This window comes from Triticum aestivum, chromosome 1D (genome assembly GCF_018294505.1).
Source record: "Triticum aestivum cultivar Chinese Spring chromosome 1D, IWGSC CS RefSeq v2.1, whole genome shotgun sequence".
Classification (NCBI taxonomy): domain Eukaryota; kingdom Viridiplantae; phylum Streptophyta; class Magnoliopsida; order Poales; family Poaceae; genus Triticum; species Triticum aestivum.
In genome coordinates this window covers 307,999,273-308,143,451 of record NC_057796.1, presented here as the reverse complement: position 1 = coordinate 308,143,451, position 144,179 = coordinate 307,999,273, and positions in this window count along the sequence as shown.

Genomic DNA, 144,179 nt, shown 5'->3' with positions numbered 1-144,179 from the left:
CGCTCGTCCGTTGCCGCTCCAGTTGACTCCTGGTCTTCAATAGGTCGAGTGGATTCTTGTATGGTCAAGTGGTCGATTGGTCGAGCGACTTCAGGAAGGAGGAGTCTCCGAGTAGCTGATCGGTCGAGTGCATTGCACTCGACACCTTTGTTGGGCCCTCCTTGTTGTCTCCTGAGCTTCTTTGTTCCTAGGATAGTGACCTTGGATAGGGCGCATAGGTCAGGCCTTTGACCCTACCCCAGGTCTATATCATCATCATTAGCCCCCGAATGGATTGAGGTCCGAGTGAAAAGAAGGTTGAAGTTGATCTTGCTTCGACTCTTGGTTTCAGTCACCTTGATCGATTCAGAAGTTGCCGATTGGATTTATAACATCATCCGTCGTGTGTTGTTTTTGACGCAAAATCTTTGGCGCGATTGGTTACGGCGTACCCCGGATTTCACGGGATTCAAAATTTCAGGGAAGCGCGCGAGGCGGAGCGTGCCGTGGTAAGCGGGATGGATAGACAGGAGCGCCTCGATCCTCGCCCCACCTTTTTCGCCATGTACCCCGCGCGCGATTATTGCGGGATTTGACAGGATCGCCCGAGCCCACGCGTCAGCCACTCAGAAGTGGGTCTTTAAAAGCGACGGAGCCAAGGCGCCTGCACTGTGCGCGTCCATTCTCCTTCTTCCCCCTCTGTTTCTCCACCGCATCCGGCTCCTCTACTCTCAACACCACCGCTCCGCCGCCATGGGGAAGGAAAAGATGGCGGCGCTGGAACACGCGAAGAAGGCGACGGGGACGGCGAAAGGCAAGAAGACGAATCGGGGGTCGTCGTCGCGGTCGGGGCTGCCGTCGGGTTGGATCCAGGGCGATTGGATCCGATCCTCGCTTCGGTAGGAGGTGGATGAGCTGGCTGAGTCCGGGCTGATTGTCCATGGAGCTACGCGGTTGCCGGAGGGGGAGACGGAGCCGCAACCGCGACCGGGTGAGTGTGTTCTGCTCGCCACCCATGTAGACCGCGGTTTCTCGCTTCCTCCGCACCCTTTTTTCCGGGGTTTCTTGAATTTCTTTGGGGCCCAACTCCATCATTTCTCTCCCAACACCATCACATACCTTGCCGCGTTCGTGTCCATGTGCGAGAATTTTTTGGGGTGTCGACCTCACTGGGGTCTTTCAAGCACATTTTCACTATCCGCTCCCAGTCGGTGAAGAAAGCAAATTCGAGTGACGAGAAAACACACGTTATTTAGATGTGTGGGGGTTTGGGTATCCAAAAGAGGAAGAGGAGTTCTTTCCCTTCAATGACCCTTCCTGAGTTGGTCAGAGGCTGGCAGTCGACCTGGTTCTACTGCCAGGATATCGTGACTCCAGGCCAGTCGACTGGACTTCCCCCTTTTTCCTTCGATCGTGTTCAGACTCCTTCCTCGCTGAAAGTGACCGCCGCGGAGAAGGTGGAGACAGCCATGCTGGTCGAGAGGGTGGTCCAATTGATCAACCAAGGCGTCACCGGCATGGATTTGTTGGAGGTATTCCTTAGTCGGCGCGTCCAGCCGCTCCAGGCTCGTGACCACTCTATGTGGATGTATTATGGAGCCAGCGATACCGCTCGGGTTCATCCAAAAGAAGTACCGGCCAAAATAGTGGCCCAATGGTTGAGGAGCATCACAGGAAACAAGGAAAACCCCAGGGGCACCAGGAGAGTCGATCCCTTCAGCAGCAGCAATCAGCCAGACAAGGTTCGGCCTCTAGAACCGATTGCATTTGGATACATTTTCCGATCATTCTTGAATCCGACTGACTTTCACTCGACTTCTTTTGCCTTGTAGGTTTATACCGAGATGTATTCGATGCCCAATGGTGAACAAGCTCTGGAGCAGGATCATGAGGGCGAGGACAGCGCGGAGGAGAGTGGTGATTGGGAGTCGCCGGACGACGATGACGAAGAGGAAAGCGACGAGTCAGACGACGAGGAGGTAGTCAACTCACTGCCTCGTGCGGAACATCGATCCAAGCAGCACCATGATCCAGCGAGCTGGCGCGGCAAGGCCGTGGCCCCGAGCACCCAATCGCAGAAACGTGCTCGGTCTTCAACTCCGGAGCTGACGGAGAAAATCATCAAGCAGCCCAAAATCAACCCCTCAAAGACTCGGAAGACCTTGCCCAAGATTAAGATGGATGTTCCTGTTGCCCCTGGGTAAATGTTCTTTCCGTGTTTTCTTGTACCGACTGATTCTTCTGCTCTGACCGAATGGATTGTAAACTTTTCCAGCCCAGCCTCTGCCGCGACTGATATGGACATTGACAAGGTCCCAGACGACAAGGAAACCGATGACGCGGCTACCTCCAAAGCTAGTAAGTCCGCTCGACTCGAATTTATTCTGCCGATTGGATTGTTCGTCGGTTGCATCTCTGATATTTTCTATTTGTTGCAGCTCCACGAGACGTTGTCGTGCTTCCGGACGATGAAGAAGAAGTGCCTCTGAGGGAAAGGAGGAGGAGGGACAAGGGACCGAGCGGGAAAGCGCCTGAGGTTCAGGTTCCTCTGTCAACACTGATGCCTAGGACAGGGGTCGAGCGATCCACAGATCTGGCTCGTACCAACGTCACTTTCGCTATCCCGCTGTCGACCAATTGCCCATCAGGGTCGGCTGCTCAGACCCCTGCTGCTCCAGTACAACTCCACGCATCAGACCCAGTGGCTGCGTTGACTGCCCTGCCATCATCGCTTTTTACTGCGTACCAAACTCCAGACGACCCGCCGAGTGCTGCCAAGGAAACTCTTCTTCAGTTGAATCTTGTGATGGGCAGATGAAAGTGGTGCACGAGGCCAGTCAGGTGGCTTACAACGCTAGCGCTGCTCTGCAAACCAATGTCCAGGTTAGTTGATTTCCGACTGATCTTATTTATCATCTGATCACCCACTGGGTGTGTGTCTGTCTTAAAGTTGTATAGGTCTTCCACTTGAGTCGACTTGGATTGAGTCGAGTGTTTTTTTAAACGATTCGCGCTGGGCAGACCATGCCGAGGGTTGAATCAAACCAGTGGGGGCACGCTAAGTGCACCCACTGGGTGTAGTCCCCGAGACCGCGGTCGACTGTTGGTAGTCGGCCGGGGTCTGAGAATCTATCCTTCTTCTTCTTTTTTCTTTTTTTATGACTCGTGTTGGGCAGACCATGCCGAGTGTTGAATCAAACCAGTGGGGACATGCTAAGTGCACCCACTGTGTGTAGTCCCCGAGACTACCGTTGAATGTTTGATTCGGCGGTAGTCTTAGAGCCACTTTCACTGTGATTATCTTTTGTTTCCGTCGACTGATATATCTTATATGCTGACTGCAGAAATCTTGTGATCTTGGGGCTCAACTTTCTGCACTAAACAAGCAGCAAATCAGCCTTAATCTTGATCTGGAACTGGCTAAGAAGAACCTCCAGACCGCTCGTGACGAAGCAGCTGCCATGGGAGGTAACCAATTGTCAACTGTCCATATTACGACTCGCACTTTTCCGTGTGTTTTTTTGTCACTTTGAACCGAGTGATTTCACTCGAACAGATGTGCGTAGTGAAAACCATCAACTTCAAGCTCGTCTGAAGAATGTTGTTTCTTTAGAGAAAATGAAGTAGGCTCTTGAGAAGAAGGATCTGGATCTTGCTGCTACCCAGAAGGAGGCGCGAGAGAAAATGGCACTTGCTGACAAGAAGCTGGCTTCAGTCGGCAAGTTAGAAGAAGAGAACTCCAAACTGAAGACCGCTGTCTCTGATGCCAATCGAGAGGTCGAGCAACTGAAGAAAGACAAGGACAAGCTGACTAACGAGATTGGAAACCTCAAAGCCAAGAAGGGCGAGTTAGAATCTTATCTGGGCCAACTTGCTGCAAAACTGGTCTTAAAGCTTGAAGGTATTGTTGTTCAACTGACTTGTTGCTGTCGATTGATAGGTCTTATCATATTGTCGACTCACTATTTACTCGACTGTGCAGAACTTTGCCAGGACTTTGAAGCAGAAACTGGGCGGGTCGAGACGGGTCTCGGTCCCATAAATTGTCCAGTCAAAGATGACGTCGCAATGAATGTGCTGCGGTTGGAATCTCGCATGGACAGCGCAGTTGCTTATCTTGCCCGTCTGAAGGCAGCGATGACTCGGGTTGGTGCTGAACTCTGGCCTCAGGCGGAACTGTCTCAAGACCTCGAGTCTATGATGGCTCGACTGAATCAAATACCTGACCGAGTGCAAGAATGGAAGAAATCATCTGCTCGTTGCGGCGCTGATGTCGCCCTGTCATTGGTTCAAGTGCACTACAAGGATGTCAAAGAAGACAAGCTGGCGGAGCTCAAGGTTGCTAACACCAAAAAGCACACTTTCCAGTCCTTCATGGATACTTTCCTTGACGCCGCCACTTGCATCGCAGATAGCATAGACCTTGACAGTTTCTGCGATCCAGCCAGTCCTTCTCCTGACGAGTGATAAAAAAACATTATGCTTCACCTTTATTTGCCTCGGAATGCCGAGTGATCGTGTAATCATTAAACTCCTTCGGGCTTGATGCCCGAGTACTTTAATCTGTGGTCTGGAACCTTAGGATTTATCTAAACTTGGCTTATCTCTGAATATGCTTGTGTTTGCCTTTGAGTGGAACTTGTTCTTCACTCGGAATAGTCTTTGAACTTGTGCTGCAGCTCTGAGGGGAAGGTAACAGTCGACCTGCACCTCGTCGTCCTTGCGGACCAGGATGGAGCGCACATTGTACTTGTGGCGCAGCTTTGAGGAGAAGGTCGCAGTCGACCTGCACCTCGTCATCCTTGCGGATCAGGATGGAATGCACGTTGTACTTATGGCGCGGCTCTGAGGAGAAGGTCGCAGTTGACCTGCACCTCATCGTCCTTGCGGATCAGGATGGAGCGCACATTGTACTTATGGCGCAGCTCTGAGGAGAAGGTCGCATTCAACCTGCACTTCGTCGTCCTTGCAGATCAGGATGGAGCGCATATTGTATTTATGGTGCAGCTCTGAGGAGAAGGTCGCAGTCGACCTGCACCTCGTCGTCCTTGCGGATCAGGATGGAGCGTGGGGCCAAGTCTCCGAGCAAGAAGGTCGGTTCTCACTCGGAACATATTTTATACTTAGGCGAGTACTGGACTGCAGCTAAGCCTCCGAGTGAGAGGGTTGCTCACCACTCGGTAGGATTTTTCGAACTTAGGCGAGTACTGGACCGCAGCTAAGCCCCCAAGTGTGAGGGTTGCCCACCACTCGGCAGGAATTTTCGAACTTAGGCGAGTACTGGACTGCAGCTAAGCCCCCGAGTGAGAGGGTTGCTCACCACTCGGTAGGATTTTTTGAACTTAGGCGAGTACTAGACCGCAGCTAAGCCCCCGAGTGTGAGGGTTACTCACCACTCGGTAGGATTTTTCGAACTTAGGCGAGTACCGGACTGCAACTAAGCCCCCGAGTGAGAGGTTTGCTCACCACTCGGTGGGATTTTTCAAACTTAGGCGAGTACTGGACTGCAGCTAAGCTCCCAAGTGAGAGGGTTGCTCACCTGTAACGCCCGGATAATTAGGCTACAGTAAAACTCTCCTAATGATGCCATGTCATCTCTGATTACTGTTGGTAATCTCTCGTTAGTTCAAAACCCGTTCAAAAGTCAAATTCAAAATATGGCGAACAACAAAAAATTTCAAACCTTGAAACAAAAATGTTCGGTGGGTGCCAAATAATGCACTGGTAATTATTGTGGAGAAAATGATTTTTTAGAAAGTGCCTAAATATTTTAAAATGAAATAAAACAGAAAAGAAAATAAATAAAAAGAAAGAGTGGAAATAAAACCAAAGGAAAAGAACAACCCCCCCCACTGGGCCAGACGGCCCAGCAGGCCAGTCCATTAACCAGACGGCCCAACCGGCCCCACTCCCTATATTCCCCCCACTACCCAAACCCTAATCCCACCGACACCCACCCCCCCGACTCACCCCTCCCCCCGATCCAGATCGGATCGGGGCTCGTGCGCCCCGCCGCGCCTGGAACCGAGCCGCCCGACGCCGTTCGTCGCCGCCCGGAGCACGACCTCGCCGGACGCCATCGCCGGCCTGCTTCCTCTACGCACGACGTCCCCGACCTCCACCTCACGCCCCGCTGCCACTCCCCTACCGGCCCCGTGAGCACGCCCCGCGCCCCTCCACTCTCTCCCCTGTCTCCCACGCGCTCGCCGCGGCCCGTGCGCGCCCGCGCACGCATCGCCCCGGCGACCTCCGCTCGCCCGCGTCCCGCCTCTGCCGCCGTGGCTGCGTGCTGCTGCTACTGCCGCTGCGGCCCTCCAACCGCACACACGCACACCCCCTCGTCACTGCTCTCCGGAAGCCAACCGCCGCGCCGCGCCGTGCATCCCGCCATCGGCGCGCCACCGCCCTGCTGCTCCCTGCCACAACCACCTCCGCCGCGCGGCCATTCCCCCTCGCGCTCACCTCTTCCTCGCCACGCATCGCTCGCGCGCGCGCACCGCGCCACTCTGGCCACTCCGGCCCCCTCCCGCACATGTCCCGCTCGCCTCCCTATTGGTCCCAGCCACCGCCGCGACCAGAGCGTCGGGGCCGCGCCCGTCTGGCTCGGCCACTCCCCCTCCACGCGCGGCTGTGCTCGCCGCGGGCAGGCCGTCCTGGCCACTGGCCTCGCCCCGCCGCGCTCCCTGCGGGCGAGCGCCCGCTCCTGGCGCCCGCGCCCGTTCGTGAGCCCGGCGCCCGCTAAACCTCCCTGCCTATGACACAGGGGCCCACGCCCCAGAATGTTTTTTTAAGAAAATAATGATAATAAATTTAATTAATTAAGTTAATTAATCCTATTTAATTAATCTAATTAACCTGTTAGCTTAAATAAATAGTAATTAGTTTAACCTAAACCCTAATTAACCTAACAGTGTATGACAGGTGGGTCCCACTGGGCCCACACGTTAGTTTGACCGGTCAACACCTCTGTTGACTGCTGACGTCATGCTGACGTCAGCAGGCACTGTTCTGGATAATGTTGAATTAAAGTAATTAAATAAATCCTAAAATGATTTAAATATTTTAAAATTAATATAAAATAAACGGTAGCTCAGATGGAAAAACTTTGTACCTGAAAGTTGCTCAGAACGACGAGACGAATCCGGTTACGCAGCCCGTTCGTCTGCCACACACCCCTAGCATATCGAACACACAACTTTCCCTCTCCGGTACATCTGTTCGAAAACGCGAAACACCGGGGATACTTTCCCGGATGTTTCCCCCCTTCGCCGGTATCACCTACTACCGCGATTGGGCACGCCTAGCATCACGCTTTGTCATGTCATGCATCGTCATGCATTTGTTTGCATTGTATTTATTGTTTCTTCCCCCTCTTCTCTCGCTAGACACCGAGACCGACGCCGCCGCTACCCAGTACGACTACGGTGTTGACGACCCCTCCTTCTCGGCTAAGCTTCCAGGCAAGCCCCCCCTGATCACCAGATATCGCCTATTCTTCTCTATACTGCTTGCGTTAGAGTAGTGTAGCATGTTACTGCTTTCCGTTAATCCTATCCTGATGCATAGCCTGGCCTTGCTACTACTGTTGTTACCTTTACCTGCAATCCTACATGCTTAGTATAGGATGCTAGTTTTCCATCAGTGGCCCTACATTCTTGTCCGTCTGCTGTGCTATGCTATCGGGCCGTGATCACTTGGGCGGTGATCATGGGTATATACTTATATAGTCTATACATGATACCTGTGGTGACTAAAGTTGGGTCGGCTCGTAGGAGTACCCGCGAGTGGATCTTGTGGCGGAGCGACGGGGCAGGTTGAGACCACCTAGGCGAGAGGTGGGCCTGGCCCTGGATGGCGTCCGCAGTTACTCCAAAATAACACACTTAACGAGTTCTTGGTATTTGATCTGAGTCTGGCCATTTGGTCTATACGCACTAACCAACTACGCGGGAACAATTATGGGCACTCGACGTCGTGGTATCAGCCGAAGCCTTCGTGACGTCAGCGACTGAGCGGTGCGCGCCGGATTGGACTGGAACGCCTACTAGGCTAGGTCTGCTTCCGGCCGCGTACGCAACGTGCAGGTGTGCAATGGGTGATGGGCCCAGACCCCTGCGCGCATAGGATTTAGACCGGCGTGCTGACCTATCTGTTGTGCCTAGGTGGGGCTGCGACGTGTTGATCTTCCGAGGCCGGGCATGACCCAGAAAAGTGTGTCCGGCCAAATGGGATCGAGCGTGTTGGGTTATGTGGCGCACCCCTGCAGGGAAGTTTATCTATTCGAATAGCCGTGTCCCTCAGTAAAAGGACGACCCGGAGTTGTACCTTGACCTTATGACAACTAGAACCAGATACTTAATAAAACACACCCTTCCAAGTGCCAGATACAACCCGATGATCGCTCTCTAACAGGGCGACGAGGAGGGGATCGCCGGGTAGGATTGTGCTATGCGATGCTACTTGGAGGACTTCAATCTACTCTCTTCTACATGCTGCAAGATGGAGGTTGCCAGAAGCATAGTCTTCGACAGGACTAGCTGTCCCCCCTTATTCTGGCATTCTGCAGTTCAGTCCACTGATATGGCCCTTTACACATATAACCATGCATATGTAGTGTAGCTCCTTGCTTGCGAGTACTTTGGATGAGTACTCACGGTTGTTTTTCTCCCTCTTTTCCCCCTTTCCTTTCTACCTGATTGTCGCAACCAGATGCTAGAGCCTAGGAGCCAGACGCCACCGTCGACGACGACACCTACTACACCGGAGGTGCCTACTACTACGTGTAGCCCGCTGACGACGACCAGGAGTACTTAGGAGGATCCCAGGCAGGAGGCCTGTGCCTCTTTCGATCTGTATCCCCGTTTGTGCTAGCCTTCTTAAGGCAAACTTGTTTAACTTATGTCTGTACTCAGATATTGTTGCTTCCGCTAACTCGTCTATGATCGAGCACTTGTATTCGAGCCCTCGAGGCCCCTGGCTTGTATTATGATGCTTGTATGACTTATTTATGTTTTAGAGTTGTGTTGTTATATCTTCCCGTGAGTCCCTAATCTTGATCGTACATGTTTGCGTGCATGATTAGTGTACGATTGAATCGGGGGAGTCACATCACCACTCGGTGGGATTTTTCAAACTTAGGCGAGTACTGGACTGCAGCTAAGCCCCCGAGTGAGAGGGTTGCTCACCACTCGGTGGGATTTTTCAAACTTAGGCGAGTACTGGACTACAGCTAAGCCCCCGAGTGAGAGGGCTGCTCACCACTCGGTGGAATTTTTCAAACTTAGGTGAGTACTGGACTACAGCTAAGCCCCCGAGTGAGAGGGCTGCTCACCACTCGGTGGGATTTTTCAAACTTAGGCGAGTGATGGACTGCAGCTAAGCCCCCGAGTGAGAGGCTTGCTCACCACTCGGTGGGATTTTTCAAACTTAGGCGAGTACTGGACTGCAGCTAAGCCTCCGAGTGAGAGGCTTGCTCACCACTCGGTGGGATTTTTCAAACTTAGGCGAGTACTGGATTGCAGCTAAGCCCCCGAGTGAGAGGCTTGCTCACCACTCAGTAGGATTTTTCAAACTTAGGCGAGTACTAGACTGCAGCTAAGCCCCCGAGTGAGAGGCTTGCTCACCACTCGGTAGGATTTTTCAAACTTAGGCGAGTACTGGACTGCAGCTAAGCCCCCGAGTGAGAGGCTTGCTCACCACTCGGTAGAATTTTTCAAACTTAGGCGAAACAGGTTCGCAGCGAAGCCCCCGAGTGAGAGGCTTGCTCACCACTCGGTAGGATTTTTCAAACTTAGGTGAAACGGATTCGCAACTAAGTCTCCGAGTGGGAGCGTTGTTCACCACTCGGTAGGATATTTCAAACTTAGACGAAAGGGGTTCACAGCTAAGCCACCCACTGGGGGATTTAGAACATATAACAAAGGAACAACAATCATTTATGAGACTGTAAAAACTGTGTCTTTGATAAACAAACTAGAAGGTATTTCTTATTACATCTCAACAGTCTGAATGCTTAAGTGTAAAAGGGGCGGCGCAGCTCCGTATTCCAAGCGCGTGGCTCGTCTTTCTTTTGCTCGACATTGTATAGGTGGTACGCTCCGTTGCGAAGCACTCTGGTGACAATGAAGGGGCCTTCCCAAGCAGGAGGGAGCTTGTGTGATTTTTGCTGGTCCACTCGAAGAACCAAGTCTCCCTCTTGAAATGCTCGACCCCTCACGTTCCTTGCATGGAATCGACGCAGGTCTTGCTGATAAATGGTCGACCAGATCAGGGCCATCTCTCTTTCCTCTTCTAGGAGATCAACTGCATCTTGCCGAGCCTGTTCTGCTTCATCTTCTGAGAAAAGCTCAACTCGGGTGCATTGTGAAGCAAGTCACTCGGAAGTACAGCTTCAGCTCCATAGACCAAGAAGAATGGAGTTCGACCAGTCGACCGATTAGGGTTGTCCTCAATCCCCAAAGTACTGATGGAAGTTCATCGACCTAGGTGCCTGCTGCATGCTTGAGATCACGCATCAATCGGGGTTTCAGTCCTTTGAGAATCAATCCGTTTGCTCTTTCAGCTTGTCTATTCGACTAGGGATGGGCGACTGAAGAATAGTCGACTCGAGTGCCTTGGGAAGCACAGAAAGCTCTGAACTCATCAGAATCGAAGTTCGAACCATTGTCAGTGATGATGCTGTGCAGAACACCATATCTGAATGTTAACTCTCTGATGAAGCTGACAGCAGTACTGGCTTCAAGATTTTTGATAGGCTTGGCTTCGATCCATTTAGTAAATGTTTCGACTTCCACGAGCACATGAGTGAAGCCGCTCCTTCCAGTCCTCAGAGGCCCAACCATATCCAATCCCCAAACAGCAAAGGGCCATACGAGTGGAATGGTCTTCAGGGCTGATGCAGGCTTGTGAGACATGTTGGAGTAAAACTGGCAACCTTCACATTTGTCGACTATTTCTTTCGCCATCTCATTTGCTCGTGGCCAATAAAATCTCGCTCGGTATGCTTTGGCCACAATGGTCCGAGAGGACGCATGGCGACCACAGGTCCCTGAGTGGATGTCGTTGAGGATCACTCGACCTTCTTCTGGTGTTATGCATTTCTGGCTGACTCCAGTTACACTTTCTCTGAATAGTTGTCCTCTTATCACAGTAAAGGCTTTGGATCGACGAACGATCTGTCGAGCCTCTTCTTCATCCTCTGGGAGTTCCTTCCTAAGAATGTACGCGATGTACGGCACTGTCCAGTCGGGAGTGATGACCAAAACCTCCATGATCAAGTCGACCACGGCTGGGACTTCGACTTCAGTCGGATCAGTGGCACTCTTTGGTTGTGGGGGCTCTTCAGTGAAAGGATCTTCCTGAACTGAAGGTGTATGAATATGTTCCAAAAACACATTGCTGGGAATGGCTTCCCTCTTGGAACCTATCTTTGCCAAATCATCAGCTGCTTGATTTTTCAGTCGGGGTATGTGATGGAGCTCTAAACCCTCAAACTTCTTCTCTAACTTTCTCACTGCATTACAATAGCCAGTCATAGCCGGGCTTCTGACGTCCCACTCCTTCATTACTTGATTAACCACCAAATCCGAGTCGCCGTAGACCATGAGGCGATGGATGCCAAGTGAAATGGCCATACGCAACTCGTACAGAAGTGCTTCATATTCAGCTTCATTGTTGGAGGAGTCAAAATGAATCTGGAGAACATAGCTGAGCTTGTCACCTCGGGGGGATACTAATACTACCCCAGCACCGGAACCATTCAACATCTTGGACCCATCAAAGAACATGGTCCAATGCTCCGAGTGAATCTGAGTCGGCAATTGCTGTTCGACCCACTCGGCGAGGAAGTCTGCTATTTCTTGGGACTTGATAGCTTTCTTTGCCTCAAACTTGATATCCAAGGGAAGGAGTTCAATCGCCCACTTTGCCACTCGACCAGTTGCATCTCTGTTGTTCAAAATTTCTGACAATGGTGTGTCGCTGACGACTGTAATGGAGTGATCAGAGAAATAATGCGCAACCTTCTTCGTGGTCATATAATTCCATAGAAAAGCTTCTGATAATGTGGATATCTTTGCTTGGATGGAGTCAGAACTTTAGAAACATAGTACACTGGGTGCTGAACTTTATAGGCTTTTCCTTCTTCTTCCCACTCGACCGTGAGTACTATACTGACAACTTGTCCAGTGGCTGCAATATAAAGCAGTAAAGGCTCTTTGCTGATTGGGGCAGCGAGCACCGGCTGGGTGGAAAGCAGGGCTTTGAGCTCTGCAAACGCTGCGTTAGCTTCAGGAGTCCACTGAACTTATCAAATTTCTTCATCAGTCGGCAAAGAGGCAATGCCTTTTCACCGAGACGAGAGATAAATCGACTCAAGGCGGCCAAACAACCAGTAAGCTTCTGGACATCATACACACGCACAGGGCGCTTCATCCGAAGTATGGCACCACTTCTCTGGGTTCGCGTCGATCCCTCGTTCGGAAACGAGGAAACCGAGTAACTTTCTGCCAGGAACTCCGAATGTGCACTTTGATGGATTAAGCTTGATATCATACCTTCTCAGGTTGGCAAAGGTTTCAGCTAGGTCAATTAGCCGGTCGGAACCTTTACGCGACATGACCACAATGTCATCCATATATGCTTCCACATTCCGACTGATTTGAGTGAGCAGACACTTCTGAATCATCCTCATGAATGTGGCCCCAGCATTCTTGAGACCGAATGGCATGGTGACATAACAAAGCATCTGAATGGAGTGATGAAAGTTGTTTTTATCTCATCGGGTCCATACAGTCGGATCTGATGGTACCCGGAATAGGCGTCTAGAAAGGACAGACGCTCACACCCCGCAGTCGAGTTGACGATTTGGTCGATACGGGGGAGAGGGAAATGATCTTTCGGGCAGGCCCGATTGATATGCTTGAAGTCAATGCACATACGAAGTGAGTCATCTTTCTTGGGGACCATGACAACATTGGCGAGCCACTCGGAGTGGTAAATCTCTCGGATGAACTCAGCTGCCAGGAGCCGATCCACTTCCTCACCAATTGCTTTTCTCTTCTGTACGGCGGATCGTCGAAGATGTTCCTTGACCGGTTTCACTTTCGGGTCGACTCGCAAACGGTGCTCAGCCAGTCTCTTGGGTACACCTGGCATGTCAGAAGGTATCCATGCAAAGATGTCCCAGTTCTCACGGAGGAACTGGATGAGCGCTTCTTCCTATTTGCTGTCGAGTGATGTTGAGATATGAGTAGGAGCAGCATTAGGATCGGTCGGGTGAATATGAATCGGCTTCGTTTCACCGGACGACTGAAATGCAGAATCTGTGGCAGGCTTCTTAGCTCGCAACAAATCACTCGGGTCTGCATTCTTCCGGTATTCTTGCATTTCGACTGCTGCCATTTGTGCATCGGCGATTTTTGAGGCCTTCTGGAAGCACTCTTCTGCCTTCTGCCGATTGCCAGTGATTGTGATCACTCCTCTGGGACCAGGCATCTTCAGTTTGAGGTACACGTAACATGGTCGAGCCATAAAATGTGCATTAGCAGGCCTACCCAGAATAGCATGATAAGCACTCTGGAAATCCACTACTTCAAATGTCAACTTTTCCTTGCGGTAATTCTTGGAATCACCGAAAACCACATCAAGGGCGATCTGGTCGAGTGATTCAGCCTTCTTGCCAGGTATAACGCCATGGAACTCATATTGCTTTCACTAAGCTTGGACATCGGAATGCCCATTCCCTTCAAGGTTTCAGCATAAAGGATATTTAGGCCACTACCACCATCCATCAGCACTTTGGTCAGTCGAGTGCCTTCAACAACTGGGTCGACCACCAGCGCTTGCCTCCCAGGGGTGGCTATACATGCTGGCAGTCTGAGACCACTTCAAATAATTGGGTGTTGCCGGAGCAACCATGTTCACTTCTCTATTGATAACTTTCAGTCGACTTTTGCTCTCAACATCAGCAAAAATCATCAGAGTGGAATTGGCGTTGGGAAAACCATCATCATCTTCTTTCTTATCCTCACCCTTGTCCGACTCCTTTTCCTTCTCATTGGGTTGTTTCTCTCGGAACTGCTGGATCAGGAGTCGACACTATCGAGTGGTGTGTTTAGGGTAAATGAGATTACCCTCTTCATCTTTCTTGGTGTGAATGTGGCATGGTAAATCCAACACATCATTTCCGGCTTGATCTTTCACTTTCTTGGGGTTCCAGGGCTCCTTGGGCTTCCCCTTGAAATTTCCTTGAGACACAACTAAAGCTTCACCAGGGGCAGCTAGCTCGGCCTTACGCTTCTGTTTCTGATTGGAAGTACCACCACCGGTGTCCTGACCGACTGGTTTGCTCTTTCCACTACGGAGTCGATCTTCTTCTTCTCCGTTAGCATACCTAGTGGCTATCTCCATCATCCGAGTCAGGGACATATCTCCTGTCCGACCGAATTTCAGGACTAGTTCCCGATACTTCACGCCTTCCTTGAAGGCACAAACTGCTTGATGCTCGGACACATTTTCCACTGTGTGATGCAAAGTGGTCCACCTCTGAATGAAATCTCTTAGAGTTTCACTCGGTTTCTGCACGCAATGCTGCAATTCTGTTAACCTTGCTGGTCGTTTGCAAGTACCCTCAAAAGTTCTAACAAACACTCGGGCGAGTTCCTCCCAACTGTGTATGCTGCCAGGTGCTAACTGATTTAACCATGCTCTGGCCGAGCCTTCCAACATCAGAGGAAGGTGCTTCATGGCCACTTCATCATTGCCGCCACCGATCTGTACCGCCACTCGATAATCCTCAAGCCAAGTGTCAGGCTTGGATTCACCAGTGAACTTGCTGACTCCAGTCGCCAACCTGAAGTTGGGAGGAATCACTGCGGCTCTGATGACTCTGCTAAAACACTCTGGACCTGAAACATGCACTCTGTTGCCAGTCAGGTGATTTCTGTCATGGCCCTCTCTGTGCGCCCTATTCCTGTCAACCAGACCTTGAACGAGAATAGACCTCACATCAAGGCCAGGCTCCCTTGGGTCGACTGGTATTCTTCGCTCGCCACTGTGAGGGCGACTGTCATCATGCTGCCAGGGCACATATGACCCACTCCTCGGAGGAGGTGTGGGCACTCGACGACGGTCATCATGGTCGAGTCGGTGATCATATTGCTCATGGTTTCTGTACTGATCCTGCCGGTGCCCACGTCCTTCACGCCGCGGGGGCGATCTTGGGATGTGAGCCGACTGAACTGTGTCTGCCATCACAGATCTGCTATGAATCCTATTCCGCGACTGAGATACTGCTGTGTTCTGCTCTCCAGCTGCCCGGAGTAAGGCAAGGATCTGCATCAAACCTTTGCCAGCTTCCGACTGGGAGGGCTGAATTGACTCTGCTATTCGGGCTGCAGCTGTGAGATTTTGAGTCGGAGTGCGGTATACCTAAGGTTGAGGCGGAAAAAGCTGTCGTCGACTGGACTCAGGAATCCGCTGGCGAGCACGCTCGTCGAGTGCATGCTCAAGGTTCTCCAGTCGAGTGCGCTCAGCCAAGTTGGCCAGGCGCGCCTCTTCCCAGGCCTGGTCCTCGAGGGTTTCTCGAACGATGGGAGTGTGAAGTGCATCAATATTGCGGCGGCAAAGCTCTTCCCTCTGCTGCGAAGAGAGGGGCTCGGGGCGGTACTCCTCGTGAACGCGTGATGGATCCGCCACCATCATCGCCGTCGTCGTGGGGGAAGCCAGGAGGACTGCGTGGTCCATTGACCATCAAGACTTCTGCCGCGGGATCGCTGCTATCGCATTCGGATGCGGTCTTGACGGAGCCAGTCGACAGGTCAAACAGGCCGTAGAGTTTCATCGGGCTCGATTGCCGCGACTTGTGGGGTGGCCGACTGACGGGCCACCGCGTGTCTCACCCACCGCTGAAGCCGCGACCGACCAGATCGCTTGCGCCGGCGAACAGCGGGAGGCGAGGACACCATAGGAGCCAACCGATACTGGGTCGACGGCTGTCGGAGAAGGACGCTGCGGACACACATGTGAAAGTGCGTCGCCCCGCGGACGGGGAGCGCCTCGCGTCGAGTGGAGCTTCCTAAAGCCAAGTGGAGTCGTCGGCAACAAAGACGAGCGTGCCGAGACGGATCTCGCAGCCCTCAGCTAATCCACCGGCGGAAACCATGATGATGAGAATCGGAAAAAATCGCAACTTCACCAAAGAGTCGCTAAGACACCTGCCCCACGGTGGGCGCCAACTGTCGTGGATCTAAGACTGACAGTAGAATGGGGGTAGGTATGAGGAGACAAGATCCTAGCTGTGGTGAAGCTGTACACACGAGTTTTACGAGTTCAGGCCCTTCGCGGTGGAAGTAATAGCCCTACGTCTCGGAGCCCGGAGGCGGTCGACTGGATTATGCGCGTGTGTGTTACAGGGGGTGCGAACCCTTGTGCCAGAGGAGAGAGGTGGCTTATATAGTGAATGTCAGGACCCCAGCCGTTCCCCTGTTGCCAAGGGTTCAATGTACATAAAGATGAGGCGTTACTGGTAACGCCAGCCTTAAATGCCTTAATGGCCTTAAAGATTACAGAGTGAACGCTCGTCCGTTGCCACTCCAGTTGACTCCTGGTCTTCAATAGGTCGAGTGGATTCTTGTATGGTCGAGTGATCGATTGGTCGAGCGACTTTAGGAAGGAGGAGCCTCTGAGTAGCTGATCGGTCGAGTGGATTGCACTCAACACCTTTGTTGGGCCCTCCCTGTTGTCTCTTGAGCTTCTTTGTTCCTAGGATAGTGACCTTGGATAGGGCGCATAGGTCAGGCCTATGACCCTACCCCAGGTCTATATCATCATCACATATTCCTCTGACTATGAGATTATGCAACTCCCGAATACCTGAGGAACACCTTGTGTGCTATCAAACGTCACAACGTAACTGGGTGATTATAAAGATGCTCTACAGGTGTCTCTGAAGGTGTTTGTTGGGTTGCCATAGATCGAGATTAGGATTTGTCACTCCGAGTATCGAAGAGGTATCTCTGGGCCCTCTCGATAATGCACATCGTGATAAGCCTTGCAAGCAATGTGACTAATGAGTTAGTTACACGATGATGCATTACGGAACGAGTAAAGAGACTTGCCGATAACGAGATTGAACTAGGTATAAGGATAACGACAATCAAATCTCGAGCAAGTAACATACCGATGACAAAGGGAATAACGTATGTTCTCATTGCGGTTTGACCGATAAAGATCTTCGTAGAATATGTAGGAACCAATATGAGCCTCCAGGTTCCGTTGTTGGTTATTGACTAGAGATGTGTCTCGGTCATGTCTACATAGTTCTCGAACCCGTAGGGTCCGCACGCTTAACGTTCGATGACGATTTGTATTATTAGTTATGTGTTTTGGTGACCGAAGATTGTTCGGACTCCCGGATGAGATCACGGACATGAAGAGGAGTCTCAAAATAGTCGAGAGGTAAAGATTGATATATTGGACGATGATATTCGGACACCGGAATGGTTCCGGATCATTTCGGGTATTTTTCGGAGTACCGGGAGGTTACCGGAGCCCCCCCCCCCCCCCGGGGAAAGTAATGGGCCTACATGGGCCAAAAGGGGAGGCAGCCCACAAGGGGTGGCTGCGCCCCTCTCCCATAGGGAGTCCGAATTGGACTAGGGGAGGGGGCGCGCCCCCCTTTCCTTCTCCTCTTCCCTCTCCCTTCCCTCTTTCCCCCTCCATAGGAAGGAAGGGGGAAACCTACTAGGACTAGGAGTCCTAGTGGGTTTCCCCCCACCATGGAGCGCCCCTAGGCCGGCGGCCTCCTCCCCTCCTCCTTTATATACGGGGGCAGGGGGCACCCCATAGGACATCAATTGTTCTCTTAGCCGTGTGCGGTGCCCCCCTCCACAGTTTACTCCTCCGGTCATAGCGTCATAGTGCTTAGGCGAAGCCCTGCGCGGATCACATCACCATCACCGTCACCATGCCGTCGTGCTGATGAAACTCTCCCTCGGCCCTCTACTGAATCAAGAGTTCGAGGCACGTCATCAAGCTGAATGTGTGCTGAACTCGGAGGTGTTGTACGTTTGGTATTTGATCGGTTGGATTGCGAAGACGTTCGACTACATCAACCACATTAAACTAACGCTTCCGCTTTCGGTCTACGAGGGTACGTGGACACACTCTCCGCCTCTCGTTTCTATGCATCTCCTAGATAGATCTTGCATGATCGTAGGATTTTTTTTAAATTGCATGCTACGTTCCTCAACAGTGGCATCCGAGCCAGGCCTATGCGTAGATGATATGCACGAGTAGAACACAAAGAGTTGTGAGCGATAATAGTCATATTGCTTACCACCAACGTCTTATTTTGATTCGGCGGTATTGTTGGATGAAGCGGCCCGGACCAACCTTACATGACCATGTTCATGAGACCGGTTCCACCGACAAACATGCAACTTGTTTTGCATAAAGGTAGCTGCGGGTGTCTGTTTCTCCAACTTTAGTTGAATCGAATTTGACTACGGCCGGTCCTTGTTGAAGGTTAAAACATCACACTTGACGAAGAATCGTTGTGGTTTTTGATGCGTAGGTAAGAACAGTTCTTACTAGAAGCCCGTAGCAGCCACGTAAAACTTGCAACAACAAAGTAGAGGACGTCTAACTTGTTTTTTGCAGGGCATGTTGTGATGTGATATGGTCAAGACATGATGTGATATACGTTATTGTATGAGATGATCATGTTTTGTAAAAGTTATCGGCAACTGGCAGGAGCCTTATGGTTGTCTGATACGTCCATTTTGCATCATATTTTCTTACTGTTATTTATAATGTTTTTATCCATAATAATGCTTTTTGGAGTAATTCTAATGCCTTTTCTCTCATAATATGCAAGGTACACACCAAGAGGGGCAATTCCGGCAGCTGGAAATCTGGACCTGAAAAAGCTACATCAGGCTACCTATTCTGCACAACTCCAAACAAGTTGAAACTTCACGGAGATTTTTTATGGAATATTTGAGGAATATTGGAGCAAATAATCACCAGAGGGGGCCCACCAGGTGGGCACAACCCACCTGGGCGCGCCAGGGAGCCCAGGCGCGCCCTGGTGGGTTGTGCTCGCCCAGGCCCACCTCCGGTGCCCATCTTCTGGTATATAGGTCATTTTGACCTAGAAAAAAATAAGGAGAGGACTTTCGGGATGGAGTGCCGCCGTCTTGAGGTGGAACTTGGGCAGGAGCACTTTTGCCCTCCGGCGGAGCGATTCCGCCGGGGGAACTTCCCTCCCGGAGGGGGAAATCATCGTCATCATCATCACCAACAACTCTCCCATCTTGGGGAGGGCAATCTCCATCAACATCTTCAACAGCACCATCTCATCTCAAACCCTAGTTCATCTCTTGTTCAATCTTGTTACCGGAACTATAGATTGGTGCTTGTGGGTGACTAGTAGTGTTGATTACATCTTGTAGTTGATTACTATATGGTTTATTTGGTGGAAGATTATATGTTCAGATCCATTATGCTATTTAATACTCCTCTGATCATGACCATGATTATTATTTGTGAGTAGTTACTTTTGTTCTTGAGGTCATGGGAGAAATCATGTTGCAAGTAATCATGTGAATTTGATATGTGTTCGATATTTTGATAGTATGTATGTTGTGATTCCCTTAGTGGTGTCATGTGAACGTCGACTACATGACACTTCACCATATTTGGGCCTAAGGGAATGCATTGTGGAGTAGCAATTAGATGATGGGTTGCGAGAGTGACAGAAGCTTAAACCCCAGTTTATGCGCTATTTTGTAAGGGACCGATTGGATCCAAAAGTTTAATGATATGGTTAGAATTTATTCTTAATACTTTTCTCGTAGTTGCGGATGCTTGCGGGAGGTTTAATCATAAGTAGGAGGTTTGCTCAAGTAAGAACAGCACCTAAGCCCTGGTCCACCCACATATCAAATTATCAAAGTAGCGAACATGAATTAAACCAACATGATGAAAGTGACTAGATGAAATTCCCGTGTACCCTCAAGAACGATTTGCTTATCATAAGAGACCGTTTTGGCCTGTCCTTTGCCTCAAAATGATTAGGCTACCTTGCTGCACTTTTGTTACTACTATCGTTACTTGCTCGTTACAAATTATCTTGCTATCAAATTATCAAAGTAGCGAACATGAATTAAACCAACATGATGAAAGTGACTAGATGAAATTCCCGTGTACCCTCAAGAACGATTTGCTTATCATAAGAGACTGTTTTGGCCTGTCCTTTGCCTCAAAATGATTAGGCTACCTTGCTGCACTTTTGTTACTACTATCGTTACTTGCTCGTTACAAATTATCTTGCTATCAAACTACTCCGCTACTTACAATTTCAGCACTTGCAGACATTAACTTACTGAAAACTACTTGTCATTTCCTTCTGCTCCTCGTTGGGTTCGACACTCTTACTTATTGAAAAGAGCTACAATTGATCCCCTATACTTGTGGATCATCAAGGCTATTTTCTGGCGCCGTTGCCGGGGAGTGAAGCGCCTTTGGTAAGTGGAATTTGGTAAGGAAACATTTATATAGTGTGCTGAAATTTATTGTCACTTGTTACTATGGAAAACAATCCTTTGGGCGGTTTGTTCGGGGTATCTTTACCTTGACCGGAACCACAATTAGCTACCCCTCAACCTACTGCACCTACTGAAAATATTGAATATGAAATTCCTTCGGGTATGATAGAACAACTGCTAGCAAATCCTTATGCAGGAGATGGAACCGAACATCCTGATATGCACTTGATATATGTAGAACAAATTTGTGGATTGTGTAAGCTTGCAGGTTTACCCGTAGATGAAGTTATGAAAAAGGTTTTCCCTTTATCTTTGAAGGGAAAAGCATTGGCATGGTATAGGCTATGCGATGATATTGGATCATGGAATTGGAATCGTTTGAAATTGGAATTTCACCAAAAAAATTATCCTATGCATATAGTTCATCGTGATCAGAATTATATGTATAATTTTTGGCCTCGTGAAGGAGAAAGTATCGCTCTAGCTTGGGCGAGGCTTAAGTCAATGTTATATTCATGCCCCAATCATGAGCTCTCAAGAGATTATTATCCAGAACTTTTATGCTCGGCTTTCTCGTAATGATCAAACCATGCTTGATACTTCTTGTGATGGTTCTTTTATGAAGAAGACTATTGAGTTCTGGTGGGATCTTTTGGAAAGAATTAAACGCAAAATAGAAGATTGGGAACTCGATGAAGGTAAAGAGTCAGGTATTAAACTTAAGTATGATTGTGTTAAATCTTTTATGGATACCGATGCTTTTCAAAAGATTAGCACTAAATATGGACTTGACTCTGAGATAGTAGCATTCTTTTGTGAATCATTTGCTACTCATGTCGAAATCCCTAAAGAGAAGTGGTTTAAATATCACCCACCTATTAAATAAGAAATTAAAGAACCGGTGCCAGTTAAAGAAGAAACTATACTTTATAATGTTGATTCAGTTGTCCCTTTTGCTTATATTGAGAAACCACCTTTTCCTGTTAGGATAAAGGAACATGCTAAAGTTTCAACCGTGGTTAACAAAAGCTATATTAGAACACCTAAACCTAATGAACAAATTAAAGTAGAACCTAGCATAGCTATGGTTAAAGATCTCTTGGAAGAAGATATTGATGGGCATGTTATTTACTTATGTGAAGAAGCCGCTAGGATTGCCAAACCTGATAAAAAGGATAAACATAGACCTGATGTTGGCATGCCTGTCATCTCAGTTAAAATAGGAGATCACTGTTATCATGGTTCATGTGACATAGGTGCTAGTGTGAGTGCTATTCCTTATTCCTTATATCAAGAAATTATGAATGACATAGCAGCCGCAGAGATAGAAGACATAGATGTTACTATTAAACTTGCTAATAGAGACACGATACGTCTCCAACGTATCTATAATTTATGAAGTATTCATGCTATTATATTATCCATCTTGGATGTTTAATGGGCTTTACTATGCACTTTTATATTATTTTTGGGACTAACCTATTAACCCAGAGCCCAGTGCCAGTTCTGTTTTTTCCCTTGTTTCAATGTTTCGCAGAAAAGGAATATCAAACGGAGTCCAAACGGAATGAAACCTTCGGGAGAGTGATTTTTGGAACGAACGTGATCCAGGAGACTTGGAGTTGAAGTCAAGGAAGCTTCGAGGTGGCCACGAGGCAGGGAGGCGTGCCTGCCCCCTGGGCGCGCCCCCACCCTCGTGGGCCCCTTGTGGCTCCCCTGACCAACTTCTTTCGCCTATATATGTCCATATACCCTAAAAACATCGGGGTACAGAATAGATCTGGAGTTCCGCCGCCGCAAGCCTCTGTAGCCATCAAAAACCAATCGGGACCCTGTTCCGGCACCCTGCCGGAGGGGGGATCCCTCACCGGTGGCCATCTTCATCATCCCGGCGCTCTCCATGACGAGGAGGGAGTATTTCACCCTCGAGGCTGAGGGTATGTACCAGTAGCTATGTGTTTGATCTCTCTCTCGTGTTCTTGATTCGGCACGATCTTGATGTATCGCGAGCTTTGCAATTATAGTTGGATCTTATGATGTTTCTCCCCCTCTACTCTCTTGTAATGGATTGAGTTTTCCCTTTGAAGTTATCTTATCGGATTGAGTCTTTAAGGATTTGAGAACACTTGATGTATGTCTTGCATGTGCTTATCTGTGGTGACAATGGGATATCACGTGATCCACTTGATGTATGTTTTGGTGATCAACTTGCGGGTTCCGACCGTGAACTTATGCATAGGGGTTGGCACACGTTTTCATCTTGACTCTCCGGTAGAAACTTTGGGGCACTCTTTGAAGTACTTTGTATTGGCTTGAATAGATGAATCTGAGATTGTGTGATGCATATCTTATAATCATACCAATGGATACTTGAGGTGACATTGGAGTATCTAGGTGACATTAGGGTTTTGGTTGATTTGTGTCTTAAGGTGTTATTCTAGTACGAACTCTATGATAGATTGAACGGAAAGAATATCTTCGTGTTATTTTACTACGGACTCTTGAATAGATCGATCAGAAAGGATAACTTTGAGGTGGTTTCATACCCTACCATAATCTCTTCGTTTGTTCTCCACTTTTAGTGACTTTGGAGTGAATCTTTGTTGCATGTTGAGGGATAGTTATATGATCCAGTTATGTTATTATTGTTGAGAGAACTTGCACTAGTGAAAGTATGAACCCTAGGCCTTGTTTCAACGCATTGCAATACAGTTTGTGCTCACTTTTATTATTAGTTACCTTGCTGTTTTTATATTTTCAGATTACAAAAACCTATATCTACCATCCATATTGCACTTGTATCACCATCTCTTCGCCGAACTAGTGCACCTATACATTTTACCATTGTATTGGGTGTGTTGGGGACACAAGAGACTCTTTGTTATTTGGTTGCAAGGTTGCTTGAGAGAGCACATCTTCATCCTACGCCTCCCACAGATTGATAAACCTTAGGTCATCCACTTGAGGGAAATTTGCTACTGTCCTACAAACCTCTGCACTTGGAGGCCCAACAATGTCTACAACAAAAGGTTGTGTAGTAGACATCAAGCTCTTTTCTGGCGCCGTTGCCGGGGAGGTGAGTGCTTGAAGGTATATCTTTAGATCTTGCAATCGAATCTTTTAGTTTCTTGTTGTATCACTAGTTTAGTCTATAAAATAAAACTACAAAAAATGGAATTAAGGGTTCCTCATATGCTTCATCTTTTTAATGTCTTCCATGAAAATGATGGGAAGGAAAATTGTGCTCAAGTACTAGAAGAAGAATTATGTAGAATGCTTGGCATAAAATGTGTGAATGATGAGCATGATTGCAATGTTGTTAGTATGAATTCTTTGAATACCCATGATGCTAATGATATGCAAAGCCACAAGCTTGGGGATGCTATGTTTGATGAAGATGATATGTTTAGTCCCCCAAGTTTTGATAAGCAAATTTATTATAATGAAAGCATGCCTCTTATTTATGATGATTATTGTGATGACACGTATGCTATAAAGAATAAAGATAACCATGAAACTTGTCATCATGATTTTAATTTTCAATTGGATTATGCTTCACATGATAGTTATTTTGTTGAGTTTGCTCCCACTACTATTGATGAGAATAATTTTGCTTATGTGGAGAGTACTAAAATTTCTATGCAAGTAGATCATGAAAAGAATGCTTTATGTGCTGGTTATAAGGTTGAATTCATTCATGATGCTACTGAATATTATTATGAGAGAGGATCATATGCTTCTACATATTGCAATAATATCATGTTTCCTCTCTATGTGTTGAAAATCTTGAAGCTATGCTTGTTTTTCCTTCCTACGCTAGATGATTCTTGCTCCAATAAGTTGTTTGTTCACAAAATCCCTATGCATAGGAAGTTGGTTATACTTAAATGTGCTAGTCATATTCTTCATGATGCTCTCTTTATATTTCAATTCTTATCTTTTATGTGAGCATCATTGAAATCATGATGCCTAGCTAGGGGCGTTAAACGTAAGCGCTTGTTGGGAGGCAACCCAATTTATTTTAGTTTTTGCTTTTTGGTTCTGTTTAGTAATAAATATTTGATATAGCCTATGGTTAGATGTGGTTTTATGTTTTAATTAGTGTTTGTGCCAAGTAAGACCTATAGGATCTTCTTGGATGATAGTTATTTGATCTTGATGAAAATTCCAGAAACTTTCTGTTCACGAAAACAATTGTTTAAAATCACCAGAACGTGATAAAATACTGATTCCAATTGCAGCAGATCCATAATCAAATTATCTAGGTCGTCCTAGTTTGGTATAATTTTTTGAGTTCCAGAAGTTTGCGTTAGTTACAGATTACTACAGACTGTTCTGTTTTTGACAGATTCTGTTTCCGTGTGTTGTTTGCTTATTTTGATGAATCTATGGCTAGTAAAATAGTTTATAAACCATAGAGAAGTTGGAATACAGTAGATTGAACACCAATACAAATAAATAATGAGTTTATTACAGTACCTTGAAGTGGTGTTTTGTTTTCTTTCGCTAACGGAGCTCACGCGACCTTCTGTTAAGTTTTGTGTTGTGAAGTTTTCAAGTTTTGGGTAAAGATTCGATGGACTATGGAATAAGGAGTGGCAAGAGCCTAAGCTTGGGGATGCCCAAGGCACCCCAAGGTAATATTCAAGGACAACCAAGAGCCTAAGCTTGGGGATGCCCCGGATGGCATCCCCTCTTTCGTCTTCGTTCATCGGTAACTTTACTAGGAGCTATATTTTTATTCACCACATGATATGTGTTTTGCTTGGAGCGCCATTTTATTTTCTTTTGTTTTGATTGTTGTTTGAATAAAATACCAAGATCTGAAATTCCTAAATGAGAGAGAGTCTTCACATAGCTACGTAATTATTTAACTACTCATTGATCTTCACTTATATCTTTTTGGAGTAGTTTGTCATTTACTCGTGTGCTTCACCTATATCCTATGAGTAAATGGTTGAATGATTTGAATGTCATAAATCTGAAATTATATATGTTTCATATGCCTTTCCCATGGGGAGTAATGCCGTCACATATAAGAAGTAGAGGTGGTAAATTTATTGAAGGTTAGCAAACATTGTATTGGTCACTTGAACAATTCATGAAAGAATATTGAAGGAAGAGAGATTTCATATATAAATATACTATCTTGGACATCTTCTATGATTGTGAGCCCCATAAACCTGAGAAAATTAGTTGAAGTTGGACAAGGAAGACAACATAATGAGTTATTCTTGGGTATATTTGTATAGAAGTTATATTGTTATGGATCCTCTAACATGTGGTGCTTGCTGTTTAGAATCCTTGCTAGCCAAAATATCTGTACTAAGCGAGAATACTGCTTGTGCATCCAAATTCCTTGAACCAAGTTCTTCCATGAGTGTCCACCATATCTACCTATATGCGGTATTTACCTGCCGTTCCAAGTAAATTTGCATGTGCCAAACTCTAAACCTTCAAATAATAATCTGTTTTGTATGCCCGAATCGCTCATGTAGCGACTAGGGGCTGTCAGTATCTTCCATGCTAGGTGGGTTATTCTCACGATGAGTGGACTCCGCTCATCATTTACGAGAAAATGTCTGGTAACTGGGAGGCCCAGTCCTATGATCAAAAGATCAAAAACAAAATCGCAAATAATTTAAACAAAACTCCCCCAGGAATGTTGATAGTTGGATGGCACCCGTTGTTTCGGCCAAGCCGTGGAGTGTGAATGTTGGTGGAGGGGGAGTAAAAACTTTACCTTTCTGCGTGGGAACCGCCTATAATGTATCTAGTATGGAAGATATTGGGAACTCTTGGTCGTTATGTTGACAATGAAAGCATACCTCTCAAAATTATTTTCATCTCTGTTTTAGCTTCGAGCTCTGGCACCTCTGCAAATCCCTGCTTCCCTCTGCGAAGGGCCTATCTTTTACTTTTATGCAAGAGTTAGTAGTATTCCTTCTCATTCCAACCTACTCTTTAGTTGGCAAGCATCATGTGATGGAAAGATCCAAGCATATATGGCCATTCAAATATATTTGAGCATGAATTATTATTGTTGACATTACCCTTGAGGTAAAAGGTTGGGAGGCGAAACATTAAGCCCTATCTTTCTCTGTGTTCGATGAATACTATTTGTTCTAAAAATATGCTTTGAGTGGTTGCGATCATGGAAGACTAAATGATAGTTGAGTATGTGAAGTTTGCTGAATCAAAGCTCTGACATAGACTCTTCCTGAAAATAAGATGAATTGTAATTGTTTGATAACTAATAACACGGTTTGTTAGTTTTCAAGAAAGCTTATGATCTATACTTTAACATGTGAATAGTTTGTTACTTGATCATGAAAAGTTTTATGAGTTGAGCTACTATTATGACATATGATGATGCTAGAAAAGGTGATTGAAATTATCATTGATCAAACTTATGCACCTGCTAGCATTCACACTTCATAAATTATTTCTTTTATCATTTACCTACTCGAGGACGAGCAGGAATTAAGCTTTGGGATGCTGATACGTCTCCAACGTATCTATAATTTATGAAGTATTCATGCTATTATATTATCCATCTTGGATGTTTAATGGACTTTACTATGCACTTTTATATTATTTTTGGGACTAACCTATTAACCCAGAGCCCAGTGCCAGTTTCTGTTTTTCCCTTGTTTCAGTGTTTCGTAGAAAAGGAATATCAAACGGAGTCCAAACGGAATGAAACCTTCGTGAGCGTGATTTTTGGAACGAACATGATCCAGGAGACTTGGAGTTGAAGTCAAGGAAGCTTCGAGGTGGCCACGAGGCAGGGAGGCGCGCCTGCCACCCTAGGCGTGCTCCCCACCCTCGTGGGCCCCTCGTGGCTCCCCTGACCGTCTTCTTTCGCCTATATATGTCCATATACCCTAAAAACATCGGGGAACAGAATAGATTGGGAGTTCCGCCGCCGCAAGCCTCTGTAGCCACCAAAAACCAATCGGGACCCTGTTTCGGCACCCTGCCGGAGGGGGGATCCCTCACCGGTGGCCATCTTCATCATCTCGGCGCTCTCCATGACGAGGAGGGAGTAGTTCACCCTTGGGGTGAGGGTATGTACCAGTAGCTATGTGTTTGATCTCTCTCTCTCTCGTGTTCTTGATTCGGCACGATCTTGATGTATCGTGAGCTTTGCTATTATAGTTGGATCTTAATTATGATGTTTCTCCCCCTCTACTCTCTTGCAATGGATTGAGTTTTCCCTTTGAAGTTATCTTATCGGATTGAGTCTTTAAGGATTTGAGAACACTTGATGTATGTCTTGCATGTGCTTATCTGTGGTGACAATGGGATATCACGTGATCCACTTGATGTATGTTTTGGTGATCAACTTGCGGGTTCCGATCGTGAACTTATGCATAGGGGTTGGCACACGTTTTCGTCTTGACTCTCCTGTAGAAACTTTGGGGCACTCTTTGAAGTACTTTGTGTTGGTTTGAATAGATGAATCTGAGATTGTGTGATGCATATCGTATAATCATACCCATGGATACTTGAGGTGACATTGGAGTATCTAGGTGACATTAGGGTTTTGGTTGATTTGTGTCTTAAGGTGTTATTCTAGTACGAACTCTATGATAGATTGAACAGAAAGAATAGCTTCGTGTTATTTTACTACGGACTCTTGAATAGATCGATCAGAAAGGATAACTTTGAGGTGGTTTCATACCCTACCATAATCTCTTCACTTGTTCTCCACTATTAGTGACTTTGGAGTGACTCTTTGTTGCATGTTGAAAGATAGTTATATGATCCAGTTATGTTTTTATTGTTGAGAGAACTTGCACTAGTGAAAGTATGAACCCTAGGTCTTGTTTCAACGCATTGCAATACCGTTTGTGCTCACTTTTATCATTAGTTACCTTGCTGTTTTTATATTTTCAGATTACAAAAACCTATATCTACCATCCATATTGCACTTGTATCACCATCTCTTCGCCGAACTAGTGCACCTATACAATTTACCATTGTATTGGGTGTATTGGGGACACAAGAGACTCTTTGTTATTTGGTTGCAGGGTTGCTTGAGAGAGACCATCTTCATCCTACGCCTCCCACGGATTGATAAACCTTAGGTCATCCACTTGAGGGAAATTTGCTACTGTCCTACAAACCTCTGCACTTGGAGGCCCAACAACGTCTACAAGAAGAAGGTTGTGTAGTAGACATCAGGACACTATATCACCAATTGGGATTGTAAGAGACGTTGAAGTCTTGTGTGGGAAAATAAAACACCCTACTGATTTTCTTGTTCCTGGTTCCCCACAAGATGACTTCTGTCCCATTATCTTTGGTAGACCTTTCTTGAACACCATTAATGCTAGTTTTGGTGATGAGTCTCATGAGTTTAATTTTTCCAAGTTTAGTAGAAATCATCATGAAAAAGAATTGCCTAGTAAGGATGAATTAATTGGTCTTGCTTCTATTGCCGTACCACCTATTGATCCACTAGAACAATATTTGCTAGACCATGAAAATGATTTACATATGCATGAAAGGAATGAAATAGATAAGATTTTCTTTGAACAACGTCCTCTACTTAAACACAGTTTGCCTATTGAAACTCTAGGAGGTCCTCCTCCACCTAAAGGTGATCCTGTGTTTGAATTAAAACAATTGGCAGACACTTTGAAATATGCTTATCTTGATGAAAAGAAGATATATCTTGTTATTATTAGTGCTAACCTTTCAGAACATGAAGAAGAAAGATTATTGAAAGTTCTAAGGAAGCACCGAGCTGCTATTGGATATACTCTTGATGATTTAAAGGGCATTAGTCCCACTGTATGTCAGCACAAAATTAATATGGAACCTGATGCTAAACCCGTTGTTGATCACCAACATCGGTTAAATCCGAAGATGAAAGAAGTGGTAAGAACCGAAATATTAAAACTTCTGGAAGCAGGTATAATCTATCCCATAGCTGATAGTAGATGGGTAAGTCATGTTCATTGTTTCCCTAAGAAAGGAGGTATAACTATTGTTCCTAATGATAAAAATGAACTTACTCCACAAAGAATTGTTACAGGCTATAGAATGGTAATTGATTTTAGAAAATTAAACAAGGCAACTAGAAAAGATCATTACCCTTTGCCTTTTGTTAATCAAATTCTTGAAAGATTATCTAAGCACACACACACTTTTCTTCCTTGATGGATATTCTGGCTTTTCACAAATACCTGTTTCTCAACCAGATCAAGAAAACACCACTTTTACTTGTCCTTTTGGAACCTATGCTTATAGACGTATGCCTTTTGGTTTATGTAATTGTAACATCCCAAATTTTCAATTTGGAATGTTATACATTAGATCATCATTGCATATCATATTTTATTGCATTTTTGGTTTGATCCTAGAAATTCTACGAAACTGAAGGACCCACGGAGAGAGTTGGGGATATCGTTATTTTCATATTTGGGTTTTCTCAAATTTTGAAAATAGGATCATTTGATTTTATTTATTTTATCTTCAATTATTTCATTTATAAAAATAAGAGAGAGGGAATAAAATGACTTTCCCAAAAATAAGAAATATTGAGGATTTAATAAAAAAATCAAATCTTATTTTATTTGGAGTTTTGCTATTTTATTTGAATTTAGGAAAATTGCACGTTTTTCAAAATTGCATTTTAGGGCCAAGAAAATGTTCATCTTGTTCTCAATATTTTATTTAGATGGTGAAAAATTTATTTTGGCATTTTTAGAATTTTATTTTATTTTCTAGAATTTTTCTCAGTTTCGGCGGAATTGTTTAAAAAAAAACTCCCGCGCGCCCGACTGGGCCGAAGCCCAGCCGAACCAGGCCGGCCCGCCTGCGTCACCGCCACCGCCTCCCGAGGCGCCCCCTTCCCCAAGCCGCGCCCCCCCTCCTTAAATAGCCGCCGCCGCCACCCCTCACCCCGCCACCGAACCCGCAGCCCCGCCGCCGGAACCCGCCCCGCCGCCGGAGCCGCACCACCGCCGAGCCGCCGCCGACGCCCGCAGCCCCGCCGCCCCACGCCGCCTCCCGTCGCCCCGCCGGAGCCCCGAGCCGAGGTAGCTGCCGCCGCCCGTTTTTTTAGATCGGTTTTGTTTTGTTTTTTTCGGTTTTCTTATTTAGCGAGCGTTCGCTCGTTCGTTCATTTTAACGAACGCATTCATCGTTTAGTTACCGTTAACGAACGTCCGTTCGTTAAACTGTTCGTCAGTTTTTCTTTTTCTCGGATTTTCTGCGATTATTTCTGATCGCGATTTCCGATTTGTTTTTCGTTTTGGTTTAACTTTTCACTCATTTGTCGGAATCAGGCGATTCAAGCACCTAGAGTTTCGTCTCGAAACCCTCTTTCTGTTTAACCAACTCAAACAAGTTTTTGCTACTGTAAAATTTGGCTTAGGTCCAGATTAGTAAACGAAGCTTGTTTCTTTCGCCGTTTGACTTTCGTTGCTTCGTTTGATTTGATTCTTTTTGCAAACCGGAGTTCTTAAGTTGAACTTTCTGGTTAGATCTCTTATTTGAGTTTTTCCTGTGCATTAGACAAGTACTTATTGTATGCTTGTTTGTTTGCGATAGAGTACCCGGAGTGCGCCGCTTGCTACTTCGAATCCCTAGGTTTCACGGATCATCAGCAAGGCAAGTAACACTTTGATCATACCTCTTTTCATACCCAGTTTTATTGCATTAGATCAATCCTCAAACAATTGCATGATTATGATCTGATTAAATTGTGGGTTGGGAAGTAGCTGATGAGGTAGAACCTATTGCCCTGTTTATTACCAAACCCTTGGGAGTTACTTCTACGTTTGCTTATATTGCTATGCTATGCTAGTAGACATGGATTGGGTGAGTGTATCCATGACAGATGTGAGATTGTTAATTAATGGTTCAATTTAAGGTGGCTACTTAAACACACATCTAGGTGGATTGAGGCACCTGGGTATTCCAGTGATTGCCTGTTTTTTTATGGACCGCCACCCAGGCTCAAAGGGATCAAGAGATTATTCATGCTAGAAACTTCCGTGTGCAGCCACAAGCTATTATGGGCTCTAGCATAGTTGATTAAGTTGTGTGAACTCTTACAGTGGTAGACTAGCAGATGTAGGGGTTGTAGGTGGTACTGTCTACCCGATCGTAAGGAGCAAACGCTTCTGAAAGACTATGTCTCGGTCATCCGTTTCTCAAACATCATGTAGTGCGAGAATCCCAACGGAGGAGATCGAGTCTTGTGGGGAAAAGTGCGCAAACCTCTGCAGAGTGTATAAACTAATCATGGTTAGCCGTGTCCCCGGTTATGGACAACTTGAGTATCTAGTACTTGGATTATCATGTGAATCTCATCATGTTACTTTAATTAATTTTGCTGGGATTAATGTTGAAACTTAATTGGGATTGAGACGGTGTCACCCATTCTCAATGTTTAACAACCACCATGATAGTTAAATAAAATTTATTCCTTTGCAGTAGGGAAAAAATTGGCTTTTCGCAAAACTGTAACCATAGAGCTTTCCACCAGCCAAATATGCATGTAGTATAGCATTATTCTGTTCATTACTCTCTATGTGTTACATTGCCAGCATATTCCATGTGCTGACCCGTTTTCGGGCTGCAACATTTCATGTTGCAGACTTTTCAGACGATGAGTAAGGTGCCTTAGGTCGTGGTTCTATACTCAGTGATGCCGTTGGAGTTGATGGACTCGCTTATCTTCCAAGTCTTCCACTGTTATCGTGTTTAGATGGCCTTAAGCCATATTTATTGGATTAAGTTCTCTTTTGAGACATTCGATGTAATAAGTGTGTGATTGCTACTCTGTTATAAATCCTTCGAGTACTGTGCGTGTCAGCATTACTGATCCAGGGATGACACTGATGCACAGAGACTTGACCGTCTGAGGTCTGGTCGCTACAAGATGGTATCAGAGCACACGCTGACTGTAGGACACGACCACTAAGCTTAAACCCTAGATCACTATTCTCTTCTCATTTCTGACTCCTCTCCATTTTCCACTCTTTTAGGATGGTGGATGCCAGGAACAAGTTCATGCAACCAGATGAAGATACACCCTTTGGACGCCACTTGAAGGAAGTCACTAGATACCTGAACATCGGAATACCAAGCTTCACCGGAACCTACAACGCCACACTACCAGAAGAGGAGCATTGGATGATTCAAGTTCAAGTTCCAGGAAGGACGTTCATGCCCGTCATCGAGCCCATAGAGTTTTCCTTTGATGCACCAACCTGGAGTCTAGGAAAGAGCATGGCATCCCACATCACCATGGGACGCATTGGAGAAGTTTACCACAAGGAGCTTAAGGATACCATTTACCAGATTTGTGGGCGCCGAGATGAGCAATGGGAGATGATCAGTACCAAGAAGGATAGATCAATTGCAGCTTTCATCCAGGAGTTAAACCAACACATTCGTCGCCAGGAGAACCAAATGTGCACAGGCATGATAGATCTGAAGAAGGCATTGACCAAGATCACGGAGTTGGAGGAAGAACTCAAGTCTACGCGCGATGGATATTAGGAGGAGATCGCCACATTGTTGGAGAAGAATGACGACCTGATAAAGAAGATCGGAGTATTCATGGGAGACCCAGCACCAGGAGGAGAAGACGATGATTGCGCTTGCCCGGATAACTACATCATCATCGACGACACCGACTCGGACCCCAGTGAAGATGACTTTGTTCATGAAGCTGGAGCAGAAATCATGCAGTCTTCGACCGATCAAAATTTCTAGTAGACCACCATAATCAGTAGTAGTATTCCCCCATGTATATAGTATAGTCCGAGCACTTTGTGACGATAGTTAGATCGATTGTATGCCTTGTTTGAATTGATTTGAGTGATATTGATTGTGTTTGTCTCATGTGCATATGGGTAGTGTTTTCTCTCTAGACCTCATTCTATTCTAAATTCTCATCTTTTCTAAACCCATCAGATGCCTCTGAGACGCGACACCGGATTTGTTTTCCCACCGGAGATCACTCAGTTGATTCAGCAGCAGAATGTCTTGATGCAAGCACTAGTACAGAACCAAGGCAACAACAACAACAACAACCCACCACCACCACCACCTGTTGATCATTTGACCCATTTCTTGAGGCTAAATCCGCCGGTGTATTCCAGTAGCACCGAGCCGATTGTTGCAGATGATTGGCTCCGCAAAGTTGGAAGGGAGTTGACCACTGCAGGATGCACAGATGCGGAGAGAGTGCGTTTTGCCACACATCAGCTTGATGGACCCGCAGCATCATGGTGGGAGAATTACACAGCCACTCACCCCATCGACACTGTCACATGGGACCAGTTTCAGCAAGCTTTCTGTACTGCCCATGTTTCAGCAGGATCTATGGCCATGAAGAAGCGTGAGTTTTGCAACTTACGCCAAGGAGGACGCACCGTAGGCCAGTATGTGGAGGACTTTAGTAAGTTAGCACGTTATGCCCCAGATGACGTTGCTACAGATGCAGCCAAGCAGGAGAAGTTTCTGGAAGGGCTGAATGATGAGCTGAGCATGCAGTTGATGGTAGCAACCTTCAACAACTACCAGGAGTTGGTAGATAGAGCTCTCATGATTGAAGGGAAGCAGCAGCAGATTGAAAGCTGCAAGAGGAAGTATGGACAAGGGAGGTACAATTCTGGAGCTCATCAAAAACCACGTTTTACCCCGAATTCGGGAGGACCTTTTCAGCATACCCATGGAGCAGGAGGTTTGCACAACCATAGTGGACCCAAGAATGGTAATGGGAATGGAGGAAGCAATGGACAGAACCGTACCAACCCATCGACCCCAGCTAAGAGAGATCTGAGCCAAGTCACTTGCTACAAGTGCCAGAAGACTGGACATTATGCTAATGAGTGTCCTGAAGCTAAGAATGGAAATGGCAATGGAAGCTCTGGGAAGAAGCCCAACCCTTTCAACAAAGGACATGTGAACCACGTTAGCGTGGAGGAGGTTGAAGCCCAGCCAGATGCAGTAATAGGTAAGTTTTTGGTTAAGTCATTTACTGCACTCGTTCTTTTTGATACTGGTGCATCGCATTCATACATATCAAGGGGATTTGTGGATAAGTATAAATTGCCAACCCAAGCCCTTAGGTCACCCATGTTAGTAACCTCGCCAGGAGCAGAGTATATGGCTAGTATATGGTGTGACCGGTTACCATTAAGGATTGGTAACTACGTGTTTCCCTCGGACCTAATAGTACTGGAATCGCAAGGACTGGATGTGATATTAGGCATGGATTGGTTATCAAAGTATGAAGGGAACATTGAATGCGCTAGTAAGTCGATTTTGCTTACCACCCCAGAAGGAAGAAGGATCAAGTATGTATCTCGGCATGTGCCGAAGAGGACTCAGGTGAATTCTTTATCAGGAGTTGTACAGGAGGAAGTACCAGTGGTGAAGGATTTCCCTGACGTATTTCCAGAGGAGTTGCCAGGCATGCTACCGGATAGAGACATTGAGTTTTTGATTGAGCTTTTGCCAGGCACAGGGCCAATATCTCAAAGACCGTACAGGATGCCCGCAAAGGATTTGGAGGAGATTAAGAAGCAGATTAAGGAGTTGCTGGATAAAGGCTATATTCGCCCAAGTTCTTCACCTTGGGGATCGCCAGTGCTTCTAGTGGAGAAGAAGGATGGATCGTTAAGGATGGTTGTTGATTATCGAGGACTGAATGAAGTGACCATCAAAAACAAGTACCCACTGCCGATGATCAATGATCTGTTTGACCGCTTACAAGGAGCTAAGGTATTTTCCAAGATCGATCTGCGGTCAGGATACCATCAGTTGAAGATTCGAGAGCAGGATATACCTAAGACGGCTTTTACCACTAGGTATGGGCTGTACGAGTATACTGTTATGTCATTTGGTCTGACTAACGCACCTGCCTATTTCATGAACCTGATGAACAAGGTGTTTATGGAGTTTTTGGATAAATTCGTCGTGGTGTTCATTGATGATATTTTGGTCTACTCCAAGAATGAAGAGGAGCATAAGGAACATTTGCGTTTGGTACTTGAGAAGCTCAGAGAACATCAGTTATACGCCAAGTTCAGCAAATGTGAGTTTTGGTTGAAGGAAGTTGGATTCCTCGGACATGTTATATCCGGAGAAGGAATAGCAGTAGACCCCACCAAAGTTGACACTGTGACAAACTGGGAATCACCCACATCAGTTGGAGAGATCCGGAGTTTTCTTGGACTTGCAGGATACTACCGGAGATTCATTGAGAATTTCTCGAGGATTGCTAAGCCCATGACGGAGCTGTTGAAGAAGGACACCAAGTTCAACTGGACTGAGGAATGTGAAGCTAGTTTCCAAGAGTTGAAGAAACGTTTGGTTACATCACCAGTGTTGATTCTGCCAGATCAGCGCAAGGATTATGAAGTATACTGCGACGCTTCTCGTCGAGGACTTGGAGCAGTGCTTATGCAGGAAGGAAGAATTGTTTCATATGCTTCACGACAGCTTAAACCCCATGAGATGAATTACGCTACGCATGATTTGGAGTTAGCAGCCGTAGTACATGCGTTGATGACATGGAGACATTTTCTCATCGGAAACCACTGTGGGGTGTACACGGATCACAAGAGTTTGAAATACATCTTCACGCAGAAGGAGTTGAATCTCAAGCAAAGGAGATGGTTGGAGCTCATAAAGGATTACGATATGAGATTCCATTATCACCCCGGAAAGGCTAACGTAGTAGCAGATGCGTTGAGCCGCAAGAGCCATGTCAACACACTCATGACCGGAGAGTTACCGAAGGAATTAGCCGAGGATCTTCGCGAGCTATGTTTGGAAATAGTTCCGAGAGGCTATGTTGCAGCATTGGAGATACAGTCTACTCTGATGGATAAGATCAGAGAAGCTCAGAAGACAGACAAGGAGATTGCCGGAATAAAGGAAAGGATGAGCAAAGGAAAAGCCAAGGGATTTCGTGAGGACGAGCACGATACCTTATGGTTTGAGGACTGCATTTATGTGCCTAATGACCCGGAGATCAGGAAGTTGATTCTTCAAGAGGCTCATGACTCGCCGTATTCGATTCACCCAGGAAATACCAAGATGTATTTGGATTTGAAGGATACTTTCTGGTGGACCGGAATGAAGAAGGATATTGCGGAGTATGTAGCAGTTTGTGATGTATGTCAGAGAGTGAAGGCAGAGCATCAGAAGCCAGCAGGATTGCTACAGCCATTGCCGATACCCGAATGGAAGTGGGATAAACTAGGCATGGATTTTATCACGGGATTGCCCAGGACTCGTTCAGGCTATGACTCAATATGGGTTGTAGTCGATCGTTTGACGAAGGTAGCTCATTTCATCCCAATGAAGACCACTTACACCAGTGCTAAGTTGGCAAAGATATACATGACCAGAATCGTATGTCTGCATGGAGTTCCGAGGAGCATTGTATCAGATAGAGGAACCCAGTTTACCTCAAAGTTCTGGCATCAGTTACATGAAACTTTGGGTACCAGGCTAGAATTCAGTACATCCTTTCATCCACAGACAGATGGACAGACCGAGAGAGTCAATCAGATTCTAGAGGACATGCTGAGAGCTTGTGCGCTAGATTATGGATCTAGTTGGGATCATAACTTGACATATGCAGAGTTCTCTTACAACAATAGTTATCAATCCAGTTTGAAGATGGCCCCTTTCGAAGCTTTGTACGGAAGGAGGTGTAGAACACCATTGTTATGGGACGAAGTTGGAGACCGCCAGTTGTTTGGACCAGATTTGATTAAGGAGTCTGAACAGAAGGTGAAGTTGATTCGCGATAGGCTCAAGGTAGCCCAATCCAGACAGAAGAGCTATGCGGATTCAAAACGTAAGGAGACAGTTTACGAAATCGGAGACAGAGTTTATCTTCGTGTATCTCCACTTCGGGGAGTTAAGCGCTTTGGAGTAAAGGGAAAGTTAGCGCCACGTTTTGTAGGACCATACAAAGTTTTGGAGCGTATGGGAGAAGTTGCTTACAAGTTGGAATTACCCGAAGGATTGTCAGGAGTTCACGATGTGTTCCACGTTTCCCAGTTGAAGAAGTGCCACACAGAGATGGCTGATATACCGCTGAGAGATACAGTGCCACTGGAGGCGATTCAGTTGGATAGTGATTTGACTTATGAGGAGAAACCAGTCAAGATTCTTGAGTATGCCAGCCGAGTCACCGCAGCAAGGTTATCAAGTTTTGCAAAGTTCAGTGGAGCCACCATACCGAGGATGAAGCCACGTGGGAGCGAGAGGAAGATCTACAGAAGGACCACCCTCACCTATTTTTTAGCCAACCCGAATCTCGAGGGCGAGATTCATCTTAAGGGGGGGTAGGTTTCTAACATCCCAAATTTTCAATTTGAAATGTTATACATTAGATCATCATTGCATATCATATTTTATTGCATTTTTGGTTTGATCCTAGAAATTCTACGCAACTCAAGGACCCACGGAGAGAATTGGGGATTTCGTTATTTTCATATTTGGGTTTTCTCAAATTTTGAAAATAGGATCATTTGATTTTATTTATTTTATCTTCAATTATTTCATTTATAAAAATAAGAGAGAGGGAATAAAATGACTTTCCCAAAAATAAGAAATATTGAGGATTTAATAAAAAAAATCAAATCTTATTTTATTTGGAGTTTTGCTATTTTATTTGAATTTAGGAAAATTGCACGTTTTTCAAAATTACATTTTAGGGCCAAGAAAATGTTCATCTTGTTCTAAATATTTTATTTAGACGGTGAAAAATTTATTTTGGCATTTTTAGAATTTTATTTTATTTTCTAGAATTTTTCTCAGTTTCGGCGGAATTGTTTTTTTTAACTCCCGCGCGCCCGACTCGGCTTAAGCCCAGCCGAACCAGGCCGGCCCGCCTGCGTCACCGCCGCCGCCGCCCGAGTCCGGGAGGAGCACGCCTCCCGAGGCGCCCCCTTCCCCAAGCCGCGCCGCCCCCTCCCCCTCCTTAAATAGCCGTCACCGCCGCCCCTCACTCCGCCGCCGAACCCACAGCCCCGCCGCCGGAGCCGCACCACCGCCGAGCCGCCCCGCCGCCCAAGGTCGCCGCCGCCGCCGGGAAAGCCGCCGCCGCCGACGACGCCCGCAGCCCCGCCGCCCCACGCCGCCTCCTGTCGCCCCGCCGGAGCCGCCGGAGCCCCGAGCCGAGGTAGCCGCCGCCCGGTTTTCTAAAGAAAACCGATTCGGTTTTTTTAGAAAACCCTAGGTTTTTTTAGATCGGTTTTGTTTTTTTCGGTTTTCTTATTTAGCGAGCGTTCGCTCGTTCGTTCGTTTTAACGAACGCGTTCATTGTTTAGTTACAGTTAACGAACGTCCGTTCGTTAAACTGTTCGTCAGTTTTTCTTTTTCTCGGATTTTCCGCGATTATTTCTGATCGCGATTTCCGATCTGTTTTTCGTTTTGGTTTAACTTTTCGCTCGTTTGTCGGAATCAGGCGATTCAAGCGCCTAGAGTTTCATCTCGGAACCCTCTTTCTGTTCAACAAACTCAAACAAGTTCTTGCTACTGTAAAATGTGACTTAGGTCCAGATTAGTAAACGAAGCTTGTTTCTTTCGCCGTTTGACTTTCGTTGCTTCGTTTGATTTGATTCTTTTTGCAAACCGGAGTTCTTAAGTTGAACTTTCTGGTTAGATCTCTTATTTGAGTTTTACCTGTGCATTAGACGAGTACTTATTGTATGCTTGTTTGTTTGCGATAGAGTACCCGGATAGCACCGCTTGCTACTTCTAATCCCTAGGTTTCACGGATCATCAGCAAGGCAAGTAACACTTTGATCATACCTCTTTTCATACCCAGTTTTATTGCATTAGATCAATCCTCAAACAATTGCATGATTAAGATCTGATTAAATTGTGGGTTGGGAAGTAGCTGATGAGGTAGAACCTATTGCCCTGTTTATTACCAAACCCTTGGGAGTTACTTCTACGTTTGCTTATATTGCTATGCTATGCTAGTAGACGTGGATTGGGTGAGTGTATCCATGACAGATGTGAGATTGTTAATTAATGGTTCAATTTAAGGTATCTACTTAAACACACATCTAGGTGGATTGAGGCACCTGGGTATTCCAGCGATTGCCTATTTTTTTTTATGGACCGCCACCCAGGCTCAAAGGGATCATGAGATTATTCATGCTAGAAACTTCCGTGTGCAGCCACAAGCTATTATGGGCTCTAGTATAGTTGATTAAGTTGTGTGAACTCTTAAAGTGGTAGACTAGCAGATGTAGGGGTTGTAGGTGGTACTGTCTACCCGATCGTAAGGTGCAAACGCTTCTGAAAGACTATGTCTCGGTCATCCGTTTCTCAAACATCATGTAGTGCGAGAATCCCAACGGAGGAGATCAAGTCTTGTGGGGAAAAGTGCGCAAACCTCTGCAGAGTGTATAAACTAATCATGGTTAGCCGTGTCCCGGTTATGGACAACTTGAGTATCTAGTACTTGGATTATCATGTGAATCTCATCATGTTACTTTAATTAATTTTGTTGGGATTAATGTTGAAACTTAATTGGGATTGAGATCAAGGTTGGAAAAAGCGGTAGGCGTAAGCGAGGCGGTTGGCCTTCGCCTAGTGCCTAGGTGGTGCCTAAGCGCCCTAGGCGCGGCCTAGGCGGTAATATAGTTTTTACTCGTAGTATATTTGTGATTATTATATGGGTGTTGATATAAGTTTAGGGCATATAAATAAGTTAATTACCGTCTATTGCCATTGGAATATAACCCATTTGGCACATCAGTGCAGTATGTGGCACGATTTCTTGCTTGGGTAGACAATTCCTTGCTTGCCCTACCTAGACCTCCATTTATGCCTTAGGCGAGGCGTTTGGCCATTGCCTAGCGCCTAGGAAAGCCTAAGCGCCTCCTAGGCACTGCCTTTTCCAACAGAAATTGAGATGGTGTCACCCATTCTCAATGTTTAACAACCACCATGATAGTTAAATAAAATTTATTCCTTTGCAGTAGGGAAAAATTGGCTTTTCGCAAAACTGTAACCATAGAGCTTTCCACCAGCCAAATATGCATGTAGTATAGCATTATTCTATTCATTACTCTCTATGTGTTACATTGCCAGCATATTCCATGTGCTGACCCGTTTTCGGGCTGCAACATTTCATGTTGCAGACTTTTCAGACGACGAGTAAGGTGCCTTAGGTCGTGGTTCTATACTCAGTGATGCCGTTGGAGTTGATGGACTCGCTTATCTTCCAAGTCCTCCGCTGTTATCGTTTTTAGATGGCCTTAAGCCATATTTATTGGATTAAGTTCTCTTTTGAGACATTCGATGTAATAAGTGTGTGATTGCTACTCTGTTATAAATCCTTCGAGTACTGTGCGTGTGAGCATTACTGATCCAGGGATGACACTGATGCACAGAGACTTGACCGTCTAAGGTCTGGTCGCTATAGTAATTCACCTGCTAGCTTTCAAAGACGTATGACTGCTATATTCTCTGACTTTTGTGAAACGATTGTGGGGTTTTCATGGACGACTTTTTTATTTATGGGAAGTCTTTTGATGATTGTTTAAGCAATCTTGATCGAGTTTTGCAGAGATGTGAACAAACAAATCTTGTCTTGAATTGGGAGAAGTGCCACTTTATGGTTAATGAAGGCATTGTCTCGGGTCATAAAATTTCTGAAAGAGGTATTGAAGTGGACCGAGCTAAGGTTGATGCAATTGAGAAAATGCCATGTCCTAAAGATATAAAAGGTATTCGTAGTTTCCTAGGTCATGTTGGTTTCTATAGGAGATTTATTAAAGACTTCTCTAAAATTTCTAAGCCTCTCACTAGTCTTTTGCACAAGGATATTCCTTTTGTTTTTTATGATGATTGTTTGGAAGCCTTTGAAACACTCAAGAAAGCCTTAATTTCTGCACCTATTGTTCAACCACCTGATTGGAACTTGCCTTTTGAAATTATGTGTGATGCTAGTGATTATGTTGTTGGTGATGTTCTAGGACAAAGAGTTGATAAGAAATTGAATGTTATTCATTACGCTAGTAAAACTCTAGACAGTGCTCAAAAAAACTATGCTACTACTGAAAAAAGAATTCTTAGCAGTGGTGTTTGCTTGTGATAAATTTAGACCTTATATTGTTGACTCCAAAGTAACTGTTCACACAGACAATGCTGCTATTAAATATCTTATGGAAAAGAAAGATGCTAAACCTAGACTTATTCGATGGGTTCTCCTGTTACAAGAATTTGATTTACATGTCATTGATAGAAAGGGAGCTGAGAACCTCGTAGCTGATAATTTATCTAGGCTTGAAAATGTGCTTGATGACCCACTACCTATTGATGATAGTTTTCCTGATGAGCAATTAGCTACAATAAATGTTTCTCATAGTACTCCGTGGTATGCTGACTATGCTAATTACATTGTTGCTAAATATTTACCACCTAGCTTTACTTACCAACAAAAGAAAAAATTCTTCTATGATTTAAGACATTACTTTTGGGATGACCCACATCTTTATAAAGGAGTAGGTGGTATTATTAGACGTTGTGTACCTGAGCATGAACAGGGACAAATCCTACGTAAATGTCACTCCGAAGCTTATGGAGGGCATCATGCTGGAGATATAACTTCTCACAAGGTATTGCAATCTGGATTTTATTTGCCTACTCTCTTTAAGGATGCCGGTAAGTTCGTCTTATCTTGTGATGAATGTCAAAGAATAGGTAATATCGGTAAGCATCAAGAAATGCCTATGAATTATTCACTTGATGTTGAACCATTTGATGTTTGGGGATTTCATTACATGGGACCTTTTCCTTCCTCTAATGGGTATACACATATTTTGGTTGCTGTTGATTATGTTACTAAATGGGTAGAAGCTATTCCAACCAGTAGTGCTGATCACAACACCTCTATTAAAATGCTTAAGGAAGTTAATTTCCCAAGGTTTGGAGTCCCTAGATATTTAATGACTGATGGTGGTTCACACTTCATTCATGGTGCTTTCCGTAAAATGCTTGCCAAGTATGATGTTAACCATAGAATTGCATCACCCTATCATCCTCAGTCTAGTGGTCAAGTTGAACTTAGCAATATAGAAATAAAATTAATTTTGCAAAAGACTATTAATAGGTCCAGGAAGAATTGGTCTAAGAAATTAGATGATGCACTTTGGGCTTATAGAACAACATATAAAAATCCAATGGGTATGTCTCCTTATAAAATGTTTTATGGAAAAGCTTGTCATTTGCCTCTTGATTTAGAACATAAAGCATTTTGGGCAGTCAAAGAACTCAATTATGATTTCAAACTTGCTGGTGAAAAGAGGTTATTTGATATTAGCTCATTAGATTAATGGAGAACCCAAGCTTATGAAAATGCAAAATTATTCAAAGAAAAAGTTAAAAGATGGCATGACAAAAGAATCCAAAGGTGTGAGTTTAAAGTTGGAGAATATGTTCTTTTGTACAACTCTCGTTTCGGATTCTTTGCAGGAAAACTCCTCTCAAAATGGGAAGGCCCCTATGTTATCGAGGAGGTTTATCGGTCTGGATCCATCAAAATAAATAATTCCGAAGGTACTAACCCGAAGGTTGTCAATGGGCAACGAATAAAACATTATATCTCAGGTACGCCCATTAATGTTGAAAGTAATATTATCCAAACTTTGACACCGGAAGAACACATAAAAGAGTCCTTCCGAAACACTCCAGAATCGTGAAAATAAGGAGGTACGTGATACGGTAAGTAAACGGACTCTAAAAAATCCGCAATGTTTTATCAGTTTTGGAATATTTAAGTATTTAGGAAATAAAGAAACTTCTAGGAAGCGTACCCTGGTGGGCACAAGACACCAGGGTGCGCCAGGCTGCCTGGCACGCCCAGGTGGGTTGTGCCCACCTGGTACACCTTCCGGACTCCGTTTTTCTTCCGTATGCTTGTCATCCAAGATAAAAAATCTATATATACTTCCCAAACCTGTTAACCACCGTATCGAGGAGAAATCCTCTGTCCTTTTTTTCTTGCTATTTTCCTGATAGATCTGAAAATATGTCATCTCAAGACTCTGAGGGTGGGAGCTATGTTGCTGATCTCATTGCAAACCCCAAGTCCTATGGGTATGAGAAGCACTATAGCTGGACCTCCAAAGAAGATGAAGATGAATCGGTTCCTCCCCGGTTCAAAAAACGAAAGCATGGAGGCATTATGCAAGAGGATAATAAGACTCGAGATAGATAATGATGAGTTGAGGATAGATAATTTTATTCTCTGTCAGAAGCTGGAGGAAGCGAAGGGCAAACCCTCTACTTTCTCACCACCACCACTACCTTCTTCATCTCCACCACCATCTTCTTCACCACCAAAGGAGAACTGAGTATCAGGTATGGGCACTCCCCTTGGCTTCCGCCAAGCTTGGGGAGGTGCCCCGGTATCGTATCATCCCACTATCTTTTTGCTTTTACTTATTTTTAGTTCGATATTTTTCTTTAGATGAATAAAAGTTTAGTTCGATCATTTCTTCTTTGAGAGTTTGCTTAGTGATATATCCTTGTAATTATGTGCAAGTTATATAATAAAGTTTAGTTTGAGTTTTTGCTTTCTTTACTTTCATGTTGCAAATAAAGAAAAGGAATAAGAAAGAAAAAGAGAAAGGAAATAAATAAAAAACATCATATACCAATCCTATGGTAGGTGATGGCACCACATAAGGAAAAGTATAAGTAGAAATTTTTATTAGAGATTGACAAACATAGTATTAGTCAATGATGCAACTCATGAAAGAATTAATAAGGGAAGAGAAGATTCACATATAAATATACTATCCTAGAAATATTTTGTGATTGTGAGCCCTCATCAAAATATTATATGCCAAAATGGTTGACGTTGGACAAGGAAGACAACTTGATGGTTTATGTTTGTTTATATTCACATAGAAGTCATATTGTCATAGATCCTTTAACATGTGATGCTTGCCCCCTATCTTTGCTAGCCAAAAATTCCGTACTAAGTAGAGATACTACTTGTGCATCCAAAAACCCTTAAACCCAAATCTTACTTTCAAGTGTCCACCATACCTACCTAGGGATTGAGCAACATCCCTCAAGTAAGTTGTCATTGGTGCAAAAAGGCAATAAAAATTGCTTCTAAATGTGTGAGGTCATTTAGTGTAAGAGAAAATTGAGCGTTGCACGAACTTGTGATGGTGAAGAATAAAAGCGACAGACTGCATAATAAAGGTCGCTATCACAAGGGGCAATGCAACATGACATTCTTTTGCACTAAGGGGTTGAGCATACAAAAAAATAAGCGCATGGCAACCTCTACTTCCCTCTGCGAAGGGCCTATCTTTTACTTTTATGTATTTACTTTTATGCAAAGAGTCAAAGTTTTCCTTCTATCCTTTTCTATTTTTCTCCTTTGGCAAGCATCATGTGGTGAGGAAAGATCTAGGCACATATGTCCAGTTGAATATAGATAGCATGAGTTATTATTGTTGACATCACCCTTGAGGTGAATACGCTGGGAGGTGAAACTATAAGCCCCTATCCTTCTATGTGTCCGGTTGAAACGTTTTGCTCATGTGTACGCGATGAATGTTAGCAATCATAGAAGACTATATGGTGGTTGAGTATGTGGACTTGCCTAAAGGCTCCGACACGTGACCCTTCCTGAAATGATGATGAATTGTAGTTGCAAAGTTGACTGAGAACATAGTTTGTTGGTTTTTAATAGAGTTTTTGCTTTATACTTCAATTGTGTGATGAACTGTTACTTATTCATGAGAAGTATATGGTAAAAGTTCCATGATAAAAGTCTTATGTTTAAATTTGTTGCTGTTATAATAATCAACATGATGCTTCTATGTCCGTATTTTGTTTTTATCGACACCTCTCTCTCAAAGCATGTGGACATGTTTTTCGATTTCGGTTTTTGCTTGAGGACAAGCGAGGTCTAAGCTTGGGAAGTTGATACGTCCATTTTGCATCATGTTTTCTTACTATTATTTATAATGTTTTTGTCCATAATAATGCTTTTTGGAGTATTTCTAATGCCTTTTATCTCATAATATGCAAGGTACACACCAAGAGGGAGAATTCCGGCAGCTGGAAATCTGGACCTGGAAAAGCTACGTCAGGCTACCTATTTTGCACAACTCTAAACAAGCTGAAACTTCATGGAGATTTTTTATGGAATTTGAGGAATATTGGAGCAAATAACCACCAGAGGGGCCCCACCAGGTGGGCACAACCCACCTGGGCGCGCCAGGGAGCCCAGGCGCGCCAGGGAGCCCAGGCGCGCCCTGGTGGGTTGTGCTCACCCAGGCCCACCTCCGATGCCCATCTTCTGGTGTATAGGTCATTTTTACCTAGAAAACAAATAAGGAGAGGACTTCCGGGATGAAGTGCCGCCGTCTCGAGGCGGAACTTGGGCAGGAGCACTTTTGCCCTCCGGCGGAGCGATTCTGCAGGGGAAACTTCCCTCCTAGAGGGGGAAATCATTGTCATCATCATCACCAACAACTCTCCCATCTTGGGGAGGGCAATCTCCATCAACATCTTCAACAGCACCATCTCATCTCAAACCCTAGTTCATCTCTTGTGTTCAATCTTGTTACCGGAACTATAGATTGGTGCTTGTGGGTGACTAGTAGTGTGATTACATCTTGTAGTTGATTACTATATGGTTTATTTGGTGGAAGATTATATGTTCAGATCCATTATGCTATTTAATACTCCTCTGATCATGAGCATGATTATTATTTGTGAGTATTTTCTTTTGTCCTTGAGGCCACGGGAGAAATCATGTTGCAAGTAATCATGTGAATTTGGTATGTGTTCGATATTTTGATAGTATGTATGTTGTGATTCCCTTAGTGGTGTCATGTGAACATCGACTACATGACACTTCACCATATTTGGGCCTAAGGGAATGCATTGTGGAGTAGCAATTAGATGATGGGTTGCGAGAGTGACAGAAGCTTAAACCCCAGTTTATGCGCTATTCCGTAAGGGACCGATTGGATCCAAAAGTTTAATGCTATGGTTAGAATTTATTATTAATACTTTTCTCGTAGTTGAGGATTCTTGTGGGAGGGTTAATCATAAGTAGGAGGTTTGTTCAAGTAAGAACAGCACCTAAGCACCGGTCCACCCACATATCAAATTATAAAAGTAGCGAACACGAATTAAACCAACATGATGAAAGTGACTAGATGAAATTCCCGTGTATCCTCAAGAACGCTTTGCTTATCATAAGAGACCGTTTTGGCCTGTCCTTTGCCTCAAAAGGATTGGGCTACCTTGCTGCACTTTTGTTACTACTATCGTTACTTGCTCATTACAAATTATCTTGCTATCAAACTACTCCGCTACTTACAATTTCAGCACTTGTAGACATTACCTTACTGAAAACTACTTGTCATTTCCTTCTGCTCCTCGTTGGGTTCGACCCTCTTACTTATCAAAAAGAGCTACAATTGATCCCCTAGACTTGTGGGTCATCATTGTCTCTTTATTGTATGAAATTCAATCGCCATGTAATTGCTTTACTTTATCACTATGAGGTAGCGATAGTTGTAGAAGCAATAGTTGGCGAGACGACAAAGACGCTATGATGGAGATCAAGGTGTCAAGCCGGTGACGATGGAGATCATGACGGTGCTTTGGAGATGGAGATCAAAGGCACAAGATGATGATGGCCATATCATGTCACATATTTTGATTGCATGTGATGTTTATCTTTTATGCATCTTATTTTGCTTAGTACGGCGTAGCATTATAAGATGACCCCTCACTAAATTTCAAGGTATAAGTGTTCTCCCTGAGTATGCACCGTTGCGACAGTTCTTCGTGCCGAGACACCACGTGATGATCGGGTGTGATAAGCTCTATGTTCACATACAACGGGTGCAAGACAGTTTTGCACGTGCAGAATACTCGGGTTAAACTTGACGAGCCTAGCATGTGCAGACATGGCCTCAGAACACTGGAGACCGAAAGGTCGAACCTGAATCATATAGTAGATATGATCAACATAGAGATGTTCACCATTGATGACTACTCCATATCATGTGATGATTGGACATGGTTTAGTTTATTTGGATCATGTGATCATTTAGATGACTCGAGAGATGTCTATCTAAGTGGGAGTTCTTAAGTAATATGATTAATTGAACTTAATTTATCATGAACCTAGTCCTGATAGTATTTGCATATCTATGTTGTAGATCAATAGCTAGCGTTGTAGCTCCCCTATGTTCTGATATGTTCCTAGAGAAAACTAAGTTGAAAGATGATAGTAGCAATGATGCAGACTGGGTCCATGATCTGAGGATTATCCTCATTGCTGCACAGAAGAATTATTTCCTTGATGTACCGCTAGGTGACGGACCTATTGCAGGAGCAGATGCAGACGTTATGAAGGTTTGGCAAGCTCAAAATGATGACTACTTGATAGTTTAGTGCACCATGCTTTACGGCTTAGAACCGGGACTTCAAAGATGTTTTGAACGTCATGGAGCATATGAGATGTTCCAAGAGCTGAAATTGGTATTTCAGACTCATGCACGTGTTAAGAGGTATGAGACCTCTGACAAGTACTTTGCCTACAAGATGGAGGAGAATAGCTCAGCTAGTGAGCATGTGCTCAAAATGTCTGGGTTCTGCAATTGCTTGAATCAAGTGGGAGTTAATCTTCCAGATAACATAGTGATTGACAGAGTTCTCTAGTCACTATCATGTAGCGACCCGACCTCAGACGGTCAACTCTCTGTGCTTAAGTGTCATCCCTGGATCGGTATGCTGACGCACACAGTACTCGAGGATTTATAACAGAGGTAAATCACATGTATAAAGTAACGTAAATACTATTACCTCAATCCAAATAGCAGAAGTAACAACAAGGTAGTGGATTCCCATCAACACCAACGGCAAAGTTGAGTGTAGAAATCGTAACCCTAACGTATCACTTACTCGTCGTAAGAATCCCGCAACATGAGACGTTGCAGCCACAAAGGGTCAGTACATTGAATGTACTGGCAAATTCACACCATAGGACACTGATGAATAATAGATATCACTACAATGCATATTTGGCTGGTGGAAAGCCTATGGTTACAATGTTTTGCGAAAAGCCAATTTTTCCCTACTTCAAAAGAATATATTTTATTTAACTACAAAGTTGACTGGTAAATATTGAGAAGGTTCCTCCAACTCAATCCCAAAATAATAATCATTAACCCAAACAAATTAATTAAGTAAAGTGTTGAGATCAATATGATAATCCAAGAACCAGATACTCAAGTTGTCCATAACCGGGGACACGGCTAATCATGATTAGTTTGTACACTCTGTAGAGATTTGCGCACTTTTCCCCACAAGACTCGATCTCCTCAGTTTGATTTCTCGCACTTCATGGTGTTTGAGAAATGGATGACCGAGACACGGTCTTTTAGAAGCATTAACTCTAACCCCGGGTAGACAGTACCAACCTACATCCCCTACATCTGCTAGCCTACCACTGCAAGAGGTCATGCAACTTACTCAACTATGCTAGAGCCCATAATAGCTTGTGGCTGCACACGGAAGTTTCCAGCATGAATAATCTTATGATCCCTTTGAGCCTGGGTGGCATTCCATAGGGTGATCACACGGGTCCTCCGGGATCCCCTTGGGCAAGCACTGGGTTCTCCAGCTGCCCGGGCAAACCACTGGGTACTCCAGGGTGCGCCAACCAATCCACCCAGATGTGTATTAAAGTAGCCACCTTAAGTTAACCATTAAATAATAATCTCACATCTGTCATGGATACACTCAAACCCAATCCACGTCTACAAGCATATCATAGAAGTATAAGCATAATGTAGAAGTAACTCCCAAGGTTTGAATGCAAGGCAATAGGTTCCTACCTCATCAACTAATTCCCAATACCCACATGTTATCAATCCTAACCATGCAATGTTTTGAGGGTTGAAACTAATGCATAAAAACTGGGTAATGAAAAGTATGATCAAAGTGTGAACTTGCCTTGTACTGTTGATGAAGAAGATTTGCTCTCATAACTCCTGATAGTTCTACTCGTCACACTCCGGTCAATCTATCGTGAGCAAGCAATAGTAACCGCACATAAGCAATCACTCAAAAGATCGGAAAGAACGAAGAAGACAATTCGGAAAACTTCAAAACCAAGCAAATAACTCTTGCAACATAAAACAATTTCTAACAGTACCAAAATTGGGTAGATTTGGCCTTATCAGAAAGTTTAGGTCAAGACCTTTAATTTGCAAAAAGAATCAACTAAATCGGAGTTATAAAACTCAAGTTATGATCAAACGAAGTTCAAATTCAAATCTGTTTGAATTCAAATTTAAAACTTTCAAAAATATGTTTAAGTAGTTTATCTGGATAGAGGGGATCATAACGAAGAAGTGGGCATTGGTTTCGTTGGATTTGGACAAACGAGCAAAAAGTTGTGACAGATTCAAGATCACGGACTAAATTATGAAGAAACTAATTACATACGGGTCCCTGGCCGAAATTAAACAGGAAAAGAAAAAACTATCTAACGAACGTTCGCTCCAAAACCTAAACCAACGAGCTCGTTCACTCCAGAGGCTAAACTAGTGAGCGTTCTCTAAATAACTGGACAAAATAAAAAAAGGGTTTTTAAAGAAAACCGAGAAAACCAGATCGGACCGGGGCAACAGTTTATACCAGTTCGGGCGGTCCTTCGTCGAAAACTGGCGGCGGATATCCGGCAACTTCCTGCGGCGGCGGGCGGAGGCGAGGCGAGGAGGCTCTGGCGCGGCGGCTCGGCGAGAGGCGGCGTCGTGGTGGCTGCGGCTGCGGCGCTAGCGAGCAGGAGAGGCGGCGGGGTGCGGCGACCAGCGGCGGCGGTTGCTGCGGCTGCGGCGTCGGCGCAAGTGCGGGGCGGCGACGAGACGCAAGGAGGAGAGGGGGGGTCAGCGGCGCTATTTATGGGCGTCGGGGCGAGGTGGTGGCGTGGGCGACGGAGGCAGAGGAGGCGGCGGCGCGGCGGACTCCGGGGAGGAGTCCCCGTCGAAGACGGCAGGGATGGTGGTGGCAGGCTGGGCCGCGGCCTGGCGAGATGCTGGGCCGGCCCACTCGGCGGGAGTTCTTTAAAAAAACATTTTTTTGAGATAAATAAAATAATAAAAACCAAAATAAATAAAAATATTATATAGGCATATAATATATCAAAAATTTCATAAGAAGGTTTTCTATAACGTGAACATTTTTCTAACGTCAAAAAAAATCTAGAAAAATTCCAATAAAGCAAAGAGTAGTACTATTGCAATAAAATCCAATAAAAAATCATTTCAAAAATACCAAAATGATTTCAAATTTATTTCTCTCCAATTTTCTGATGTAGGGAATCATTTTACCCTAATTTATGTATATTTTATTTTTGGAGAAAAATAATTTGAATAAACACCAAATAACTCCAAATTGAAAATAATTTCAAAGGCCGTTAAATTTGGTTTCTTTGAAACTTCCAACTCATTTTTCATATAATTTGAAGAAGTCATTTTATCTTCTCTCGTGAAAATCATTGAGTTGCATAAAGATTCTGAATTTGAAAATAGTTCCAAATGAAATTCAAATATTTTCAAATACCCTTTTCATTTAATTAAATGGAAGAAGTCATGTCATCTCCTCTCTAGGGTTTTGTATTTGAAAAGAATTTGAATTCACAGAGATCAGAAAACAAAGTGAAAGTTTTGGGAAAGTCATTTTATTCCCTCTCATTTAACTTTCAAAAAGTTTCAAATTTCACTCACTTTCAGTCAATCAATCACGCAACAATCAAACAATCAATCAAAACTATCTATTTAATATAACATTCCAAAATTTAGAATTTTGGGATGTTACAAACCTACCACCCTTAAAATGAATCTCGTCCTCGAGATTCAGAGAGGCTAGAAAGAAAAAGGTTAGGTTTGGGGGTCTTCTCAAAATCCATCAATCATTTCCAGGGTCTCGGGTGCTACCACCCTTAGAAGCATTGTTACGGTCCCATCAATACTCATATAATCCATCCTTAATCTTGACAGGGCCGGTCTTCTCAGATCTTCAGTATAATTCCTTATTTGGCTCTTCCAGTAGCGGCATAACCTTTTCCTCAATTCTTCTGTCCTTTATCTTGGTAAGGTCATTCCGAGACTGGGTCTTCTTAGCTGACGGGTCTGGCGCCAATACTAAACAACTATCGATATCTCATGGCGGTCATCCATTTATGGTTTCTCCTGCAGGAAATGGGTCTGGGTTGATCCTCACCGTATAACCTACGGTTGGCAACAACTGCCTTGTACAAGGGGAAAAAATTGTCATACCATTCTAAGGTTCAAACAAGGTTTTGATCGTCGTCTCTCTACTCACTCAGATTTACCATCCCACATAGCAAAGCGAATAATAAGAGTAAGTCGGTATGGTGATCAATCCATCCCGCACCCAAATCATTACCTTGTATATGGTTTAGCGAATCTCGCATTCTAACACTCGGTCATCCTCACAAGCGTTGCAGAATTTCTCTTGTCGACGAACCAAGTTCGGATAAATCCATTTATTCTGCAAGCCAAACAAACATCTATTGTTCCTTCACAACTCTCAAGTTTGCGTAAACTCCTATAAGATCGTCTATTGATAAAGGCATATCCTCTTCCAGGGGTTTTCCTTCAGCAAGAGTGTGCTTGCTTCTTGGCAGGTCCTGGGGCCTGTGGGTTATGGGCCATCTCATCACTTGTAAACCTTGAACTCATCATCGGGGCAACTGCTCAGTATTCCAACATCCAGCTTCCTAGCATTCTTAAATCCATCCAATTGTACTGTCTCCCTTCCTTCTATTGGCACCAAACTAAGACGTGATTACTCAGACTCATCATGGAGTTACAATTGCTCCATATTACCAACATCATACCTCCTTTATATCCAATAGTACTTCATCTCTTCATATTCTTGGGGTATCCCGCATATCGAGATAGAACTTATACTTATGAAGTCCACTCCGTGGAACATCATTATCCTTTCCAGGGGTCAAGTGTCCTCACAGGGTACTACCACCCTTAAAATGCTCCAATTCTTCCATAGACCATATTTCTCATATCCTCGAAAATGGTCAAAATCTTTCTCCGTAGAGTAACAACTCATAAAATCCATATCAGTACCAACAATGCTAACTTTATTGATTCTCCAACGATTTCAATCTCCTGCATTTCCATTACATGCTTCAACTTAACACCTCAGTATAAAAGTATTGTTCCCACTTCTACTACTATATTCCTTTTCCGTTGCAAAACTCAACTATTTAGCACAAGCTTCCTTCTCTTCGGGACAATCCCTGAACGAAAACATATTACTTTCGACAAGTCTCGTGGTTTCCTTATGACTACATAGCCTCCTTGGGTCCTCGGCTTCCTTTTTGGGCAACTGCTGAAGTAGTGCCCTGACTCCTTGCACCTGAAACAGGTGATATAACTCAGGTCCTTCCTGGTATCCAATCTATTTATCTCCTGGACTTTTCCGTTCCAATCAGGGCTTCTATTTCCTGTGGGTCATACTCTACTTCCTCTGTCGGGAATTCTACTAGGTCCCCATTCAGACAATTATGGGAGATGTGTCCTTCTCCACATGAATAGCAAGACTTAGTGCAGGGTTTAATCGGGTCTTCTTAGGGTGTGTCCTCCACATCTTCCTTCATCACAGGTTCCTCTAAAATTTCCATGAGGGCTCCTTTCTTTACTTCTTTCTTCTGTTGTACGGTTCTTTGTACAATGGGGTAAATGTGACACTGAGCAGGGTAGTGGGTAGTCCCTTCACACAAGAAACAAGTAATCTGCCTAATTGGGCATTCTTCAGCTGGGTGACTTCCTTCACAATTAGGGAATTCACCCTTGTGTTCCTTATGGTTGTGTCCTATTTCTCCACAAAGCTTGCATGCACAAGGTTTCTTCATATCACTTCCATAAGGCTTCAATTTCTGGGACACAAGCCGAGACTTTGGCAAAGTCGACTTAAATTCCTTTCAAGTGGTTACTCCTTGCCATCCATTGATGGTTTGGTACATCCTCCACCAAGTAGCAGCACCTCTTTCAAAACACTGCAGAGCATGCTAGGCCATATCCTTTCCGGCTATAGGGTTATTCTCCATGTGATCCTCCATGTTCTGAATCCATCGGTCTGTCTCCAATTGACTCATCGGTCCAGAAAATACAAGCTCATCTCCATTCATCCTCTATTGGGTCCATGGGTTTGGGGTGAGATAAGAGAGATAGAGAGGGATGCACACAATACAAACAAACGTTTTGAAAAGACAGATTTTTATTGTGGCTGTCGGAAAAACATCAAACAAATGACAGCTCACAATCATCGCATCTAACGTAGGTATATAACAGGGGTTTGGTCTTCTAAAGGTCAATAAATCTTCAAAGTCGTCAAACTCTTCAAGTCTTGTTCATGTCTCTGCTGGCTTCTTCCAATCGTGCTTGTCCTTCTCAAGTTCTTTTGCCAGATCATCTCGTTGAAGTGAAGTCTCTCATGACGTCCTTTAATAATCTGGAGTTGCGTTCCAAACTTCTGGGTTTCAACATCCTTGGCATGAACCATGTCCTACTGTCTTTCAGTTCCTGACGGATCTCCGGTATCTCGAGGTCTTGCTCCTCCAGTTTGGCTACTTCAGCTTCTAGGTCCTGAGTTCTTCACAGAATACTTCTTTGTCAAATACGGCTTCCTAAAGGTCCACCCTAAACTTCTTGATGTAATACTCCAAATCCTGGTGATACACCAGCTAAGTTTAAAACTTCATCTCTTACTGATAGGTGCTCCATTAGCCCTTTTTGTCATCCAATCCTTCCGAAGAAATGCATGCTTAACTCAGCATGGAGACAATAGCATAAGCGGGCGATAACATCATGGATAGCCGTGTTTATGCCCATGTCTTTGCCATGAGCTATCATTCCATAGTTGATATCTCCTTCCTTGGGGTTTCCTTGACAAAACTTTCAGTTCTAATGCTCCATGTTCCGATCTTTCTTCGATACACCTTGATCTCGGGTATTGACAGCTTCCTTAGTCTGCCAAGTTCCATAAGGGGTGCCTTCCTAGGTCATACAAATCTGGAAAATTCTACAGGGCCTTCAAATTCTCCTAGTCTTCGGAGTCTTCAACCGTTGTAATTTCCATTATTATAATACACGGTAAAATCCTCTTCATTCCGAAGTGGTCTTAGTTCTCCGATATCTTGTCCTTCTTGGAGTGGTCTCATCAGTCAAATCTTCGTGTGGTCAAATGGGGAAAGGGGTATAGTCTAACTAAAAGGGAAATTTGATAAAGCTCAGAAAAGAGGAGAGGTAAAAGATCTTTTTGAAATGAAGTTTAGAGAAAATCTTTCCTATGGGCTTGCCAGTTTCTAGGGGTCACGTCCTACAGTCAACATGTGCTCTGAGACCATCTTGTAGCGACCCGACCTCAGACGGTCAAGTCTCTATGCTTAAGTGTCATCCCTGGACCGGTATGCTGACACACACAGTACTCGAGGATTTATAACAGAGGTAAATCACATGTATAAAGTAAGGTAAATACTATTACCTCAATCCAAATAGCGGAAGTGACAACAAGGTTGTGGATTCCCATAAACACCAACGGCAAAGTTGAGTGTGGAAATCGTAACCCTAACATATCACTTACTCGTTGTAAGAATCCTGCAACATGAGACGTTGCAGCCACAAAGGGTCAGTACATTGAATGTACTGGCAAATTCACACAATAGGACAATGATGAATAATAGCTATGACTACAATGCATATTTGGCTGGTGGAAAGCTCTATGGTTACAATGTTTTGCGAAAAGCCAATTTTTCCCTACTTCAAAAGAATATATTTTATTTAACTACAAAGTTGATTGGTAAATATTGAGAAGGTTCCTCCAACTCAATCCCAAAATAATAATCATTAACCCAAACAAATTAATTAAGTAAAGTGATGAGATCAATATGATAATCCAAGAACCAGGTACTCAAGTTGTCCATAACCGGGGACACGGCTAATCATGATTAGTTTGTACACTCTGCAGAGGTTTGCGCACTTTTCCCCACAAGACTCGATCTCCTCCATTTGATTTCTCGCACTTCATGGTGTTTGAGAAACGGATGACCGAGACACAGTCTTTTAGAAAAATTAACTCTAACCCCGGGTAGACAGTACCAACCTACATCCCCTACATCTGCTAGCCTACCACTGCAAGAGGTCATGCAACTTACTCAACTATGCTAGAGCCCATAATAGCTTGTGGCTGCACACGGAAGTTTCCAGCATGAATAATCTTATGATCCCTTTGAGCCTGGGTAGCATTCCATAGGGTGATCACACTGGTCCTCCGGGATCCCCTTGGGCAAGCACTGGGTTCTCCAGGTGCCCGGGCAAACCACTGGGAACTCCAGGGTGCCCCAACCAATCCACCCAGATGTGTATTAAAGTAGCCACCTTAAGTTAACCATTAAATAATAATCTCACATCTGTCATGGATACACTCAAACCCAATCCACGTCTACGAGCATAGCATAGAAGTATAAGCATAACGTAGAAGTAACTCCCAAGGTTTGAATGCAAGGCAATAGGTTCCTACCTCATCAACTACTTCCCAATACCCACATGTTATCAATCCTAACCATGCAATGTTTTGAGGGTTGAAACTAATGCAATAAAATTGGGTAACGAAAAGGATGATCAAAGTGTGAACTTGCCTTGTACTGTTGATGAAGAAGATTCGCACTCATAACTCCTGATAGTTCTACTCGTCACACACTGGTCAATCTATCGTGAGCAAGCAATAGTAACCGCACATAAGGAATCACTCAAAAGATCGGAAAGAACGAAGAAGACAATTCGGAAAACATCAAAACCAAGCAAATAACTCTTGCAACATAAAACAATTTCTAACAGTACCAAAATTGTGTAGATTTGGCCTTATCAGAAAGTTTAGGTCAAGACCTTTAATTTGCAAAAAGAATCAACTAAATCGGAGTTATAAAACTCTAGTTATGATCAAACGAAGTTCAAATTCAAATATGTTTGAATTCAAATTTAAAACTTTCAAAAATATGTTTAAGTAGTTTATCTGGATTGAGGGGATCATAACGAAGAAGTGGGCATTGGTTTCGTTGGATTTGGACAAACGAGCAAAAAGTTGTGATAGATTGAAGATCAGGGACTAAACTATGAAGAAACTAATTACATACGGGTCCCTGGCCGAAATTAAACAGAAAAAGAAAAAACTATCTAACGAACGTTCGCTCCGAAACCTAAACCAACGAACCCGTTCGCTCTAGAGGCTAAACTAGTGAGTGTTCTCTAAATAACTAGACAAAATAAAAAACGGGTTTTTAAAGAAAACCGAGAAAACCAGATCGGACCGGGGCAACGGTTTATACCGGTTCGGGCGTCCTTCGTAAAAAACCAGCGGCGGATCTCCGGCGACTTCCGCGGCGGCGGGCGGCGGCGGCGGGCAGCGGCGAGGAGCGGCGCCGGGCGGAGGCGAGGCGAGCGGCTTCCGGCGCGGCGGCTCGCAGAGGCGGCATCGAGGTGGCTGTGGCAGCGGCGCTAGCGAGCGGGAGAGGCGGCGGGGTGCGGCGACCAGCGGCGCGGTTGCTACGGCTGCGGCGGCGGGTGCAAAGTGCGGGGCGACGGCGGGATGCGAGGAGGAGAGGGGGGGTCAGCGGCGCTATTTAAGGGTGTCAGGGCGAGGTGGTGGCGTGGGCGAGGCGGCAGAGGAGGCGGCGGCGCGGCGGACTCCGGGGAGGAGTCCCCGTCGGAGACGGCAGGGATGGCGGTGGCCGGCTGGGCTGCGGCTTGGCGAGATGCTGGGCCGGCCCACTCGGCGGGAGTTTTTTTTAAACATATTTCCAGATAAATAAAATAATTAAAACCAAAATAAATAAAAATATTATATAGGCATATAATATATCTAAATTTTCAGAAAAAGGTTTTCTATAACGTGAACATTTTTCTAACGTAAAAAAAATCCAGAAAAAATCCAATAAAGCAAAGAGTGCTACTGTTGCAATAAAATCCAATAAAAAATCATTTCAAAAATACCAAAATGATTTCAAATTTATTTCTCTCCAATTTTCTGATGTAGGGAATCATTTTACCCTAATTTCTGTATATTTTATTTTTGGAGAAAAATAATTTGAATAAAAACCAAATAACTCCAAATTGAAAATAATTTCAAAGGGCGTTAAATTTGGTTTCTTTGAAACTTCCAACTCATATTTCATATAATTTGAAGAAGTCATTTTATCTTCTCTCATGAAAATCATTGAGTTGCATAAAGTTTCTGAATTTGAAAATAGTTCCAAATGAAATTCAAATATTTTCAAATACCCTTTTCATTTAATTAAATGGAAGAAGTCATGTCATCTCCTCTCTAGGGTTTTGTATTTGAAAATAATTTGAATTCACAGAGATCAGAAAGCAAAGTGAAAGTTTTGGGAAAGTCATTTTATTCCCTCTCATTTAACTTTCAAAAAGTTTCAAATTTCACTCACTTTCAGTCAATCAATCACGCAGCAATCAAATAATCAATCAAAACTATCTATTTAATATAACATTCCAAAATTTAGAATTTTGGGATGTTACATATCACAAAGTTACTAGAACTTCGTGATGAATTATAATATGCAAGGGATAACAAAAACGATTCCCAAGCTCTTCGCGATGCTGAAATCAGCGAAGGTAGAAATCAAGAAATAGCATCAAGTGTTGATGGTTAACAAGACCACTAGTTTCAAGAAAAGGGCAAGGGAAAGAAAGGAAACTTCAAAAAGAATGGCAAGCAAGTTGTCACTCCCATGAAGAAGCCCAAAGCTAGACTCAAGCCTGAAACTGAGTGCTTCTACTGCAAAGGAAATGGTCACTGGAAGTGGAACTGCCCTAGATACTTGGCGGATAAGAAGGATAGCAAAGTAAACAAAGGTATATTTGATATACATGTTATTGATGTGTACTTTACTAGTGTTCATAGTAACCCCTAGGTATTTGATACCGGTTTAGTTGCTAGGATTAGTAACTCAAAACAGGAGTTGCAAAATGAACAGAGACTAGTTAAGGGCAAGGTGATGATGTGTGTTGGAAGTGATTCCAAGGTTGATAAGATCACCATCGCACACTCCCTCTACCTTCGGAATTAGTGTTGAACATAAATAAATGTTATTTGGTGTTTGCGTTGAGCATAAATATGATTTGATCATGCATGTTTATTGCAATACGGTTATTCATTTAAGTCAGAGAATAATTGTTGTTCTGTTTACATGAATAAAACCTTCTATGGTCATACACCCATGTGAATGGTTTATTGAATCTCGATCGTAATGATACACATATTCATAATATTGATGCCAAAATATGCAAAGTTGACAATGATAGTGCAACATATTTGTGGCACTGCCATTTAGGTCATATTGGTGTAAAGCGCTTGAAGAAACTCCATGCTGATGGACTTTTGGAATCACTTGATTATGAATCATTTGATGCTTGCAAACCATGCCTCATGGAAAAGATGACTAAGACTCCATTCTCCAGAACAATGGAGCGAGCCACTAACTTATTGGAAATAATACATACCGATATATGCGGTCCGATGAGTGTTGAGGCTCGCGGCGGGTATCGTTATTTTATAACCTTCACAGATGATTTAAGCAGATATGGGTATATCTACTTAATGAAACACAAGTCTAAAACATTTGAAAAGGTCAAAGAACTTCAGAGTGAAGTGGAGAATCATCGTAACAAGAAAATAAAGTTTCTACGATCTGATCGCAGAGGCGAATATTTGAGTTACGAGTTTGGCCTTCATTTAAAACAATGTGGAATAGTTTCACAACTCATGCCACCTGGAACACCACAGCGTAATGGTGTGTCCGAACATCGTAACCGTACTTTATTAGATATGGTGCAACCTATGATGTCCCTTATCAATTTACCATTATCGTTTTGGGGTTATGCATTAGAGACAGTTGCATTCACGTTAAATAGGGCACCATCTAAATCCGTTGAGACGACACCGTATGAACTATGGTTTGGCAAGAAACCTAAGCTGTCATTTCTTAAAGTTTGGGGTTGCGATGCTTATGTGAAAAATCTTCAGCCTCATAAGCTTGAACCGAGATTGGAGAAGTGCGTTGATACGTCTCCAACGTATCTATAATTTTTGATTGCTCCATGCTATTATATATTCTGTTTTGGATGTTTAATGGGCTTTATTATACACTTTTATATTATTTTTGGTACTAACCTATTAACCCAAGGCCCAGTGCAAATTGCTGTTTTTTTGTGCCTATTTTAGTGTTTGCAGAAAAACAATATCAAACGGAGTCCAAACGGAATGAAACCTTCGGGAGCGTGATTTTTGGAATAAACGTGATCTAGAGGAGTTGGTGTCGGAGTAAATGACCACGGGTAGCCTAACCGACTCCCCCCGGCTCTTCAAAAATTATCGGGCCGATCGAGCCTTCAAGCACCCAAAGCACAGGGCCACCTTCCCCTGGCCGGCTATCTCACAGGCCGACTACTGGAAGGCGGCCCGGCCCTAAAACCCTCCCGAAGAAAGCCACAAAAAGGACGACTCCAAGAAGCCGGCCACAAGAAGACCGACTCCACCATGCCGTCCACAAGAGGGCCGGCTCCCGGCAAGCGGCCAAGATTGCACCCTCAAGGACTGCACCCACATAACGGTGATGAAACGGGGCGTGGCTACAGTAAAGCCTGCCACCACCGAATCCCGGAGCACGCATGGCCACAGTGCACCGTACGGGTCGGCCATCCCCCGTCCGGCGCGACACTGTTGCCATGTTGACCATGACGCCACCCACGGTCAGTACGGCCCGCGGGCGGCGGTCCCCTTCAGCCAGAGAGACGCTCGAAGGCGGCCAAGCCCCCCCAGTCGGCCTGGGGTGTAGCCGGCTCCCAATAGCCGGCTACCTCACTCCCTCAAAGTATGTGCATCATTAAGGAGACAAGACGAGGTAAGACTACAGTGAGAGCCCGCCAGACGGCGGCACTGTAGCCATGCTTACCTCGGCAAAGCCCTCGTCATCAGGGCGAGGCTACAGTAACCAGCCGCCGGCAAGACCCCCAGGCGGTGGGGCCGGCCTGTCGGCCAAGAGGCTGGCAGCCGGCGGGCCCCAGCGGCCGGCAGAGAAGCCGGCGGATACTGACACTGACGGCCTGGACCCGCATCCAGCCAGATTACCATTGTACCCCTGGGGGGTAGGCATATATAAACCCCCCAGGGCACCCATGCAAAGGGTTGATCTCTTAGAGTTTTAGACACCACATAGAGAGAACAGGAGAGCTAGCCTTGCCCTTCTTCTTCCTCTAGCCGAACAGCTCAAGGAGCCACTTGTAGACACTTGTGTTGATCTAGTGAACATGCGGAGACCCCGCAGAGCAGGACTAGGGGTGTTATCTCCACGGAGAGCCCCGAACCTGGGTAAGATTCGCCGGCGTGCATGTCTTCGCCTTATCCCGTTTCCAGGCACCGGCGATGTTTTACTGGCTCCCACAATGATAAGCCACCCGTTGGCATATGTCGCACCAACCACCCGACATTTGGCGCCCACCGTCGGGCCAGGTGCACCGTCGTTCGGAGACCTGTTCTGGACGGGAACCCATTTCCTTCCCAGCGAGCGTAGCCAGCCCGGCACGCCCGATGGAGCTTGCGCCGACGAGCTGCAAGGCGTCGATGATGCCTGCGCGGCGAGCTGCCTCGCCGATCTTCTTGGCGAGGCTCACATCTCCGACGAGCCTGCGTCCGACGCGGGCACAGACTGCCCCGAGAGCTGCCTCGTTAGCCTCCTCGATCAGCTTCACGTCTCCAGCAAGCCTGCTGTGAATTTGGAGTCAGTCGGCTCCACCGACCCGATGCATGCTTGTCGACTCCGACACGGCATCGCTTGACGCCTTCCCCCCCAACATGGTGATCATCGACGACCCTCTTCCTCAAGCCGACAGTGGCGGCAGCACTGTCACTGAGGTGCTGGTCATCAGCCATGGCGCCGCCTCAGGCGAGAATGCCCACGACGCCCTACAAGCGGCGCTACACGACTTGTCCGCCCCCATCCCGGCCGACGCCGACGCCGAGACACTGGAGGCACGCCGCCTCGCCCTCATCGCGGAGGGCCAGAAGATAGCATCCATGAGACGCCTCACTGAGGCTCACCAGCGCGAAGTTGACCGCGCCGCCTTTGGTACGCCGCCTCCTGGCGGGCCGAGCCGAGCGGCATCGCCAAGAAGCGCGGCGCGGCCATCGCCAGCATGCTGGGAGCAGACCGCCCAGTCTACGCCACGCCAATCGAGAACCTGCGTGCCGCTCAGGCGGCCGTAGACGAGCTGAACGGGCTGGGGGCCGACGAGCTCCCCTACATGACTAGACGCATCCAGCAGCTGATCGACGCGGCCGCAGAGCGGCATGAAGCCAGCGCCCGCGCTGAAAGTTCTCCCCCACGCCGAGAGCACGGCGCGACATCCCGGACGCTGACTGCAAGCGGCGCCCACGCGAGAAAAGACAAGGAGCCGGCTGCTAGCCGTAGTCGGACTCGGCTCACCATCGAGCGCGATGCGGAAGGCCGCCCCCGAGCTGTGGAACGACGAGGCAATCCGCCTCCTCCCCCGCCTCGTGGGGAGAGATATCCCACCCCGCCGCCTGTTACGCATCCGACTCTCGGCGACTGACTAGGCCACCGTGAAGGAGTCGGCAAGAATGACGCCCGCCACCGGATCGACCGCCTAACGCGATCCCTGGCGCTAGAAGAAGAAGATGATGTCGGCCCGCCTTTCTTTGCCCCCCGCATCCGCGACGAGCCCTTCCCCAAAGGGTTCTCACTCCCAAGAGACACGCCAAAATACAACGGCTCTGTGAAGCCGGAAGACTGGTTGATCGATTACTCCACCGCAATCCGCATGGCAAACGGCAACAGGCGCGTTGCCGTGAAGTGCGTCCCGCTCATGCTTCAAGGCACGGCACGCACCTGGTTGAATAGCCTGAAGCCCTACAGCGTCAACGGCTGGCTAGACTTCACGGAAGTCTTCATCCGCAATTTGACCAGCACATACAAGCGGCCTCCCAAGCCCCGCCAGCTTTCCTTGTGCGTCCAAGGGCCCAGCGAATCAACTCGCGACTACCTCACGCGTTGGGCCGAGCTCCACAACTCCTGCGAAGGGGTGCACGAGGTTCAAGCCATAGAGTACTTCACCGCCGGGTGCCGAGAGGGCACCCTCCTCAAGCACCGGCTCCTCTGCGACGAGCCGACTACCCTCGACGAGCTGCTGATCATAGCAGACAAGTACGCCACGGCCAACTCTTCAATGAAGACTGAGCTTCGAGTGGATGCCTCTGGAAAGGTTCTTGCTCTGGCTCCCAAGACGCCGGCCGGTGACTCCAATCGACGCCCGTACCCAAACGACAACAAGTGCAAGGCCCCTATGCCGCCTTCCACCAGTCGGCAAGTAGCCACAGTCGAATACGAACAACCTGAAGGGTGGCCCATGCCCAAGAAGCAGAAGGGCGGCAGGCCGGCTTGGCAGCCGGCTTTCTCCTACGAGCAAACCCTTGATGCCCCCTGCAAGTTCCACAGCGGTGCGAAGCCGTCCAACCACACGACTCGGAAGTGTCATTGGCTCATGCGAATCTCCAAAGGCGAAGGGCTGGTGCCGCCCCCACCTGCTGGCCAGCCACCTCCAGCCCCTCAGCAGCCGGCTGCTCGACCAGTAGTCGGAGCCATTCAAGATGAGTTCCCGGACGAGCATGCCGCCTACGTCGTCTTTACAAGCCAAACTGAAGATAGACGCAGTCGGCGCCGACAACACCAAGAAGTCAACGCGGCCGCCTCTAACAACCCAGAGTTTATGCATTGGTCTGAGAAGCCTATCAGCTGGAGCCGGACCGATCACCCAGAGGTGATGCCGTCTCCCGGCTCTTATGCATTGGTGTTGGACGCCACCCTCGCGACAGAAAGGCGAGCTGCACGTTTCTCCCGAGTACTGATTGACGGTGGGGCAGCATCAACATACTGTACCGTGACACCATGGAGAAGCTGAACATCAAGATGAAGCAACTCATGCCAAGCCGGACTGTGTTCCATGGCATCGTACCCGGTCTGTCCTGCTCACCAATCGGCAAGATCAAGATAGATGTTCTCTTCGGAGACAAGGATCACTTCCGCTGAGAAGCAGTCTGGTTTGAAGTGGTGGATCTAGAGAGCCCTTACCACGCGTTGCTTGGCCGACCTGCCCTGGCCAAGTTCATGGCTGTGCCCCACAATGCCTACCTCAAGATGAAGATGCCTAGTTCAAAGGGGATCATCACCATAGCCGGAGACTACAAGAAATCCTCTGAGTGTGCTGCAGCCAGTAGCCGGCTGGCCGAGTCCCTCGTGATTGCCGAAGAAAAAAAGATGTTGGACCGAGTCGTGGCCATGGCCGGCAAGCAGCCGGCCCTATCCCTTGACCCCAAGGAATATGATGCTCAAGGCTCCTTCCAGCCGGCCAAGGAAACAAAGAAGATACCTCTGGACCCAGAGAACCCGGAGAGGTTTGCCGTCATTGGATCAAACCTAGACAGCAAATAGGAAGGCGAGCTCGTCGATTTCCTCCGTGAGAATCGGGACATCTTTGCATGGTCCCCAAAGGACATGCCGGGTGTTCCGAAGGATTTCGCCGAGCACAAGCTACACGTCCGAGCAGATGCAAAACCAGTCAAACAACCTCTCCGCCGACTGTCGGAGGAAAAGAGAAGGCTTGTAGGAGAAGAGATAGCCCGGCTTCTGGCAGCCGGCTTCATTATGGAGGTGTTTTTTCCAGAATGGCTTGCCAACCTGGTCCTTGTATTGAAGAAAAACAATAAATGGCGCATGTGTATAGATTATACCAGCCTCAACAAAGCCTGCCCCAAAGATCCGTTTGCCTTACCTCGAATCGATCAAGTGATAGACTCCACAGCCGGATGCGAGTTGTTGAGTTTCTTGGATGCTTACTCAGGCTACCATCAGATCAAGTTGGATCCAGCCGACCGCCTGAAGACCGCCTTCATCACACCATTCGGAGCTTTCTGCTACCTGACTATGACATTCGGCTTGAGAAATGTCGGTGCCACTTTTCAGCGTTGCATGCAGAAATGCCTCCTCGAGCAACTCGGTAGAAATGCCCACGTCTATGTAGACGATATTGTGGTGAAGACGGAGAAGCGCGGCACCCTACTGGAAGACCTCAGAGAAACATTCGACAACTTGCGCCGGTTTCAGATCAAACTCAACCCTGAGAAATGCGTGTTCGGAGTACCAGCCGGCCAGCTTCTAGGCTTCTTGGTCTCCGAACGCGGCATCGGGTGCAACCCAGTGAAGATCAAGGCCATATAGAGAATGGATATTCCTACCAAGCTGCGAGACATCCAAAAGTTTACCGGGTGCCTAGCCTCCCTGAACCGCTTCATCACCCGGCTAGGAGAGAAGGCTCCCCCCCTGTACCGACTCATGAAAAATTCCACCCACTTCGAGTGGAACGACCAAGCAGACCAAGCTTTTCACGAGTTGAAGAAGATGCTGACCACGCCACCTGTCTTGGTGGCGCCAACTGAGAAAGAGCCCATGCTCCTTTACATTCTCGCGACTAGCCGAGTGGTCAGCACAGTTATTGTGGTCCAACGCCCAGAAGAAGGCCGGGCTCAGTTAGTCCAGACGCCGGTGTATTATTTGAGCGAAGTACTATCCACCTCGAAGCAAAACTACCTGCACTACCAGAAGATGTGCTATGGAGTATACTTCGCCTCCAACAACGTGGCCGAGTACGAGGCACTCATACATGGGCTCCGGCTAGCCAAAGAGCTCGGCATCCGCCGGATCCTGTGCTATGGCGACTCGGATTTGGTAGTCCAGCAATCATCTGGCGACTGGGATGCCAAGGACGCAAACATGGCGAGCTACCGATTCCTCGTTCAGCAAATCAGCAGATACTTTGAAGGATGCGAGTTCCTCCACGTGCCATGGTGTAACACCCACGATGCGGCTATATCTCCCACGTGTCGAGGCACGACTTAGAGGCATAATCGCATTGTAGGTATTGTCGCAAGAAGGGTCATCTTCACACAATCCCATGTAATGAACAAGAATGGGATAAAGAGTTGGCTTACAATCGCCACTTCACACAATACATAAATAAATCATACATCAATCAGAGTACCCACATAGGTCCGACTATGGAACCAAAATAAAAGAAGACAACCCCAAATGCTAGATCCCCGATCGTCCCGACTGGGCTCCACTACCGATCATCAGGAAACGAAACATAGTAATGACCAAGGTCCTCGTCGAACTCCCACATGAGCTCGGTTGCGTCATCTGCACTGGTATCATCGGCACCTGCAACTGTTTGGAAGTATCTGTGAGTCACGAGGACTCAGCAATCTCACACCCGCGAGATCAAGACTATTTAAGCTAATAAGAAGGAAAGGGGTAGTGAGGTGGAGCTGCAGCAAGCACTAGCATGTATGGTGGCTAACATACGCAAATAAGAGCGAGAAGAGGAGCAACGGAACGGTCGTCAACTAGTAATGATCAAGAAGTGATCCTGAACTCCTACTTATGTCAAACATAACCCAAAAGCCGTGTTCACTTCCCGGACTCCGCCGAAAAGAGACCATCACAGCTACACACGCGGTTGATGCGTTTTAATTGAGTCAAGTATCAAGTGTCAAGTACTCTACAACCGGATATTAACAAATTCCCATCTGCCACATAACCACGGGCACGGCTTTCAAAAGATAATACCCTGCAGGGGTGTCCCAACTTAGCCCATTATAAGCTCTCACGGTCAACGAAGGATAAACCTTCTCCCGGGAAGACCCGATCAGTCTCGGAATCCCGGTTACAAGACATTTCGACAATGGTAAAACAAGTCCAGCAAGACCACCCGCTGTGCCGACAAATCCCAATTGGAGCTGCACATATCTCGTTCTCAGGGCACACCGGATAAGCTAAGCGTACAGGTACCGATGTAACCCAAGTTGCCAAGGGATGGTCCCGCACGGTGCTCTAGTTTGGACCAACACTCAGAGGAGCACTGGCCCGGGGTGTTAAAATAAAGATGACCCTTGAGTCTGCAGAACCCAAGGGAAAAGGCTTAGGTGGCAAATGTTAAAAGCAAGGTTGGGCCTTGCTGGAGGAGTTTTATTCAAAGCGAACTGTCAAGGGGGTCCCATAAATCACCCAACCGCGTAAGGAACGCAAAATCAAGGAACATAACACCGGTATGAAGAAAACTAGGGCGGCAAGAGTGGAACAAAACACCAGGCATAAGGCCGAGCCTTCCACCCTTTACCAAGTATATAGATGCATTAATTAAGATAAGAGATATTGTGATATCCCAACATAAACATGTTCCAACATGGAGCAATCTTCAACTTCACCTGCAACTAGCAACGCTATAAGAGGGGCTGAGCAAAAGCGGTAGCATAGCCAAACAACGGTTTGCTAGGAAGGGTGACAAAGGTTAGAGGTTCATGGCAATATGGGAGACTTGATAAGCAAGTGGTAGGTAGCGCAAGCATAGCGATAGAGCGAACAACTAGCAAAGCAAAGATAGAAGAGATTTCGAGGGTATGGTCATCTTGCCTGAGATCCCGCAAGGAAGAAGAACGAGTCCACGAAGAAGACAATCGGACGTAGTCGAACGAATCCTCACAACTCCGGAATGAAACCGAAGCTAACGAGAGAAGCAACCCGGAAGAAACAAACAACATGGTAAACAACCACCACATACACATGGCATGATGCACAAACAAGTATGATGCATGTCCGATTTAATGAGGCATGGCATGGCAAAATGCAACAAACAATACTACAAATTAAGTGGAGCTCAATATGCAACGAGTAGCATATTGACGAAACACCACATCAATTATTTAGTTCTCTCTCGTTTATGTACCCAACAATATTAAATGTTATTAAACATGGCAAGAGGTGAGGCATATGAAAACTACCTAGTTAGGCAAGTTTAAATGAGGCCGGAGCAACAAACAACAATTCCGGAAAAACCCCATATGCATAAATAGCAATTTAAAGGAAACAACAATAAGAAACATTTTTAAATGTTGTTATCATGATGCGGATGACAATGCAAGTTTTTATGCAATTCAATGAAAATATTGACATGAGCATGTTATGAAGCATTTGTCACCGTGGTGGAAGAGAGGGGTGCCACGGCAACGAATTCGAAAATGATGCCACGACAACATATCGGTTCTGGTAGCTCATGGAGATACCGGTGCAAAAGGAAGCGTGGCGTGAGTGTGTCATGCAAGATGGTGGGTGATCCCGGCAACCGGGTTCCCATGGGTCGATGCCATGGCAACGGGAACATGCAAGAAACACGTCAGGCACATTGCAAACGCGAGCATTTCATGCAACATATGCATTCATCCACGGGCGGTCGTTCTCGGCGGTTATACCTTTGAAGCGTGCAATTTCGAAACGAATCCAGTTCGTCGAAGGAAGTAGAGGTACACGGGCCGTAGTGGAAGTAGTCGTTCACGTTCATTTCAGATAGGAACTTGATGAATCAGAATAACTCGGGGTCGATGGTAGTTGTACACGACAAGGGTAGTCGAACTTGACGCATCACTGGACTTGGCGGTCTTGACAAACTGAAGGGCATCAAGGGACTTGCACGGCTCTGCCTCGGGAGGTCACCGGAGATGCACGGAGGCAGCTCGAGCTGCTGGTTGTTGGTGCGTGGCCGAGCCGCGGCTAGAAGAAGTGGCCGGCGTCGGCCTTGGCCTGAAGCAGGGAAGCGGCGGCGCGCACAGCGAAGGCTAGCGAGGAGCAGGAGATGGCCGGGATGCCTTGGCGCAACAGAGGCGGAGCAGAGGAGGGCAGCGGCAACGCGCTTGATGGACGGAGCAAGGGCGGGGGAGCGGAGCAGAGCAGCAGCGTAGAAGCTGGCCGCGGCTGGAGATGGTAGTCGTGCGGGAGGCCGGGCGCGGCGCCATGGGGAGGCGACGACGCGGAGGAGGGGAGGCTACAGGGGCAGCGCTGGTCGTCGACGAGGGCGGCGGGGAGGTCCGGTGGCGTGGCACCAAGGGCGGCGAGGAGGAGGTCGGGCGCCACGCGGCCATGGCAGGGAGGCGGCGAGCTTGGCACGCCGGAGGTGGGGACGGGGCCCTGCTGGAGGGGTCCGGCTGGGGACGGGCAAGGGCGGCGGAGGCCGGCCTAATCTGGTGGTGGAGCTGGCAGCAAGAGGGGGAGGCGCACGGAATCGAGAGGAGGAGATGGGGATCGAGTAGGAGGGCGAGGGGATCGGGGTCCTGGCGGCGCTGGAGGGAGATGGAATCGAGAGAAGGGAGGCTAGGGTAAGGGCGCCGGAGCTGGGCCTTGGGCCAAAAGGCTGCGGGGAGGCAGGCCGGCCTGGGCTGTCTCTCTCCTCTCTCTCTCATACTTCCTTTAACAGAAAAGAATTAGAGAGAAGAAAAGAAAGAGAGGGGTTAGGGAAAGATTTTGCGCATGGGGGTAATTTTTCCGGACTCACAAAAATGTGCTTGTGCAGAGAAAATAGAAAAGGCCATGATTGAAAGATCTAAATTCAACATCATTTGAATTTAATTCAAATGGTTTGAATAAGTTCAAGGTATTGGGGAGTCCAAAATGTTGGGAATTTAGGAAGAGCCTCGATAAATGGGAAAAGAATTATTGGAAAGGTTAGAGAGATCGACTCAAAGCAGAAAAGGCATAGGATTAATTTTGCACGTGTGTTATGGTGATTCCCAAAGAATGGAATATTTTAATATAGCCCCCTAATAATATTGGAAGATTTTAAATGTTGTAAAGAGAAATCACCATGTGCATTTCCCTCGATTTAAATGGATCGAAGATCCATGCAATTTACTTAGTTGAGTTTTAAAAATTAAATGACATGATGGCATGCTGACATGATGCAATGCAAAATAAATAGAGCAAGCAAAAGAAACACACGGCAATCACGAAAAATATGGAAGGCGTCTGGAGCGTCGGTCTCGGGGCGTTACACACGGGCCGACAACGAGCAAGCAGATGCCCTGGCACGAATCGATTCCACCCGACAAGCTATCCCAACTGGCGTCTCTCTCCAACGCCTCCTCAAACCGTCTGTCAAGCCGTCTCCAGAATCAGACTCCATCTTCGTACCGCCTGACCCTGATGCAGTCGGATCCGACTTGGGGAACCCAGCAGGCGGCTCGGGGACTTCGACAGGCGGCTCGGGGACTGCCGCAGTCGCACCTGGCTCGGGGACTTCAGAACTCGGCCCGGGGACTGCAGCAGTCGGCCCGGGGACTGCAACGACACAATAGGCAGTGGCCGACTCCAACTCTTCACCACCCAACCCACCCACCCTGGTCGCAGTAGCCGTATTGGCAATAGAAGAAGTCACAGCTCCATCATGGGCCCAACCCATCCTCAACTTCCTGGTAAACAGAGAGCTGCCGACTGACGAGATCTTGGTAAGACAAGTTCAACGTCGAGCCGGAGCATACACAATAGTTAACAGAGAACTCGTTAGGCGCAGCGTCACTGGAGTCTTCCAGTGCTGCGTCGAGCCAGAGAAGGGCATAGCAATCCTCAAGGACATCCACCAAGGCGAATGCGGACACCACGCAGCCTCAAGATCACTTGTCGCCAAAGCTTTCCGCCATGGGTTCTTCTGGCCGACTGCTTTGGAAGACGCCAAGGAATTAGTCAAATACTGCAAAGGGTGCCAAGTCTTCAGCTCCAAGCAACACCTGCCGGCTTCTGCACTCAAGACCATCCCCCTCACCTGGCCCTTTGCCGTCTGGGGACTGGACATGGTGGGCCCATTCAAGACAGCGCGCGGCGGCATGACACATCTGCTTGTCGCCATGGACAAATTCACCAAGTGGATTGAAGCGAAGCCAATCAAGAAGCTGAACGGGCCGACTGCCGTGACATTCATTGCAGATATCACCACCCGGTATGGCGTACCGCACAACATCATCACCGACAATGGCACGAATTTTGCCAAAGGAGCACTGGCACGTTTCTGTGCGACACAGAGCATCCGACTGGACTTAGCGTCCGTAGCCCACCCGCAGTCAAACGGCCAAGTCGAGCGAGCAAATGGCCTCATCCTCTCCGGCATCAAGCCCCGACTAGTCCTACCACTGGAGCGTTCGGCCGGCTACTGGCTCGACGAGCTGCCGGCCGTCCTCTAGAGTCTGCGTACTACCCCGAACAAGTCAACAGGCTTCACCCCTTTCTTCCTTGTATATGGTGCCGAGGCTGTCATCCCAACCGACATTGAGTTCGACTCACCTCGGGTCACCATGTACACGGAGGCGGAGGCCAAGGAAGCGCGAGAAGACGGCGTTGACCTGCTGGAAGAGGGCCGGCTGTTAGCACTCAGCCGGTCCGCCATCTACCAGCAGGGTTTGCGCCGTTACCACAACCGGAAGGTCAAGCCAAGATCCTTCCAAGAAGGCGATCTTGTGCTCCGGCTGATCCAGCGAACAGCCGGCCAACACAAGCTCTCGGCCCCTTGGGAAGGCCCCTTCGTCATCAGCAAGGCCCTAGGCAACGACTCCTACTACCTGATCGACGCACAGAAGCCGAAGGCACGCAAGAGAGATGATTCCGGCAAGGAGTCGGAACGACCATGGAACGCCAATCTCCTCCGAAGATTTTACAGCTAAATGCAGTATGTACCACGCTACCTTTTGTATTAAGTACAAGACAACGGGCCCCCCGAGGAGCACTCGGGGACTACCCTCTTTTATCTACGTATGATGAGTGTCATACCTATGAATGTATTACTACATTTGTTTTCCTGTCCGGCACCGGGTTCGATCAGTCGGCCCGGGGACTTGCCGCCTTGAGTTATATTAAAGTTCTACCTGCAGTCAGACAAGTAGTGTGCCGGCACCCGAGCCCTCTCTTGTTGAAAGTCGCAGCTCGAAGAATCGACTATCCGACTGGCAAGAGTCAAAGGCAGGAAAGGATGCCCACATGAAAAACGGCTAAGGACTAACGAACTTATATAACACAAGCCGGCCTCCCAGCCCGCCAACCGGCTGTCAGAACTGCCGGCTGGCTAGCTTCCCATTCACCTTGCTACAATCTAAGAAAGCTAGAGTACTTGCCCTCCCAAACGGCCAAGCCCTTCCCCAGCCACAGACTACAGAGCAGCTGTCTGGCTGGGAAGGCGGCGACCAAGGGAGGGCGGCAAAGGAAACAGCCAAAAGGATGAAAAGCAAATACAATCGGAAGCCAAGCACATGCATGATTATATTTACACAAAAGGCCTTCGAAAGGCCGGCGTTCAACATAGTTTGGATACACCCCCTGTGGGTGGAACTGCGCAAACCTAACACATATTGTTCAAAGAGTAATAAACAGGAAAGCAAAGGTGGCGGATCAGGCCAAAGGTGCAACAGGCGAGCCAGGAAGGTCAGTGGAGATGGCAGTGCTGGCTGGAGGAGTGGGCGGCTGGCGAGTCTCGGCTTGATCATCACCGGCTGCAGGCGGCGCGCTCACACGCGCCTCGTTGCTGGAGGCACGATCAAGCTGAGGCTGGCCGGTTGCTCCACCGTCTGGCACGGCGTCTTCACCATCCTCTCCCTCCTCCTCTTCGCCCTCGTCACTGGAGTCGATCTCCTCCGCCGAGTCTTCACCATCCGCTGGGTTCAGCCCAAACCACTCCTCCAGCTGAGCAACGCCGTCATCATTCACCTCAGGGGCAAAGGCACTGGTGTCGGTGTAGTCGGTGATCGCCGAGGCGCGCTGGATGATAACCGGCCGCACCGCCTCCAGCTCCTCGTTGGCCTCCTGCCGCCAGGTGGTCAGCTGGGCCAAATACAGCCCAGGATACCAAGCTCGGACGAACTCCAGCGCCCGCCTGGCGCCTGGCCGAGCTGCAGAAGCCTTCCAGGCCTCGAAGCGGCCAACCGCTACCTCCAGCCAGTCAGCAGTCTGACTGGGGGTACGGGGAACCACCTCGCCGGGCCAGAGGGCGGCCAGCACTTACGCTCCAACGCGCTGAAGATGATGGATCATGCCGTGAGCCGGCTGGAGGCGGGCTCGGATCGCCAGAAGCTGCTCCTCAAGCGACCGGCGAGCATCCGGCGCGATCTCAGCCCCAGCCTGCCTTCGCGCGTTGCGGCGGGCCTCGATGACTTGGTTGGCGGCAACGGAGTAACCAAGGAAGTACTCTGCGCAAGAAAGAAAAAAAAGTCAGAAAATGGACCAAATGGCAGGCGGCAAGCAAAGGGACGAAGAAGAAGGCGGCCTACCGTCAACCAAATCTTCGATCTGGCCGTAGCCGTCGCTCAGCGCTTGCCTTGCCTCAGCCCAGCTCGCCGCCTCGGTCTCGTATTCGGCTTGGAGGGCGGCCTCGCTGTCCTGCGCCGCCTTCAGGGCGGCCTTATGGCTCTCCTCCTGGTCGGCCAGCTTCTTGACCAAGCGGTCACGCTCCTAAGCCAAGGCGTTGCACTCGGCTTCCTTGGCGCGAAGGGCGGTCTGGGCCCCACCCAACTGCTCCCTCAGGTCGGCATTGGCCTCTGTAGATATGGTAAAGAAAAAAAAGCAATAAGAAAGAAGTCGCCAGGAAAGATCCGGCCCGACTGCTCAGCAGTCGGCCCGAATCTCGGGGACTACACCCAGTGGGTGCGCTGACGCGCCCCCACGTGAAATAAAAGATAAAGCACTTACTCCGGCTCTCGGTCAGATCAATGGTCTTCTGGTTCAGATCCCGGGCCTGGGAGTTGAAGGTAGCTGCGCGGAGGTTGTGATAGTCCTGCAAATAGGATAGAGGAGCGAATAAGAACAAGATAGAAATCGAAGTCTACTAAGAAGTTCCAAGCCGCCTGCTCAGCAGCCGACTCGGAACTCGGGGACTACATCCAGTGGGTGCACTGACGTGCCCCCACGGAAGAAATCAAGAACAAGAAACAAAAAAGCAGGAAGACTCACCCGAATGGCCGTCTGCGTCGCGAGGAACTCTTGAGTACACTACTTCAGCGCGGTGGCTTGGGATTGAAGCCGGTTCCGGACTTCTTGCGCCGCCACGTTCAGCACGGCCGTCCCACCACCCGGCGTCCACCCCGGCAAGCTGGCGCTGGCCGTCTCCAGATCCTGGGCCGACGAGCTAGAGCCCGCGGCCTTCTGCGGGTCCGGCGCCGCAGTCGCCTTTCCTGCGCGCTGGCGCGATGGCGACCGGACCACAAGGTCTGCTCTCGCAGCCGGCTCGCCTCCAGCCGGTTGCACGGGCGGCGCGCTAGGCCGGCTGCCTTGGTCCGCCCCAGTCGGTGATGGCGGTGCCGCCTCCCTCTCCAGGACGGCGACGTCGCCCTCCTCCCTTTCCACCGCCAGCTGGTCGCCACCTGCTTCCTCCGGCGGGGGCACCGGGATCTCGGGCGCCACAGCGCGAAGGGGGACGACAAGCTGCGGATGCCGGTTACACAGGGCCTCCGCCGCCCTCTCTACGGCTGCAGCCTCCGCCTGAGCCTTGGCCGCTGCGTCGGCTTGTGCCTCCGCCGACCTCTCCGTCATCTCCTGTGCCGCCGTGGCAGCGGACGCCCTCAGCTCCTCCGCCTCCCGCTCCTTCCGCACCTCCTGCGCATTCTGCTCCATCGCTGCTTGAAGCTCGGCACGGGGGTCCATGCGGCGGGCGCTTCCAGATCTGCCCACCGCTCCAACCACGGAGGCGGCAGCGGTCCGCTCAAGAGAAAGCGGAGCCCTGTTTTTTTTTAAGTCAAGACAAGGACTCAGAAGAATATCAACAAAAAAGAAGAAGGAATACGTGAGAGAATTGACACTTACGCCGAAACCATTTGTGGCTGCTTCACCACCTTGCGGAAGCGGGCAGGCTTCGCGGCCGCCTCGTCCCGCTTGGTCGCCGCCGCCGCGCTCTTGGGCTTCTTCGGCCGACTGCCAAATAGGCTCGGCACGGCCCGGCGTTTCTACGCGCCGCCTCGGACAGCTGGTGCGGCAGATGAACCCGAGCCATGATGATCGGACGCCGGCTGGCGGCGCGGGATGACTTCCGCCTCGTCATCATCCGGCCAGTCGTCGAAGCTGGCTCCAAGCCCGGAGCCGCCTGCCTCGCCGCCTCCCCCACGGTGTCGTCGTCCAGAGCGGCCGCCCCCAAGTCGGGGTCGTCCAAGTCGTGCGTCGTCCGGTCGGGGGATATTGGCGCTCCACCCCCGCTGCCCCGGCTGCCGGTCGAAGGAGGGGGCTCTGTCAAGACAAACCGACTGGTCAGAGTCGGCCAAGAGAAACTGGTGACAAAGAAAGAAGAAGAAAAAGAAAGCTTACCATAGGCGGGGGATTGGCACGGGAGTACGGCTCCTTGCCAAACTGCCACTCGTCGGTGAGCTTGCAGTTCGCAAGGTAGTTCACCATGTGAGCTACCTCTGCATGAGGCATCTCCTTGGTACACAGCCGACTCGGATCAAGTTGGCCGCTCATTTGACAAATCATATGAGGGCGGCCTTGGAGCGGGAGCACCCGACGCGCCGCGAAGGCGGCCAGCAGGTCGGGCCCGGTCAGGCCCTCCGACTGGACCAATACCCGGAGTCGCGCGAGGGCGGCGGCTCCAGCAGGCGACAGTGTTTTGGCCCGATAGGACCATTGGGGCCGCCTCCCAGCCGGCGGGCCGGCTACATAAGCCGGCAAGTTGACGAAGTCGCCTTGCGGAGCGACGTTCTTCACATAGAATTAGGATTGCTGGCAGAGCTTCACCGACTGGATTGGCGTGATGGGAGGAAAAGGGTTGTCGGCTACCGGCCTCCGCATCGCGATGAAGGCGCCGCTCTGAGCCAGCACGCCCCTCATGGCGGTACCGAGCTTGGACTGGAAGAATTCCCCCTAGAGCTCGAGGGTGGGAAGGACTCTGAGGAAGCCCTCGCACAAAGCGATGAAGGCATACAGCAGCACCACCGTGTTTGGAGTGAGATGGTGCGGCTGGAGCTGGTAGAACTCGAAGAAGGAATGGAAGAAGCAGCTCGCAGGCAGGCCGAGGCCGCGCAGGCAGTGCGAGCGGAAGATTACCCGCTCTCCCTCCTCTGGCGCTGGCAAGATCTCCCTCTCCGGCGCAAGACGGACCCGCACATGATCCTTGCCGGGCAACCGCCGCGTCTTGCGGAGGAAGTCGATGTGGTCCTCGTGGACGTTGGAGCCGTCCCAGTCTCCGCCGCGCGACATGAGGGCAAGAAGCCGATCAAAAAGGCCCGACGACGGTGAAAGCACGGCCCCGCGGCGGCGAAGCTGCGGGGTAGTGCGATGACTGGAGGGACGGCGCGGCAGCGAGGGGCTACTGCAATGGAGAGGAAGAAGAAGAAGAAGATGGCGGAGCGAGGGCGAGCGTCTGCCGCTCCTCCTCCTCCCCCTATTTATAGCCTCGTGTGGCGAAGCCGAGGAGGTGAGGCGTAGGGGGCGTGGGATTAACTGTGCCCACTCCCCCATGTCCCGCGATTATTGCGCCCTAACGGCGTGCCGAAACTGCCATTGGAAGGCGAATGGCCCGTTTTGGGCCACAAAAGATCCACACCTAGGCCGAGGCGTGGAAGTGGCGGGCCCCGGCCTGCGGCGGCATCCTGTCACGCGCGTGTGCTGGCAGGCTCTCCCAGCCGGAGGGCGCCACGTGGCACGCGGGCGGCAAGCGACCGGCCCACAACCTGGCGTGCGCGCCAGCTGGTTCCCGCCTTCAGACTTCAAAACCTCACCAAGACGGCGCACCTGATCAAAGTCGGCTCCTAGCTACTGGCTCCTCAAGATAGGAAGCTGATTAAGCTTCTCGTCCTCCTTTCAGCCGCGAAGCCCAACCAGCTTCGGGGACTACTGTCGGAGTAAATGACCACGGATAGCCTAACCGACTCCCCCCGACTCTTCAAAAATTATCGGGCCGATCGAGCCTTCAAGCACCCAAAGCACAGGGCCGCCTTCCCCAGGCCGGCTATCTCACAGGCCGACTACTGGAAGGCGGCCTGGCCCTAAAACCATCCTGAAGAAAGCCACAAGAAGGCCGACTCCAAGAAGCCGGCCACAAGAAGACCGACTCCATGATGTCGGCCACAAGAGGGCCGGCTCCCGGCAAGTGGCCAAGATTGCACCCTCAAGGACTGCACCCACATAACGGTGACGAGACGGGGCGTGGCTACAGTAAAGCCTGCCACCCCCGAATCCCGGAGCACGCATGGCCACAGTGCGTCGTACGGGTCGGCCATCCCCCGTCCAGCGCGGCACTGTTGCCATGTTGACCATGACGCCACCCACGACAGGCTGTTAGTACAGCCCGCGGGCGGCAGGCCCCTTCAGCCAGAGAGACGCTCGAAGGCGGCCAAGCCCCCCCCCAGTCGGCCTGGGGTGTAGCCGCTCCAAGCCGGCTACCTCACTCCCTTGAAGTATGTGCATCATTAAGGAGACAAGACGAGGTAAGACTACAGTGAGAGCCCGCCAGACGGAGGCACTGTAGCCATGCTTACCTCGGCAAAGCCCTCGTCATCAGGGGCGAGGCTATAGTAACCAGCCGCCGGCAAGACCCCCAGGCGATGGGGCCGACCTGTCGGCCAAGAGGCCGGCAGCCGGCGGGACCCACCAGTTGGCGGGCCCCAGCGGCCGGCGGAGAAGCCGGCGGATACAGACACTGACGGCCTGGACCCGCGTCGAGCCGGATTACCATTGTACCCCTGGGGGGTAGGCCTATATAAACCCCCCAGGGCACCCATGCAAAGGGTTGATCTCTTAGAGTTTTAGACACCACATAGAGAGAAGAGGAGAGCTAGCTTTGCCCTTCTTCTTCCTCTAGCCGAACAGCTCAAGGAGCCACTTGTAGCCACTTGTGTTGATCTAGTGATCATGCGGAGACCCCGCGGAGCAGGACTAGGGGTGTTATCTCCACGGAGAGCCCCGAACCTGGGTAAGATTCGCCGGCGTGCATGTCTTCGCATTATCCCGTTTCCAGGCACCGGCGATGTCTTACTGGCTCCCACAATGATAAGCCACCCGTTGGCATATGTCGCACCTACCACCCGACACTTGGAGTGGACGTCAAGCAATCAACGAGGAGGCCACGAGGCAGGGGGCGCGCCTACCCCCCTGGCACGCCCTCCACCCTCATGGGCCCCTCGTGGCTCCGCCGACCTACTTCTTCCTCCTATATATACCTACGTACCCCGAAACCATCCAGGAGCACCACGAAAACCTATTTCCACCACCGCAACCTTCTGTACCCGTGAGATCCCATCTTGGGGCCTTTTCCGGTGCTCCGCCGGAGGGGGCATTGATCACAGAGGGCTTCTACATCAACACCATAGCCACTCCGATGATGTGTGAGTAGTTTACCACAGACCTTTGGGTCCATAGTTATTAGCTAGATGGCTTCTTCTCTCTCTTTGGATCTCAATACAAAGTTCTCCTCGATCTTCTTGGAGATCTATTTGATGTAACTCTTTTTGCGGTGTGTTTGTCGAGATCCGATGAACTGTGGGTTTATGATCAAGATTATCTATGAACAATATTTGAATCTCCTATGAATTCTTTTATGTATGATTGGTTATCTTTGCAAGTCTCTTCGAATTATCAGTTTGGTTTGGCCTACTAGATTGATCTTTCTTGCAATAGGAGTGCTGCTTAGCTTTGGGTTCAATCTTGCGCTGCTCGATCCCAGTGACAGAAGGGGAAACGACACGTATTGTATTGTTGCCATCGAGGATAAAAAGATGGGGTTTATATCATATTGCTTGAGTTTATCCCTCTACATCATGTAATCTTGCCTAATGCGTTACTCTATTCTTATGAACTTAATACTCTAGATGCATGCTGGATAGCGGTCGATGTGTGGAGTAATAGTAGTAGATGCAGGCAGGAGTCGGTCTACTTGTCACGGACGTGATGCCTATATACATGATCATGCCTAGATATTCTCATAACTATGCTCAATTATATCAATTGCTCGACAGTAATTTGTTCACTCACCGTAATACTTATGCTATCTTGAGAGAAGCCACTAGTGAAACCTATGGCCCCGGGTCTATTCTCCATCATATAAGTTTACATCTATTTTATTTTACATTCTTTACTTTTAATCTTTATCATAAAATACCAAAATTATTATCTTATCATCTCTATCTGATCTCACTTTTGCAAGTGGCCGTGAAGGGATTGACAACCCCTTTATCGCGTTGGTTGCAAGGTTCTTATTTGTTTCTGTAGGTACGAGGGACTTGCGCGTGGCCTCCTACTGGATTGATACCTTGGTTCTCAAAAACTGAGGGAAATACTTACGCTACTTTGCTGCATCACCCTTTCCTCTTCAAGGGAAAAACCAACGCAGTGCTCAAGAGGTAGCAAGAAGGATTTCTGGCGCCGTTGCTGGGGAGGTGTACACCAAGTCAAGTCAAGATTTGATATCCCGACAACGAGCCATTTCTGGCGCCGTTGCCGGGGAGTCTACGCACAAGTCAAGACATACCAAGTACCATCACAAACTCTTATCCCTCACATTACATTATTTGCCATTTTCCTCTCGTTTTCCTCTCCCCCACTTCATCCTTGCCATTTTATTCGCCCTTCTTTTGTTCGTCTTTTTGTTTGCCTTTATGTCTTACTTGGCTCGTTTGGTTGGAATAGTTGTTTATTTATTGCTAAACAGAGAACCTAAGATCTATGGATCCTCATCCTCTTGCTAATCTTTTTAAGAGATCCAATTATGATGAACCAATTGCTAGTGAGTTTTGTGCACTAGATTATCTTTATGAAGTTTTGCTTGAAATTCGTGAATCTGAAAATTGTGATGAAGTACTTTATGGAGTGATTCACGATGGATCTTTGAATAAAAAGCATGATTGCAATGATGATAGTATAAATTCTATTAATGTCAATTGTGCTTATAATATGCAAGACCCTAAGCTTGGGGATGCTAGTTTTGCTATGTCTACTACTTGTTGCAATGATCATGATTAGGGTGATTCTTCTTACGATCTTGAAAATTTATTTAAACCCCATGGTGAATATGAGATTGATAATAATGTTTGTAATAATATTGAAAGTGGGTTTGGAAGAGTGTCAACTTTAGATCCCGCATATTTGGAGAATGTTCAATCTTATGGTATTTTTGATAAAAGTGGGTTTGGAGAGGTCATGACTTTAGTTAACGATAATCCTACTATTTTGGAAGAGTGTCAACTTAGCATGCATGTGTATCGTGTTTAGAATATGTTATGTGATAGCTATTTTGTTGAATTTGCCTATGATCCTACATGTAATTATTATGAGAGAGGAAAATATGGTTGTAGAAATTTTTATCTTACTAAATTACCTCTCGTCATGTTGAGATTGCTATCATCACTTTCTTCTTCCTTACATATGCTAGTTTTTGCTTGCTTTGAAAATTTGTTTGCTTATAATATGCCTATGCATAGGAAGTATTTTAGACTTATATGTGTTTGTCACATGTTTTATGATGCTCTCTTTGTGCTTCAATTCTTGTCTTTCATGTGAGCATCATTAAAATTATCAATGCCTAGCTAAAAGGCTTTAAAGAAACGTGCTTGTTGGGAGACAACCCAATATTTTTACTTGCTGTTATTCAATAAATATTCCATATAGCTTCTGGTTAGATGTGTTTTTATGTTTTAATTAGTGTTTGTGCCAAGTTAAACCTATAGGATCTTCTTGGTTAATAGTTATTTAATCTTGCTGAAAATTCCAGAAACTTTCTGTTCACGAAAACAATTGTTAAAAATCACCAGAAAGTGATAAAATACTGATTCCAATTGCAGTAGATCAATAAACAAATTATCTAGGTTGTCCTATTTTGGTAGATTTTTCTGAGTTCCAGAAGTTTGCGTTAGATACAGATTACTACAGACTGTTCTGTTTTTAACAGATTCTGTTTTTCGTGTGTTGTTTGCTTATTTTGATGAATCTATGGCTAGTAATAGAGTTTATGAACCATAGAGAAGTTGGAATACAGTAGGTTTAACACAAATATAAATAAAGAATGAGTTCATTACAGTACCTTGAAGTGGTGTTTTGTTTTCTTTCGCTAACGGAGCTCATGAGATTTTCTGTTGAGTTTTGTGTTGTGAAGTTTTCAAGTTTTGAGTAAAGATTTGATGGATCATGGAACAAGGAGTGGAAAGAGCCTAAGCTTGGGGATTCCCAAGGCACCCCAAGGTAAATCCAAGGACACCGAAAAGCCAAAGCTTGGGGATGCCCCGGAAGGCATCCCCTCTTTTGTCTTCGTCCATCGGTAACTTTACTTGGAGCTATATTTTTATTCACCACATGATATGTGTTTTGCTTGGAGCGTCTTGTATGATTTGAGTCTTTGTTTTTTTAGTTCACCACAATCATCCTTGCTTTACACACCTTTTGGGAGAGACACACATTAATCGAAATTTATTAGAATACTCTTTGTGCTTCACTGATATCCTTTGAGCTATATAGTTTTTGCTCTAGTGCTTCACTTACATCTTTTAGAGCACGGCGGTGGTTCTATTTTTATAGAAATATTTGTTCTCTCATGCTTCACTTATATTATTTTGAGAGCCATTTAGAACAGCATGGTCGTTTGCTTTGGTTATAAAATTAGTCCTAATATGATAGGCATCCAAGATTAGTATAATAAAAACTTTCATATAAGTGCGTTGAATACTAAGAGAAGTTTGATACTTGATGATTGTTTTGAGATATGGAGATAGTGATATTAAAGTTGTGCTAATTGAGTAGTTGTGAATTTGAGAAATACTTGTGTTGAAGTTTGCAAGTCCCGTAGCATGCACGTATGGTAAACGTTGTGTAACAAATTTGAAACATGAGGTGTTCTTTGATTGTCATCCTTATGAGTGGCGGTCGGGGACGAGCGATGGTCTTTTCCTACCAATCTATCCCCCTAGGAGCATGCGCATAGTGCTTGGTTTTTGATGACTTGTAGATTTTTGCAATAAGTATGTGAGTTCTTTATGACTAATGTTGAGTCCATGGATTATACGCACTCTCAACCTTCCATCATTGCTAGCCTCTTCGGTACCGTGCATTGCCCTTTCTCACCTTGAGAGTTGGTGCAAACTTCGCCGGTGCATCCAAACCCCATGATACGATACGCTCTATCACACATAAACCTCCTTATATCTTCCTCAAAACAGCCACCATACCTACCTATTATGGCATTTCCATAGCCATTCCGAGATATATTGCCATGCAACTTTCCACCGTTCCGTTTATTATGACACGCATCATCATTGTCATATTGCCTTGCATGATCATGTAGTTGAAATCGTTTTTGTGGCGAAGCCACCATGCATATTTTTATACATGTCACTCATGAGTCATTGTCCATCCCGGTACACCGCCGGAGGCATTCATATAGAGTCCTATTTTGTTCTAGTATCGAGTTGTAATCATTGAGTTGTAAATGAATAGAAGTGTGATGATCATCATTAGTAGAGCATTGTCCCAAAAAAAGAGAAAGGCCAAATAAAAAAGGAAGGCCCAAAAAAAAGGGCAATGCTACTATCCTTTCTTTCCACACTTGTGCTTCAAAGTAGCACCATGATCTTTATGATAGAGAGTCTCTTGTTTTGTCACTTTCATATACTAATGGGAATTTTTCATTATAGAACTTGGCTTGTATATTCCAACAATGGGCTTCCTCAAATGCCCTAGGTCTTCGTGAGCAAGCAAGTTGGATGCACACCCACTTAGTTTCTTTTGTTGAGCTTTCATACATTTATAGCTCTAGTGCATCCGTTGCATGGCAATCCCTACTCCTTGCATTGACATCAATTGATGGGCATCTCCCTAGACCGTTGATTAGCTGCGTCAATTTGATACTTTCTCCTTTTTTGTCTTCTCCACACAACCCCCATCATCATATTCTATTCCACCCATAGTGCTATATCCATGGCTCACGCTCATGTATTGCGTGAAAGTTGAAAAAAGTTTGAGATTACTAAAGTATGAAACAATTGCTTGGCTTGTCATCGGGGTTGTGCATGATGAGAGCATTCTTGTGTGACGGAAATGAAGCATGGCCAAACTATATGATTTTGTAGGGATGAGCTTTCTTTGGCCATGTTATTTTGAGAAGACATAATTGCTTGGTTAGTATGCTTGAAGTATTATTATTTTTATGTCAATATTAAACTTTTATGTTGAATCTTTCAGATCTGAACATTCATGCCACAATAAAGGAAATTACATTGATAAATATGTTAGGAAGCATTCCACATCAAAAATTCTGTTTTTATCATTTACCTACTCGAGGACGAGCAGGAATTAAGCTTGGGGATGCTTGATACGTCTCCAATGTATCTATAATTTTTTATTGCTCCATGCTATTATATATTCTGTTTTGGATGTTTAATGGGCTTTATTATACACTTTTATATTATTTTTTGGGACTAACGTATTAACCCAAGGCCCAGTGCAAATTGCTGTTTTTTTGCCTATTTCAGTGTTTCGCAGAAAAAGAATATCAAACGGAGTCCAAATGGAATGAAACCTTCGGGAGCGTGATTTTTGGAACAAACGTGATACAGAGGACTTGGAGTGGACGTCAAGCAATCAACAAGGACGCCACGAGGCAGGGGGCGCACCTACCCCCCTGGGCGCGCCCTCCACCCTCGTGGGCCCCTCGTGGCTCCGCCGACCTACTTCTTCCTCCTATATATACCTACGTACCCCGAAACCATCCAGGAGCACCACGAAAACCTATTTCCACCACCACAACCTTCTGTACCCGTGAGATCCCATCTTGGGGCCTTTTTCGGTGCTCCGCCGGAGGGGGCATTGGTCACGGAGGGCTTCTACATCAACACCATAGCCTCTCCGATGATGTGTGAGTAGTTTACCACAGACCTTCGGGTCCATAGTTATTAGCTAGATGGCTTCTTCTCTCTCTTTGGATCTCAATACAAAGTTCTCCTCGATCTTCTTGCAGATCTATTTGATGTAACTCTTTTTGCGGTGTGTTTGTCGAGATCCGATGAATTGTGGGTTTATGATCATGATTATCTATGAACAATATTTGAATCTCCTCTGAATTCTTTTATGTATGATTGGTTATCTTTGCAAGTCTCTTCGAATTATCAGTTTGGTTAGGCCTACTAGATTGATCTTTCTTGTAATAGGAGTGGTGCTTAGCTTTGGGTTCAATCTTGCGGTGCTCGATCCCAGTGACAGAAGGGGAAACGACACGTATTGTATTGTTGCCATCGAGGATAAAAAGATGGGGTTTATATCATATTGCTTGAGTTTATCCCTCTACATCATGCATCTTGCCTAATGCGTTACTCTGTTCTTATGAACTTAATACTCTAGATGCATGCTGGATAGCGGTCGATGTGTGGAGTAATAGTAGTAGATGCAGGCAGGAGTCGGTCTACTTGTCACGGACGTGATGCCTATATACATGATCATGCCTAGATATTCTCATAAATATGCTCAATTCTATCAATTGCTCGACGGTAATTTGTTCACCCATCGTAATACTTATGCTATCTTGAGTATGGCCCCCGGGTCTATTCTCCATCATATAAGTTTACATCTATTTTATTTTACGTTCTATACTTTTAATCTTTATCATAAAAATACCAAAAATATTATCTTATCATCTCTATCAGATCTCACTTTTGCATGTGGCCGTGAAGGGATTGACAACCCCTTTATCGCGTTGGTTGCTAGGTTCTTATTTGTTTGTGTAGGTACGAGGGATTTGCGTGTGGCCTCCTACTGGATTGATACCTTGGTTCTCAAAAACTGAGGGAAATACTTATGCTACTTTGTTGCATCACCCTTTCCTCTTCAAGGGAAAAAACAACGGAGTGCTCAAGAGGTAGCATGCGTCTTCATAGGATACCCAAAAGAAACTGTTGGGTACACCTTCTATCACAGATCCGAAGGCAAGATCTTTGTTGCTAAGAATGGATCCTTTCTAGAGAAGGAGTTTCTCTCGAAAGAAGTGAGTGGGAGGAAAGTAGAACTTGATGAGGTAATTGTACCTTCTCTCGAATTGGAAAGTAGCTCATCACAGAAAACGTTCCCGTGATTCCCACACCAACAAGAGAGGAAGCTAATGATAATGATCATGAAACTTCAGATCAAGTTACTAACGAACCTCGTAGGTCAACCAGAGCATGTGCCACATCAAAGTGGTATGGTAATCCTGTTCTGGAAGTCATGTTACTAGACCATGATGAACCTACGAACTATGAGGAAACGATGATGAGCCCAGATTTTGCAAAATGGCTTGAGGCCATGAAATCCGAGATAGGATCCATGTATGAGAAGAAAGTATGGACTATGGTTGACTTGCCCGATGATCGGCAAGCCATAGAGAATAGATGGATCTTTAAGAGGAAGACGGACGCTGATAGTAGTGTTACTATCTACAAAGCTAGACTTGTCGAAAAAGGTTTTTCACAACTTCAAGGTGTTGACTACTGTAAGGGCATATTTGTCCCTTAGTTGTTTTGGTGATTGATGACAATGCTTTTGCGGACTAATCGTGTGCATTGAGTATTTCAGACATTTCATCACTAGGCACAAGACGATTTGGTTCCCCTCAAAGACTATTGAAGACGGCGTTTCTCTACGTTTCTTTTCGGTGGATTTGAGTCGTAGGAAAGCCGTACTATTAAGAGGGGGTCCGCTTTGGAAAGGTTTGGGTGGAATCATCACGTTCACGTCTACTTCATTTGCACCGCCTTTCCGTTGGCTCTTTGGAGCATCCTCCGTCTTTTCTTGTCTTTGCAAAAATGTCGTGTTTGCTGAGCTGGGGCATGCGGTAGTACTGCTCCTAGGAGCGGTAGTACCGCAGGCCCTTGCGGTAGTACCGGCCTCGGGTGCAGTAGTACCGCAAGTGCCCCCGGTAGTACCGCTTCCTCGGAGCGGTAGTACTGTGGCCTCAGGCCAGGCGCTGTGGCGGTTGCGGTAGTAGGGGCAGATGTAATTTTTTACATCCGCGCCCTACGCGGTAGTACCGCGCGCTCTGGCCAGGCTCGGCAGCATGCGCGATGATACGTCTCCAACGTATCTATAATTTTTTATTGTTCCATGCTATTATATTATCTGTTTTGGATGTTTATGGGCTTTATTAAACACTTTTATATTATTTTTGGGACTAACCTATTAACCCAGAGCCTAGTACCAGTTTCTATTTTTTTTCTTGTTTCAGTGTTTCGCAGAAAAGGAATATCAAACGGAGTCCAAATGGAATGAAACCTTTGGGAGCGTGATTTTTGGAACGAACGTGATCCAGGAGACTTGGAGTTGAAGTCCAGGAAGCTCGAGGTGGCCACGAGGCAGGGAGGCGCACCTGCCCCCCACCCTCGTGGTCCCCTCGTGGCTCCCCTTACCGACTTCTTTCGCCTATATATATCCATATACCCTAAAAACATCGCGGAACAGAATAGATCGGGAGTTCCGCCGCCGCAAGCCTCTGTAGCCACCAAAAACCAATCAGGACCCCGTTCCGGCACCCTGCCGGAGGGGGGGATCCCTCACCGGTGGCCATCTTCATCATCAAGGCGCTCTCCATGACGAGGAGGGAGTAGTTCACCCTCGGGGCTGAGGGTATGTACCAGTAGCTATGTGTGTGATCTCCCTCTCTCGTGTTCTTGATTTGGCACGATCTTGATGTATCGCGAGCTTTGCTATTATAGTTGGATCTTATGATGCTTCTCCCCCTCTACTCTCTTGTAATGGATTGAGTTTTCCCTTTGAAGTTATCTTATCGGATTGAGTCCTTAAGGATTTGAGAACACTTGATGTATGTCTTGCCGTGCTTATCTGTGGTGACAATGGGATATCACGTGATCCACTTGATGTATGTTTTGGTGATCAACTTGCGGGTTCCGCCCATGAACCTATGCATAGGGGTTGGCACACGTTTTCGTCTTGACTCTCCGGTAGAAACTTTGGGGCACTCTTTGAAGTACTTTGTGTTGGTTGAATAGATGAATCTGAGATTGTGTGATGCATATCGTATAATCATACCCACGGATACTTGAGGTGACATTGGAGTATCTAGGTGACATTAGGGTTTTGGTTGATTTGTGTCTTAAGGTGTTATTCTAGTACCAACTCTATGATAGATTGAACGGAAAGAATAGCTTCATGTTATTTTACTACGGACTCTTGAATAGATCGATCAGAAAGAATAACTTTGAGGTGGTTTCGTACCCTACCATAATCTCTTCGTTTGTTCTCCGCTATTAGTGACTTTGGAGTGACTCTTTGTTGCATGTTGAGGGATAGTTATATGATCCAATTATGTTATTATTGTTGAGAGAACTTGCACTAGTGAAAGTATGAACCCTAGGCCTTGTTTCCTCATTGCAATACCGTTTGTGCTCACTTTTATCATTAGTTACCTTGCTGTTTTTATATTTTCAGATTACAAAAACCTATATCTATCATCCATATTGCACTTGTATCACCATCTCTTCGCCGAACTAGTGCACCTATACAGTTTACCATTGTATTGGGTGTGTTGGGGACACAAGAGACTCTTTGTTATTTGGTTGCAGGGTTGCTTGAGAGAGACCATCTTCATCCTACGCCTCCCACGGATTGATAAACCTTAGGTCATCCACTGAGGGAAATTTGCTACTGTCCTACAAACCTCTGCACTTGGAGGCCCAACAACGTCTACAAGAAGAAGGTTGTGTAGTAGACATCAAGCTCTTTTCTGGCGCCGTTGCCGGGGAGGTGAGTGCTTGAAGGTATATCTTTAGATCTTGCAATCGAATCTTTTTGTTTCTTGTTTTATCACTAGTTTAGTTTATAAAAGAAAACTACAAAAAATGGAATTGAGGTTGCCTCATACGCTTCATCTTTTTAATATCTTTCGTGAGTATGATGGAAAGGAAAATTGTGCCAAATGTTAGAAGAAGAATTACATAGAATGCTTGGCATAAAATATGTGAATGATGAGCATGATTGCAATGTTGTTAGTATGAATTCTTTGAATACCCATGATGCTGACGATATGCAAAGCCACAAGCTTGGGGAAGCTATGTTTGATGAAGATGATATTTTTTGTCCCCCAAGTTTTGATGAGCAAATATATTATGATGATAGCATGCCTCCTATCTATGATGATTATTGTGATGAAATTTATGCTATAAAGAGTAATGATATCCATGAAACTTGTCATCATGATTTTAATGCTCAAATAGATTATGTGAATAAAGTATCACATGATAGTTATTTTGTTGAGTTTGCTCCCACTACTATTCATGAGAAGAAATTTGCTTATGTGGAGAGTAATAAAATTTCTATGCTTGTAGATCATGAAAAGAATGCTTTATGTGATAGTTATATTGTTGAATTCATTCATGATGCTACTGAAAATTACTATGAGGGAGGAATATATGCTTGTAGGAATTGCAATAATATCAAGTTTCCTCTCTATGTGCTTAAAGTTTTAAAGTTATGCTTGTTTTGCCTTCCTATGCTAGTTGATTATTGTTCCCACAAGTTGTTTGCTCACAAAATCCCTATGCATAGGAAGTGGGTTAGACTTAAATGTGCTAGTCATATTCTTCATGATGCTCTCTTTATGTTTCAATTCTTATCTTTTATGCGAGCATCATTGAAATCATCATGCCTAGCTAGGGGCGTTAAACGTTAGCGCTTGTTGGGAGGCAACCCAATTTTTATTTTTGTTCTTTCTTTTTGGTTCTGTTTAGTAATAAATTTTTGATCTAGCCTCTGGTTAGATGTGGTTTTATGTTTTAATTAGTGTTTGCCAAGTAAGACCTATAGGATCTTCTTGGATGATAGTTATTTGATCTTGCTGAAAATTCCAGAAACTTTCTGTTCACAAAAACAATTGTTTAAAATCACCAGAACGTGATAAAATACTGATTCCAGTTGCAGCAGAACAATAATAAAATTATCTAGGTTGTCCTATTTTGGTAGAATTTTTTGAGTTCCAGAAGTTTGCGTTAGTTACAGATTACTACAGATTGTTCTGTTTTTGACAGATTCTGTTTTTTCGTGTGTTGTTTGCTTATTTTAATGAATCTATGGCTAGTAAAAGAGTTTATAAACCATAGAGAAGTTGGAATACAGTAGGTTTAACACCAATATAAATAAAGAATGATTTCATTACAGTACCTTGAAGTGGTGTTTTGTTTTCTTTCGCTAACAGAGCTCACGAGATTTTCTGTTAAGTTTGTGTTGTGAAGTTTTCAAGTTTTGGGTAAAGATTCGATGGACTATGGAATAAGGAGTGGCAAGAGCCTAAGCTTGGGGATGCCCAAGGCACCCCAAGGTAATATTCAAGGACAACCAAAAGCCTAAGCTTGGGGATGCCCCGGAAGGCATCCCCTCTTTCGTCTTCGTTCATCGGTAACTTTACTTCGAGCTATATTTTTATTCACCACATGATATGTGTTTTGCTTGGAGTGTCATTTTATTTTATTTTGTTTTGCATGCTGTTTGAATAAAATAGCAAGATCTGAAATTCTTAAATGTTAGAGAGTCTTCACATAGTTGCATAATTATTCAGCTACTCATTGATATTCACTTATATCTTTCGGAGTAGTTTGTCATTTGCTCTAGTGCTTCACTTATATCTTTTTAGAGCATGACGGTAGTTTTATTTTGAAGAAATATATGAACTATCATGATTCACTTATATTATTTTGAGAGTGCTAAACAACATGGTAATTTCCTTTGTTTATGAATTTATTCCTACTATGATGGGCATCCAAGATGGGTATAATAAAAACTTTCATATAAAGTGCATTGAATACTATGAGAAGTTGGATTCCTTATGATTGTTTTGAGATATGAAGATGGTGATATTAGAGTCATGCTAGTGGTGTAGTTGTGAATTTGAGAAATACTTGTGTTAAAGTTTGTGAGTCCCGTAGCATGCACGTATGGTTAACCGTTATGTGATGAAGTCGGAGCCTGATTTATTTATTGATTGTCTTCCTTATGAGTGGCGGTTGGGGACGAGCGATGGTATTTTCCTACCAATCTATCCCCCTAGGAGCATGTGCATAGTACTTTGTTTCGATAACTAATAGATTTTTGCAATAAGTATGTGAGTTCTTTACGACTAATGTTGAGTCCATGGATTATACGCACTCTCATCCTTCCACCATTGCTAGCCTCTCTAATACCGCGCACCTTTCGCCGGTATCATACACCCACCATATACCTTCCTCAAAACAGCCACCATACCTACCTATCATGGCATTTCCATAGCCATTCCGAGATATATTGCCATGCAACTTTCCACCGTTCCGTTTATTATGACACGCTTCATCATTGTCATATTGCTTTGCATGATCATGTAGTTGACATCGTATTTGTGGCAAAGCCACCTTTCATAATTCTTTCATACATGTCACCCATGAGTCATTGCATATCCCGGTACTCCGCCGGAGGCATTCACATAGAGTCATATTTTTGTTCTAAGTATTGAGTTGTAATTCTTGAGTTGTAAGTAAATAAAAGTGTGATGATCATCATTATTAGAGCATTGTCCCAGTGAGGAAAGGATGATGGAGACTATGATTCCCCCACAAGTCGGGATGAGACTCCGGACGAAAAATAGAAAAGAAAAAAAAGGAAAAAAAAGAGGCCATAAAAAAAGAAAGAGAAAAGGCCCAAAAAAACAAAATGAGAGAAAAAGAGAGAAGGGACAATGCTACTATCCTTTTACCACACTTGTGCTTCAAAGTAGCACCATAATCTTCATGATAGAGAGTCCCCTATGTTGTAACTTTCATATACTAGTGGGAATCTTTCATTATAGAACTTGGCTTGCATATTCCAATGATGGGCTTCCTCAAAATTCCCTAGGTATTCGTGAGCAAGCAAGTTGGATGCACATCCACTTAGTTTCTTTTTGAGCTTTCATACACTTATAGCTCTAGTGCATCCGTTGCATGGCAATCCCTACTCACTCACATTGATATCTATTGATGGGCACCTCCATAGCCCGTTGATACGCCTAGTTGATGTGAGACTCTCTTCTCTTTTTTTGTCTTCTCCACAACCACCATTCTATTCCACTTATAGTGCTATGTCCATGGCTCACGCTCATGTATTGCGTGAGAACATCAAAGTATGAAACAATTGCTTGGCTTTACATCGGGGTTGTGCATGATTTAAATATTTTGTGTGATGAAGATAGAGCATAGCCAGACTATATGATTTTGTTGGGATAATTTGCTTTGGCCATGTTATTTTGAGAAGACATGATTGCTTTATTAGTATGCTTGAAGTACTATTGTTTTCATGTCAATATTAAACTTTTGTTTTGAATCTTATGGATCTGAATATTCTTGCCACAATAAAGAAGATTATATTGATGATTATGTTAGGTAGCATTCCACATCAAAAATTCTGTTTTTATCATTTACCTACTCGAGGACGAGCAGGAATTAAGCTTGGGGATGCTGATACGTCTCCAACGTATCTATAATTTTTGATTGTTCCATGCTATTATATTATCTGTTTTGGATGTTTATGGGCTTTATTAAACACTTTTATATTATTTTTGGGACTAACCTATTAACCCAGAGCCCAGTGCCAGTTTCTGTTTTTTTCCTTGTTTCAGTGTTTCGCAGAAAAGGAATATCAAACGGAGTCCAAACGGAATGAAACCTTCGGGAGCGTGATTTTTTGGAACGAATGTGATCCAGGAGACTTGGAGTTGAAGTCAAGGAAGCTCGAGGTGGCCACGAGGCAGGGAGGCACGCCTGCCCCCTGGGCGCGCCCCCCACCCTCATGGGCCCCTCGTGGCTCCCCTTACCGACCTCTTTCGCCTATATATATCCATATACCCTAAAAACATCGGGAAACAGAATAGATCGGGAGTTCCGCCACCGCAAGCCTCTGTAGCCACCAAAAACCAATCGGGACCCCGTTCCGGCACCCTGCCGGAGGGGGGGCGATCCCTCACCGGTGGCCATCTTCATCATCCCGGCGCTCTCCATGACGAGGAGGGAGTAGTTCACCCTCGAGGCTGAGGGTATGTACTAGTAGCTATGTGTTTGATCTCTCTCTCGTGTTCTTGAGGTGATACGATCTATATGTATCGCGAGCTTTGCTATTATAGTTGGATCTTATGATGTTTCTCCCCCTCTACTCTCTTGTAATGGATTGAGTTTTCCCTTTGAAGTTATCTTATCGGATTGAGTCCTTAAGGATTTGAGAACACTTGATGTATGTCTTGCCGTGCTTATCTGTGGTGACAATGGGATATCACGTGATCCACTTGATGTATGTTTTGGTGATCAACTTGCGGGTTCCGCCCATGAACCTATGCATAGGGGTTGGCACACGTTTTCGTCTTGACTCTCCGGTAGAAACTTTGGGGCACCCTTTGAAGTACTTTGTGTTGGTTTGAATAGATGAATCTGAGATTGTGTGATGCATATCGTATAATCATGCCCACGGATACTTGAGGTGACATTGGAGTATCTAGGTGACTCTAGGGTTTTGGTTGATTTGTGTTTTAAGGTGTTATTCTAGTACGAACTCTATGATAGATCGAACGGAAAGAATAGATTCATGTTATTTTACTACAGACTCTTGAATAGATCGATCAGAAAGGATAACTTTGAGGTGGTTTCGTACCCTACCATAATCTCTTCGTTTGTTCTCCGCCATTAGTGACTTTGGAGTGACTCTTTGTTGCATGTTGAGGGATAGTTATATGATCCAATTATGTTATTATTAATGAGAGAACTTGCACTAGTGAAAGTATGAACCCTAGGCCTTGTTTCCTATCATTGCAATACCGTTTGTGCTCACTTTTATCATTAGTTACCTTGCTGTTTTTATATTTTCTGATTACAAAAACCTATATCTACTATCCATATTGCACTTGTATCACCATCTCTTCGCCGAACTAGTGCACCTATACAATTTACCATTGTACTGGGTGTGTTGGGGACACAAGAGACTCTTTGTTATTTGGTTGCAGGGTTGTTTGAGAGAGACCATCTTCATCCTACGCCTCCCACGGATTGATAAACCTTAAGTCATCCACTTGAGGGAAATTTGCTACTATCCTACAAACCTCTGCACTTGGAGGCCCAACAACGTCTACAAGAAGAAGGTTGTGTAGTAGACATCACGCGGCAGTAGGGGCGGATGTAATTTTTTACATCCGCACCCCGCGCGGTAGTACCGCTCCTGGCTTACGGTACTACCGTGTCAGATTTTTGCTCAGACTCCAACTCAGTGGAAGTTGCCACGGATGTATTTTTATATGTCCGTGCCTTCACAAAATCTGGACCATCCCTGCCTCGCGGTCGTACCGCAAGGGGGAGTAGTAGTACCGCGCCAGCGGTTCTACCGCCCTCTGCTTCTGTGCATTTGGGTTGTTCAGGTTTTTGCTGCTCGGGCGGTAGTACCGCGTGGCCCTGCGGTAGTACCGTGTACCCGTGTGGTAGTACCGCGTCCCCGCGCGGTAGTACCGTGCTGCGCAGGCTGAGTTGGTGGATAACGGTTGGATTTGTCCCTCCACTATATAAGGGGTGTCTTATTCTCCGAGTTGACTACCTCTTCAATTTTCTAAGCTCCATTGTTGCTCCAAGCTCCATTTTCGCCCGATCTCTCTCCCTAGCCAATCAAACTTGTTGATTTTCTAGGGATTGGTTGAGAAGGCCCCGATCTACACTTCCACCAAGAGAAATTTGATTCCCCCCACTAATCCCTTGCGGATCTTGTTACTCTTGGGTGTTTGAGCAGCCTAGACGGTTGAGGTCACCGTGGAGCCATAGTCCATTGTGGTTAAGCTTCGTGGTGTCGTTGGGAGCCTCCAATTAAGTTGTGGAGATTGCCCCAACCCATTTTGTAAAGGTCTGGTCGCCGCCTCCAAGGGCACCAATAGTGGAATCACGGCATCTCGCATTGTGTGAGGGTGTGAGGAGAATACAGTGGCCCTAGTGGCTTCTTGGGGAGCATTGTGCCTCCACACCGCTCCAACGGAGACGTACTTCCCCTCAAAACGAAGGAACTTCGGTAGCACATCCTCGTCTTCACCGGGTCCACTCTTGGTTATCTCGTGCCTTTACTTGTGCAAGCTTATTTGTGTGATATCCCTTGCTTGCTTGTGTGCTTATTGTTGTTGCATCATATAGGTTGCTCACCTAGTTGCATATCTAGACAACCTACTTTGATGCAAAGTTTAAACTGGTAAAGAAAAGCTAAAAATTGTTAGTTGCCTATTCACTCCCCCCCTCTAGTCAACTATATCGATCCTTTCAATTGGTATCAGAGCCTCATCTCTTTATTAAGGACTTTTCCGTCCGAAGAGTATGGTTGACACCGTAGACGGTGGGGAGGAGCACTCCGGTGTGAATCCGATCTCGTCTACGGCCGATGGGGGAACCGCGGTCTCTCGTGAGGAATTCAATGTGGCTTTGGACACATTGAAAACCTCCATGACAACCGAGGTTGAAAGCATGTTTAACAAATTCATAGAAGGGCTTAAACTATCCACCGCACCGATGAAAGTGGCTGATCCCACTAACATGGTGATGGATGCTAACTCCGACAAGGGGGAAGCTACTAGTGAAAAGGCTCCTTCTTCTAGTGGTAAAAATGGCATTGGCATCTTTGCCCATGTGGAACCTCCGCTTGTTTACGGTGGACCGATTCCTTCCACTCATTTGAATCATGCCGGTCCTCCCCCTAAGATTCTGAAAATGAGGACTTTGATTCTTGGGTTTATCGTTTTAAGCGTCATTTCAACCATGTTAATACTAACCTTTGGAGAATCATTGAAGAAGGTTTTTATCCGCATGACCGAAGCAACTTCACCCCTAGAGAAGCCGCGGATAATCAATTCAATGAGACTGCTCACTTCATCATCCAAGATGCAATTCCACCGGAAGATCTTGCTCATCTCCGACCCTTCACCATGGCCAAGGATGCATGGCGCCACGTTGTGTCCCTCTACCGGGGAAGCGCAAGCATTCAACGCTCCAACTATGAAGTGGTGCAAGATGAAGCCGATGAGTTTGCAATGAAAGAAGATGAAGAACCTCGTGAGCTTTATCGAAGATTAACTACTCTCGCGGTCTCACTCCGAGATCATGGGAGCAAGGATACGGATGACAATTGGATCAAGTGCAAATTCCTCAAGGCCATGATGCCTTACCACAAGGCCATGTCCTCCGTCATTCGTCAAAGGCTGGACTTCCACCCCTTGTCCTCAAGTGAAGTGTTGCATGAGTTTGTGGCTATGAGCATCTTGGACAAGACCGCCGACAATGTGGTGTTACGCTTGTCGGATCATGGGTTCCGGCAAAACCCTCAAGGTTCGAACACTGGGGTGCGCACGGAGATTTCCTCCCTACCGATCTACGCCCTAGCTCGCTAAGATGTCGCGGACGAACTCGACGAACTCGCAACACCAAGACACAAGATTTATACTGGTTCGGGCCACCGTTGTGGTGTAATACCCTACTCCAGTGTGGTGGTGGTGGATTGCCTCTTGGGCTGATGATGAACAGTACAAGGGGAAGAACAGCCTCCTGAGGTTGAGGCGTTCTTGTGCTCTGCGGACTTGTGGGTGTGTGGATCCAGTCCAAGATGGGTTGCCAGATGCCCTCCACTGTGGTGGCTAGTTCTACTTATATAGGACCTGGTCCTCTTCCCAAATATTGAGCGGGAAGGGAGCCAACAACGGCCAATTTGAAAGGGGACAGCTAGTACAGCTTATCCTGGCAAAAGCGGTCTTCGCCCGCAAAAGGCTCTGGTGGTGACGCCGTCTTGGGCTCCATGGTGACCTCCGTCCTGCCGCCCGCTGGTCTTGGTCTCGTTGCACTGATATGGAAACCATTGCTTGACGCCTCGGTACTCCGCGCCTGCGCTTGCCTCCTTAGCACCGAAGAGGAAACAAGGACGCTGCGCGCGCTGGCGCCCGCCCGATCCTGATCGTCACGGCTTACGTCACAAGAGCCTCGGGAGGTTTGCCCTGCCTTGATATCTCCTCTCCTCGCGAGGCAGCCTGGTGAGGCCGCTCCTGAGGAGGTCTTGCGTCGTCCACCTCGCGAGGGTCCTGAATGTCTTGCTGGTGAAGATGGGCCGTGCAAGCCTGCTAGCAAAGCCACGCCGTGGGCCGCAGGCAGGCAAGTCTGGGGACCCCCGTTCCCAGAACACCGACAGTAGCCCCCGGGCCCAAGGCGCGCTCGGGCTTGGCTTCGCGGCGAAGCCAAAGGTCAAGCGCGGAGCACCGCGGGCCCCAAAAGCTTGCGGCCTTGGTCGACGCGTGGCGGTTGATTGGACGTGGGCGTCTCCGCTTCCCCATGGTGCCTCGGCAACTGCTCGACTTGACGAATCCCTGCGACATGCAAGGAAAACTATCATTACCTGTGATCGTGGGGGGCGCCGGTTGGCCTTCTTCCGCTATAAATGGGGAGGGGGGCAGAGCCCCCGTCACCCATCTCTCCGCGGTTCGCCTGCTTCCTCCTCCTTGCTCCTCTCCTTAGCAGCAATGGCGCCGTCGAAGAAGTTCTCCGCCGCGGAGAAGGGCAAGGCCCCTCGGGAGGGGGCCAGCTCCCCGGTGCCCAAGCGTGGACGTGGCCGTCCCCGCAAGCACGTTGCGACTCCCGCCGTGGCCCTCGGCTCCCAGGGTGGCGCCGCTGCGCGTGGCAGGAGTCGCTCTGGTCGCGGCAGCCCCGTCGACGAAAGGAGACGTGCCGTGGTTGCGCGGCCTCCCCAGCCGCAGTTCCACGCGTCAAAGGTGCTGCCGGAGTTCATTATTTGGTCGGAGGATCCGGCCGGCAGCTGGCTCCAGCTTCCTCGCTTCTTTGCCGACGAGCTGCCGGCCTCCGGTCCGGGCGGGCTCTGGCTGCAGGCAGCCGGTTGCTGCAGCTGGGCTTCTTGGGTCGCAGTCGAGGTCTCCGTCGCGGGCAACATAGCTCTGGCCCGCGGTTGGCAGACGTTCTCCCGTGCGCGCGACCTCGGCAGGTGGTGCACCCTCCACTTCAAGTTTGACGGTGACACGACCCTACGTGAGGGTGTTCGGGGAAGACGGTCGCCGCGCCGGATGCTGCCCCGAGGTGAACGACGGCGAGGAGGTGCTCGGCCTTGGCGATGGTCGTGGTGAGGAGGAGGGTGAACCCGCCAACCGCGCCTTGTCCGGCTACGGTGGCTCCTCTCTTGGCGACAGCTCCAGCAGTGGCGGCTATGACCAGTCGCCGCGTCGCCGCACCCGCTTCGAAGGTGGTAGCGGGTCGTTTCGTCGCCGCGCATCCGTGAAGCGCGAGGAGGGGTTTGACTAAGCCCGGGACGTCGCCAAGGGCCTGCCCCCGCAGACTGCTGTAGGGGCGAGCGCCGCTTTTGTTTCGTTCCTCTTTTCCTTCCTGCATCAAAACGAAACCAGTATGGGCCCGAAGGGGCGTGTATCGAACCATGACTCCTTAACCATTATGCTATGTTTGTTGCTCTCGCGTTGTGTCGTTATTCTGTGCAGAGATAACTTAGCTTCGCGTGTCTGGGGCAACCTCCTCTTCATGAGGCACTTGTTTTCTCGTGCCCGTCTTGACTTAGAGGTCGCTCAGGAACTGCAAAAAATTCGTTAGGAAGCTCGCCAGGAAACTTACCGTTCGCCCAAGCCTTGACCCAGTGCTTCATATCGCGGTACCCGAGGGGCACGGGTTAAGAGAGATGCACCAAATTGTGGGCTCGAACGAGGGCACCTCGCGAGAAAGCAGACAGAAGGCAGAGAGAAGGAAAAAAGCTCACAAGGGCTCCTGCCTAGCCCCCTCGCGAGGTGTGCGAGAGAGAACACAGGCCAACTAGAGCCGGAAATAGCGACAAAAGGCGATAGAACCAAATCAGCGATGGACGCCAGAAGCAAACTTTGATTAAAAAAGGGGCGAGCCAACTACGGAAAGCAAATGAAAAGCCGCGTCCGGCACCTAGTCTAGTCTTCAAGTCTTCTCACCAGCGCGGAGCTAAGTGCTGCCACTAGGCGTGGGAGGGAGCCCCAGAGCCTGAGGCCGGCACCCCTGAGACTCCGGGGCGTGTACAGCCCCACTCATTATTACGTGAGAGTGTCACGGGCGACGATCTTCATAGGCACTGGGCCTTCTTCTCAGGCACTGGGCCTTGCTTCACAGGCACTGGGCCTTGCTTTATGGGTAGAACTTCCGGAGGTGCTGGATGTTCTAGGCGTTCTGGAGACATGGACGACCCTGAACGGGCCCTCCTACATAGGTGAGAGCTTGTGCAGCCCTTCCCTGGAGAGGACCCGCCTCAGGACGAGGTCGCTCGTCTCGAGCGTCCTGGAGCGGATGTTGCGGCAGTGATATCGCCGCAGCGCCTGCTGGTACCTCGCCGCCCTCAGTGCAGCTTCATGACGACGTTCCTCCCCCAGCACGAGGTCCATCCCCCACGTGGCGTCCTACTGCGCTTCATCAAACACCAGGACCCGTGCGGAGCGATGCTTGACCTCGTGGGGAAGGACCGTTCAGCTCCGTAGACAAGGAAGAATAGGGTCTCGCCCGTTGGCTTGTTGGCGGTGGTGCGGATGGACCACGGCACGGACTGCAGCTCGTCATGCCAGCCCCTGCTGCAGGCCTCGAGCTTCTTCTTGAAGGTCCTGGTCTTGAGGCCCCTCAAGACCTCTGCATTGGCGCGTTCGGCCTGACCATTGCTCCTGGGGTGAGCCACTGAAGCATAGCAAATCTGCATTCCAAGGTTAGCACAGTAGGTTTTGAAGAGGTTACTAGTGAACTGCGAGCCGTTATCTGTGATGATGCGGTTGGGAACCCCGAAACGGCTCACGAGGCCCTTGATGAACTTGACAATGGAGCCGGCTGGGATGGTGCGGACGGCTTCCACTTCCGCCCACTTGGTGAACTTGTCGATGGTGACGTAGAGGTAGCGGTAGCCCCCAGGCGCTTGAGGGAACGGGCCCAAGATGTCTAGCCCCCAGACCGCGAACGGCCACGTGAGTGGGATGGTCTGGAGGCCCTGAGCTGGCTGATGAACCTGCTTGGCATGGAACTGGCAGGCTTCGCAGGACTTCACCATCTCAGCTGCGTCGTTGAGCGCAGTGGGCCAGTAGAACCCACTGCGGAATACCTTGCCAACGAGGGTCCGTGATGATGAGTGGTGCCCGCAGTCCCCACCGTGTATGTCAATTAGCAGCTCCTTCCCCTGGTCCCTGGAAATGCAGCGCAGAGTAACGTCATTTGGCTGCTTCCTGTACAACTCACCGTCCTAGATGCAGTACGCCGTGGCTTGCCGGGCCACGCGCTCTGCGTCCTCGTCCTTCTCCGGCAGGGCCCCTTGCATCAGATACTCCTTGAATTCCTTGGGCCAGCATCCCTCCTGGGGCTCGAGCGCCAAGAGCAGGCGAGCTCTTGAGGTTGGGCCACAGGCTGGGGCTCCCGTTGCAGGCGGCTGCGGGAGCTCCTCCCGGGGCTGAGATGCGCTTGAAAGTGGTGGTGTCGCCGATGGCTTGAAGAGCCATTCCTCAAAGACGCCGGGCTCTTGTGGCTGCCGCTTGGATGCCCTCTTGGCGATGTCGTCAGCTTCCTTGTTGGTGCCCCGGGGCACATGCTGTAACTCCAGGCCCAAGAACTGCTTCTCCATCTTGCGCACCTCCGCGAGGTATGCCTCCATATGCTCGTCCCTCGGCTCGTATACTTTGTTGGAGAAGTTGACAAGGAGCTGCGAGTCGCCCTTAATGGTAAGGCGCTTCACCCCTAGAGCTGTCGTGGCCTTCAGGCCAGCTATGAGGCCCTCGTATTCTGCGATGTTGTTGGAGACCTTCTCGCCTTGCTGAAAGCAGAGCTGCACGGCGTAGTAGAGCTTGTCCTGAGTGGGCGAGATGAGTACTGCTCCAGCCCCTGCGCCCTGATGCACGAAGGCGCCATCGAAATACATGACCCAACCGTCTGGCGCCTCGCTTCCTAGTGAGGTGGACCGGTATTCGCCTACTTCAAGTGTTGGGGCATCCGTCCATTCCGCCACAAAATCAGCGAGCGCGGCTCCCTTGATGACCCTGGTAGTGCTGAACTCCAACTAGAATGCTTGCAGCTCGATGTTCCACTCAGCGACCCTTCCGGCAGAATTGGGGCTCCTGAGCACCCTCTCCAATGGGTAGGCTGAGACGACCTTGATGGGGTGGCCCTGGAAGTAGTGCCGCAGCTTGCGCGAGGCCACCAAGAGCGCGAGCAGGAGCTTCTGGGGCATGGGATATCGCGCCCTCGCGTCCCGCAACACCGTGCTGACGAAATACACCAGGTGTTCGACGAGGGCTGGCGCGCTGTTGAGGCTCGTGTCTGCGGAGGTTGGGACGTCTCCTGAGATGGAGGGACTCCTGACGGCTGATTGCTTGCGGGAATCTTGGTGACGTTGTCCTGCCGAGCTTGGTCTTCTGTTGACGCTGCTAAGGCTCTTGCGGCGCCTTCCTGGTCTTGCATTGCTTCAGCTGTAGCTTGGCGCGACGCGCCCTTGGCTTGGTGCTCCTCCCGAACCGCCACCAGAGCTGCGCTGGCGGAGTACGGGGTAGCGGCAAGGTAGAGTACTAGGGGCTCGAGAGGTCGTGGTGCCACCATCACCGGAGGGCTGGTCAGGTATCTCTTGAGGTCTTGAAAAGCTCAGTCGGCCTCCTGGGTCCACTCGAATGGGCCCTTCTTCTTCATCAGCCCGAAGAAGGGTAGGGCACGCTCTCCTAGCTTGGAGATGAAGCGTCCTAATGCAATTACCCGACCAGCCAGCTTTTGCATTTCCTTAAGGGTCTGTGGTGAGCTCATGTCCTCAATGGCCTTGATCTTCTCTGGGTTCGCCTGGATCCCTCTGTGGGACACGAGGAAGCCCAACAACTTGCCAGATGGAACACTGAACACGCACTTCTCCGGGTTAAGCCGCAAGTTCACCTGGCGCAAGCTCGCGAAGGTCTCCTCCAGGTCTTGAATCAAGGTCCTTGCCTCCCGAGACTTCACCACAACGTCGTCGACGTATGCCTCCGTGTTTCTCCCGAGCTGCCGCCCCAAGGCAATGTGCATCAGCCGCTAAAAGGTCGCGCCCACGTTGCACAGTCCGAAGGGCATGCAGGTGTAGCATTACACCCCACACGGGGTCAGGAAGGCTGTCTTCTCCACATCTTTTGCCGCCATCTTGATCTGGTGATACCCTAAGAATGCATCCAGGAAGCACAGCAGGTCGCACTTGGCGGTGGAGTCGACGATCTGAGCGATGCGTGGGAGCGGGAACGAATCTTGGGGGCAGGCCTTGTTGAGGTTGGTGAAGTTGACGCACATTCGCTCCTTCCCGCCTTTCTTCGGCACTACGACGGGGTTCGCCAGCCATTCGGGGTACCGAACCTCGCGAATGGCACCCGCCGCCTCCAGCTTGCGGGTCTCTTGGACGATGAAGGCCTGCTTCTCAGTGGACTACCGTCTCGCCCACTGCTTCACAGGGCGTACGTTGGGGCATACCCTTAAATGATGCTGAATCACCTCTCTCGGGACTCCCACCAGCTGATTGGGCTCCCACGCGAATATATCCTTGTTCGCGTGCAAGAACTTCACCAACGCTTCCTCTTGGCTTGGGTCGAGGCTGGCACCTATGGTAAAGGTGGCTCCTGAGGGCCCGTCCTCGTCGACTGGCACCTGCTTGGTTTCCGCCTTGTCTTATGTGAACAACTGCTTTTTCTTGGTCGGTGCGGCTCCCTTGGGCTCGGAGGTGCCCGCATTGGCAGGCTGCGCTGCCGCAGCGGACTTGAGGGCGAGCTTGAGCGCCGCCAGGGCCTCCTTGGCGTCCCCCTGGACAGTGAGGACGCCTTTGCTTCCGGGCATCTTCATGAGGTTGTAGGCCGGATGAGTCGCCGCCATGAACTGGGCCAGAGCCGGGTACCCAAGAATGGCGTTGTACGGGAGGCTGATGCGGGCGATGTCGAAGTCGACCAGCTCGGTGCGGTAGTTGTCGTGCGTGCCGAAGGGAGCGGGCAGTGCCACCACCAACTCCTGAGAAAGGCTTGCTGAGGCTGACCTGCTCGAGTGGCACATGAAGAAGGCTGAAGGCCTCCACGGAGAGCAAGTTGAGGCCGGCGCCGCCATCGATGAGGGTCTTGGTAATAGCCACGTTGCAGATGGTGGGCGTGCAGAGCATTGGGAGCATGCCCGAGCCGGTGGTGGAGTCGGGGTGGTCTTCTGAGCCGAAGGTGAGGTCGGCCTCTGGCGCAGCCCAACCCGGCGGAACCCCCGAGCGCTTGGAAGCGGCACCAATCTGGCGGAGGAACGGCTTGACGTGGCGATCCGAAGGCGGTGCTTGAGAGCCGCCCAGCAGGGTCACGACTGCGTGGTGCGCCGGTACCGCGTAGCGCGCAGTGAAGAGGTCGCGGAGTTCCTCCCAGGATGCCGTGGATCCAGGGAGGTTGAGCAGCCAGGCGCGTGGCTCGCCGGCGAGGGCCATGGGGAGCCAGTTGGCCATGACCTTGTCGTCGCCCCCGGCCTCGAGGACGGCCTCCTCGTATGCCAGCAGGAAAGTCGACGGGTCCGCCGCGCCGTCGTAGCGCGGCGGCATCTCCGGCCTGAACTTGGGTGGCCATCGCACCTGCCGCATGGCGGGGGCCAGGGCTCGGAGCCCCCTGGCCCCGTCGTCAGCGCCGGTCGTTGGAGCCGGTAGCGGGGCGCCTGCCATTAGGGTGAAGTGCGGTGGCGGCGGAGCGTAGGTCGGCAGAGAGGAGCTACGGCACACCCCTACCTGGCGCGCCAAATGTCTTATCACGGGTTGCGGCAAAACCCTCAAGGTTCGAACACTGGGGTGCACGCGGAGATTTCCTCCCTACCGATCTACGCCCTAGCTCGCTAAGATCTCGCGGACGAACTTGACGAACTTGCAACACCAAGACACAAGATTTATACTGGTTCGGGCCACCGTTGTGGTGTAATACCCTACTCCAGTGTGGTGGTGGTGGATTGCCTCTAGGGCTGATGATGAACAGTACAAGGGGAAGAACAGCCTCCTGAGGTTGAGGCGTTCTTGTGCTCTGCGGACTTGTGGGTGTGTGGATCCAGTCCAAGATGGGTTGCCAGATGCCCTCCATGGTGGTAGCTAGTTCTACTTATATAGGCCCTGGTCCTCTTCCCAAATATTGAGCGGGAAGGGAGCCAACAATGGCCAATTCAAAAGGGGACAGCTAGTACAGCTTATCCTGACAAAAGCGATCTTCGCGTGCAAAAGCCTCTGGTGGTGACGTCGTCTTGGGCTCCATGGTGACCTCCGTCCTGCCGCCTGCTGGTCTTGGTCTCGTTGCACTGATATGGAAACCTTTGCTTGACGCCTCGGTACTCCGCGCCTGCGCTTGCCTCCTTAGCACCGAAGAGGAAACAAGGACGCTGCGCGTGCTAGCGCCCGCCTGGCGCCTGCCTGATCCTGATCGTCACGGCTTACATCACGAGATCCTCGTGAGGTTTGCCCTGCCTTGATATCTCTGCTCCTCGCGAGGCAGCCTGGTGAGGCCGCTCCTGAGGAGGTCTTGCGTCGTCCGCCTCGCGGGGCTTGGCCCCTCGCGAGTGTCCTGAATGTCTTGCTGATGAAGATGGGACGTGCAGGCCTGCTAGCAAAGCCACACCGTGGGCCGCAGGCAGGCAAGTCTGGGGACCCCCGTTCCCAGAACGCCAACAACGCTCTCAAAGAGCAAAGAAGCCCAACCTTGCCTTGAAGGCCAAGGTTAGTGTGGAAGAAGAGGAAGAAGAGGAAGAAGAGGAGAGCAGTCCCAAAGATACTAAGTATGATTATCATGAACACATGGCTCTTGCTTCAAGGCAATTTTGGAGCAAGAAGAACACAAGGCCCAACTTCAACAAGAACAACTCAAGTGGCGCGAAGGTCAAGCAACGAGTGAGGACTTGCTATAATTGTGGCAATGTGAGCCACTTTGTTGCGGATGTCCTTATGTGAAGCGGGAAGACAATGGTGTGGCAAGCTCATCCGAAAGGACAAGGCCAAGTCTTTCCCTAACAAGAGCAACTTCACCAAGAAGACTCCTCCCAAGGGGTTGGTGGCACAAGAAGAGTACAATGAGGATGATGATGATGATGATGATGAAGACGATGATTCAGTTGCCGTGGCCTCCATTGGCATTGCAACAACTCGACGGGTGTCTCTCTTCGACTCACCCAATGAGAACATCACCGCCAAGTGCCCCATGGCTAAAGCCACCAACAAGGTAAGCCCCAACATCAAAACTACCATCATTAATAATCCTTCTTTGATGGATTGCATTGATGAACATGAGGGTTCTAGTGTGGAGGAGAATGAATTTGAGTCTTTTATGAGTAAGCTCAAGGGTAAACCCAAGAAGCACTTCGTTGCTCTCTTGGAACAACTTGGTGAAGCCAATCACATGATCGAGGCTCACGAAGATACCATCTCTAAGATGGAAGGGCATAGTCGTGACTATGCCGATGAGATTTTAGATCTTTCCAATGCTCTTGAGGAAGAGCGAGGTCTTCATTTGGCTCTTGAGGAGTCATACAACGATGACCACGCTAAATTAAAGAAAGATCTTGATCATGCACTTGTTGTATCTCGTGTGCTAAATTCCGAGAAGGCCAAACTTGGGGTTGATCTTGGTAGACTCAAGGAGGAGTTTGATGTACTTGACAAGGCTCACAAGGCCTTGAAGGATATTCATGCTAGTCTCAAGGAGTCTCATGATCAACTTCAAGTGAAGCTAACCAAGGAGAAAGCCACCTTTCCTCATATGGTTTTAATTCATAATGCAAATGCTACTAACCCTTGTTGTGAGCATGTGCATCTTGTTGAGGAGAATGCCAAGTTGAAGGAGCAACTTGAGAAAGGCCTTGTGCCGTGCATACAAGGAGAGAAGAACCTCAACGACCTTTTGAGCAATCAAAAGGAAGTTGTGACCAAGGAAGTGAAGGAAATATGCCCTAGAGGCAATAATAAAGTATTATATATTTCCTTATATCATGATAAATGTTTATTATTCATGCTATAATTGTATTAACCGGAAACATAATACATGTGTGAATACATAGACAAACAGAGTGTCACTAGTATGCCTCTACTTGACTAGCTCATTAATCAAAGATGGTTATGTTTCCTAGCCATAGACATGAGTTGTCATTTGATTAACGAGATCACCTCATTAGGAGAATGACGTGATTGACTTGACCCATTCCGTTAGCTTAGCACCCGATCGTTTAGTATGTTGCTATTGCTTTCTTCATGACTTATACATGTTCCTATGACTATGAGATTATGCAACTCCCGTTTACCGGAGGAACACATTGTGTGCTACCAAACGTCACAACGTAACTGGGTGATTATAAAGGTGCTCTACAGGTGTCTCCAAAGGTACTTGTTGGGTTGGCGTATTTCGAGATTAGGATTTGTCACTCCGATTGTCGGAGAGGTATCTCTGGCCCCACTCGGTAATGCACATCACTATAAGCCTTGCAAGCATTGTGAGTAATGAGTTAGTTGCGGGATGATGTATTACGGAACGAGTAAAGAGACTTGCCGGTAACGAGATTGAACTAGGTATCGAGATACCGACGATCGAATCTCGGGCAAGTAACATACCAATGACAAAGGGAACAACGTATGTTGTTATGCGGTCTGACCGATAAAGATCTTCGTAGAATATGTGGGAGCCAATATGGGCATCCAGGTCCCGCTATTGGTTATTGACCTGAGACGTGTCTCGGTCATGTCTACATAGTTCTCGAACCCGTAGGGTGCGCACGCTTAAAGTTACGATGACAGTTTTATTATGAGTTTATGTATGTTGATGTACCGAAGGAGTTCGGAGTCCCGGATGAGATCGGGGACATGACGAGGAGTCTCGAAATGGTCGAGACGTAAAGATCGATATATTGGACGACTATATTCGGACTTCGGAAAGGTTTCGAGTGATTCGGGTATTTTTCGGAGTACCGGAGAGTTACGGGAATACGTATTGGGCCTTATTGGGCCATACGGGAAAGGAGAAAAAGGGCCTCAAGGGTGGCCGCACCCCTCCCCTTGGTCTGGTCCGAATTGGACTAGGGAAGGGGGCGCCCCCTTCCTTCCTTCTCTTTTTCCCTTCCTCTTTTCCTATTCCATATGGGAGGTGGAATCCTACTAGGACTAGGGAGTCCTAGTAGGACTCCACACTTGGTGCGCCCCCTCCTAGGGCCGGCCTCCTCCTCCCTTGCTCCTTTATATACGGGGGCAGGGGGCACCCCAGAGACACAACAATTGATCCTTGAGATCTCTTAGCCGTGTGCGGTGCCCCCCTCCACCATATTACACCTCGATAATACCGTTGCAGAGCTTAGGCGAAGCCCTGCGCCGGTGGAACATCATCATCGTCACCACGCCGTCGTGCTGACGAAACTCTCCCTCAACACTCAGCTGGATCGGAGTTCGAGGGACGTCATCGAGCTGAACGTGTGTAGAACTCGGAGGTGCCGTGCGTTCGGTACTTGATCGGTCGGATCGTGAAGACGTACGACTACATCAACCGCGTTGTGATAATGCTTCCGCTGTCGGTCTACGAGGGTACATGGACAACACTCTCCCCTCTCGTTGCTATGCATCACCATGATCTTGCGTGTGCGTAGGAATTTTTTTGAAATTACTACGTTCCCCAACAGTGGTATCAGAGCCTGGTTTTATGCGTTGATGCTATGCACGAGTAGAACACAAGTGAGTTGTGGGCGATATAAGTCATACTGCTTACCAGCATGTCATACTTTGGTTCAGCGGTATTGTGAGATGAAGCGGCCCGGACCGACATTACGCGTACGCTTACGCGAGACTGGTTTCACCGTTCGGAGCACTCGTTGCTTAAAGGTGACTGGCGGGTGTCTGTCTCTCTCACTTTAGTTGAACCGAGTGTGGCTACGCCCGGTCCTTGCGAAGGTTAAAACAACACCAACTTGACAAACTATCGTTGTGGTTTTGATGCGTAGGTAAGAACGGTTCTTGCTAAGCCCGTAGCGGCCACGTAAAACTTGCAACAACAAAGTAGAGGACGTCTAACTTGTTTTTGCAGGGCATGTTGTGATGTGATATGGTCAAGACATGATGTGATATAATGTGTTGTATGAGATGATCATGTTTTGTAACCGAGTTATCGGCAACTGGCAGGAGCCATATGGTTGTCGCTTTATTGTATGAGATGCAATCGCCATGTAATAGTTTTACTTTATCACTAAACGGTAGCGATAGTCGTAAGTTGGCAAGACGACAACGATGCTACGATGGAGATCAAGGTGTCGCGCCGGTGACGATGGTGATCATGACGGTGCTTCGGAGATGGAGATCACAAGCACGGTGCTTCGGAGATGGAGATCACAAGCACGGTGCTTCGGAGATGGAGATCACAAGCACAAGATGATGATGGCCATATCATATCACTTATATTGATTGCATGTGATGTTAATCCTTTATGCATCTTATCTTGCTTTGATTGACGGTAGCATTATAAGATGATCTCTCACTAAAATTTCAAGATAAAAGTGTTCTCCCTGAGTATGCACCGTTGCAAAAGTTCTTCGTGCTAAGACACCACGTGTTAATCGGGTGTAATAGGCTCTACGTTCAAATACAACAGGTGCAAAACAGTTGCACACGCGGAATACTCAGGTTAAACTTGACGAGCCTAGCATATACAGATATGGCCTCAGAACACATAGACCGAAAGGTTGAGCGTGAATCATACAGTAGATATGATCAACATAGTGATGTTCACCATTGAAACTACTCCATCTCACGTGTTAATCGGACATGGTTTAGTTGCTTTGGATCACATAATCACTTAGATGATTAGAGAGATGTCTATCTAAGTGGGAGTTCTTAAGTAATATGATTGATTGAACTTAAATTTATCATGAACTTAGTCCTGATAGTATTTTGCAAATTATGTTGTAGATCAATAGCTCGCGTTGTTGCTTCCCTGTGTTTGTTTTTTGTTCCTAGAGAAAAATTATGTTGAAAGATGTTAGTAGCAAAGATGCGGATTGGATCCGTGATCTGAGGATTATCCTCATTGCTGCACAGAAAAATTATGTCCTTGATGCACCGCTAGGTGACAGACCTATTGCAGGAGTAGATGCAGACGTTATGAACGTTTGGCTAGCTCAATATGATGACTACTTGATAGTTTAGTGCACCATGCTTAACGGCTTAGAATCGGGACTTCAAAGACGTTTTGAACGTCATGGACCATATGAGATGTTCCAGGAGTTGAAGTTAATATTTCAAGCAAATACCCGAGTTGAGAGATATGAAATCTCCAACAATTTCTATAGCAAAAGATGGAGGAGAATCGCTCAACTAGTGAGCATGTGCTCAGATTGTCTGGGTACTACAATCACTTGAATCAAGTGGGAGTTTATCTTCCAGATAAAATAGTGATTGACAGAATTCTCTAGTCACCATCACCAAGTTAGTAGAACTTCGTGATGAACTATGGTATGCAAGGGATGACGAAAGTAATTCCCGAGCTCTTCGTGATGCTGAAATCGACGAAGGTAGAAATCAAGAAAAACATCAAGTGTTGATGGTTGACGAGACCACTAGTTTCAAGAAAAGGGCAAAGGGAAGAAGGGGAACTTCAAGAAGAACGGCAAGCAAGTTGCTGCTCAAGTGAAGAAGCCTAAGTCTGGTCCTAAGCCTAAGACTAAGTGCTTATACTGCAAAGGGACTGGTCACTGGAAGCGGAACTACCCCAACTATTTGGTGGATAAGAAGGATGGCGAAGTGAACAAAGGTATATTAGGATATACATGTTATTGATGTGTACTTAACTAGTGTTTATAGCAACCCCTCGGTATTTGATACTGGTTCAGTTGCTAAAGTAGTAACTCGAATCGGGAGTTGCAGAATAAACAAAGACTAGTAAAAGACAAGGTGACGATGTGTGTTGGAAGTAGTTCCAAGATTGATATGATCATCATCGCACACTCCTTGTACTTTCGGGATTAGTGTTGAAACTAAATAAGTGTTATTTGGTGTTTGCGTTCAGCATGAATATGATTTGATCATGTTTATTGCAATACGGTTATTCATTTAAGTTAGAGAACAATTGTTGTTCTGTTTACATGAATAAAAACCTTCTATGGTCATACACACCAACGAAAATGGTTTGTTGGATCTCAATCGTAGTGATACACATATTCATAATATTGAAGCCAAAAGATGCAAAGTTAATAATGATAGTGCAACTTATTTGTGGCACTGCCGTTTAGGTCATATTGGTGTAAAGCGCATGAAGAAACTCCATACTGATGGGATTTTTGGAATCACTTGATTATGAATCACTTGATGCTTGCGAACCGTGCCTCATAGGCAAGATGACTAAAACGCCGTTCTCCAGAACTATGGAGAGAGCAACAGATTTGTTGGAAGTCATACATACAGATGTATGTGGTCCAATGAATATTGAGGCTCGTGGCGGATATCGTTATTTTCTCACCTTCACAGATGATTTGAGCAGATATGGGTATATCTACTTAATGAAACATAAGTCTGAAACATTTGAAAAGTTCATATAATTTCAGAGTGAAGTGGAAATCATCTTAACAAGAAAAATAAAGTTTCTACGATCTGATCATAGAGAAGAGTATTTGAGTTACGAGTTTGGCCTTCAGTTAAAACAATGTGAAATAGTTTCACTACTCACGCCACCTGGAACACCACGGTGTAATGGTGTGTCCGAACATCGTAACCGTACTTTATTAGATATGGTGCGATATATGATGTCTCTTACCAATTTACCACTATCGTTTTGGGGTTATGCATTAGAGACAGCTACATTCACGTTAAATAGGGTACCATCAAAATCCGCTGAGATGACGCCTTATGAACTATGGTTTGGCAAGAAACCAAAGTTGTCGTTTCTTAAAGTTTGGGGTTGCGATGCTTATGTGAAAAAGTTTCATCCTGATAAGCTCAAACCCAAATCGGAGAAATGTGTCTTCATAGGATACCCAAAGGGGACAGTTGGGTACACCTTCTATCACAGATCCGAAGGCAAGACATTCGTTGCTTAGTATGGATCCTTTCTAGAGAAGGAGTTTCTCTCGAAAGAAGTGAGTGGGAGGAAAGTAGAACTTGATGAGGTAATTGTACCTGCTCCCTTATTGGAAAGTAGTTCATCACAAGAAACGGTTCCTGTGACGTCTATACCAATGAGTGAGGAAGTTAATGATGATGATCATGAAACTTCAGATCAAGTTGTTACTAAACCTCGTAGGTCAACCAGAGTAAGATCCGCACCAGAGTGGTACGGTAATCCTATTCTGGAGGTTATGTTACAAGACCATGACGAACCTACGAACTATGAAGAAGCGATGGTGAGCCCAGATTCCGCAAAATGGCTTGAGGCCATGAAATCTGAGATGAGATCCATGTATGAGAACAAAGTGTGGACTTTGGTTAACTTGCCCGATGATCGGCAAGCAATTGAGAATAAATGGATCTTCAAGAGGAAGACGGACGCTGATAGTAGTGTTACTATCTACAAAGCTAGAATTGTCGAAAAAAGGTTTTCGACAAGTTCAAATTGTTGACTACGATGAGAGTTTCTCACTCGTATCTATGCTTAAGTCTGTCCGAATCATGTTAGCAATTGCCGCATTTTATGAAATATGGCAAATGGATAAACAAAACTGCATTCCTTAATGGATTTATTAAAGAAGAGTTGTATATGATGCAACCAGAAGGTTTTCGTCAATCCTAAAGGTGCTAACAAAATATGCAAGCTCCAGCGATCCATCTATGGACTGGTGCAAGCATCTCGGAGTTGGAATATACACTTTGATAAGTTGATCAAAGAATATAGTGTTATACAGACTTGCGGTGAAGCCTGTATTTACAAGAAAGTGAGTGGGAGCACTACAGCATTTCTGATAAGTATATGTGAATGACATATTGTTGATCGGAAATAATGTAGAATTATTCTGCAAAGCATAAAGGAGTGTTTGAAAGAAGTTTTTCAAAGATAGACCTCGGTAAAGCTGCTTACATATTGAGCATCAAGATCTATAGAGATAGATCAAGACGCTTGATAAGTTTTTTTCAATAAGTACATACCTTAACAAGATTTTGAAGTAGTTCAAAATAGAACAGTCAAAGAAAGAGTTCTTGCCTGTGTTACAAGGTGTGAAATTGAGTAAGACTCAAATCCCGACCACGGCAGAAGATAGAAAGAGAATGAAAGTCATTCCCTAGGCCTTGGCCATAGGTTCTATAAAGTATGCCATGCTGTGTACCAGATCTATTGTATACCCTACACTGATTTTGGCAAGGGAGTAAAATAGTGATCTAGGAGTAGATCACTGGACAGCGGTCAAAATTATCCTTAGTGGAATAAGGAAATGTTTCTCGATTATGGAAGTGACAAAAGGTTCGTCGTAAAGGGTTACGTCGATGCATGTTTTGACACTAAATCTAGATGACTCTAAGTCTCGGTCTAGATACATATTGAAAGTGGGAGCAATTAGCTAGAGTAGCTCCGTGAAGAGCATTGTAGACATAGATATTTGCAAAATACTTACGGATCTGAATGTGACAAACCCGTTGACTAAAATTATCTCACAATCAAAACATGATCACACCTTGGTACTCTGTGGGTGTTAATCACATAGCGATGTGAACTAGATTATTGACTCTAGCAAACCCTTTGAGAGTTGGTCACATAGAGATGTGAACTATGGGTGTTAATCACATGGTGATGTGAATTATTGATGTTAAATCACATGGCGATGTGAACTAGATTATTGACTCTAGTGCAAGTGGGAGACTGAAGGAAATATGCCCTAGAGGCAATAATAAAGTATTTATATTTCCTTATATCATGATAAATGTTTATTATTCATGCTATAATTGTATTAACCGGAAACATAATACATGTGTGAATACATAGACAAACAGAGTGTCACTAGTATGCCTCTACTTGACTAGCTCGTTAATCAAAGATGGTTATGTTTCCTAGCCATAGACATGAGTTGTCATTTGATTAACGAGATCACCTCATTAGGAGAATGACGTGATTGACTTGACCCATTCCGTTAGCTTAGCACCCGATCGTTTAGTATGTTGCTATTGCTTTCTTCATGACTTATACATGTTCCTATGACTATGAGATTATGCAACTCCCGTTTACCGGAGGAACACTTTCTGTGCTACCAAACGTCACAACGTAACTGGGTGATTATAAAGGTGTTCTACAGGTGTCTCCAAAGGTACTTGTTGGGTTGGCATATTTCGAGATTAGGATTTGTCACTCCGATTGTCGGAGAGGTATCTCTAGGCCCACTCGGTAATGCACATCACTATCAGCCTCGCAAGCATTGTGACTAATGAGTTAGTTGCGGGATGATGTATTACGGAACGAGTAAAGAGACTTGCCGGTAACGAGATTGAACTAGGTATCGAGATACCGACGATCGAATCTCGGGCAAGTAACATACCAATGACAAAGGGAACAACGTATGTTGTTATGCGGTCTGACCGATAAAGATCTTCGTAGAATATGTGGGAGCCAATATGGGCATCCAGGTCCCGCTATTGGTTATTGACCGGAGATGTGTCTCGGTCATTTCTACATAGTTCTCGAACCCGTAGGGTCCGCACGCTTAAAGTTACGATGACAGTTTTATTATGAGTTTATGTATGTTGATGTACCGAAGGAGTTCGGAGTCCCGGATGAGATCGGGGACATGACGAGGAGTCTCGAAATGGTCGAGACGTAAAGATCGATATATTGGACGACTATATTCGGACTTTGGAAAGGTTCCGAGTGATTCGGGTATTTTTCGGAGTACCGGAGAGTTACGGGAATACGTATTGGGCCTTATTGGGCCATACGGGAAAGGAGAAAAAGGGCCTCAAGGGTGGCCGCACCCCTCCCCTTGGTCTGGTCCGAATTGGACTAGGGAAGGGGGGCGCCCCCTTCCTTCCTTCTCTTTTTCCCTTCCTCTTTTCCTATTCCATATGGGAGGTGGAATCCGACTAGGACTAGGGAGTCCTAGTAGGACTCCACACTTGGTGCGCCCCCTCCTAGGGCCGGCCTCCTCCTCCCTTGCTCCTTTATATACGGGGGCAGGGGGGCACCCCAGAGACACAACAATTGATCCTTGAGATCTCTTAGCCGTGTGCGGTGCCCCCCTCCACCATATTACACCTCGATAATACCGTTGCGGAGCTTAGGCGAAGCCCTGCGCCGGTGGAACATCATCATCGTCACCACGCCGTCGTGCTGACGAAACTCTCCCTCAACACTCGGCTGGATCAGAGTTCGAGGGACGTCATTGAGCTGAACGTGTGTAGAACTCGGAGGTGTCGTGCGTTCGGTACTTGATCGGTCGGATCGTGAAGACGTACGACTACATCAATCGCGTTGTGATAACGCTTCCGCTGTCGGTCTACGAGGGTACGTGGACAACACTCTCCCCTCTCATTGCTATGCATCACCATGATCTTGCGTGTGCGTAGGAAATTTTTTGAAGTTACTACGTTCCCCAACAGGAAGGGATTGGGTTCGCACCCGTGTCCAAGAACAAGAAGAAGAATGACAAGGCCAAACGACCTCCTCTCAAGCAAACCTTTGTGAAGGAGGGAGAGGGTGCTTTCAAGGAGAAGAAGAACAATGTGAAGGGTGGTGGTGTCAAGAAGGGCAATGCCACCCCTTCCAACAAAGCCGGCGACTTTAACCCTTCTTATGTGTTGTGCCGTGCTAGTGATGGGCATGTTTATGCCAAATTTGTTGGTTCCCCTTATGATTACATTGAATGGTCTATTTGGGTTCCTAAGACCCTTGTCACTAACATCAAAGGACCCATTACAAAATGGGTACCTAAAACCAAGCATTGATCTCTTGTAGGTGTTTGCTTCCGGTGGGGGATCATGGTTGCTCGATAGTGGAGCTACAAATTATATGACCGGAAGCAAGGACTTGGTGGTGGATGTTCACAAGATTCCATCTATGCCCACCAATGTCGAGTGGGGTGATGCCTCGTCTTCTAAGGTATTGGGACTTGGCAAGGTTGTCATTTCTCATGATCTCACGATCGAGAAGGTCATGCTTGTTGAGTCCCTTGCATACAATTTACTTTCCGTTCGTCAACTTGCACTCATGGGCTTTGCCACTTTCTTTGATATTGATACCGTGGCCCTCTTGTGGAGCAAGACTCTTAAAGTAGCCTTTGTTGGGCATGTTGAGAACGGTCTCTATGTGATTAACTTTTCGGAGCGACCCACTAAGACCGCGACATGCCTAATGGCTAAAGTTGACGTGGGATGGCTTTGGTATCGCCGTTTCGCCCATGTCAATATGAGATCTTTGCAAAGTCTTCTCAAGGGGGGCCATGTCCGTGGACTAACAAATGTTAGTTTTGCTAAAGATCGTGCTTGCAGTGCTTGTATCGAAGGAAAGCTACATGAAAAGGCTCACCCTCCCATGACTATCATTTACTCGAAGAGGCCTTTGGAGCTCCTTCACTTGGATCTCTTTGGGCCTCCATCCTTTGATAGCCTTGGGGGTAGAAAGTATTGCTTGGTGATTGTGGATGATTATTCAAGATACACTTGGGTATATTTCTTCAAGAGGAAGAGCGAGACCCAACAAACCGTCATTGACTTTGCAAATGAAGCCCAACGTCAACACAATGCAAAGATCTTGACAATAAGAAGTGACAACAGCACCGAGTTCAAGAACTACACCTTGGATGAGTTTCTTAGTGATGAGGGGATCAAGCATCAATATTCCGCACCATACACCCCTCACAAAATGGTGTAGCGGAGAGGAAGAACCGGACATTGATGGATGCGGCAAGGACCATGATGGCGGAGTTCAAGTCTCCATACAACTTTTGGGCCGAAGCCATCAACACCGCTTGTCATGCATCCAATCGGCTCTACCTCCGCAAGGGCTTGAACAAGACTCCACATGAGATACTCACTGGTAACAAGCCCAACCTCAAGTACTTTTGGGTGTTCGGGTGTAAGTGTTTCATTCTCAAGAAAGGTGTTCGTTTGTCCAAATTTGAGGCTAGAGCTTATGAGGGCATATTTGTTGGTTATGCTACAAACTCTCATGCTTACCACGTCCTCAATAAGAGACGTGTAACATGGAGTTTGATGAGAATAACGGCTCCCAAGTGGAGCAAAGTGGCACTTGTGATGTAGGTGATGAAATTCCTCCTCAAGCCATAAGAATAATGGGAGTTGGTTTTATCCTACCCATTGAGGAACCCCTTGTGGCCGAAGGAGAAGGACAATGCTCCACTCAAGTGGAGCCATCACCAACCCAAGGTCCACACGCTTCCGAAGAACAAAGAGAAGGCCCTCAACCTCATGAACAAGACCAAGGGCAAGATCAATCTCAAGACGGTGTTGAATCACCAAGTGATTCCAAGGTCAAGTTCTCTCCTCCGAGCAAGTTCAAGATCAAGAGCAACCTCAAGATCAAGAACAAGCTCAAGACGGCGCTCAAGATGATCAAGTGACCGCTCCTCGACTCACCCCCGAGGAGGAATTGGAGCGTCGTGCCACCAAGATTGCATCCAAGCTCTCCACCAAGGGTCATCTCATGAAGAATGTGCTTGGAAGCATTCAAAAGGGGGTAAGCACTCATAGACAATTGGCAAACTATTGTGAACATCACGTGTTTGTCTCTTGTGTTGAACCCCAAAAGGTCTATGAGGCGCTCGAAGATCCGGATTGGCTCAATGCCATGCATGAAGAACTCAACAACTTCGAGTACAACAAGGTGTGGAGATTGGTGCCAAGGCCAACGGGGAACCACAATGTCATTGGAACCAAGTGGATATTCAAGAACAAGCAAGATGCTCATGGGACAATAGTTCGCAACAAGGCAAGATTGGTAGCACAAGTCTACTCCCAAGTCGAGGGTATCGACTACGTTCAAGATGTCTTCGATGGGAGAGTTGAAGTTCTTCCTTGGATTCAAAGTCAAACAAAGAAGAGAAGGAACCTTCATCAACCAAGCCAAATACACTCAAGACATGCTAAAGATATTCAAGCTAAGTGATGTCAAGCCGGCTTCCACTCCAATGCCCACCAAGTGCCAACTTGACATTGATCCCAATGGTAAAGCGGTGGATCAAAAGGTATATCGCTCCATGATTGGCTCCTTGCTTTACCTTTGTGCATCTAGACCGGATATCATGTTGAGTGTGGGAATTTGTGCATGATTTCAAGCCGCACCCAAGGAAAGCCACTTTGTGGCGGTCAATCGAATCTTTCGATATTTGGCTCATACCCCAAACTTTGGCTTATGGTACCCAAGAGGAGCAAACTTCAAGCTTGCAGGTTATTTGGACTCGGATTGGGCGGGAGAGAAAGTGGATAGGAAGTCCACTTCCGGAGGGTGCCAATTCCTTGGTTGCTCTTTGGTAAGTTGGTCTTCTAAAAAGCAAAGTTGTGTGTCTCTCTTGTCCACCGAAGCGGAGTATGTGGCAGCCGGTAGTTGTTGTGCATAACTTCTATGGATGAGGCAAACTTTAAAGGATTACGGTGTCATTTGTGACAAAGTGCCTCTTTGGTGTGACAATGAAAGTGCCATCAAGATTTCTCTCAACCCGGTGCAACACTTCAAGACGAAGCATATTGAGATTCGGTATCACTTCATCCGGGATCACATTAGGCGAGGGGAGATCGAGCTCAACTACGTAAACACTCATGATAACCTTGCAAATATTTTCATGAAGCCCTTGGATGAAGCAAGATTTCGCGAGTTAAGGCATGAGCTAAATATCATTGATTCAAGCACTGTTGCTTGAACCCTTGCACACCCCACCATACTCAACTTGTTACCTTGTTTAGGTGTAGGCATGGACATAGGGGAGTGTTGTTCTCTCAATGAACTCTCCCTCCCCCCATTATGCATAAATTGATCAACTCTTTCACATTAACCATTGTTGATGGTACTTGTGCTTCAAAGATGAGTTTTGGTCATGGGCCCAAGGATAATTCTTCGCGGTGCCATACCAATTGACTCAAACATAGGTGGCTCCTGCCACCGCCCTCTCTTTGGAGAGGTTGTGTTGCGTGTCTAGTCTTTGTTGTCTCTTGTCTCTTTTCCTTCTTGCCGAGCGTGTGTGTGTTGTCTCTTGTGTCAGCGTTTTGGTCCGTCCGTTCGCTTGAAGGTTGCTTTGCAAAGGCCCCTTGTTCTTCTCTGTTTTGAAACTTGCTTTGTCTTGGGCACACGGTACTACCGTGGCTTGCCACGGTACTACCGCGGGAGCTGCTCATGGTACTACCGCACCCAGTACGGCAGTAATTTTTTACCGCCGCCTGGGGGAGCGGTACTACCGCCCTCGGTGCGGTACTTCCGCCCAGGCGGTACTACCTCAATGACATGCAGTACTACCGCGCAGTTGAGAGCGCGTGGGGGTTAAGAGCGGGCAGGGGGAGTTCCAACTCCCCCATACCCATTCACTCTTCCTCCCCACGTCGTCTCTCTCTCTCCTGCCCAAGAACGGCGCCGGAGACCCTCGTCGGATCTCCGTCTCCGGCCGCTCTCCTCGGATTCTGACCCGTGGGATCGTTCCCCACCACTTCCTCTTGCCATGGAACAAGGTTTCTCCCCAAATCCCTCTCTCTTTGGTTCGTTCGTTTGCTTCTAGGTTTTTGGGGAGATGCATGTTGTTCTTGAGATTTTAGGCCAAATCTATGCAAGAGTAGGATGTGGGAGAGTAGTAATGCGTAGAGATTGTACTTGCTATGTTGCCCCGTGGTAGATTTGATCAACCGTAGTACCGCGTCGTTGTCACGGTTGTGCTCAGATCCAATTGTGGATTCGGTTCTGCCGCCGTGCGGTACTACCGCATCTCTGGTGCGGCACTACCGCTCCTCTGGAGCGGTACTACCGCGCGGGGCGCGGCACTAAAATTTTACTGCCGCTCCAAGACACGGTACTACCGTGCCACCCTAGCATGGTACTACCGTGGCTAGGAGCAGCACTAAAATTTTAGTACCGCGCACCCATGCGGTACTACCGTTGTGGTCAAATGTCCCACGTGGCAATTACCAAGTGTGAGTTCTACTTGTTTCACCTGTTTTGCTATGGTCCTTGCATTGATCCTTCTCGCTTCTCGTGCGTGTTTTTATGTTTTGTGTCTTAGGTGGTGGCTCCGGTACCCCTGCTCGCCGTTCCAATCCTAGTCATGACACGGGCTCCAAGCGTCTGCGCAACCAAGACGAAGCTCCAGAGGGCTCCAATACCCCCCAACGTAGGACCAAGACCACCACCACCAAGCACAAGGATCCCTCCATGGGCATGGATGAGATACCACTTGCTGAGTTCATCTCTTGAAGGAATATCAACCCCTATGTGAACCCTCGTGCCAACTTCAGAGGGAATGACATGTTCTGGACCAAGCAGCGGAATCTCATTTACCTGGATGTGATCAAGGGCAAGCAGAACATATATGTGGACGTGCACTGGATTGACATGAATCACATGAGGGATGATAAGCACCGTGCCTACTTTGGTGAGGCCTTGGATCTCGTGGAGCAGTTTGCCATTGAGGATGTGATCTCTTTCCACCTGGACTTTGATCCCGAGCTTGTGGCCCAGTTCTTTGCTTCGGTTCACTTTCATTCTGATGAGGAACGGAGGATGACCTGGATGACCAATGGACGTCAGCTGTCTGCTACATGGAAGGCCTTTATGGATTTGCTCCACGTACCTGATGAGGGGCTCAACACGCCCGTTGGTGTTCACCCTCATGCCAACTCTGAGTCAGCTAACAAGAACAAGCTCTAGCAGTATTATGTTGAGAAGTTGCTTCCCAGTGGCAAGAAGACGTGGGTGCTGAACTCATTTCTGGACATCATGTATCGCATCTTCCGCAACTCCCTCTTTCCCCGCATTGGTGACAAGGACAAGGTGCATGCCTATCTTGTGGATATGATGCTCCTTTGCGAGGAGGCGCGCGTTTCTCAGACGCAACCACTTGATGTCTCACATATCATGTGGTGTGAGCTTTGGTTTGCGGTGTTCAACCGCAAGGTACCCATCTATGGATGTAACGCCCACGATGCGGCTATATCTCCCACGTGTCGAGGCACGACTTACAGGCATAACCGCATTGTGGTTTTGTTGCAAGAAGGGTCATCTTCACACAATCCCATGTAATGAACAAGAATGGGATAAAGAATTGGCTTACAATCGCCACTTCACACAATACATAAATAAATTCATACATCATTCAAGATACACACATAGGTCCGACTACGGAACCAAAAGAAAAGAAGACAACCCAACTGCTAGATCCCTGATCGTCCCAACTGGGCTCCACTACTGATCAACAAGGAAAGAAACAACGCAACGGACAAGATCTTCATCAAGCTCCCACTTGAGCTCAGTTGCGTCATCTGCACTGGTCTCATCGGCACCTGCAACTGTTTTGGAAGTATCTGTGAGTCATGAGGACTCAGCAATCTCACACCCGCAAGATCAAGACTATTTAAGCTTATAGGAAAGGATGGGGTAGTGAGGTGGAGCTGCAGCAAGCACTAGCATATATGGTGGCTAACATACGCAAATGAGAGCGAGAAGAGAAGCAACGGAGCGATCGTGAACTAGCAATGATCAAGAAGTGATCTTGAACTCCTACTTACGTCAAAAATAACCCAAGAACCGTGTTCACTTCCCGGACTCCGCCGAGAAGAGACCATCACGGCTACACACGCGGTTGATGCATTTTAATTAAGGTCAAGTGTCAAGTTCTCTACAACCGGATATTAACAAATTCCCATCTGCCTCATAACCGCGGGCACGGCTTTCGAAAGATAATACCCTGCAGGGGTGTCCTAACTTAGCCCATTATAAGCTCTCACGGTCAACGAAGGATAAACCTTCTCCCAGGAAGACCCGATCAGTCTCGGAATCCCGGTTTACAAGACATTTCGACAATGGTAAAACAAGACCAGCAAAGCCGCCCGGTGTGTCGACAAATCCCGATAGGAGCTGCACATATCTTGTTCTCAGGGCAACACCGGATGAGACATCCTACGAGTAAAACCAGACCTCGAGTTTCCACGAGGGGGCCCCGCAGTCTACTCAGTTCGGACCAACACTCGAAGGAGCACTGGCCCGGGGGGGTTAAAATAAGATGACCCTTGAGTCTGCAGAACCCAAGGGAAAAGGGGATAGGTGGTAGCAAATGGTAAAACCAAGGTTGGGCCTTGCTGGAGGAGTTTTATTCAAAGCGAACTGTCAAGGGGGTCCCATAAATCACCCAACCGCGTAAGGAACGCAAAATCAAGGAACATAACACCGGTATGACGGAAACTAGGGCGGCAAGAGTGGAACAAAACACCAGGCATAAGGCCGAGCCTTCCACCCTTTACCAAGTATATAGATGCATTAATTAAATAAGAGATATTGTGATATCCCAACATAATTATGTTCCAACAAGGAGCAATCTTCAACTTCACCTGCAACTAACAATGCTATAAGAGGGGCTGAGAAAAGCGGTAACATAGCCAAACAACGGTTTGCTAGGAAGGTGACAAAGGTTAGAGGTTCATGGCAATTTGGGAGGCTTGAAGAGCAAGTGAATAGGTAACGCGGCATAGCAATAGAGCGAACAACTAGCAAGCAAAGATAGAAGTGATTTCGAGGGTATGGTCATCTTGCCTGAGATCCCGCAAGGAAGAAGATCGAGTCCATGAAGAAGACAAACGGACGTAGTCGAACGAATCCTCACAACTCCGGAACGAAACTGAAGCTAACGAGAGAAGCAACCCGGAAAGAAACAAACAACATAGTAAACACACAATCATAAACATGGCATGATGCACAATCAAGTATGATGCATGTCCGGTTTAATGAGGCATGGCATGGCAAAGTGCAACAAACAACACTACAAATTAAGTGGAGCTCAATATGCAACGAGTTGCAAATTGACGAAACACCACATTCCAGTTATTTAGTTCGCTCTTGTTTATGTACCCAACAATATTAAATGTTATTAAACATGGCAAGGGGTGAAGCATAAGTAAACGAACTATTTTAGGCAATTTAAATGAGGCCGGAACAACAAACAACAATTCCGATAACTCCTCATGTCAATTAGCAATTTAATACAAACACAATTTTAAACATTTGAATGTTGTTACCATGATGCGGATGACAATGCAAGTTTTAAGAAATCTTATGAAAATGGTGACATGAGCATGTTATGAAGCATTTGTCACCGTGGTGGAAGAAAGGGGTGCCACGGCAACGAATCCGAAAATGGTGCCACGGCAACATATCGGTTCCGGTAGCTCGTGGAGATACCGGCGCAAAAGAGAATTGTGCGGATGTGTGGAACACGCAAAAGATGGTGGGGTGCTCCCGGTAACCGGGTTCCCACGGTTCGACGGCATGGCAAGGAAACGAGTGACAGCGTGCGATGAACAAGTCGGGCACGGTGCAAACGCAAGCAACTCAAACAACACATGCTTTCGTTCCACGGACGTCGTCTCGGGTTATACCTTCGAGGCGTGACTTTTCGGAACGGATCAAGTTCGTAGAGGAAGTAGTTGTACACGGCGACGGTATTAGAAGTAGTGGTTCACATCTCGCAATCGTGCAAACTCCGTAGATGTTCGGGGTCGTCGGTAGAGGTACTTGACGCAATCCATGCAAACGGTGCTTGTTCGGGCATCGGTCTTGACGAAGGTGTACTTGGCCAACGTAGTGGTACTCGACGTCTTGTCGAACCCAAGCGACGGTAGTCGTACACGACGCGTTGTGGAAGTAGTTGAACTCGCGGTCTTCGCGGCGACGGTAGTCGTACACGTATTGACGAGGTACTTGACGTTTCAGTGTGTAGTCGTTCGAGCGTCCGTGTGGTCTTGCCGATTCCAAGGTTCTCGGTGGAGGCCATGGCACTCCCTGGTGGCACGAGGTGGTCTAGCAGCAGCAGCAAGGGCGTCGGGGAGGTGATGGCCGTGGCGGGACTTGGCGCACGGAGGAGGTTCGAGGCGGCAGCGTTGAGGAGGAACACCGGCGACGCGGCTGCGGGCACCAAGAGGCATGGCTCCGACGGACAGAGCCGGAGACGAGGTGCAGGAGGGCGGAGAGGGACTCGGCGGGACGGCCTGAACCTGCTGCTGATGGCGCTCGTGGCCATGGGACGCGGAAGCCGAGGTCGAAGGCAAGGCGCGGTGGAGGTCCGAGCGCGGCGTGTCTCCGGCGGTTGAGGCCGAATGGAGGGAGGAGGCAGAGGTAGCGGCAGCCGGAGGTGCGCGGCGTGGCTCCTCTAGTCCATGGCAGGAGGCCATGGCGGCGGTCGATGGAGGAAGGCAAGGCGACGCGACGGCGAAGGGGCATGGCTCCGCGGAGCTGTTCGCTGGCGGCGGCCGGAGGCAGAGGCGGGGAGGCGCGAGGAAGGAGGGGCCTGCATGGGCGCGCGCACAGGGCGGCGGCCTGCTGGACGACGGGAACTCGCGGGCACGCCAACGGCAGAGGACGGCGCGCGGGGCTCTGCTCCTCTCTGCGTGGATGGCAGCGCGAGAGGAGGACGATGGGAGAGGGGATCGGGCGCAGGGAGACCCTGACTCGATGCGTGCGTGCGGCGGCGGGCAGAGGGAACGAGAGGGAGAGGGGAGAGGAGGGAGAGATGGGCTAGGGTTAAGAAGCTAGTGAGGGCGGCTGGGCCTTAGAGGCTGGCCCAGTGGAGAGGGAAAATTGACCAGAGGCCTGGCCTAGTGTCATGCGGCTGCTGGGCTTCTCTTCTCCCTCTCTCTTATTTCTTTTTAGCAGAAAAGTGATAGAGAGAAGAAAAAGAAAGATAGGGTTAGGGAAAGAATTTGCACATGCGGGTAATTTTCCCGGACTCACAAAAATATGCTCGTTCCAAGAAAAACGGAGTGGGTAAGATTGCACGGTTTAAATTCAAATGGTTTGAACAAGGAGTAGGATTACGAAGTGACCAAAAATGTTGAACCTTTAGGAAGGGCCTCGATAAGAGGGAAAAGAATTGTTGGCCAAGCTTGGAGGTGAAACTTGAAGTGGAAAAAGGCATGGGAACTATTTTGCAAGTGTGTTCCGGTTAATTCCAAACTAATGGAATATTTATAATAGCTCCATAAATATTAGGAGGATATGTTATAAAGAGAAATCACCATGTGAATTCCCTCGATTTAAATGGATCGAAGATCCAGGCAATTTACTTGGTTGAGTTTTTTTGCAAGATTAATGACATGATGGCATGATGACATGATGCAATGCAAAAATAAAAGAGCAAGCACCAAAAGAAACACGCGGAGATCACGAAAATAAGGAAGTCTTCTGAAGCGTCGGTCTCGGGGCGTTACAATGGACCTTACCTGTTTCTGTTGATCTCAAAGACTTGGGAGAAGCTGTTTCCCGGTGATGAGTTTCTTGCTCCTGACTGGACTCGTCATGAGCCCATCAAGCTCCGTGCGAAGACCCAGTGGGCCAACACTACTACTCGTGCTGAGGCTGAGGTTACTAGGATGGATGTTGATGAGGAGGAGATTGAGGAGGAGGACGCAGATGAGGACAACTTTGATGGGTATGCTCCTCCCTCTACTGAGCCCTCGTGGGGTAAGAAGCTGAAGGCCAAGATGAAGGCCTTGTTCTACATGCAAGCAAAGGGACAGTACCAGACTTACATTGCCTCCAAGGAGAGTCGCCACCGCGATAAGAAGATCATGAAGGTTTTTGGAGAGGACATTTCCAGCGGCTCCGAGAAGCACATCACTCCAGAGGCTGAGTGGATGGCAAAACAAGGCTACAAGTGGACTGACTCTGAGGAGGAGCCCATCCCCGCTGCCGAGTCCGACGAAGAGCGTGCAAGTGACTACTCCGCTTGAGCCACCACTTGTGTTGTAGGTGTCCTCTTTGCCTTTTTGGCGTCTCGATGCCAAAGGGGGAGAGAGTGTAGGATTTGCGAGTCTTGTGTCGTGTCGTGTTTGTTTCGCTTGCTTTCGTTCTGTTGAACCTCATTTGCTTTGGTTTGGTTTGCGCGTGTGAGACCTCTCTATCATATGGTGTAAGACATATGCACTCTATCGTACCTTATTGCGCTTATGCTACCTTGTGCTATTTATATTATGCTCATAGTTACTATCTTGCTTAGTGTTAGCCTTTTTGTTGCAAGACATGCCTTGTCTATAAAATATAGGGGGAGTGTTGATTCTAGCATGTGTGTCATGCAGTCCAAAGCACTTATCTGGATAGCACACATCTAGGGGGAGCCCGTCTATATTTTAGAGATGTGGGGTTTGCTCATGTTCTCTATTATCTCCCTTTGTGCAAATCACGTATTATCATCAATCCATCAAAAGGGGGGAGATTGTAAGGGCATATTTATCCCTTAGTTGTTTTGGTGATTGATGACAATGCTTTTGCGGACTAATCGTGTGCATTGAATATTTCAGACATTTCATCACTAGGCACAAGACGATTTGGTGCCCCTCGAAGACTATTGAAGACGGTGTTTCTCTACGTTTCTTTTCGGTGGATTTGAGTTGTAGGAAAGCCATACTATTAAGAGGGGGTCCGCTTTGGAAAGGTTTGGGTGGAATCATCACGTTCACGTCTACTTCATTTGCACCGCCTTCCCGTTGGCTCTTTGGAGCATCCTCCTTCTTTTCTTGTCTTTGCAAAAATGTCGTGTTTGCTGAGCTGGGGCATGCGGTAGTACTACTCCTACGAGCGGTAGTACCGCAGGCCCTTGCGGTAGTACCGGCCTCGGGCGAGGTAGTACCGCAAGTGCCCCCGGTAGTACCACTTCCTCGAAGCGGTAGTACTGTGGCCTCAGGCCAGGCGCTGTGGTGGTTGCGGTAGTAGGGGCGGATGTAATTTTTTACATCCGCGCCCTACGCGGTAGTACCGCGCCAGCGGCGCGGTAGTACTGTGCGCTCTGGCCAGGCTCAGCAGCATGCGCGGCAGTAGGGGCGGATGTAATTTTTTACATCCGCACCCCGCGCGGTAGTACCGCTCCTGGCTTACAGTACTACCGTGTCGGATTTTTGCTCAGACTCCAACTCAGCGGAAGTTGACACGGATGTATTTTTATATGTCCGTGCCTTCAAAAATTCTAGACCATCCCTGCCTTGCGGTAGTACCGCAAGGGGGAGCAGTAGTACCGCGCCAGCGGTTCTACCGCCCTCTGCTTCTGTGCATTTGGGCTGTCCAGGTTTCTGCTGCTCGGGCGGTAGTACCGCGTGGCCTGCGGTAGTACCGTGTGCCCGTGTGGTAGTACCGCGTCCCCGACACGGTAGTACCGTGCTGCGCAGGCTGAGTTGGTGGATAACGGTTGGATTTGTCCCTCCACTATATAAGGGGTGTCTTCTTCTCCGAGTTGACTACCTCTTCCATTTTCTAAGCTCCATTGTTGCTCCAAGCTCCATTTTCGCCCGATCTCTCTCCCTAGTTGTAACGCCCCAAGACCGACGCTCCAGACGCCTGCCATGTTTTGCGTGACCGTCGTGTGTTTTATTTGTTTGTTGCATTTCATCATGGCATCATCTGCATTGCATTGGCATTCATTACCGTCTTTGTTTTTAAAACTTGCATCCGCTCATAGTTGCCGCGTCCCCCCTTGCTTTCGTTGACCGTTTCGAGACCAACCACACTTGCAACGTTGCTCCTCGTTTTCTCTCTTGTCTTCTCCGGGGCCTTTTGTCAGACACTTTGTCTTTGTCGACCCCTCTCAGACCACCCCTCGCGCGCGTCCGAAAATTGTCCCGAACCCGACCCGGGTTGTTGTCACCGTTGGGTCCGGATCATCACCAAACATTTATAAAACATCACCGTTTTCTTTGTTGGACTCTCCTAGCTTATTTTTCTTGACCGTCCGATTTAAATCGGAGGGCCCAAATAGCCTCTAATCTAATCCCCATGAGATATATATTGACCAACCTAAAATTGAGGAGAGCCGTCCCATCCATCCAATCCCTCACCCGCTGCCGCCACCCTCTCCAAAAATCCTCCTCGATTTCCACATCGACCCAACCAGCCTCCTTCCCGATCCACCCCTCGCCGAGCCTTTGTGCAGCAGCCGCCACCCCCTCTCTTCCCGAGGCCCGAGCAGGAGCGCTCGGCCTCATCTTCTCACGCGGCCAGCCGGCTCGACGGCGACCTCCAGGACCACCGCCGCGCCCTGCTTCTTCTTCCTCCTCAAGGAGATGCCCCTCGCCTCGAGCACCAACGCTCCAAGGCCGTCTTCTACAATTTCGTCGCCGGAGCTCCTCACCACCAGCAGGTCGCCGCACCTCTCCTACGTCGCCTCCTTCCTATCGATCTCTCTCACCCGACCCCCCTCTGCCTCTCGGTTCGAGCAGGAGCCCTATGACGTCGCCATGGACGCGCTGCCTCCCGAGCTCGTCCTCCTGTGGATCCCCTCGATCCCCTGCCTTGCCACGTCTGCCTCCTCACCTCGGCCCCGAGCGCCACCACCCGTCGACGGCCTCGCCGGAGCAGCGCCGCCGGATCAGGCCAACTCCTCGCGCCCTGCTTCCCTTCCATCTCCTGATGTTCGTCTTCCCCTGCTCTTTCTCATATCTCTCTCTCTCTCTGTTTATGAGCACAGGAGGTGTGGAGCATCGCCCCTTCGCGACCTGCCTTGGTCTCTCCATCGATCTGGGCTTGGCCCATGGGTGAGCAGCCCCAGCCCTCTCCTGTGCACTTTTGGCCCAGCCTGCATATTCGGCCCGCATGTGTTTTTTTTCTTGTCTCTGCGAATTTAGTATTTTTCTAGGAATTACAGATTTTGCACAAAAGTCCCTAGTCTTCATGCATATAATAACTAATTAATCATGCATCAGATTTAAATAAACTATATATGAAAAATGCTTAGATTTCTGTCTAGTCTCATAATATGCAACTTTCATCCATGTTTAAAATGTTTAAATTGCTTTTTGCATTAATTTGCTTAAATGCCATGTTAAAATGATTTATTTCATAACTAAATAACCGTAGCTCGGTTTTAAATAAACTTTATATGTAAATGGGGTAGAAAAATGCCTAGTTTAACATGGTGCACTTTATTTTGCTGTTTAACAACATTAAAATTGTGTTTATGGCAGAACAATACCAAATCCAAAATATGCATATGAGGATTTTCCGGAATTGTTGTTTGTTGTTCCGGCCTCATTTAAACTTGCCTAAATAGTTAGTTTAACTATGCTTCACCCCTTGCCATGTTTAATAACATTTAATATTGTTGGGTACATAAACGAGAGAGAACTAAATAATTGATGTGGTGTTTCATCAATATGCAACTCGTTGCATATTGAGCTCCACTTAATTTGTAGTGTTGTTTGTTGCACTTTGCCATGCCATGCCATGCCTCATTAAATCGGACATGCATCATACTTGATTTTGCATCATGCCATGTGTATGTGGTGGTTGTTTACTATGTTGTTTGTTTCTTTCCGGGTTGCTTCTCTCGTTAGCTTCGGTTTCGTTCCGGAGTTGTGAGGATTCGTTCGACTATGTCCGTTTGTCTTCTTCATGGATTCGATCTTCTTCCTTGCGGGATCTCAGGCAAGATGAACATACCCTCGAAATCACTTCTATCTTTGCTTGCTAGGTGTTCGCTCTATTGCTATGCCGTGCTACCTGCCACTTGCTATATCATGCCTCCCATATTGCCATGTCAAGCCTCTAACCCACCTTTCCCAGCAAACCGTTGTTTGGCTATGTTACCGCTTTTGCTCAGCCCCTCTTATATCGTTGCTAGTTGCAGGTGAAGATGGAGTTTGTTCCATGTTGGAACATGGATTTGTTGGGATATCACAATATCTCTTATCTTAATTAATGCATCTATATACTTGGTAAAGGGTGGAAGGCTCGGCCTTATGCCTGGTGTTTTGTTCCACTCTTGCCGCCCTAGTTTCCATCATAGTGGTGTTATGTTCCTTGATTTTGCGTTCCTTACGCGGTTGGGTGATTTATGGGACCCCCTTGACAGTTCGTCTTGAATAAAACTCCTCCAGCAAGGCCCAACCTTGGTTTTACCATTTGCCTACCTAAGCCTTTTTCCCTTGGGTTCTGCAGACTCAAGGGTCATCTTATTTTAAACCCCCCCCCCCCGGGCCAGTGCTCCTCGGAGTGTTGGTCCAAACTAGAGCCACTTGCAGCGCCACCTCGGGGAAACTTGAGGGCTGGTTTTAGTTGTACGTAGTGTTCATCCGGTGTGTCCTGAGAACGAGGTACGTGCGACTCCTATCGGGATTGTCGACACATCGGGCGGCTTTGCTGGTCTTGTTTTACCATTGTCGAAATGTCTTGTAAACCTGGATTCCGAGACTGATCGGGTCTTCCCGGGAGAAGGAATATCCTTCATTGACCGTGAGAGCTTATAATGGGCTAAGTTGGGACACCCCTGCAGGGTATAAACTTTTGAGAGCCGTGCCCGCGGTTATGTGGCAGATGCGAATTTGTTAATTTCTGGTTGTAGAGAACTTGACACTTGACTTAATTAAAATGCATCAACCGCGTGTGTAGCCGTGATGGTCTCTTTTCGGCGGAGTCCGGGAAGTGAACACGGTTTTTGGGTTATGTTTGACATAAGTAGGAGTTCAGGATCACTTCTTGATCACTACTAGTTTACGACCGTTCCGTTGCTCCTCTTCTCGCTCTTATTTGCGTATGTTAGCCACCATATATGCTTAGTGCTTGCTGCAGCTCCACCTCACTACCCCTTTCCTACCCATAAGCTTAAATAGTCTTGATCTTGCGGGTGTGAGATTGCTGAGTCCTCGTGACTCACAGATTCTACCAAAACAGTTGCAGGTGCCGACGATTCCAGTGCAGGTGACGCAAACGAGCTCAAGTGGGAGTTCGATGAGGAACTTGGTCGTTATTATGTTTCATTTCCTGATGATCAGTAGTGGAGCCCAGTTGGGACGATCGGGGATCTAGCATTTGGGGTTGTCTTCTTTTCTTTTGGTTCAGTAGTCGGACCTATGTGTGTACTCTGATTGATGTATGATTTATTTATGTATTGTGTGAAGTGGTGATTGTAAGCCAACTCTTTATCCCATTCTTGTTCATTACATGGAATTTTGTGAAGATGACCCTTTTTGCGACAAAACCACAATGTGGTTATGCCTCTAAGTTGTGCCTCGACACGTGGGAGATATAGCCGCATCGTGGGTGTTACAAGTTGGTAATCAGAGCCATCCCCGACTTAGGAGCCCCCTGCTTGATCGAATCGCTGGCGTTGTTGAGTCTAGAACAAAAATGTTTTGAGTCTTAGGATTATATATATCGGAGAGTAGGATTCTTTTTACTCCTCAGTCCCTTCGTCGCTCTGGTGAGGCCTCCTGACGTAGAAGTTTTGACTTTTCTCTCCTCAAATTTCACTAAAAAAATTTAGGATCACGCGGGTATCTTGGAATCGTTCCGATGGTCTTATGACGAGAACATTGTTCTTGGTGCCTCCTGACCTTTAGGGGTTGTGGCAGTGTCCCGGGGAGTTGAGCTCCGAGGTGTTGTCGTCACAATTTTATCGTTGCAGTTCTGGAATACCTGAGTTTCGCCGACATCGAAAATCTCTTTTATGCAGTTGTTGGTGAGATCACCTCGACGCCACCCAGTACTGGGGCGCGAGTTCGGGAGTATTGCCATAACTCGTATAATGGATGCTTTTCGAAGGTTGAGGTAAACGATTTCCGAAGGTTTCTTGGTTATGTGTTGACGGATGGATACAGCTGGATCTAGGGATTGTTAGTTTGGGTGATATATTTTGTGTCCCCTGTATCCCCAACACCAGATTGCATAACCAGAAAGTTTCGGGAGTTTATAAGTGGGAATTCAAGTATCTCGTAGGATATCTTTCCAACAGACACATGATACGATATGGGATCTATCATATGTTTGTTTCCGGCTTATTCTGCAAGCCAAATCCTTTGTTTTGTTTTATTTGTGGTATTCGAGTTGCTTCGAAGTCAAATGTTGAATCCATACCTTTCCTAAATGGTTTTCTCATATTGCTATGTGAATACTAATCCTTCTTGATCATCAAGGTCGTCATGTTAATTCTTTTCCAATCGGTGTGCTTCTCTTCAAGTGGATCCGATCATTTCAACATTCACAAGATCACCTCTTCCCAACGTTGTTTGCTTCATCCATCCCAAGTTGTCTTTGTTTTCCCGCCCTCCCACCCTTTTCTTCAAGGACTCAGATTTCTTAATCAAGTATCCTTTTTATTGATGCGAAGTCTCTTCATTCTTTTCTTTCAATGTTCTGATCCGATGATTTCCCATGAAGATACTAACAAAGCTTCAAGTTTATCATTCTTCATTCTCGTATTCTTTTCCGGTGGATTCAATTGAAGATTTCAGTGTTGATTATAGCCCTTTCCTCCTTTCAAATGCTTTCTCATGCCGGTATATCTCTTAATCATTCGCCGCTTGCTATTCAATTGTTCCGGAGTGCTGAAGATATCTCTGAAGATTCATGTTTCCACTCCGCATCAATTCTAACTATTTCGAGGTTGTTACCTCATTCAAGCCATTTAATTCAACCGGCGCAATCTCTCTTTTAAATTGTTCAACGGTGTTTCTCTTGAGTGGGCCCTAACCCACAGGTCTTTTCCCAGGATCTTACCTGACTCTTCTAATTTTCCCGGAGCTTCAAAAATTCTTTTCAAAGTTTGACATAAGAGTGAGTTATCATCAGTCAAATGCCTTCTCCAGGATTTTTCACATTCTTTTCATCATTGGTTCAACCTTTCTAATTTTCATCCCAGAGTATCTCAACAATTTATGGTGGTGTTTCTTGTCATCATTCTCAACATTTGAAGACCGAAGAAGAGTTTTTCCTCCAAATCTTATCCGTTCTCTCAAGATTCATGGTTCTAGCTTGATGCCATCCTCTCATAATTGTTTTCGATTGTGAGAATTCTTTCACCCATCCGGAGAAATTCAGAAGTCTTTTCAGTTTGGTTCTTTGGAGCTCATCATTTCAGAATTATTCATTCTCAGCTTTCAGCTCTCGTTCTTCAAATCTTACCGGTGCATCGTTCAAGTATACTCTAGTCAGCTCATGATCTCTTTGTTCTCTTGTATCCAAGTTCCCCTCAAGTATCTTTATTCATTTTCCAATTCTTCCCGGTGAATTGTGCGTTTGCTACGGTCATTTTCAATTCTTACGGTGGTTCGTTCAAGATTTCTCTTCCTTCGTTATCATATCAATTTATTCGTTGTTTCAATCCTACCGGTGGTTCGATGAAGACCTTCCCAAGTTTGCGCAATATCTATCTTAATCCTTTCTACGAGAATAAGTAGTATGCAAAAATCCGTTGCTTGTCATCAATCTAAATTGGTGAAGGCTAAGCATAATGTAATTCTTATTCTTGTTTCATCCAAGTGATTAATTCCTTATTCCGGAGATTCATCAAAATTCTTGATCTCATTTGTTCATTTTTCTTTCCGGAGCTCCAAGTTATTTCAATTATATCATTTCAAAGCTTCATCTAATCATTGCAAGGCTTCTCCCGAAGTTCTTTTCAACCTTCCCTGTCGTTTGATCATTCTTTTATTACCGGAGTTCTTCATGGAGGCTCTACATGGTGCTTCGTCAAGGATTCCTTTCATTCTTCAATTGTTCTTCAAGAATTCTCACGAAGTTAAGATCCGTCAAGCTATACTCTAAAATAAACATGGTGCTCAACACATGTTTGTCTTGAGGAGTTCAAGCATTCTTCATCTCGCATTCCGAAGTGCAATTCTTTCTACCTTATCTTTTGAGGTGGTGCTATGTCATTCTGGATAATTTCCCTTCGGGTTCATGATTCACAAAGTTTACAAGAGTGACATATTTAAATCCATCATTTTATCTTCGTTCAAGAGATCTTTTCAACCAATCAATCTTTTTGTTGGAGTTGTATTGGGTTATATTTCACCTATAGCCTTCCCTAAGGAATGTAGCTATTTGTGGTGTTTATCAATGATCAAATTTTCTCCTTCTCATCTTGGTGAAGAAGTTTTCTTCTCCTTGTTGATCTCAATCCAATTAACTGTTTCCGTAGTGGCAGAATTTCGCCTCTATCTTGAGAAGTTTTCTATAAGCCCACTACAAGCTTGTTCTTTTCGTTGTTGGTTTTCCAACAACTCCGTTCTAACCTTCTTGGAAGGATGCTTCCCAAATTCAATTGTGGTAGAAGTTATCATTTCCTTTTCCGTTCTTTTATTCCAATGTTCTATCTTCTATTATTTCTTCCGGAGGCATGGTGATGTTGCTCTCTTCGCTCATCATCTCCAATTGTGAGGATCGTGTTATTTTCTTACTAATCCATTTAACCGGAGTGTTGTGTCCATCATTCCTCTTTTAACTGAAGTCTCATCCAAGTGCTTTCATTTTGCCAAGTTCAAATTCTATTCTTTTGATTTCCAACCGGAGCGTTATCGTATTTGATCATTATCGTTCCTTGTACATCTCGTTTCAACCGGAGTGCTTGCATGTACTTCTCGTCCATTGTTCTCGTCATTCATAGCTTTGCAAACTCCAAGGTTCACATGGTGTTCCTTGTTTCTCTTTTCTACCGGAGTCTTCTCAATTTTGTTCAACTCTGTCGTATTCTTCTTTCAAGTTTTCAATCTCTCAAGGTTCTTTGGTTTCACTCGTTTGTCAAAGAAGCAACTTGTTTTACCTGTTCCTCTTCCGTTTATCTCCGGTGCGATCCTAGATCTCGGGACGAGATCCTCTTGTAGTGGTGGAGTGTTGTAACGCCCCAAGACCAACGCTCCAGACGCCTGCCATGTTTTGTGTGACCGTCGTGTGTTTTATTTGTTTGTTGCATTTCATCATGGCATCATCCGCATTGCATCGGCATTCGTTACCGTCTTTGTTTTTAAAACTTGCATCCGCTCATAGTTGCCGCGTCCCCCCTTGCTTTCGTTGACCGTTTCGAGACCAACCACACTTGCAACGTTGCTCCTCGTTTTCTCTCTTGTCTTCTCCGGGGCCTTTTGTCAGACACTTTGTCTTTGTCGACCCCTCTCAGACCACCCCTCGCGCGCGTCCGAAAATTGTCCCGAACCCGACCCGGGTTGTTGTCACCGTTGGGTCCGGATCATCACCAAACATTTATAAAACATCACCGTTTTCTTTGTTGGACTCTCCTAGCTTATTTTTCTTGACCGTCCGATTTAAATCGGAGGGCCCAAATAGCCTCTAATCTAATCCCCATGAGATATATATTGACCAACCCTAAAATTGAGGAGAGCTGTCCCATCCATCCAATCCCTCACCCGCCGCCGCCACCCTCTCCAAAAATCCTCCTCGATCTCCACATCGACCCAACCAGCCTCCTTCCTGATCCACCCCTCGCCGAGCCTTTGTGCAGCAACCGCCACCCCCTCTCTTCCCGAGGCCCGAGCAGGAGCAGTCGGCCTTGTCTTCTCGCGCGGCCAGCCGGCTCGACGGCGACCTCCAGGACCACCGCCGCGCCCTGCTTCTTCTTCCTCCTCGAGGAGATGCCCCTCGCCTCGAGCACCAACGCTCCAAGGCCGTCTTCTGCAGTTTCGTCGCCGGAGCTCCTCACCACTAGCAGGTCACCGCACCTCTCCTACATCGCCTCCTTCCTACCGATCTCTCTCACCCGACCCCCCTCTGCCTCTCTGTTCGAGCAGGAGCCCCACGACGTCGCCATGGACGTGCTGCCTCCCGAGCTCGTCCTCCTGTGGATCCCCTCGATCCCCTGCCTTGCCGCGTCTGCCTCCTCACCTCGGCCCCGAGCGCCACCACCCGTCGACGGCCTCGCCGGAGCAGCGCCGCCGGATCAGGCCAGCTCCTCGCGCCCTGCTTCCTTTCCATCTCCTGATGTTCGTCTTCCCCTGCTCTTTCTCATATATCTCTCTCTCTGTGTGTTTATGAGCACAGGAGGTGTGGAGCATCGTGCCGTCGTCCTCAGTCGTTGCCGCCCGCCGTTGTTCTTCACCGGATCCGGCATCCCCGGCCCGTGATCCGCTCCTTCTCCGCCCTCCCGTGGAGCCCTGTCGCGCCAGGTCCCGCCAGTGCATCGCCAGCCGCGGCCTCTGCTTCGTTTGCATCAAGCGAGCGAGGGGAGCGCTCGCGTTGACCGCGCCTATAGGCCCAGCGTGCCCCTTCGCGACCTGCCTTGGTCTCTCCATCGATCTGGGCTTGGCCCATGGGTGAGCAGCCCCAGCCCTCTCCTGTGCACTTTTGGCCCAGCCTGCATATTCGGCCCGCATGTGTTTTTTTCTTGTCTCTGCGAATTTAGTATTTTTCCAGGAATTACAGATTTTGCACAAAAGTCCCTAGTCTTCATGCATATAATAACTAATTAATCATGCATCAGATTTAAATAAACTATATATGAAAAATGCTTAGATTTCTGTCTAGTCTCATAATATGCAACTTTCATCCATGTTTAAAATGTTTAAATTGCTGTTTGCATTAATTTGCTTAAATGCCATGTGAAAATGATTTATTTCATAACTAAATAACCGTAGCTCGGTTTTAAATAAACTTTATATGTAAATGGGGTAGAAAAATTCCTAGTTTAACATGGTGAAGTTTATTTTTCTGTTTAACAACATTAAAATTGTGTTTATATCAGAACAGTACCAAATCCAAAATATGCATATGAGGATTTTCCGGAATTGTTGTTTGTTGTTCCGGCCTCATTTAAACTTGCCTAAATAGTTAGTTTAACTATGCTTCACCCCTTGCCATGTTTAATAACATTTAATATTGTTGGGTACATAAACGAGAGAGAACTAAATAATTGATGTGGCGTTTCGTCAATATGCAACTCGTTGCATATTGAGCTCCACTTAATTTGTAGTGTTGTTTGTTGCACTTTGCCATGCCATGCCATGCCTCATTAAATCGGACATGCATTATACTTGATTTTGCATCATGCCATGTGTATGTGGTGGTTGTTTACTATGTTGTTTGTTTCTTTCCGGGTTGCTTCTCTCGTTAGCTTCGGTTTCATTCCGGAGTTGTGAGGATTCGTTCGACTACATCCGTTTGTCTTCTTCATGGATTCGATCTTCTTCCTTGCGGGATCTCAGGCAACATGACCATACCCTCGAAATCACTTCTATCTTTTCTTGCTAGTTGTTCGCTCTATTGCTATGCCGCGCTACCTACCACTTGCTATATCATGCCTCCCATATTGCCATGTCAAGCCTCTAACCCACCTTTCCCAGCAAACCGTTGTTTGGCTATGTTATCGCTTTTGCTCAGCCCCTCTTATAGCGTTGCTAGTTGCAGGTGAAGATGAAGTTTGTTCCATGTTGGAACATGGATTTGTTGGGATATCACAATATCTCTTATATTAATTAATGCATCTATATACATGGTAAAGGGTGGAAGGCTCGGCCTTATGCCTGGTGTTTTGTTCCACCATTGTCGCCCTAGTTTCCGTCATACCGGTGTTATGTTCCTTGATTTTGCGTTCCTTACGCGGTTGGGTGATTTATGGGACCCCCTTGACAGTTCGCTTTGAATAAAACTCCTCCAGCAAGGCCCAACCTTGGTTTTAACCATTTGCCTACCTAAGCCTTTTCCCTTGGGTTCTGCAGACTCAAGGGTCATCTTATTTTAACCCCCCCCCCCCCGGGCCAGTGCTCCTCGGAGTGTTGGTCCAAACTAGAGCCACTTGCAGCGCCACCTCGGGGAAACTTGATGGCTGGTTTTAGTGTACGTAGTGTTCATCCGGTGTGTCCTGAGAACGAGGTACGTGCGACTCCTATCGGGATTGTCGGCACATCGGGCGGCTTTGCTGGTCTTGTTTTACCATTGTCGAAATGTCTTGTAAACCGGGATTCCGAGACTGATCGGGTCTTCCCGGGAGAAGGAATATCCTTCGTTGACCGTGAGAGCTTATAAGGGGCTAAGTTGGGACACGCCTGCAGGGTATAAACTTTCAAGAGCCGTGCCCGCGGTTATGTGGCAGATGGGAATTTGTTAATATCCGGTTGTAGAGAACTTGACACTTGACTTAATTAAAATGCATCAACCGCGTGTGTAGCCGTGATGGTCTCTTTTCGGCGGAGTCCGGGAAGTGAACACGGTTTTTGGGTTATGTTTGACGCAAGTAGGAGTTCAGGATCACTTCTTGATCACTACTAGTTGACGACCGTTCCGTTGCTCCTCTTCTCGCTCTTATTTGCGTATGTTAGCCACCATATATGCTTAGTGCTTGCTGCAGCTCTACCTCACTACCCCTTTCCTACCCATAAGCTTAAATAGTCTTGATCTCGCGGGTGTGAGATTGCTGAGTCCTCGTGACTCACAGATTCTACCAAAACAGTTGCAGGTGCCGACGATTCCAGTGCAGGTGACGCAAATGAGCTCAAGTGGGAGTTCGACGAGGAACTTGGTCGTTATTATGTTTCGTTTCCTGATGATCAGTAGTGGAGCCCAGTTGGGGCGATCGGGGATCTAGCATTTGGGGTTGTCTTCTTTTCTTTTGGTTCCGTAGTCAGTCTATATGTTTGTATTTTGGATGATGTATGAATAATATTTATGTATTATGTGAAGTGGCGATTGTAAGCCAACTCTTTATCCCATTCTTGTTCATTACATGGGATTGTGTGAAGATGACCCTTTTTGTGACAAAACCACAATGCGGTTATGCCTCTAAGTCGTGCCTCGACATGTGGGAGATATAGCCGCATCGTGGGTGTTACACTAGCCAATCAAACTTGTTGATTTTCTAGGGATTGGTTGAGAAGGCCCCGATCTACACTTCGACCAAGAGAAATTTGATTCCCCCCACTAATCCCTTGCGGATCTTGTTACTCTTGGGTGTTTGAGGACCCTAGACGGTTGAGGTCACCGCGGAGCCATAGTCCATTGTGGTGAAGCTTCGTGGTGTCGTTGGGAGCCTCCAATTAAGTTGTGGACATTGCCCCAACCTTTTTTGTAAAGGTCCAGTCGCCGCCTCCAAGGGCACCAATAGTGGAATCACGGCATCTCGCATTGTGTGAGGGCGTGAGGAGAATACGGTGGCCCTAGTGGCTTCTTGGGGAGCATTGTGCCTCCACACCGCTCCAACGGAGACGTACTTCCCCTCAAAAGGAAGGAACTTCGGTAACACATCCTCGTCTTCACCGGCTCCACTCTTGGTTATCTCGTGCCTTTACTTGTGCAAGCTTATTTGTGTGATATCCCTTGCTTGCTTGTGTGCTTATTGCTGTGCATCATATAGGTTGCTCACCTAGTTGCATATCTAGACAACCTACTTTGATGCAAAGTTTAAATTGTAAAGAAAAGCTAAAAATTGTTAGTTGCCTATTCACCCCCCCTCTAGTCAACTATATCGATCCTTTCAACTACGATGAGATTTTCTCACTCGTAGCGATGCTTAAGTCTGTCTGAATCATGTTAGCAATTGCCACATTTTATGAAATCTGGCAAATGGATGTCAAAATTGCATTCCTTAATGGATTTCTTAAAGAAGAGTTGTATATGATGCAACCAGAAGGTTTTGTCGATCCTAAAGGTGCTAACAAAGTGTGCAAACTCCAGTGATCCATCTATAGACTGGTGTAAGCATCTCGGAGTTGGAATATACACTTTGATAAGGTGATCAAAGCATATGGTTTTATACAGACTTGTGGTGAAGCCTGTATTTTCAAGAAAGTGAGTGGGAGCACTATAGCCTTTCTGATAAGTATATGTGAATGACATATTGTTGATCGGAAATGATGTAGAATTTTCTGGAAAGCATAAAGGAGTGTTTGAAAGGAGTTTTTCAAAGAAAGACCTCGGTGAAGCTGCTTACATATTGGGCATCAAGATCTATAGAGATAGATCAAGACGCTTGATAAGACTTTCGATGAGTACACACCTTGATAAGATTTTGAAGGAGTTCAAAATGGATTAGTCAAAGAAGGAGTTCTTGCCTGAGTTGTAAGGTATGAAGTTGAGTAAGACTCAAAACCCGACCACGGCAGAAGATAGAGAGAATGAAAGTCATTCCCTATGCCTCAGCCATAGGTTCGATAAAGTATGCCACGCTGTATACCAGAACTATTGTGTACCTTGTCATGAGTTTGGCAAAGGGGTACAATAGTGATCCAGGAGTAGATCACTGGGCAATGGTCAAAATTATCCTTAGAAGACTAAGGAAATATTTCTCGATTATGGAGGTGATAAAGATTTCGTCGTAAAGAGTTACATTGATGCGAGTTTGACACCGATCTGGATGACCCTTAGTCTCAATCTGGATACATATTGAAAGTGGGAGGAATTAGCTAGAGTAGCTATGTGCAGAGCATTGTAGACATAGAAATTTGCAAAATACATACGGATCTGAATGTGGCAGACCCGTTGACTAAACTTCTCTCACAAGAAAAACATGATCACACCTTAGTACTCTTTGGGTGTTAATCACATAGCGATGTGAACTAGATTATTGACTCTAGTAAACCCTTTGGGTGTTGATCACATGGCGATGTGAACTATGGGTGTTAATCACATAAAGATGTGAACTATTAGTGTTAAATCACATGACGATGTGAACTAGATTATTGACTCTAGTGCAAGTGGGAGACTGAAGGAAATATGCCCTAGAGGCAATAATAAAGTTGTTATTTTATATTTCCTTAAATCATGATAAATGTTTGTTATTCATGCTAGAACTGTATTAACCGGAAACTTGATACATGTGTGGATACATAGACAAAACACAGTGTCCCTAGTAAGCCTCTACTAACTAGCTCGTTCATCAAAGATGGTTAAGTTTTCTAACCATAAGCATGTGTTGTCATTTGATGGGATCACATCATTAGGAGAATGATGTGATGGACAAGACCCATCCGTTAGCTTACCATAATGATCATTAAGTTTTATTGCTATTGCTTTATTCATGACTTATATATATTCCTCTGACTATGAGATTATGCAACTCCCGAATACCGGAGGAACACCTTGTGTGCTATCAAACGTCACAACGTAACTGGGTGATTATAAAGATGCTCTACAGGTGTCTCCGAAGGTGTTTGTTGGGTTGGCATATATCGAGATTGGGATTTGTCACTCCGAGTATCAGAGAGGTATCTCTGGGGCCTCTCGGTAATGCACATCGTGTTAAGCCTTGCAAGCAATGTGACTAACGAGTTAGTTACGGGATGATGCATTACGGAACGAGTAAAGAGACTTGCCAGTAATGAGATTGAACTAGGTATAAGGATACCGACGATCAAATCTCGGGCAAGTAACATACCGATGACAAAGGGAATAACGTATGTTGTCATTGCGGTTTGACCGATAAAGATCTTCGTAGAATATGTAGGAACCAATATGAGCATCCAGGTTCCGCTGTTTGTTATTGACCGGAGATGTGTCTCGGTCATGTCTACATAGTTCTCGAACCCGTCGGGTCCACACGCTTAACGTTCGATGACGATTTGTATTATGAGTTATGTGTTTTGGCGATCGAAGACTGTTCGGAGCCCCGGATGATATCTCGGACATGAAGAGGAGTCTCGAAATAGTCGATAGGTAAAGATTGATATATTGGACGATGATATTCGGACACCGGAATGGTTCCGGATCGTTTCGGAGTACCGGGAGGTTACCGGAACCCTCCCCCGGGGGGGAGTAATGGGCCTACATGGGCCATAGGGGAGAGGGGAGGCAGCCCACAAGGGGTGGCCGCGCCCCCCTCCCATAGGGAGTCCGAATTGGACTAGGGGAGGGGGTGCGCCCCCCGTTCCTTCTCCTCTTCCCTCTCCCTTCCCTCTTTCCCCCTCCATAGGAAGGAAGGTGGAAACCTACTAGGACTAGGAGTCCTAGTGGGTTTCCCCCCACCATGGCGCGCCCCTAGGCCAGCGGCCTCCTCCCCTCCTCCTTTATATACGGTGGCAGGGGGCACCCCATAGGACATCAATTATTCTCTTAGCCGTGTGTGGCGCCGCCTCCATAGTTTACTCCTCCGGTCATAGCGTCGTAGTGCTTAGGTGAAGCCCTGCGCGGATCACATCACCATCACTGTCACCACGCCGTTGTGCTGACGAAACTCTCCCTCAGCCCTTTGCTGGATCAAGAGTTCGAGGTACGTCATCGAGCTGAACGTATGCTGAACTCGGAGGTGTCGTACGTTCGGTATTTGATCGGTTGGATCGCGAAGATGTTCGACTACATCAACCGCATTAAACTAACGCTTCCGCTTTTGGTCTACGAGGGTACATGGACACACTCTCCCCCTCTCGTTGCTATGCATCTCCTAGATAGATCTTGCGTGATCGTAGGAATCTTTTTGAAATTGCATGCTACATTCCCCAACAGCAACAACATTGGATTTAGCATTGTTGTTGTTACTACTAGAGGTAGAACCTTTCTTGCTGTTGTTGCTAGTTTGAGTAGATTTAACTTGTGGCATAAAATTAGACAAGAGAAGGCATTTGGCAATGTAAGAAGAACTCTTCTTTCTAAGATCGTCATTGATTGCTTTTAGAAGCTCGTGCTCTTCCTCTAAATTTAGCTTCTCGAAGTGTAGCTTCTCATGAGTTCTTAGAAGCTCTCTATGATCTTATTGAGTTGTTTCATGAGCTAACTTAAGAGTGTTTAATTCTTTAGTTGGACGCTTAATCTCCTTCTTAGCATTGTCATTCGTTTCATCTTGACTATCATGATTACTAGCAAGTTCATTATAGCTCACATCACTAGTATTAACAACAAGCAAATCATCCTCATCACTATTGAAATCAAGATACTCGGGGTGTGATACCTTTGGGACCTCATCTATAAAGAATCTTCCAATTCCTTCATGTGGTGAATCAAATAGGTCATAGGAGTTGGAGGATACGAGAGCAAATCCGACAACACCTTCATCTTGACTATAGTCGGAGTCGAAGTGATAACTTCTCTCAAAGTTTTCCCAGAGTTGGAGCCGGAAACCCATTCACCAACATGAGCTTGATGTCTTATTCTAGAGTAGCTCTTGATTGACTTGTCTTTCCTTTCCGAATCCTTGTTTCTTCGAGAAGGTCTTCGTTTAAAACGATCATCTCTACTCCTCTCTCTATGAGGTGATTCATCTCTTCTATTTTTCCTTCTAGGTGATTCATTTCTTTTCTTATGAGGTGTCGTACACTCATTGGAGTAGTGTCTGGGTCTTCCACAATTGTAGCAATTATGGTCACTTGATGATCTTTGCTCATAGTGTCTTGAGTTGGATCTTCTCTCTTTACTTCTATTCTTGTAGAACTTGTTGAAGTTCTTCACCATTAGGCTTATCTCATCATTGGATACTATCTTGTCACTTGGTGTTGTGGGAGCATCGCTTGAGGCTTTGTATGCACCACTTGACTTGTTGTGGAGCTCCTCCTTGTTTTTGAGTGACATCTCATGAGCAACAATCCTTCCAATGACTTCCGTGGGCTTGAGGTCTTTTTAATTGGGCATCATTTGGATCAATGTGCACACGGTATCATATTTTCCATCCAAGGCTTTAAGGATCTTCTTGATGATGAATTTGTCATCATCTCTTCAGTTCCTAAGCCGGCAATGTCATTTGTGATGAGAACGAGCCTAGAGTACATTTCAGCGACCCATTCACCATCCTTCATCTTGAAGTTGTCAAGTTGACTTTGAAGCACATCCAACTTGGATTGCTTGACGGACTCGGTACCCTCGTGCATATCAACCAAAGTTTCCTAAATTTCCTTTGCATTCTTGAGGCGGCTAACCTTGTTGAACTCCTCGAGGCACAAACTGTCGGTGTCAAAACCGGCGGATCTCGGGTAGGGGGTCCCGAACTGTGCGTCTAAGGAGGATGGTAACAGGAGGCGGGGGACACGATGTTTACCCAGGTTCGGGCCCTCTCGATGGAGGTAATACCCTACTTCCTGCTTGATTGATCTTGATGATATGAGTATTACAAGAGTTGATCTACCACGAGATCGTAGAGGCTAAACCCTAGAAGCTAGCCTATGGTATGATTGTTGTTGTCCTACGGACTAAACCCTCCGGTTTATATAGACACCGGAGGGGGCTAGGGTTACACAGAGTCGGTTACAAGGGAGGAGATCTACATATCCGTATTGCCAAGCTTGCCTTCCACGCCAAGGAGAGTCCCATCCGGACATGGGTCGAAGTCTTGAGTCTTGTATCTTCATAGTCCAACAGTCCGGCAGAAGTATATAGTCTGGCTGTCTGAGGACCCCCCTAATCCAGGACTCCCTCAGTAGCCCCTGAACCAGGCTTCAATGACGATGAGTCCGGCGCGCAGATTGTCTTCGGCATTGCAAGACGGGTTCCTCCTTGGAATACTTCATAGAAGATTTTGAACACAAGGATAGTGTCCGGCTCTGCAAAACAAATTCCACATACCACCATAGAGAGAATAATACTTCCACAAATCTAATCCGCTGACAACTTTTCATGACGTGGCATCACACCACAGCCCGGTCATTATTCGAACCGTTCCTCCCAGCCTGCCACTGCATGTTTTGCGAGGCGGTTTTATTGGCACATCTTGTCGAAGCAGAGATCGTGTTCCCTTATCATGGGATTCTCATCAATACGGGTGTGGGTAACCCAACTACGCCATCAATTACGGTGCTTGGGGAATAAGCGGTTTTACCAGGCAAGTGGGGAGGCGCAGAATCCCTGCTGCCTTTATAAGGGGATAAGGGCTCCCTTTCGCACCCACGCTTTCTACTTCCCGATTCATTCCCCTCCGCCCAAGCTCCAGCGCCCAAGCGTTCATCTTCTCTGCCCACAAAAGGCCTTCCGAAGATGTCCAGATCCGGAGCAGGAGGCAAATGGATGGCCTCTACCGTCCGAGAGAAGGATATCAAAAAGCTCCGGGAGGCTGGGTACCTGGCCAAGAAAATCAGCCATTGACTCCCGACAGCGGGACAGATCGTCCCTACTCCGAAACCCCACGAGAGGGTTGTATTCCTCCCTCACTTTGTCCGCGGGCTAAGGTTTCCCTTTCACCCGTTCGTTCGTGGCATCATGTATTTCTATGGGATTGATCTTCACGATCTGTCCCCTAACTCCTTCCTCAACATCTTGACATTCATTGTCATGTGCGAGGCTTTTCTCCGCATCTCGCCGCACTTCGGTTTATGGCTGAAGATTTTTAATGTGAAGCCCAAGGTGGTGGGCGGCGAGCACGCCGAGTGCGGGGGCGCTATGGTGAGCAAGATGCCCAACGTCATATGGCCAACGGGAACCTTTAATGATTCTGTCAAGGAGTGGCAACAGCAGTGGTTTTATATCACTGAGTCGCGCGACACAGAATGGGCCGCCTCCCCCGAGTTTCGGTCCGGTGCCCCCCATGCGGTTTACATCCTGGGTCAAGAAAGGCCTGGACTGGTCCTCGTCCGACGAACTGTCGGTGCTCCAGACGCGCGTTAAAGATATGGGAGACAAGAACATTGAACTTGTCAATGTGGTCCAGGTGATGCTAGTTCGCCGGATCCTGCCTTGTCAGCACCGGACTTGCAATCTATGGGAATTCGATCCGGCCAGGCACCAAACCTTACGAGAGCTTTTCGGCTGTTTGCACAAGGACATCTGGAAGGTGCTTTTCAAGTCCAGCAAATCATGGCCGGACCCCGCCGAGGACCGCGGGTGCCAACTGTCCCGCCCTGCAAGTTAGGTAAGTCATCAAACTTTTTATCCGTGTAACCCAAAGGAAGCGCTTAGCGTGTTTTATACAACTTTCCCAGGGCTGGACGAAGAAGGCGGAGCGGATCCATTATCCGGCCCCGCTGACCAAAGAACCGGCCGTCCCACTTCTGACGAAGATGCTGGTCCCGGCGCCTTACAAGGTGCCGAAGAAGACGGCCGGGAAGGAGGCCAAAAAGACCCGGGGCGGCCTTCATCGCCGCGGCACTTTGGACACAATATCCGAAGGCTCTGATGCCCATTCCGCCTCCGAAGAGGATGAGGAGGAGGAGGAAGATGAATCCCCTGCGGGGGGAAGAAAGAAGAGGACGGCCTCCGTACACTTGGAGGCCGAGCTGCCCAAAAGGGGAAAGGCTCCTCTTCCGGAGGAGTCCACCGCCGCCGCCGGCAGCGGCCCGGCATGGGATCCCAGGGCCCAGCCCCTGGTGAACTCGTAAGTATAAAATCCGAGTACGTTTTTAGGCATCTAGACTCATCATGGCATAGTATTTTAACCTAAGCCATATTTTTTGTAGTCCGGCGAGGTCCCGTACCAAACAATCCTCATCAGAGGACTCGCTGAGCTCAGATGCTATGGAGAGCGGGACGCCCCCAAAGGCCCCTTCCTCCAAACAGGTGCATAACACCGAAGCTTCGTCCCAGAAGGACCCTGGCCAAGGAGGAGAGGAAAAGACCGTGAAGGCGGCGCCTGGAGGTCAAACCTCAGGGGCCGGACACATGGGGGTGAAGATTCCCAAGGGGGCTGATGGCGGGGGCCATCCTGAGTTCGGCTCCCAGTCAGATGCGATTCTGGAGATCTATACGGCTCCAGAATCAAGCAGGCAGCCTCCCTCAGCTGGTGCGGCGTGCCTGTTCCATCGGCAACCTCTGTCCAACCAGAGGTGTCGGATGCTTTGTTGGTGGAGCTGAAGAGCGCCTCCATCATTGATGAACACCGTGCCCTTATGGGTGCGGTGATTGAGAAGATTCAGTCAGCTGAGAGTGGACTGAATGAAACCTGTATCAGCCTTATAAAAGGCTTTGA